A 144,179-nucleotide genomic window follows, 5' to 3' on the forward strand; every position below is an offset into this window, starting at 1 on the left:
AAGCATCAAGAAATATGGACCAATAGGCTTTCTACAAACACTTCTATTCAATACCCATTGTTTGTGTTCTGTCTTGTGTTGATACTTTTAATACCCTATTAATATCCCCTCTTGTTCTGTCTTGTGTTAATGCCACATCACCCCTCCCACCTCACTCAAATGTAGATATAAAATCTGAGATACGTAAGTTCTAATCAGTTGTGTATTTGTGAACTAAAGTCTTTGAAAATGTAATAAGTTTTACGAAACGCGCCCGTGTCGCGTCAGACTAGAAATAAAAATGAATTTTGGAGAATTGATTTTTGATTTACCTCCAACAGTGAAGCGTAATGTACGAAAGATTGAGAAAATTCGTGTTAGAATTATTAATCTTACTTTTTCGGTCATATTTAATAATATATATATATATATATATATATATATATATATAAATATATATATATATATATATATATAAATATATATATATATATATATATATATATATATATATATATATATATATATATATATATATATATATATATATATATATATATATATATATATATATATATATATATATATATATATATATATATATATATATATATATGTGTATATCACGAAAATAAACACGTGATTAAGAATGTGACAATGTCAGACCACGGAGGAAAAATGAAACAGGAAATTTCCTTAAGTACTTTCGTATATTAAATACATCTTCAGAAGGTGATCACAGGCTGGACCTTCTGAAGATGTATTTAATATACGAAAGTACTTAAGGAAATTTCCTGTTTCATTTTTCCTCCGTGGTCTGACATTGTCATATATATATATATATATATATATATATATATATATATATATATATATATATATATATATATATATATATATATATAAAGTTTGTGAGGGTACCACCTCTGGTGCCAATGTGGGGACCCATAGCCTTGGAGAAGAAAATAAAAAGTATTCAGAGGAGACCTTGTGGTTTCTCACTGAACACTAATATTATCTTCTCCTACCACCCCCATACTTTTGTATGTACACATATATATTTACTTTATTTGAACTTTGTTACAAAAAAGGAGTTACATATGGGTTACAAAAATGGTTATCATAGGTTGTCAAGTTCCTCCAGCTCCTCAGATGGCGGGCAGGAACCCTGGATGCAGTGCGCATTTCCCCTCTTTATCGCCACACTGAGGTGCTGGAAAAGAAAGCTTGCAGCTCTTGGGTCCCTTGTTGTTTCAATGAGCCTAGAACCCAGTTCCTTCAAAAAACTGGTAGCACTTTTACCCCAGGCGCCGAGTGTCTCAGAAGCAATGGGGACAATATTGTAGTGGTGATCCAGTTCTTTATACATACGGGATTTGGCCGATTCCCTGTGGGTGGCAACGCCACCTGGTTGTGCAACACTGAGGTTAATGTAGGTGTTAGCCAGGGTTGATACGCACGTGTAGTCCCATACCAACTGCTTGCCATTCTTCCAGGGGTTCACTGTGATACCATCCGGGCGACCAATAAGAGCATCAGAGTTACGGGGCGTTAGGTAACGGGGCTCTCTTTCTGTCGGAAAATCCGACACCACATAATAATATCATACAGACAGATAATAATTGCTGCTGTATTGTATTTACAAGTTACCCATAGAAAATGTAACCTGTAGTGGAATTACCGTCTATAGAAAACGGGATATCATCACCACATACTATTATAAATTCACCAGCTATTCTGCTGGGAATTATTCTTAAATACATTAGTCTTTGGATTTTACCATCATAAAAACATCTCATATAAATTAACTTAATTATCAATATTAAAGTAGAGTAAATGTGACCCTTCTATCACTTACTGTCATCTGGACAATGTAAGCCAGGCGTCAGGGAGGAAGGAGGGGCAGCCATTTTTTATATTAAGACCAGAGGCTCACTGGAGCAAATTCGGCTCCTGTTAATTTTACTTGGACGAAGTGTTATGGAAACCAAAGGTGTACCATTATCACACGCTGTCAACAAACAAGTTAAGTGTTCTTCCGAAACCCATTTATCTTTCATTTATGGCCATTAATGTCAGTGGATATAGGGTGAGCCTGTTAGAGCACAAGATAGCCTCATACTAAAGGTAATTAAGCCCAGGTCTTAAGGTTCCATGTACAGTGTTTTCTCTGATATAGCTTGTCATATACTAGGATTCTGGCTTCATAGCTAGCGCCCTTTTGACAGGTCAAGACGAGGAAGCATGCTTTGTGCATCAGTTACCAGGGTGATGGAAGCTACCTCAAAGAGGGAAAATGTGGTGTCTACATCCTGGTTATACCTGGTGGACTAAGGCCTGCTGTACAAATAAGATAAGGAACCTCTTCAATGTATGTAGTCTAATACTGTAGTTTGATTGGCTGCATATATATAAATTAAATTAATATAAACCCCCCTAGTGTGTAGAGGATCGATTTGTGAGATTATGAGATTATTGCAGAAATACAGTCCACTTATCATTATACAAATTGCTATCGAGGTATATAAATTACGTAAATATAAATTCATATAAATTAAATAAATATAAATCTCACAGGTCGGTTCCCACATTATTTGGTAATCTTCGAACCGGATGACGGATTATTTGATCGTTTGAACCAACATTTGGTCATCTTAGTACCGGATGAACCAGTTAACCAGTGGATTCATTAAATATACTAGTGCAGTGTGATTTAAACAAAGGCCAGCAGTCAAAGACGGCGGCGTTGCCTCGAACGAGTTCACGAGCCCCGCTCAGTTCAGATCAGCCTCGTCAGCGGTTTCATGCACACCCACAGATATTTGGTGGCGTGTTATTCTGTGAAATGACAGCGCTAATATTGAAGCCAGCCAAAGTAGTGGCTGTGGTTTCGCGAGATTGTTCACGGATTTCGTGGTGTTAAATTTCGCGAGAGATTATCCACGAATTTTGTGGACTTTATTTCGCGAGGTCACTAATAATATTTAATACTTCTTGATAATATTAGAAGTTTCATAGAGGCTAATTAAGAGGCTATTATCAATAATTATGTATATTATTTCTCCAAAATAGAGAATTATTTAATATATATTGCACTAGTGATCACAGTATAATATTTACTAATTGCCAACCCACAACAGGTTAGGATATTTACCATTGACTAGTTGAACTATTATTGTTCATCCTAGTCCCATTATTACCATAGTCAGTTGTACTATATTCAACAACCTAACACCATTAATGAATGGTCCAGACCCTATTTTGGGTGTAATTTTTATCAACTCGAGTTGAGTTGTGTATATAATAATTTACTTATGATCATTACACCTTTGAGTGATTAATTAGTGTCTATTCCATCCTATGGTGATATAGAAGAGCTAACCTAAAGGTACTTCCAGTGACACTGGTTTATCACTCAAATCATTAGTGTGTATGATTGTATATATATAATGTGTATTAATTTTAAGTGCTAACCTCTAGTAGAGGTAGGATTATTGCCTAGTGAGTGCAGAATTTTTCCCTAGGCTACCATCAGTGCTTGTTCAGTATTATGAGCGACCCAAAAAGAAGCCCCACAAGGCTTCACCAACTAGCCAGTATGGATAATGCAGGGAGAATGAAAAGAACCCTTGCAGGTCTTAAAGGCCACTTAACAAGACAGATCAAGAAATGTGAAGATTTGTCACAACAATCTCAAGCTGATTATGCTGACCTGGAAAGCTATTATCAAGTAGCTGCAGGTAAATTTGAGCAAATCAAATGCCAAATAGCAACATATGTGGCTGAACTTGCCAACACTAATTTATCAGAAACAGAAATAGACGACATTATGGTTGATCTTGCGAATTATGAAGATCACACTCAGGCCACGTTACAGCCTTATGTCAAATTAATTGCCCAGAACAAGGCAACAACAACAACAGTTGCATCTAATACGAGTCAAGCAGAAGCTCGACTCCCTCCAATTAATTTATCCCACTTTCACAGGAAAAGATGAGGAAGATTGGGATGAATTTTGGAACAAATTCGTTGACCTTGTAGACTCAAAACAATCTTTACTAAAGAGTAGTAAATTCTCTTATTTGCAAGGCCAATTATCAGGTGAGGCTAAAACAGTAGTATCCCATCTGAGATTAAATAATGACGGCTATGATCTGGCAGTAAAACTCCTCAAGGATAATTATGCTGATCCAGAAGTAAGATCATCACATTTAGTTCATGAGCTGTTGCATTTACCCCCACCGGAGGCTTCAGCTGATTCACTCCAAGTCTTCAAGCTGGAGGTAGAATCATTGATCAATGCCCTCAGCCTGACAGCAGATACAAACGGGGCTGAGTGGGTCTTGAAAATAATTGTCCAGGAGAAAATACCTAGGGACATATTGAGACAAATGAGTGCTCATTACAATAAAAGTAGCTTATCTATGAATAAAATATCTGAAGGTTTAAAGTCAGTAGTTCATCAATTACGAACACATGACAAATTAAAACCACCAAGTAAACCCTCAGAAACCAATAATAGTAAACCACAGAGTACCAAAGGTACTCCAAATCAATCTAGACACTATAATTCAACACCAAAGTGGAACAGTAGCGGTGCGGGCGTATATGCAGTGGGACCCTCCAAGCCTATAGTTACTGTGTCATCCAAGAATGTGACACCAAAGGGTACTGGAAGCTATGGAACATGTTTGTTCTGCAATGAGAAACATTCAATGTACCACTGCTCTAATTTTCCTGATAGTGACGCCCGTGTTGAGCGACTCAAAGATTTGCAACATTGCACGAGGTGCCTCAGGAAACATAACATCAACGACTGTGATACCCAATTACACACCTGTAATAGGTGTAACAAAGGTCAGCACCATGCAGCATTGTGCAGAGACACCAAAACAACGTCTCCAAACCCCAAGGTTGAAGATAGCATTCCCACCACAGTACAGTACTGCAAGGTGCAACAAACAAAGAGTGTCCAATCGGCAAAGTCTAAAGGTAATACGACTTTGCCTACTGCCCAAATTACCATCCTGAATAAGAGGGCCAAGGTCCATACCCGTGGGTTGTTTGACCAAGGATCCCAGAGAACATATGTCACTAAAAAGTTGGCAGATGAACTACAATTAAGGCCTGTAGCCCAGATGTCATTCAATATCTCAGGGTTTGTAACAGATGCAGGACCTCAAGTCTACCAGGTGGTACAACCATCAGTACGTTTAGGAAGGTACGTCTGTCGAGTACAAGCCATTGTGGTGGACAAAATACCAGTAGACCTACAAGTTCAAGGTCTGAGAGCAACAGCCAAATTCCTGAGAAATAGAGGAATAAAATTGGCAGATAATATTAAGTCTGATCACCTCACTGACTTCGGTCTCCTTGTAGGGACAGACTATTGTCATCGATTCATCGGTAGCCCTACTAAATATCAGGGTGTAACCATGTTAAACTCTGCAGGAGGTAAATTACTCTCAGGCCCAGTATCAAGCCTGAGGAGACCTATACCTGCAGATAAACAATACCAGTAGAAAATAAATTTGTCAGCTGATTATATTTCTCCAGTAGCATTATACTAAGGAGATTACAGCTGACTATACCAACAGAGGTTGATGTTAGTATCATCATTTAAAGCTGAAGATGAGTTCATGAGGCTTCAGTGGCAAATCTGTGAACAGTAGCCTAAACAGCTACAAGTCACTACGACCAATGTCACTGATCCCACTGCAGTCTCAGAACCATACTTTACTTTAATGATGAGCTATTCAATCTTCTGAATCAATTAACTAAATTAAACCCCAGTAAATCTGATGACTGATTTGATACATTTATTATTTAATCAAGATGTATTCCATGGGCCTCAGTGTTTATATATCAGTGACCAGTTACCTGAACAAACTTCAAGTTATATCTAATGTCACTGAAGTCCCTGAATCATACTTGACTGTAGTACTTGATCACATTCAGTCTTCTGGGTTAAATAATATGTATTTAGGCTTGAATTTTAGCCTTTCAAGAGTTAACAGGGAAATGAAATCGCATTAGACTTCTAACCCCTGCATCTCTAGTACGGGACATCCGTCCTGTACGAACAGACGCACAAATGTGTGATTACTAACTACTAACATCAAATTAATCTAATAATTCGAAGGAGTAGTATCGGTGTTCGTCTCTTCTAAATAGGACTTCGACCCGTGAGCAGCCCCTGGGGAATTATGTCGGAAAATCCGACACCACATAATAATATCATACAGACAGATAACAATTGCTGCTGTATTGTATAAACAAGTTACCCATAGAAAATGTAACCTGTAGTGGAATTACCGTCTATAGAAAACGGGATATCATCACCACATACTATTATAAATTCACCAGCTATTCTGCTGGGATTTATTCTTAAATACATTAGTCTTTGGACTTTATCATCATAAAAACATCTCATATAAATTATCTTAATTATCAATATTAAAGTAGAGTAAATGTGACCCTTCTATCACTTACTGTCATCTGGACAATGTAAGCCAAGCATCAGGGAGGAAGGAGGGGCAGCCATTGTTGATACTAAGACCAGAGGCTCACGGGAGCAAATTCGGCTCCTGTTAATTTTACTTGGACAAAGTGTTATGGAAACCAAAGGTGTACCATTATCACACGCTGTCAACAAACAAGTTAAGTGTTCTTCCGAAACCCATTTATCTTTCATTTATGGCCATTAATGTCAGTGGATATAGGGTGAGCCGGTTAGAGCACAAGATAGCCTCATACTAAAGGTAATTAAGCCCAGGTCTTAAGGTTCCATGTACAGTGTTTTCTCTGATATAGCTTGTCATATACTAGGATTCTGGCTTCATAGCTGACAGGTCAAGACGAGGAAGCATGCTTTGTGCATCAGTTACCAGGGTGATGGAAGCTACCTCAAAGAGGGAAAATGTGGTGTCTACATCCTGGTTATACCTGGTGGACTAAGGCCTGCTGTACAAATAAGATAAGGAACCTCTTCAATGTATGTAGTCTAATACTGTAGTTTAATTGGCTGCATATATATAAATTAAATTAATATAAACCCCCCTAGTGTGTAGAGGATCGATTTGTGAGATTATGAGATTATTGCAGAAATACAGTCCACTTATCATTATACAAATTGCTATCGAAGTATATAAATTAACGTAAATATAAATTCATATAAATTAAATAAATATAAATCTCACAGGTCGGTTCCCACACTTTCAGCTGGGCATCCAGCTGTGGTAAGGCTCCTCTTGATGATGTCATTAACTTCACTGTGCCTCAAGTGCCATCCCCCTGTGCTTTGGCAGAGTAGGCCATGGTGGCCGTACCTGTCAGCCACCACCTCGCCGCAAATACACCTATATCTGGTGTGGATTGGGGCAGCAAGGCGGAGGGCCACAGCAATTCGGAGGGCGTGTGGTGTGAGAAGCGTGCCAGTTGCCGACATTGGAGTTGCTAACAGGAAATCCCCTGCATGTGGTGCTGCTACTGCTGTGAGGCGAGCAATGTCGTTGTTGTGTTGTTGCAGCACCCAGGCACTCTGCAGCAACTTGGTCTACAATGGGGCCATCCCAGCTGGATTGCTTGTGGGCTTTTGGGGATGGTGGTTGAGGTGATTGGCCTGCACGAGCGGCCCACTCTGTGGCACAGCATGTAAAATTGGGATCATGTACACCTGCCAGCTGATGTAAGTGGGCAGGTAGAATTTCCTTCACAAGGTCGTCGGATGCTGATAAGGAGGACAGGAAGGCTGGAAAAGCGATTTGCGTTGCTGTTCGAACTCCGAGGCCCCCAAGTCTTACGGGAAGAGAGGCTTGTTTCCACTGTAGGTCATCGAGAGAGAGGTTAAGGGCTTTTTCTAGCATTGATTTCAGTAGCCGGTCATACTCACTTAGTTTATGGCTACTGTAAGATGGTGAATGTTACGGCCCTCTCGGGACGCAACGGGATTCTTACTCTGATGTTGTTAGAGGAAGATATATCCGTTCCCAAGCCAGTAGTGGCTATCAAGGGATGTGATCCGTGACGCAAGTAACTTAAAGGGGGAAGGGAAAGAAAGTTAAGAACTTAAGATTATAATTCACCATCACCAAATAAATAATATATAAAAGAATACTCAGGGGGAGGGGTATTAACACTATACAAGGGGATTATTCACAATATAGTCTTCTGCTGAAGACTCTGGATCCAGAAGCTAGGTGCTGAGTCCTCAATGCTTTCTTCGTGGCCTCACAACGTGTCCTCTGAGAATGCTGAGCCTACCCTGGCCACAGGTCAGCCAAAACACAGGTCCACTGGGGGCACCGCCGTGGAGGCCGTCAACCACAAATCCAGCCGGTCTGCTGGCAGGTTCCGGACCCACAACGCTGGTCAGGCCACTCCACGAACGATATTTGGGTAAACACCCTAGACAGGAGTCTCGTGTGATATCACAAATCACCCTCCTGTCCTCAATACCCCAGTGGATGATCGTCTCCAACAGTCGGTCCCAGGTAATCCTTTTACTACCACTTCACTGGCAGACTAACACACCACAGTGTTCTTCCGGGGGGACGACTTCACAACTGCTGCAGCAAAGTACAAGGTATGGAGACTGGCTGCCTCGGGTAGACTGACTCGACTCCCATCACAGTAGTCCCTGGTCGACTCTGTAAGCAGACACGTCATCAATAACTGGGACACACTAAGGCACCTCACTTACAGGCTCAGACACAAACGCCCGACACATCTACTTCATAGATGGCGTTGTAGTCTGAGCACCACCTCACCAGAGGTCAGCAGCGGCGGTGTTGTGAGCTGCACAGGACTGGAAACTGGCCCTTGTGGCCGGTATTCGCCGTCCTCACCTGGTGTCGTCGTCCGTTTGGCGGGGGTTTCGGGAGCTGACCCACAGATGGCGCGGTCGTTACTGCTCCGGGCTCGGACGCTGGATCCGGGTTCGTAACAGTGAACACCTCAGAAAGTAGGTTAACCTGGGGAGGGACAGACATCTGGTGATGAGGTAGAGTGCATCATGAGCATCAATATCCTCAATCCTCCCATCCATCCTCTTAAGGTCGGCGATTTTCTTATAAATGACCTCATCGATGGCTTTCAACCCCAGGGGAGCTCCTAGGAGTGTGCTGTCTTCAGGTTTAGTTTTATGGATATTTGGCAGAAGACCCTCTATTCTCTCTACGATGCCTTGGTTGGAACATATTATTTCACATTTAGAAGGGTTCAGGGTGAGGCCTAAAACTGCACCTTGCTCCTGGATTTTTCTGATGTCCTCCAGGAGGGAGTCTTGGGAACCAGCTAGGGTACCATCATCCAAGAACCAGATGTTAAGCTCGCTGGACAGGACCTCTGTGACTTGTTTGATGACTAAGCAGAAAAGGAGAGGAGCAAGGGGGTCACCCTGTTGGACGCCTTCTCGCGAGTCAATTTCATGTTCGCCAAAAAGTAGCTTAAGATCCATACTGTAGCATGAATGTACAAAAGGGTAGAGGGAAGGGAAATGACTATGAACCGCACGGAGTACAGCATCCCTCCGCACCAAATTGAAGGCATTTTTGAAATCTAGCTTGATAAGGGCCTTTTCGTCTGTGATGTTGGCGATGAAGGCTCGAGCTGCATGGGCTGCCGCCTCACACCCTTGTGGAATGCCAAACCCGAGCTGTTTTGGCTTCAGCATGTTGGCCGCTGCATCACTAACTGTTCTTGCAGCTGCCTTTGCGACGAGACGCCGGAGAGAATTACCCACAGCTATTGACCTGATCCCTCCATCCTTTTTCTTTAGAGCACAGAGAGATGCTCCAAAAAAGATAGGTCTTATGGACGCTGGTATGTTGCCAGCTAGACATGCGTTGGTGAATCTGGTTAGTTCCACCAAGAGGTTCTTTGCAATGTCACCCAGTGCAGGGTTGAGCATTTGCTTGAGGTGGTTGGGTTTTAGTCCTGTGAACCCACCTGCTGATCCTGTAGGGAAGGACATGGCTGCTTTATGGACCACAGATTCAGCCACCCAGAGAGGTTCTGCTCCGGTAGCCCCCACTTGTACAATGTCGTCCTCACGCGGAGCCCTGGGGGGGGGGGAGGTTTCTCCCTTAGGGCTTGAGCTGTTGCGGCATCTCTGTCGGCAATTGAGTCCTCACTGGTGATGACTCGTATTGCGCCAATAGTGTTTCCTTCTTCTATTTTCTTGGTGACTGATGTTCTGATTTTTGATGTCTCGGATATGCCACTGTTGCTCTTCCTGCCGTGGGTGTTTCTCGCGCGAGTGGGAAGGCGCACCTGGTTGTCCTCCCTGGGAAATTCATTTATAGCTTTGATGACTGAGGCAGCTAATGTTTTGTCTCTCCTTGCAGGGGTGGCTAGACATATGTTGCCAAACATTAGGAGGTTGTGCCATGCTTGGGTCGTTCCAGGAGATTCGTTGACCTTTCTCAGGAGGGCAGATAATTTGGCTGCTGCATGGGGGCGGGCTGCTTTAGGGATGTGTTGCAAGGTTCTGGCCGATGTTGCTTTGATAGCTTCTAATAAATTTTCTGTGGGAATGAAGGTCTGGGAGGTGTTTTGCCTTACGGGCGGTGTGGGCTGTTGATTGGTATTCTCCCTGGGAGGGCACCCAGAACCCAAACACCTGGCTCCGTTGTGGTAATGAAGGCGCACATTATCGTCACTCAACCGGATACAGCATACCCTGTCACACGTCTGACATCTACCTTGTCTACCCCTGCTTGATGGCTCATCTTGGCTTGGAGAAGCCTGGCTTTCTGTTGAGAGCTGCGACATGGGCGGGCGCTGGGCGGGTGGGTGGACGGCGGGTGGAGACTGGAGGGTGGGCGGCGGTTGGAGGCTGGGGGGATGATCTATATATATATATATATATATATATATATATATATATATATATATATATATATATATATATATATATATATATATATATATATATATATATATATATATATATATATATATATACATATATATATATATACATATATATATATAAATATATATATATATATAATATATATATATATATATGTATATATATATATATACATATATATATACATATATATATATATATACATATATATATATATATATATATATATATATATATATATATATATATATAATATATATATATATATATATATATATATATATATATATATATATATATATATATATATATATATATATATATATATATATATATATATATATATATATATATATATATATATATATATATATATATATATATAAATGATTTTCCCAGGGAGGACAACCAGGTGCGCCTTCCCACTCGCGCGAGAAACACCCACGGCAGGAAGAGCAACAGTGGCATATCTGAGACATCAAAAATCAGAACATCAGTCACCAAGAAAATAGAAGAAGGAAACACTATTGGCGCAATACGAGTCATCACCAGTGAGGACTCAATTGCCGACAGAGATGCCGCAACAGCTCAAGCCCTAAGGGAGAAACACCCCCCCCCCCAGGGCTCCGCGTGAGGACGACATTGTACAAGTGGGGGCTACCGGAGCAGAACCTCTCTGGGTGGCTGAATCTGTGGTCCATAAAGCAGCCATGTCCTTCCCTACAGGATCAGCAGGTGGGTTCACAGGACTAAAACCCAACCACCTCAAGCAAATGCTCAACCCTGCACTGGGTGACATTGCAAAGAACCTCTTGGTGGAACTAACCAGATTCACCAACACATGTCTATCTGGCAACATACCAGCGTCCATAAGACCTATCTTTTTTGGAGCACCTCTCTGTGCTCTAAAGAAAAAGGATGGAAGGATCAGGCCAATAGCTGTGGGCAATTCTCTCCGGCGTCTCGTCGCAAAGGCAGCTGCAAGAACAGTTAGTGATGCAGCGGCCAACATGCTGAAGCCAAAACAGCTCGGGTTTGGCATTCCACAAGGGTGCGAGGCGGCAGCCCATGCAGCTCGAGCCTTCATCGCCAACATCACAGACGAAAAGGCCCTTATCAAGCTAGATTTCAAAAATGCCTTCAATTTGGTGCGGAGGGATGCTGTACTCCGTGCGGTTCATAGTCATTTCCCTTCCCTCTACCCTTTTGTACATTCATGCTACAGTATGGATCTTAAGCTACTTTTTGGCGAACATGAAATTGACTCGCGAGAAGGCGTCCAACAGGGTGACCCCCTTGCTCCTCTCCTTTTCTGCTTAGTCATCAAACAAGTCACAGAGGTCCTGTCCAGCGAGCTTAACATCTGGTTCTTGGATGATGGTACCCTAGCTGGTTCCCAAGACTCCCTCCTGGAGGACATCAGAAAAATCCAGGAGCAAGGTGCAGTTTTAGGCCTCACCCTGAACCCTTCTAAATGTGAAATAATATGTTCCAACCAGGGCATCGTAGAGAGAATAGAGGGTCTTCTGCCAAATATCCATAAAACTAAACCTGAAGACAGCACACTCATAGGAGCTCCCCTGGGGTTGAAAGCCATCGATGAGGTCCTTGATAAGAAAATCGCCGACCTTAAGAGGATGGATGGGAGGATTGAGGATATTGATGCCCATGATGCACTCTACCTCATCACCAGATGTCTGTCCCTCCCCAGGTTAACCTACTTTCTGAGGTGTTCACCATCTTACAGTAGCCAAAAACTAAGGGAGTATGACCGGTTACTGAAATCAATGCTAGAAAAAGCCCTTAACCTCTCTCTCGATGACCTACAGTGGAAACAAACCTCTCTTCCCGTAAGACTTGGGGGCCTCGGAGTTCGAACAGCAACGCAAATCGCTGTTCCAGCCTTCCTGTCCTCCTTATCAGCATCCGACGACCTTGTGAAGGAAATTCTACCTGCCCACTTACATCAGCTGGCAGGTGTACATGATCCAAATTTTACACGCTGTGCCACAGAGTGGGCCTCTCGTGCAGGCCAATCACCTCAACCACCATCCCCAAAAGCCCACAGGCAATCCAGCTGGGATGGCCCCATTGTAGACCAAGTTGCTGCAGAGTTCCTGGGTGCTGCAACAACACAACACGACATTGCTCGCCTCACAGCAATAGCAGCACCACAAGCAGGGGATTTCCTGTTAGCAACCCCAATGTCGGCAACTGGCAAGCGTCTCACACCACACGCCCTCCGAATTGCTGTGGCCCTCCGCCTTGTTGCCACAATCCACACCAGATATAGGTGTATTTGATGCGAGGTGGTGGCTGACAGGTACGGCCACCATGGCCTACTCTGCCAAAACACAGGGGGATGGCACTCGAGGCACAATGAAGTTAACGACATCATCAAGAGGAGCCTCACCACAGCTGGATGCCCAGCTGAAAGAGAGCCCCATTACCTAACGCCCCGTAACTCTGATGCTCTTAATGGTCGCCCGGATGGTATCACAGTGAACCCCTGGAAGGATGGCAAGCAGTTGGTATGGGACTACACGTGCGTATCAACCCTGGCTAACACCTACATTAACCTCAGTGTTGCACAACCAGGTGGCGCTGCCACCCACAGGAAAGCAGCCAAATCCCGTAAGTATAGAGAACTGGATCACCACTACAATTTTGTCCCCATTGCTTCTGAGACACTCGGCGCCTGGGGTAAAAGTGCTACCAGTTTTTTGAAGGAACTGGGTTCTAGGCTCATTGAAACAACAAGGGACCCAAGAGCTGCAAGCTTTCTTTTCCAGCGCCTCAGTGTGGCGATACAGAGGGGAAATGCGCACTGCATCCAGGGTTCCTGACCGCCATCTGAGGAGCTGGAGGAACTCGACAACCTATGATAACTATCTTTGTAACCCATATGTAACTCCTTTTTTGTAACAAAGTTCAAATAAAGTAAATATATATGTGTACATACAAAAGAATGGGGGTGGTAGGAGAAGATAATATTAGTGTTCAGTGAGAAACCACAAGGTCTCCTCTGAATACTTTTTTTTTCTTCTCCGAGGCTATGGGTCCCCACATTGGCACCAGAGGTGGTACCCTCAAACTTTATATATATATATATATATATATATATATATATATATATATATATATATATATATATATATATATATATATATATATATATATATATATATATATCTATATATATATATATATATATATATATATATATATATATATATATATATATATATATATATATATATATATATATATATATATATATATTAAATATGACCAAAAAAGTAAGATTAATAATTCTAACACGAATTTTCCCAATATTTCTTATGTTTCTTTTCACTGTCCCTTACCTTGAGGTGCTTCTGGGGCTTAGCATCCCCGCGGCCCGGTCGTCGACCAGGCCTCCTGGTTGCTGGACTGATCAACCAGGCTGTTGGAAGCGGCTGCTCGCAGCCAGACGTATGGTTGATCAGGTATCCTTTGGAGGTGCTTATCCAGTTCCAAAGGTCGATTTTCAATTACCTGTCGAAGGTAATTGAAAAATCAATTCTCTAAAATTCATTTTTATTTGTAGTCTGATGCTACGCTTGAACGCGTTTCGTAATAACTTATTACATTTTCAAAGATATTAGTTTACACACACACAACTATAACCTGCAAACACTAAGCAGAATTCTTGTATGCTATAATTTTAAACAGCTTTCATCTTACATACCTGCATTTGGGTTAGGTGATATGTTACAACAGTTTTGGATGAGGTGAACAAAACTTTAAACACAAGACAGAACACGAAACAATGGGTATATATTGGGTAAATTAAAGGGAAGAATGGAAGTAACTGCAAAGGGCCTATTGGCCCATATTTCTTGATGCTTCTATATTGGAGCGGAGTCTTGAAGTGGGTAGAATATAGTTGAGCTTTAATTGGCTGTTGATTGCTGGTGTTGACTTCTTGATGTGTAGTGCCTCGCAGATGTCAAGCTGCCTGCTATCGCTGTATCTATCGATGATTTCTGTGTTGTTTGTTAAGATTTCTCTGGTGATGGTCTGGTTGTGGGAAGAGATTATATGTTCCTTAATGGAGCCCTGTTGCTTATGCATCGTTAATCGCCTGGAAAGAGATGTTGTTGTTTTGCCTATATACTGAGTTCTTTGAGGCTTACAGTCCACAAGTGGGCATTTGAAGGCATAGACGACGTTGGTATCTTTTAAAGCGTTCTGCTTTGTGTCTGGAGAGCTTCTCATGAGTAGGTTGGCAGTTTTTTTTTGTTTTATAGTAAATTGTCAATCGTATCTTCTGATTTTTGTCTGTAGGGATAACGTTCCTATCAACAATATCTTTCAGGACCCTTTCCTCTGTTTTATGAGCTGTGGAAAAGAAGTTCCTGTAAAATAGTCTAATAGGGGGTATAGGTGTTGTGTTAGTTGTCTCTTCAGAGGTTGCATGGCGTTTCACCTTCCTTCTTATGTCTTCAACGAAACCATTGGAGAAGCCATTGTTGACTAGGACCTGCCTTACCCTACAGAGTTCTTCGTCGACTTGCTTCCATCCTGAGCTGTGGCTGAGAGCACGGTCGAAATAAGCGTTTACAACACTCCTCTTGTACCTGTCTGGGCAGTCACTGTTGGCATTTAGGCACATTCCTATGTACGTTTCCTTAGTGTAGACTGCAGTGTGGAAACCTCCGCTCCTTTCTATGACTGTTACATCTAGAAAGGGCAGCTTCCCATCCTTCTCCATCTCGTAAGTGAAACGCAACACAGAATTCTGCTCAAATGCCTCCTTCAGCTCCTGCAGATGTCTGACATCAGGTACCTGTGTAAAAACAATGTCAAGACACATAAGCCTGGAAAACCACTTCGGCCAATCATTAGCCAGATACGCACACCCACGTACAGACTGGCAAAACGACTCAACGGCATGCTGACTCCTTATGTCCCTTGCACCTTCAGCCTGAAGTCTCCAAAGGAATTTGTTGACTTACTGCAGGGAACACGGGCCACAGGGATAAGAGCCTCGTTGGACGTAGAATCACTGTTTACCAACGTACCTGTGGATGAAACAATAGGGATGATAGCGGACAGAGTGTATCGTGATCCGGCCTGTACTCCTCTTGACATACCAGAAAACATTCTAAGGAAACTACTCCAAGCTTGTACTAAAGAGGCATCCTTCTTGAGCCCGGATGGGCACATGTATAAGCAAGTAGTTGGGGTCGCCATGGGTTCTCCCCTAGGTGTCCTGTTTACGAACTTCTACATGGGTACCATCGAGCAAAAATTCTTAGTCGAAATGAACTTGAAACCGGCCATATACTGCAGGTATCTTGACGCCATTTTTACACAGGTACCTGATGTCAGACATCTGCAGGAGCTGTAGGAGGCATTTGAGATGCCTCCTTCAGGTAGAATCTACCTGAAGGAGGTAGAATCTACCCACTTCAAGACTCCGCTCCAATATAGAAGCATCAAGAAATATGGGCCAATAGGCCCTCTGCAAATACTTCCATTCTCACCTTCAATACCCATTATTTCGTGTTCTGTCTTGTGTTGAAAGTTTGTTTTCACCTCATCCAAAACTGTTGTAACATATCACCTCACCCAAATGCAGGTATAAGAAATCCAAGATGTTTAAGCTCTATTCAGTTATAGTTGTGTGTGTGTAAACTAAAGTCTTTGAAAATGTAATAAGTTTTATGAAACGCGCTGAAGTGTCGCGTCAGACTAGAAATAAAAATGAATTTTGGAGAATTGATTTTTCAATTACCATGAACACTGAAAAGAAATATAAGAAAGATCGAAAAAATTCGTGTTAGAATTAATAATCTTACTTTTTCGGTTATATTTAATAATATATATATATATATATATATATATATATATATATATATATATATATATATATATATATATATATATATATATATGTCGTACCTAGTAGCCAGAACGCAATTCTCAGCCTACTATGCAAGGCCCGAATTTGCCTAATAAGCCAAGTTTTCCTGAATTAATATATTTTCTCTAATTTTTTTTCTTATGAAATGATAAAGGTACCCATTTCATTATGTATGATGTCAATTTTTTTTATTGGAGGTAAAATTAACGTAGATATATGACAGAACCTAACCAACCCTACCTAACCTAACCTAACCTATCTTTATAGGTCAGGTTAGGTTAGGTAGCCGAAAAAGTTAGGTTAGGTTAGGTTAGGTAGGTTAGGTAGCCGAAAAACAATTAATTCATGAAAATTTGACTTATTAGGCAAATTGGGCCTTGCATATTAGGCTGAGAAGTGCGTTCTGGCTACTAGGTACGACATATATATATATATATATATGTCGTACCTAGTAGCCAGAACGCACTGCTCGGCCTACTATGCAAGGCCCGATTTGCCTAATAAGCCAAGTTTTCATGAATTAATTGTTTTTCGACTACCTAACCTACCTAACCTAACCTAACCTAACTTTTTCGGCTACCTAACCTAACCTAACCTATAAAGATAGGTTAGGTTAGGTTAGGTAGGGTTGGTTAGGTTCGGTCATATATCTACTGTTAATTTTAACTCCAATAACAAAACATTGACCTCATACATAATAAAATGGGTAGCTTTATCATTTCATAAGAAAAAAATTAGAGAAAATATATTAATTCAGGAAAATTTGGTTTATTAGGCAAATCGGGCCTTGCATAGTAGGCTGAGAAGTGCGTTCTGGCTACTAGGTACGACATATATATATATATATATATATATATATATATATATATATATATATATATATATATATATATATATATATATATATATATATATATATATATATATATATATATATATATATATTAGTATATTTTGGTAGCAGTCTTTCCTGTAGACATATATTATTAAATATGACCGAAAAAGTAAGATTAATAATTCTAACACGAATTTTCTCAATCTTTCGTACATTTCGTTACGTGCTTTTCGTAAAAGCAAAGGTCAACAAACTGATCGAAACTGTGAACGCCAAGAAATCCGGACTCCACCTGCCAAAGATCATTGGGGAATATAAACCCGGATATGCTGTATGGAAATGTCAAGACACACAAGCCTGGAAACCCACTTCGGCCAATCATTAGCCAGATACCCACACCCACGTACAGACTGGCGAAGCGACTCAACGGCCTGCTGACTCCTTATGTTCCTTGCGCCTTCAGCCTGAAGTCTCCAAAGGAATTTGTTGACTTACTGCGGGGCACACGGGCCACAGGAATAAGAGCCTCGTTGGACGTAGAATCGCTATTTACCAACGTACCTGTGGACGAGACAATCGGGATGATAGCCGATAGAGTGTATCGTGATCCAGCCTGTACTCCTCTTGACATACCAGAAAATATTCTGAGGAAACTACTCCAAGCTTGTACTAAAGAGGCACCCTTCTTGAGCCCGGATGGGCACATGTATAAGCAAGTAGATGGGGTCGCCATGGGTTCTCCCCTAGGTGTCCTGTTTGCAAACTTCTACATGGGTACCATCGAGCAAAAAGTCTTAGTCGACATGAGCTTGAAACAGGCCATATACTGCAGATATGTTGACGACATTTTTACACAGGTACCTGATGTCAGACATCTGCAGGAGCTGAAGGAGGCATTTGAGCAGAGTTCCGTGTTGCGTTTCACTTACGAGATGGAAAAGGATGGGAAGCTGCCCTTTTTAGATGTAACAGTCATGGAAAAGAGCGGAGGTTTCCACACTGCAATCTACACTAAGGAAACGAACATAGGAATGTGCCTAAATGCCAACAGCGACTGCCCAGACAGGTACAAGAGGAGTGTTGTTAACGCATACGTCGACCGTGCTCTCAGCCACAGCTCAGAATGGAAGCAAGTCGACGAAGAACTCTGTAGGGTAAGGCAGGTCCTAGTCAACAACGGCTTCTCCAATGGTTTCGTCGAAGACATCATAAGAAGGAAAGTGAAACGCCATGCAACCTCTGAAGAGACAACTAACACAACACCTATACCCCCTATTAGACTATTTTACAGGAACTTCTTTTCCACAGCTCATAAAATGGAGGAAAGGGTCCTGAAAGATATTGTTAATAGAAACGTTATCCCTACAGACAGAAATCAGAGGATACAACTGACGATTTACTATAAAACCAGAAAAACGGCCAGCCTACTCATGAGAAACTCTCCAGACACAAAACAGAACGCTTTAAAAGAGACTAACGTCGTCTAATGCCTTCAAATGCCCTCTTGGGGACTGTAAGCTCCAAAAAACCCAGTATATAGGCAAGACAACAACATCTCTTTCTAGGCGTTTAACGATGCATAAGCAACAGGGCTCCATTAAGGAACATATAATCTCTTCCCACAACCAAACCATCGCCAGAGAAATCCTAGTAAACAACACAGAAATCATCGATAGATATAGCGATAGCAGGCGGCTTGACGTTTGTGACGCACTACACATCAAGAAGTCAACACCAGCAATCAACAGCCAATTAATGCACAACTATATTCTACCCACCTCAAGACTCCGCTCCAATATAGAAGCATCAAGAAATATGTACCAATAGGCTTTCTACAAACAATTCTATTCAATACCCATTGTTTCGTGTTCTGTCTTGTGTTGATGAAATTAATACCCTATTAATACCACCTCTTGTTCTGTCTTGTGTTGATGAAATTAATACCTATTAATGCCCCCTCTTGTTCTGTCTTGTGTTAATGCCACATCACCCCTTCCACCTCACTCAAATGTAGATATAAAATCGGAGATACGTAAGTTCTATTCAGTTGTGTATTTGTGAACTAAAGTCTTTGAAAATGTAATAAGTTTTATGAAACGCGCTCGTGTCGCATCAGACTAGAAATAAAAATGAATTTTGGAGAATTGATTTTTGATTTACCTCCAACAGTGAAAAAAAATGTACGAAAGATTGAGAAAATTCGTGTTAGAATTATTAATCTTACTTTTTCGGTCATATTTAAATATATATATATATATATATATATATATATATATATATATATATATATATATATATATATATATATATATATATATATATATATATATATATATATATATAACTGAAAACTCACACCCCAGAAGTGACTCGAACCCATACTCCCAGAAGCAACGCTACTGGTATGTACAAGACGCCTTAATCCACTTGACTATCACGACCGGACATAATGAGGTGATAGCCGAGGCTATTTGAACCACCCCACCGCCGGCACTCGGATAGTAATCTTGGGCATAGCATTTTACCAAATTACCTCATTCTTTGGGGCACACGTGAGGAACACAAATGCGAACAAGCCTGAATGGTCCCGAGGACAATATGCAACTGAAAACTCACACCCCAGAAGTGAATCGAACCCATACTCCCAGAAGCAACGCAACTGGTATGTACAAGACGCCTTAATCCACTTGACCATCACGACCGGACATAATGAGGTGATAGCCGAGGCTATTTGAACCACCCCACCGCCGGCACTCGGATAGTAATCTTGGGCATAGCATTTTACCAAATCACCTCATTCTTTGGGGCACACGTGAGGAACACAAATGCGAACAAGCCTGAATGGTCCCCAGGACAATATGCAACTGAAAACTCACACCCCAGAAGTGACTCGAACCCATACTCCCAGAAGCAATGCAACTGGTATGTACAAGACGCCTGGGGTGTCAGTTTTCAGTTGCATATTGTCCTGGGGACCATTCAGGCTTGTTCGCATTTGTGTTCCTCACGTGTGCCCCAAAGAATGAGGTGATTTGGTAAAATGCTATGCCCAAGATTACTATCCGAGTGCCGGCGGTGGGGTGGTTCAAATAGCCTCGGCTATCACCTCATTATGTCCGGTCGTGATGGTCAAGTGGATTAAGGCGTCTTGTACATACCAGTTGCGTTGCTTCTGGGAGTATGGGTTCGAGTCACTTCTGAGGTGTGAGTTTTCAGTTGCATATTGTCCTGGGGACCATTCAGGCTTGTTCGCATTTGTGTTCCTCACGTGTGCCCCAAAGAATGAGGTGATTTGGTAAAATGCTATGCCCAAGATTACTATCCGAGTGCCGGTGGTGGGGTGGTTCAAATAGCCTCGGCTATCACCTCATTATGTCCGGTCGTGATGGTCAAGTGGATTAAGGCGTCTTGTACATACCAGTTGCATTGCTTCTGGGAGTATGGGTTCGAGTCACTTCTGGGGTGTGAGTTTTCAGTTGCATATTGTCCTGGGGACCATTCAGGCTTGTTCGCATTTGTGTTCCTCACGTGTGCCCCAAAGAATGAGGTGATTTGGTAAAATGCTATGCCCAAGATTACTATCCGAGTGCCGGCAGTGGGGTGGTTCAAATAGCCTCGGCTATCACCTCATTATGTCCGGTCGTGATGGTCAAGTGGATTAAGGCGTCTTGTACATACCAGTTGCGTTGCTTCTGGGAGTATGGGTTCGAGTCACTTCTGGGGTGTGAGTTTTCAGTTGCATATTGTCCTGGGGACCATTCAGGCTTGTTCGCATATATATATATATGTCGTACCTAATAGCCAGAACGCACTTCTCGGCCTACTATCCAAGGCCAGATTTGCCTAATAAGCCAAGTTTTCCTGAAATAATATATTTTCTCTAATTTTTTTCTTATGAAATGATAAAGCTACCCATTTCATTATGTATGAGGTCAATATTTTTTATTGGAGTTAAAATTAACGTAGATATATGACCAAACCTAACCAACCCTACCTAACCTAACCTAACCTATCTTTATAGGTTAGGTTAGGTTAGGTAGCAGAAAAAGTTAGGTTAGGTTAGGTTAGGTAGGTTAGGTAGTCGAAAAACAATTAATTTATGAAAACCTGGCTTATTAGGCAAATCGGGCCTTGCATAGTAGGCTGAGAAGTGCGTTCTGGCTACTAGGTACGACATATATATATATATATATATATATATATATATATATATATATATATATATATATATATATATATATATATATATATATATATATATATATATAAATATATATATATATATATATATATATATATATATATATATATATATATATATATATATATATATATATATTGTGACGATAATCTCCTTCAAGAGATTGAGCCTGCTCTTCCCTCCAAAAATACGTCGATACATCTATATAAAACTACTATGGAAGAAATGTCCAACAACGACAACAACACCAGCAAGGTTTGCCAGAGCGCAAAACGTATGCAGCCAGGAACACCTGCTACACCTCAAACCGCCAAACTACCTGTCTTGTTGCCGGCTGCTCGCTGATTGGCCGCCGGTCCAGCTGCTACTGCACTCACCCACCATACTACTTGATGTCTGGGGCCGCCACGACCTCAGTCCTCAGAATATTCAGTGCTTTCATACGGTTAACACTTCTTCCTGGTAGACGAAGCTTTGGCTTACATGTACTAAGAGAGGTGATAGCTTAAAGCCAATATTCCTGCACCTCTCATTTTATTGTATATTGCACAGCTTGTTATTGCTCACTTGTCTTAACGTAACTTCTCACTTTGTCATTTAATTATTCTTATTATTTTGATTGATTGATTTTATTATACGAATTTGTATGTCCATTTTATTCATATTTTGTTTATTTAACGTAATTAAAATTTCATTGTTAAAAATTACTTGTGTTTTGTGTGTCTTCTCCTTACCTTACCACAGACGAAGTTCCAGATTTTCTATTTTTTTTTTATTCTATGTGACGAGGCCATACCCCTAGCTTTGAACAGCCGAACACCAACGCGTTACCGTCACAATATATATATATATATATATATATATATATATATATATATATATATATATATATATATATATATATATATATATATATATATATATATATATATATATATATATATATATATATATATATATATATATGTCGTACCTAGTAGCCAGAACTCACTTTTCAGCCTACAATGCAAGGCCCGATTTGCCTAATAAGCCAAGTTTTCATGAAATAATATATTTTCTCTAATTTTTTTCCTTTGAAATGATAAAGCAACCCATTTCATTATGTAAGAGGTGAATTTTTTTTTTATTGGAGTTAAAATTAACGTAGATATATGACCGAACCTAACCAACCCTACCTAACCTAACCTAACCTATCTTTATAGGTTAGGTTAGGTTAGGTAGCCGAAAAAGTTAGGTTAGGTTAGGTTAGGTAGGTTAGGTAGTCGAAAAGCAATTAATTCATGAAAACTTGGCTTATTAGGCAAATCGGGCCTTGCATAGTAGGCTGAGAAGTGAGTTCTGGCTACTAGGTACGACATATATGTATATATATATATATATATATATATATATATATATATATATACATATATATATATATATATATATACATATATATATATATATATATATGTCGTACCTAGTAGCCAGAACTCACTTCTCAGCCTACTATGCAAGGCCCGATTTGCCTAATAAGCCAAGTTTTCCTGAAATAATATATTTTCTCTATTTTTTTCTTATGAAATGATAAAGCTAGCCATTTCATTATGTATGAGGTCAATTTTTTTTATTGGTGTTAAAATTAACGTAGATATATGACCGAACCTAATCAACCCTACCTAACCTAACCTAACCTATCTTTATAGGTTAGGTTAGGTTAGGTAGCTGAAAAAGGTAAGTTAGGTTAGGTTAGGTAGGTTAGGTAGTCGAAAAACAACTAATTCATGAAAACTTGGCTTATTAGGCAAATCGGGCCTTGCATAGTAGGCTGAGAAGTGAGTTCTGGCTACTAGGTACGACATATATATATATATATATATATATATATATATATATATATATATATATATATATATATATATATATATATATATATATATATATATATATATATATATATGTCGTACCTAGTAGCCAGAACTCACTTTTCAGCCTACTATGCAAGGCCCGATTTGCCTAATAAGCCAAGTTTTCCTGAATTAATATATTTTCTCTAATTTTTTTCTTATGAAATGATAAAGCTACCCATTTCATTATGTATGAGGTCAATTGATTTTTATTGGAGATAAAATTAAAATAGATATATGACCGAACCTAACCAACCCTACCTAACCTAACCTAACCTATCTTTATAGGTTAGGTTAGGTTAGGTAGCCGAAAAAGTTAGGTTAGGTTAGGTTAGGTAGGTTAGGTAGTCGAAAAACAATTAATTCATGAAAACTTGGCTTATTATGCAAATCGGGCCTTGCATAGTAGGCTGAGAAGTGAGTTCTGGCTACTAGGTACGACATATATATATATATATATATATATATATATATATATATATATATATATATATATATATATATATATATATATATATATATATATATATATATATATATCGTACCTAGTAGTCAGAACGCACTTCTCAGCCTACTATGCAAGGCCCGATTTGCCTAATAAGCCAAGTTTGTTTTACCAAATACTTTAGTTATTTCATTTATGCACTCACTATCCAATGGCAGTACATGTGCTTATAATTTAAAATGTGCTTGCACACCTTGTATATGTGATTGGTGGCTAACCAATCTCCCACTTGCAACCATGTCTACCGACAGGTGGTAATTTGGCAATTGAGGAGAAGGTGAACATGAGTGATGCGGAGGCGCGTCACAGGGCAGGAGTGATGCAGGGCGGGTTCTCCTCGCCCCAGCACTGTGTAGCCAGATGGTCCCTCGCTGTAATTGTGCCATACAGGAATAGGGAAACCCAGGTTTGTATTCACTGAATTGTTTTGTGATTCTCAGTTTTCTGTTATCATTGTTGCTCTTCTTTAAAGCTTTTAATGACCCAACTACCTCTTATTATGAAATAAGTTTTCTTTAATCCCAAGATGACGCCTGTTATGACCTTTCTTTGCCAATAATTCGGGTTCTTTTCGTCTCTCTTTCTATAAGGCGTCAGTGCCTCTTTCTTCACAGATCCAACCCCAAGTGAGGGTGAAGTTATCAAGAACTGAGCAGTTTTTTCACTATTATTATTTTCTACCACAGACGTGGCCACGCATTAACAATGCTAACCGCAATATATATACATTTTCCTCTGTGACAACCAAACGGGGGTTAAACAACACTAGACAAAAACCGAACCTAACCGAACCTAACCTATGTCTAATATATGCACAATATGATAATATATTATAATATAAATTTATATTTGAGAAAATTCCTGTTTTGAATGAACAACATGTAAAAATTTATCAATGCGTCTTTGGGGTCGACCGCTGGATGAAATGGACTTGAGTCGAGGACGGGTTGCACAGTTTACATATGGTAAGGTCAACATCAGAAACGTGGTAAAAACTCCCAGTTATTTCCTATTTAACATATAATCCTTATTATATGTTATTATTCATTAACTGAGTTTTGGAAGAACCGCTCCTGTGATAGGTAAGTCCACTACGGGCTTATTATAGCCCGTGTTGTATGAAACTTTTTGTTCCGAATAGCTAAATCTAAAATAACAAACAATTGCTTAATAGCTCACCAAATTGTTTAAGAAAATAATGCACAGACTAATTTAATTCTTCTTTAGTGTGCCATAAAATATTTACAATTTTCTTTGATTCCTGAGAAAGAAAATTTAAAAGATGTGGAACACTTCTATCAAAGTATTAGGAATGTTCAAGACAAAAATCTGAAGTTTAATTAATATGAAACTCTGCAGATCTTAGAAAGTTGTATGAATATTTCTTCAAGATAGAGTGGGCACCTTTGACAAGCCACCGACTTCCTGTCCCCGTTGAGGCCACAAGAGAAATAATAATTCACTGCGTCTGGGGACAGGAATCCAGAGTGTATGCATCCACGTTTGGCTTTTAACGAGGCCAAACTTTAATCTAAATTTTCCCCAGAAAACGACACACCAAATCGTTTAACAACCAGCCACCCATTCACTGCTGGATGAATATAGACTACAGTTAATGACTGCCGCCCAGTCAAAACTACCGGCCAAGATTCGAACCCAGGCCAAAAAGCGCTCACGAAGCACTGGACGAGTGCCTTACCACTGCACCACAAGGACTGTACCTGGCAAGTGTGACTGCACTGTTTCTCTCTTACTAGCAAGACGTATCACGTGAAAGATGCCAGGTGGTTATGCTCAGGCTTGGTCAGGAGGGGGGGGGGGGGGGTCAATGAATGGTCACAGAGGGCCAACATTCATAAAAATGCTACCAATTACCTTTTATTCAATCAATATAATTTTTCATTCTTTTCTGTAAGTATATAACTTACACTACATGTGCACATGTAGTATACATGAACATGTGTATAGAAATGCATAAATCATAGGCATTTATCACCGAGTAATACCTAGTGAACAGTTAAAAATGGGGCCTACATATTCCATCTGGTCTGGGCCTATTACCAGCTTTGCTCAGTCCGACATTTACGCTGACACTGTTAATGGTGACACTGTCTAGTCAGTGGTAAGGAGTCAGCGGGACGGGACATTTGATTTGGGATAAGATTGACTTGTCACCAGTCTCCGTGGTGTAGTGGTAAGACACTCGCCTGGCGTTCCGCGAGCGCTTTGTCATGGCTTCGTATCCTGGCCGAGGAGGATTTACTGGGCGCAAATCCTTAACTGTAGCCTCTGTTTAACTCAACAGTAAAATGTGTACTGTACTGTAAACCGCGAAGATTCGTTGTAACAACGATTCTTCGCGGCAGGGGATCGTATTCCAGGGACCTGCCCGAAACGCTACGCGTACTAGTGGCTGTAGAAGAATGCAACAACTCTTGTATATATCTAAAAAAAAAAAAAAAAAAGATTCAGCCAAAAATGAACATGCTGATGGAAGATGAGCCCAGCTGAACCTGGCAGTCCTAATGCCACTGGGAAAGCTCTCATCGTGGGCAATGAAACAATTACTGGTAAATTAGTCAATGATGAACTAGGTAAAAAGTTGGATAGAATGTTTGGGGTCAGTGTTTCATTGATAGAGCTAACACATCAGTATAGATACTAACACCTGATGCAGACCGACATAATCTGGCAGCAGAAGCAGCATCACTGATGCTGGCAGCAACACTGATGTCAGCAGCAACACTGATGCTGGCAGCAACACTGATGCTGGCAGCAACAACACTGATGCTGGCAGCAACACTGATATCAGCAGCAACACTGATGCTAGCAGCAACACTGATGCTGGCAGCAACACTGATGCTGGCAGCAACACTGATGCTGGCAGCAACACTGATATCAGCAGCAACACTGATGTCAGCAGCAACACTGATATCAGCAGCAACACTGATGCTGGCAGCAACACTGATGTCAGCAGCAACACTGATGTCAGCAGCAACACTGATGCTGGCAGCAACACTGATATCAGCAGCAACACTGATGTCAGCAGCAACACTGATGTCAGCAGCAACACTGATGCTGGCAGCAACACTGATGTCAGCAGCAACACCGAAGCTGGAAGCATCACTGATGCTGGCAGCAACACTGATGCTGGCAGCAACACGGATGCTGGCAGCAACACTGATGCTAGCAGCATCACTGATGCTGGCAGCCACACAGATGTCCGCAGCAACACTGATGACAGCAGCAACACTGATGTCAGCAGCAACATTGATGACAGCAGCAACACTGATGTCAACAGCAACACTGATGTCAGCAGCAACACTGATGCTGGCAGCCACACAGATGTCCGCAGCAACACTGATGACAGCAGCAACACTGATGTCAGCAGCAACATTGATGACAGCAGCAACACTGATGTCAACAGCAACACTGATGTCAGCAGCAACACTGATTCTGGCAGACTCATTGATGTCAGCAGCAACACTGATGATGGCTGCAACATTGATGTCAGCAGCAACACTGATGCTAGCAACAATACTGATATCAGCAGCAATACTGATCTCAGCAGCAACACTGATGTCAGCAGCAACACTGATGTCAGCAACAACACTGATACTTAGCAGACAACACTAATGCTAGCAGTATCAGTGTTGTTAGCAGCAGCAGCATCTGGGTTGTTATTCTCATTAACATCTAGCCAATAGACTTTGGTGAGTGCATGGTTGAGACTAAAGGTCTAGATCTAAGATTATAAGTGCTGGCAAGGGGAAGGTCTACGTCAAGTGGTCTGTCAACCACAATAGGTGGTGTCCCTATAGAAGAATCTGTCTGGGCATGGTCATTGTCATCTTTTGCATCAGACTCACCAGCAGTAATTTTAGCTAACTTCATATGGTATAAATATTCGTTTATAAATGATCTTGTTAACAAATTCTTAAGTCTGTACTTGTTAATCTTGATAAGCTCTATTACCTTATATGGACCTAAAAATTTCTTAGAAAACTTGTACATAGGGCCAGACCTGTGTTCGTTAAGTACCATTACTACAGATCCGACAGTCATCTTACTGGACTTAGCTTGAGTGTTCCTTTGCTCGAGTAAACTCCGCAGTTGTCTTGGACAAGTGTTCTCATATTTTCTTAAAGACTGGTTGCATTTGTCAATGCATTACTTGAAAAAAAACATCTAGGTTATACAAAGGAGTAGGGGGTGAATTGATCACTTCATTAGGAAGAATCTTATATGTACCATAAAGAATAGCATGAGGCGTGTCTCCTGTAGAAGCATTAATTGAAGAGTGTATGGCATACTGAATTAAGGATATGAACTCATCCCAATTACTGTTTTAAAAAATCAATGTGACTCTCAAGGCATCTAACACTTTTCTGTTTGTACGCTCTGCATAGTCTGTTTGTATGCTCTGCAAACCTAGTACTTGCTGGGTGATATAGCATAATACTACATTTTTTAATGTTATATAATTCACACAAACTAGTTAAGAAACTATTACTGATCTCGGGACCATTATCTGAGAGAATTACTTTTTGCATACTATATCTACAAATTATTTGGTCATGGAATGCACTGGCTATAGTTTCTGCTGTTTTGTTCAGGATAGGAACTAGTTCACTATAATGTGAAAATTTTTCAACCATTACAAGCAAGTGTTTGTTACCTTTTTCAGTTTCTGCAAAATTTGTCAACAAATATATTGATACTCATTCCCAAGGGGCTTTAGTTGCTGGGTACACATGAATTGGGTTAGGTCCAATGATGTGTCCCTTGTACTGTAAGCAGGTTAAACTTCTGTCAATATAATGAACAATCTCTTTAGCCTTTTGGGCCAAAAATACTTCAATCGACCTTACTGGAGTGTACGATCCTTTCCTGGATGTGCATTTACAGGAGCATCATGGATAATCTTTAACACAGTTGGTACCAAGACAGCTGGAACAACTAACTGATAACACTTCCTTGGGGGTGTCCCTAGCTTTACTATTCTACTCAGTAAATTGTCTAACATCACTAGTTCTTTCAATGTTACTGGAGCTTGTGAATCCGACAAGTATCTTGCTAAATCAAAAACTTAATGACAGGTGCCCATATGTGGTCTTGTTTTTGTTCTGTCTCTACTACTATAGCAACTCATGCTGGGTAATTTAACTGGATATGCAGCTATGTGTCAAGAAAATGCATCAGCTACAACATTTTGTTTTCCTGGGATATACCCAAATGAAGGATTAAATTCTTGAATTGTGAGTAAATATCTGGCAAATATCTGGTTGATGATCTGTAAGAACATGAACTGGGTATGTTGACCATACCACACACTAGAGGGTGAAGGGACGACGACGTTTTGGTCCGTCCTCGACCATTCTCAAGTCGATTTTCACAATCGACTTGAGAATGGTCCAGGAAGGAGCAAAACGTCGACGTCCCTTCACCTTCAAGTGTGTAGTCTGGTCAACATACTTCAGCCACGTTATTGTGACTCATCGCCAGCATGAACTGGGTAAATTGTATTCCTGAAATGTTTAAAAGCCCATACAACTGCTAGAGCTTCACGCTCTGTTGCACCATAATTTTTCTTTTCCTTAGACAATGTACAGCTAGTTGAGCTATTGCATGATCTCTGTGACCTTCAGTTTTAAGTAATGCTGCACCTAAGCCTATTTCACTAGCATCTCTGACCAACATAAAAGGTTTAGAAAAATCTGGGTACCTATGAACAGGTGAAGAGATGAATGCTTCTTTGAGCTTCCTGAAAGACTGTTCTTGGGCTTCTTCCCAAACAAAGGGTTCATCGTTTCTTTCCAACTTGTAAAGTGGAGTGGCTATTGTAGAGAATCCAGCAATAAACGAACGATAAAATCCTAGAAAACCTGTAAAGTGACTCACGGCTTCTGCAGTACGAGGCATTGGAAAATCACGGGCAGCATTAATTTTTTATTCATTTAAGGTAATGCCTGAAGGGGTGACTGCATGACCTAGGAAATTAATCTTCTCCTTTAAAAATGAGCACTTTGAGAGTTTTATTTTTAAATTTGCTTCTACGAACTTTGCAAGTACTTTCTCAAGGTTCTGGAAGTGAGTCTGCATACCAAAAGAGTACTACCTATCAATATACTAAATAGGCTTGTCATGAGCCTTGAAAACGCGAAAGAAATCCTTAAATTCTGGCCATGACTGGAGGTTAACAATGGCTTTCTCATTATCTACAAAATGAGCATCACCTTTGGTGGAGTCAAAACTTGACCTAGCAATTGCCAAGTAGTCATCATCAGAAGGTTCTGAGAAATGCGCTTTGGCCTTTGCTTCCACTTTGCTAAACCATGATTCCAATACGTGAGATACTCCAGCAAAAAGTAGAATAGCCATCTCCTGTATGGAGCGCTGGACATTAGTACGAGCAACTGCTCCATTTGAGTCAGAAGGAGTTGCAACAGTTGCAGGCATTGTCACTAACTTAGTGTGTGCTTGAGACACTAGGTATAAGATTAGAATTTTCAGAATAACAACATTCAGAACATCAAACTAGGCTCAAGTAAGTAAAGTGCAAAGAATAAACATTTAAATTATAGTTAGGCACGCATATTGCATATTTAATTTACAATTTTGCTGATTCCCATTTAGTTTAAATGGGAATCAGCAAAATTGTAAATTAAATATGCAATATGCGATTTTTTTTTTTTTTTGTAAACACATAATGGCAGGGCTGGTGGCAGACTATGGCTCCTCTTCTGAGGAGGAAAAAGAAGATACAGAGCTTGCTGACGAGTCACTGCATGAGTAAAGGCACCCAGAAGAAAGTTATCAACTTCTTTGATTCCCCCTTTGATCATGAAAAACAAATAAAAAAACGTAAGAAGGAAAGCAGCAAACCTGTAATCCTTGCAAATCCCCTTCGTGGTGATGCACTGCCATCTCCATTTGATGGTGACCATTCTGCTTCAGTGTTCTTTAACCCATTTCATAAAGCACAGGAAGATAAAAAATTGGTATTGGAGAAGTATGTAAAAATGACAGAAAACCCTAAAGATGTCTTGGAAATCAATGGAAAGAAAATTTGTTGGAATTATAGGAAAGGTCGGTGCAAGTTTGGACACAACTGCAAGTTTGCACATGATTCTGATATAAGCCAGCCTTCTGAACCCAGGGAAGCTCAGAACTCCAGTACAAATGCCATTGCAGCTTCAGTATCTTATGGGGAATTAGGAACTCAAGTTTTAATGGCGGAACCTACTGTAGATGAACTGACAATAAAAAAGAAAAGACGTCCTGGATTATCTGAAGGAGTTTGTCCCTGGAAAAAAGGTACAAAAACTACATCGTAAACAGCAAGCCAAAAAAACACCATGGCTTTTGAAATGATTATTTTTTGTCTACCATTCAAATTTTAGTACCTTTTGTATCTAAATAGATTTAATTATCTCTAATAGGAACTGGAAGTGTGTTTAGTAATTAAAATTTGTATTTTTATAAAAATTTTAAAGAGACATCCAGTTCATTGTAATCTGCATTATCAAACACTGCATATGCAGTGTGAAATCATTATTTTTCTCACACAAACATATTAATAGCACTTGAATTTATTACAAATTATGTGTGTCTGGTCTTTCATGAAGCAGTTTCTTGCCAGAGATATGCATTCATACTTTACTTGATATTGTTTATAGTCATTCTGTAATAACACAAAAATGCTGAGTGTTATTTCATATATGCAAGAGAATTACCATATATTGCATCATGTTAGAAAATGTAGCATGAAATCTTTGATAGTTATAATAATACTTTGTGACAAAGAAAATATCAAGTTCGCTGTGCCATGTTTGTGTTTGTGTTGTTTACTTTAATGTTTCTGCGAGAGAGACCTTAGAAGTTGGGGAAAATTTGCTTAAAATTACAGTATTTTAATAACAATTTAAAGTCTCAGGATTTTTTTATGAGATTGATACTCTCTATACATGTTCTCTTTAATTAAATGGTCTTTCACTCCGTCATGTAAGATTGGTGGATTATATTCTTGGGAAAACACAGAGCTGAATAACCTAGTTAAATTCAGTACCTGATCCAAAAGAAAAGATAGTATAGCATGAAGTTCATTTTGCATTCCAGAAATACATTATCTGGAATGTAGTTTATTATAGAAGATAGAGAGCCTATACAGATGTTACACTTGGTTTAAATGACATTTCTAGTTAAAATGTCATTTTACAAATACTCTCATGAGATGATTAATTTTTTCTTTCTCTAAATATGTAGTTAATTAAGTGAAGTGATATTTACTTCAGATAAGATAGCACTTCTCAGTTTTATGAAGGAGCCTGATTGAACATGCAGTACCTATGTATGTCATAATTATGTTGCAGTATTGAACCCACCATAAACTTATAAAGCATGATATGTTAATATCTTGTAATTGCATGTGGCTATGCATTTAATATAATATTTAAAAGCTGTTTGATACTAAGTGCTCTATACTGTATGTTCTCAATTATATTTTTGGATTTTATTTTTATTTTGATGAAATGTGTACTATATCAGTTTTCATTACTATGATTACATACTGTACAGTGTTTTAATGCCACCAGCCAAATGATAGATATTTAGTGTGTTTATTTCACAGAATTGCATACCATTTATTGAACAAATTGGTTAATCACTGCGCTGCACCACCCAACATGCAGTGTTGGGTGGTGCTTAGGATTTAGGACTTGCCCAATAGCATTGCCCGAAGCACTATGCATGCTAGTGGCTATACAAGAATGTAAGAACTCTTATATATATAAATAAATAATAAATAAACATGTGATGAACATTAGTATATCGTACGATTCAAAACTCCAGCAGGTACATGGGGCTCACATCCTATTCCTCAGGACTCCAGTAAACAGAGACCGTCTTGAAAAAAAAATCATCTGTATGTGAGCCGGTCGGCCGAGCGGACAGCACGCTGGACTTGTGATCCTGTGGTCCTGGGTTCGATCCCAGGCACCGGCGAGAAACATTGGGCAGAGTTTCTTTCACCCTATGCCCCTGTTACCTAGCAGTAAAATAGGTACCTGGGTGTTAGTCAGCTGTCACGGGCTGCTTCCTGGGGGTGGAGGCTTGGTCGAGGACCGGGCCGTGGGGACACTAAAGCCCCGAAATCATCTCAAGATAATCTCTGGTATGAACATGACTTGAATCTAGAGTAATGTAATTAATTAAACCAGGCAAAGCATAACAAATTTGATTATAAACCTAGAAGGTGTAATTACAAATTTCAAGAAAAATAATTAAACAAATATAGAATTTAACACTCAACATGTGGCATAATAAAAGCTTAATAAATAATATAATGCAGAAAAATGCACTCAAAAGAATCAACATGTAATGCAGGACATTTGGGCAAGAAGGCATCAAGAATTTAAAACAAAATTAACTTCCTGTAAAATTTTAAATAAAATGGATTGTTGAAAGAATAAAAAAATTACACTGCAATTTTATAGCAAATGCTGTAATTAACTGGTAAAGTACTATAAAAACAGGTAATTTAAGGAACACTTAAATTGATGACATGGTACAGTAACAATTTTTTGTTTAATTTTCCTCCAAGGGGTGAGTTTATTGGGCAGCGCCACTCATCCTGTGAGTGGACATACCGCCTTAGCAGCATGTACAACACTCCCCAATAGGAAGAAAACCCGCTGGGTTTTTCATCCTGTCACGTGTACCCAGACACAGCTGGGACTTGCTTAACTGTCTCAAGTGAACAGCTCCTCAAACAAGAAGATTAACATCTGTCAACCTTTAAAATCTTACGTTATCTTGCGGGTGCAAAATGGGGGGAATCTTTTAAGAACAGTATCAATATTTGACAAATAGTGTTTTCCTAACTCAAACAATGTGGGGTTTATTATTCTACACATATTTCTAATGTCTCTCAGGTGTTCACATTCTTTCAGGTAATGGTAAAGGCAGTGTCCGTCACTCACATCACAGATTCTGAAACTCTGCTGCTCAACTGTTTTTTTCCATTCCGAATCGCCATGGATATTTGTATCCAAGACGGATTCTCACTATTACTGATACTCTCCCACGGTCACCTCCTCTTCGTTCATAATGATTAGGGTTGCCAGCTGCAACCATGTTGTACCAGCGTACAGATTTATTGGTTTGTGCTTCTATCCCCCTTTCCTCAGTTACCCTGTCACAGTGATATTGCCTGACAATACCTTTAATTTGTAGCAGAGTCTTGGGTATGAAGTATTCAATTATTCAATATGGTCTCCTTCAGCAGCCAGCACATCTGCTCGTTCATTCCCACATATTCCAACATGGGAGTGGATCCACAGAAACTTGACGACTCTTCCCTGATTGATTAGTACCCTCATATCTCTCTTAATTTCAGTGACTATCGCAAGATTTTCTGCCCGATTTTTACTTAGGCTTTGTAGTGCTGCTTTTGAGTCAGTGCTGATCACTGCGCCATTAGTGTTTCATTCAAGGAATCTTAACGCCATAACAATGACAATTAGCTCCGTTTACGACGAAGAGGCATAGATCTCAATGCGGGCTTTCCCTCCATTTTTTGCATTGAAAGGCATTATTCCTAATTACAGTGAATGCTGCACCAGCCGTGCCAATGACAGAATTAGATGACCCATCAGTGTAAATTTGTTCTAGTTCATCTCAGGCTTCTTTATAAATGTCCCCGAGATACTTGTGCCTCATTTCTTGTGGTATCATGTTGGATTTTTTGTTGCCATTTCATTGATGATAATCCTGATAACCTCTCTACAGACATGAGCTCACACGGGCTTGCTCAAGCAGGTGAAGCTCTTCGAGGTAGCAGGCTGATCTGTGATGCCCTTCATTGCTTCTCTGGTTTCCTCCTATTAACAGCACAGAACCCAGTGTTTTCTTGGCAATATCATTGTAATAGGGATCTCTGGTTATCCTAATTGCAAGCTTAGCATTCAGTTCCTTAATCCAGCTTTTAACACTGTGGGAAGGACAACTCCTCTCGTAAATTAGACGATTTGGCACTTCTTGGAACTCCAAGAATGATTGTCATTGCTTCGTTCTCTATGCTTTCAAGCCTTTTCATATCGTTTTGGGAGTAGGTACACAAAACAGGTGCAGCATAGTCTATGACGGAGCACACATAAGCTGTGTACACCATTTTAAGGACGGCAATAGAGGTTCCTTATCCATTCCAGGCCATAGGTTTTTAGTGCCCTGAGTCGACTTTTGCATGTTCGTATGAATTGGTTGAGCTCTTCTTTCTTTCCCTTGTGAGAGCCGACAATGATGCCAAGATACCTGTGGTGGTCAACCCAATGAAGTGTTACACCATTAATTTGTAGTTCTTCATTTGCCCCCTGCTTGTGATGGGAGTATGCCTTCATCTTGTTTGTGGAGAGTGAAACCGAACTCAATACATATCCTTCCAAGGAGTTCAGTGGACTGTTTAATTTTTTCCAATGTGGGAGCTTGTATTAGGACATCATCTGCATATCCCACTTGTTGTATTCCTTCCGGAAAATCAATATTTGCAATGGCGTTCATAAGTACATTGAATAGTGTAGGGCTTAAGACTCCGCCTTTGGGGAGGGGGTGTTCCCTAGTTCCATATTCATTGTTTTTGAGACTGCTCCATTGAAGCATACCTTGACCTTCCTCCCTGTGACGTAGTCTTCTAACCCATTTCAAGAGTCTCCCCTTGACACCCACGCATGCAAGCTCATCCAGGATCGCAATCACCTGCGCTTTGTCGAAGGCTTCATTACACATAGAAATCACAATTGTGTGATGCATCAAATGAATAAATCCACAAGGGCCGTGATGAGGATTCGAACCTGCGTCCGAGAGCATCCCAGACGCTGCCTTAATCGACTGAGCACAAACCAGGGTTTGAGCCTCTGACGCAGGTTCGAATCCTCGCCACGGCCCTTGTGGATTTGTTCATTTGATGTATCACACAATTGTGATTTCTGTGTGTAATGAAGTAAGGGAGAAGAGGGAGAACGGCCTATTGACATAGCTCGAGTGCATGGGGGGAGTTGTGTAAAACCCTGGTTTGTGCCTCGGAGAGGCTGCAGGATCCAGTAAGTTCAGTAGAACTTCGGTTTCAACTCCTTTTGTCCATGTCGTAGCTCAGTCGATTAAGGCAGCGTTTGGAATGCTCTCGGACGCAGGTTCGAATCCTCGTCACGGCCCTTGTGGATATGTCGAAGGCTCCTTTGATGTCAACAAATACAGAGTATCTAGCCTTGTTATTAGCCAAGTAATTAACTATACAGTTTGCTGTGCTCCGTCCTTTAACAAATCCATTGACCCCCCCTCCCCTAACCTGCCTATTTTGTTCAACAGTCGGTTTAGGATGATCTTTTCAGGCATCTTGGAAGTGCATGACATAAGACTGATAGATCTGTAATTGCCAGGTTCAATGGGTTTCGGTATGGGAACAATTATTGCGTGTTTCCATTGTGTGGGCAACACTCCACTTAGGAATGACTTGTAAAATAGGTGGAGTAGTGGATTCCCAGACACTTCACACAGTGCATTGAGTATGTCGTAGGTGATGCCATCTTCACCAGGTGCAGTGCTTTAACCCCTTTTCATAGCGCCCCTTACTTCCTGGGCTGTGATCGGTTCTCCATATTCGTTATCACTAGACAGTGCTCTTGTTATCCTTATTCTTCTGTCATTATGTCGGAGGAGCTGCTTCCTGCCAACTTCTGTAGTGAGAGAGGAGGAAGAGGATGCTGCATCACTCCACTTGTGAATTAGTTCTTCAGCCTTACCCTGGGGGTCTTTGTGAGCCACTGGCCGGGCTCTGCCCCCCTTAGCTATCTGAATTTTTGCCCATACTTGTCTTGCAGATGTTTCCCTTCCAATAGACCTAGTGAACTCAAGCCATTGTCTCTCCCGCTCTATAACCTTCTCTTCCCTGGCTACTTGACACACAGTTTTAAACAGCTCTTTGGTACTTTCAATAGGATGTCTCCGGTACTCTCTACTCATTTGCGCTAAGCATCTTTATGTAATCGTTCTCATGCCATTTTATTTTCTTCCACTGAGGGTTACTTCGCCCTGTCGTACGGTGCAGAACTCTGAGACAGCTCTCAATTTGGTGATTAAGGTCATCAACAAATGTATCAATGTCTTCAGGGATTTGGTATTCCGTGAACCAGTCACTCATCTTATTTATGAAGGGTGGCCTCATATCTGGTCCGAGTAATAACCTTTTTCTTCTACTTGACTCTTTCTTCTTCTCGCTCATGTCGACGGTGGTAATCAGTGCCAGTGGTCACTACATAAACTGTGTACAATGTGTGTACTGGCATCCGTGTCCTGTGCATTCAGCAGGAGAGCATAGTTTAATCTTCCTCCTCTGAGTTGAGTTGGCTGTTCATCACCCAGGACTCTAAGGTTTTCACTCCCCCTGACATAGAGTGACAGTTTCCGTCCATTGATATTGGGCTGATGACAGTTGGCTTCAAAGTGTGGGTGCCTGGCATTAAGGTCACCGACCAGCAGGGTAGGTTCCTCATTAACAAATTCAGATAGTGTGTCAAGATCAAGTTTAGTCTGTGGCACATATAGGCTGATTATATGTAGGGCATTATTGTTTAAGTGAAGGGTTACCCCCAATTATTCATACTCATCCCCCATGTGGAAGTCATCAATAATCTGTGCAGGTAAGTTGATGTTTACAAAAGTGATGAGACCCCGTTTTCTTTCCCCAGCGGGATTTTTTTTATTATTAAATTATGAGGTACATCTGCATTAGTGCAGCTACCCTAGACTATATGAAGTGGAGTACAGTGTGTCAAAAAAGAGCTAACTAGGTGATGTTAAAAAATCCCCATCACACAGGATGGTTAGTCATACAGAGGCATGTGATAAGCAGTCTGCACTGGCAGACTCCGGATGCATTTTGAGGATATCATCAACACAAGATTGAATAAGGTAGCAGTGGTAATAAAAGCCCCCATCTCGCAGGATGGTGATAGTCATACAGGGCTATATGTTTAGTAGCCGGCACTGGCAAATTTTGGGTACACTGTGAGGATATCTTCAAGAATACGAGAGTGAATAAAGTAATTGCAGAGTTCCAGGTACCCCATGCCAACTGGTCTGAAAGGTCTAATAACTGGGCATTCAGTGATGTAGTGCGGGAGATCGTGCCGTAGTTCCTGCTCACAGAGTTTGAAACTGAAGTGCTCAGGATTGGGAGACCTGTCACCTGCCATAGGTAACAGTAACCCAACCTGATCCTTGCAACCACTGTGTCGCACAGTCTAGTGGACGTTTTGTGCTGTCCATAGATATAGGTTTCAGATCTGAACAAATCATAGCTTTTTATACTAGAACTTTCAGGTCGTTGGGAGTCAGTAAGTTCTTTCCTATCAGATCTGAGTGTTTGAACCAATACAGTTTTGACAGCAGAGATGGGGATACCTAGATCTAATTCAACTTCAAACTTGTTACACGCTAATTTGGCTGCAATGTCTGTCTCATTATGATGGGTTATATTTATGTGTGAAGGTATCCATACAAAGGAGATTCGAGACCCTTTACTCTGTGCATCAATTAGGTCATTTATAATTGGGAGTATGATGTTCTTGCTGTCGATCTTCCAAGAGAAGTTTTCGATTGCTTGAAAAGCAGACTTTGAATCACAAAATATTATTCCTCCTCCAATGTTTTTTAATGTACTGGTAGCTAGGTGTAATGCAGCTAGTTCTGTTTGTGTGGAGGTCAGCTAGTTGTTTAACCTGACACTGACAGTCTTTGTGCAAATATTATTTCTATAAAACCTATATGCTGCTGCAGTCCGTCCAGTAGAGGATTGGACTGAGCCGTCGGTGTAGACACAGTGCTCGTGAGATCTTAAACTCTCGATGGAGGAGGCATTTGTTTCAAGTGTGACAGCTTTGAGAAGAGCAAGATTCTCATTATCTTTCTTGGTGACAGGTGTGTATGATACTTGAATGGTGGGGTACAGATAAAGAGGAATATCAGAGACAGGTAGATTGCACTTAAAAGAAATGTTAAGTTTAATGAGATTGTAAGCATTGTTGCTCAGCCAATTATCATAAAAGGAGTGAGTTGGTATGTCGGCACCAGTCAAAAGGGTGTTAACAGCACTAAATAATTTGTCTCTGAGCAATGCAGGAGATGTAGGATCTCTCATGACTTTAAGGCAAAAGGTAGTGTTGACTTGCATTATTCTCTCTAGTATGGTTGGAAGCTTCAATTCTTCCCGCATGTTGATGATTCTTGTGCATCTTGGAGCACCAAGAATTATCCTCATGGCCTCATTCTGTACTACTTCGAATTTGTCCAACACAGAGGAGGGGAAATTAATTAAGTGCAGAGCATTACAATCAACGAGAGATCTAACGAACATCATATAGAATAGTCTAGCATATTTAATATTGATACCAATATTTTTACCAGTAAGTGTTTTCAATGGTTTTAGTCTTTCTTTTAACCTACGGTGTAGATCATTTACAATATCACTGTTAATACCAACTCCAAGGTATTTGTGCTGCCTACACGTTTCAATGTTCTGGTTGTTGACCTTGAGGGAAGGGAGAACTTGCGATATCCGCTGAATCTTGGGTTGAAGTCATCACCCACCAGCGTCTCCTGTAGCACTATGACGTCAATTTGGTGTTCACAGACGTAGTGTACGATGACATTAATACTATTGCGAACTCCATTGCAGTTCCGTTGTTGTATAGTGAGATATTCTGCGATGTTATTATCCATTTTAAAGTTGTTTGTCATCAGATGCGCTATGTGTGTGTAATTATTATGTTCATGTGTGTGTTATGATGGTGTTTGGTGTTACTGTGTGTACTGGTGTCACTGTGTGCACTGATGTTACTATGTACTGGTGTTACTGTGTACTGGTGTTACTGTGTGTACTGGTGTCACTGTGTGCACTGGTGTTACTATGTACTGGTGTTACTGTGTACTGGTGTTACTGAGTACTGGTGTTACTGTGTATTAGTGTTACTGTGTGTACTGGTGTTACTGTGTGTACTGGTGTTACTGTGTGTACTGGTGTTACTGTGTGTACTGGTGTTACTGTGTGTTCTGGTGTTACTATGTACTGGTGTTACTGTGTACTGGTGTTACTGTGTGTACTGGTGTTACTGTGTGTACTGGTGTTACTGTGTGTACTGGTGATACTGTGTGTCCTGGTGTTGCTGTGTGTACTGGTGTTACTGTGTGTACTGGTGTTACTGTGTGTACTGGTGTTGCTGTGTGTACTGGTGTTACTGTGTGTACTGGTGTTACTGTGTGTACTGGTGTTACTGTGTGTACTGGTGTTACTGAGTGTACTGGTGTTACTGAGTGTACTGGTGTTACTGTGTGTACTGGTGTTACTGTGTGTACTGGTGTTACTGAGTGTACTGGTGTTACTGTGTACTAGGTGTTACTGTGTGTACTGGTGTTACTGAGTACTGGTGTTACTGTGAACTGGTGTTACTGTGTACTGGTGTTACTGTGTGTACTGGTGTTACTGTGTACTGGTGTTACTGTGTGTACTGGTGCTACTGTGTGCACTGGTGTTACTGTGTACTGGTGTTACTGTGTGTACTGGTGTTACTGTGTGTACTGGTGTCACTGTGTGTACTGGTGATACTGTGTACTGGTGTTACTGTGTACTGGTGTTACTGTGTGTACTGGTGTTACTGTGTGTACTGGTGATAGTGTGTACTGGTGTTACTGTGTACTGGTGTTACTGTGTGTACTGGTGTTACTGAGTGTACTGGTGTTACTGCGTGTACTGGTGTTACTGTGTGTACTGGTGTTACTGTGTACTGGTGTTACTGTGTGTACTGGTGTTACTGTGTACTGGTGTTACTGTGTGTACTGGTGTTACTGTGTGCACTGGTGTTACTGAGTACTGGTGTTACTGTGAACTGGTGATACTGTGTACTGGTGTTACTGTGTACTGGTGTTACTGTGTGTACTGGTGTTACTGTGTGTACTGGTGATACTGTGTACTGGTGTTACTGTGTACTGGTGTTACTGAGTGTACTGGTGTTACTGTGTGTACTGGTGTTACTGTGTACTGGTGTTACTGTGTGTACTAGTGTTACTGAGTGTACTGGTGTTACTGTGTGTACTGGTGTTACCGTGCGTACTGGTGTTACAGTGTGCACTGGCGTTACCGTGTGCACTGGTGTTACCGTGTGCACTGGTGTTACTGTGTGTACTGGTGTTACTGTGTACTGGTGTTACTGTGTACTGGTGTTACTGTGTACTGGTGTTACTGTGTACTGGTGTTACTTTGTACTGGTGTTACTGTGTGTACTGGTGTTACTGTGTGTACTGAGTGTACTGGTGTTACTGTGTGTACTGGTGTTACTGTGTGTACTGGTGTTACTGAGTTTACTGGTGTTACTGTGTGTACTGGTGTTACTGTGTACTGGTGTTACCGTGTGTACTGGTGTTACTGTGTACACTGGTGTTACCGTGTGTACTGGTGTTACTGTGTGCACTGGTGTTACTGTGTGCACTGGTGTTACTGTGTACTGGTGTTACTGTGTGTACTGGTGTTACTGTGTACTGGTGTTACTGTGTACTTGTGTTACTGTGTGTACTGGTGTTACTGAGTGTACTGGTGTTACTGTGTGTACTGGTGTTACTGTCTGGACTGGTGTTACTGTGTACTGGTGTTACTCTGTATTGTAGTTACTGTGTGTACTGGTGTTACTGTGTATTGTAGTTACTGTGTGTACTGGTGTTACAGTGTTACTGGTGTTACTGTGTGTACTGGTGTTACTGTGTGTACTGGTGTTACTGTGTGTATACTGGTGTTACTGTATTGCTGGTGTTACTGTGTGTACTGGTGTTACTGTGTGTACTGGTGTTACTGTGTGCACTGGTGTTACTGTGTGTTCTAGTGTTACTGTGTGCACTGATGTTACTGTGTACTGGTGTTACTGTGTATTGTAGTTACTGTGTGTTCTAGTGTTACTGTGTGCACTGGTGTTACTGTGTTCTGGTGTTACTATGTACTGGTGTTACTGTGTGTACTGGTGTTACTGTGTGTACTAGTGTTACTGTGTGTACTGGTGTTACTGTGTACTGGTGTTACTCTGTATTGTAGTTACTGTGTGTACTGGTGTTACTGTGTATTGTAGTTACTGTGTGTACTGGTGTTACAGTGTTACTGGTGTTACTGTGTGTACTGGTGTTACTGTGTGTACTGGTGTTACTGTGTGTATACTGGTGTTACTGTATTGCTGGTGTTACTGTGTGTACTGGTGTTACTGTGTGTACTGGTGTTACTGTGTGTACTGGTGTTACTGTGTGTACTGGTGTTACTGTGTGCACTGGTGTAACTGTGTATACTGGTGTTACTGTGCATACTGGTGTTACTGTGTGTACTGGTGTTACTGTGTGTACTAGTGTTACTGTGTGCACTGGTGTTACTGTGTACTGGTGTTACTGTGTATTGTAGTTACTGTGTGTACTGATGTTACTGTGTGCTGGTGTTACTGTGTGCACTGGTGTTACTGTGTACTGGTGTTACTGTGTGTACTGGTGTTACTGTGTGTACTAGTGTTACTGTGTGTACTGGTGTTACTGTGTACTGGTGTTACTGTGTATTGTAGTTACTGTGTGCACTGGGGTTACTGTGTATTGTAGTTACTGTGTGTACTGGTGTTACTGTATTACTGTTGTTACTGTGTGTACTGGTGTTACTGTGTGTACTGGTGTTACTGTGTGTACTGGTGTTACTGTGTGTACTGGTGTTACTGTGTACTGTAGTTAATGTGTGTACTGGTGTTACTGTGTGTACTGGTGTTACTGTATTACTGTGTGTACTGGTGTTACTGTATGTACTGGTGTTACTGTGTGTACTGATGTTACTGTGTGTACTGGTGTTACTGTTTGTACTGGTGTTACTGTGTGTACTGGTGTTACTGTGTGTACTGGTGTTACTGTTGTACTGGTGTTACTGTTTGTACTGGTGTTACTGTGTGTACTGGTGTTCCTTTGTGTACTGCTGTTACAGTGTGTACTGGTGTTACTTTGTGTACTGGTGTTACTGTGTGTACTGGTGTTACTGTTTGTACTGGTGTTACTGTGTGTACTGGTGTTACTGTTGTACTGGTGTTACTGTTTGTACTGGTGTTACTGTGTGTACTGGTGTTACTTTGTGTACTGGTGTTACTGTGTGTACTGGTGTTACTGTGTGTACTGGTGTTACTGTGTGTACTGGTGTTACTGTGTGACCTGGTGTTACTGTGTGTACTGGTGTTACTGTTTGTACTGGTGTTACTGTGTGTACTGGTGTTACGTTGTGTACTGGTGTTACTGTGTGTACTGGTGTTACTGTGTGTACTGGTGTTACTGTGTACTGTTGTTACTGTGTGTACTGGTGTTACTGTGTGTACTGGTGTTACTGTGTGTACTGTTGTATGGAGGTTGATATGGAGAAGGTGTTAGCTCATGCAGCAGCTCCACCCTCTCCACGTTGCTACAATTGTCCAGTGGAAAGGCAAATGGCAATATTCTTGCGTCCAGCACCGTCACAGGAGCGGCCAGAACGAGATTGAAGCCAACATCTGCCTTAGGGTCACTAGCTCCAGTTTTTTGGTTGACTTCTGAATCCCGTCCCAAAACTGAGTATAGCCCCAAGGCAGCGGATGTTTGAGATCAGGGTTGTCCTTTCCTTAGATGAGCTGCCTTCCCAGGCGGTCGAGTCCCATCTATCCGGAGCCGCTGGCTGTAAGGCGCCAGAGGCACGAGGTCGTACACGAGAACGAGGACCTGAAGGGCCACCTCTGTACTACACCTGAAGCAGGCTGGTAGCCTCTCTGAGGTCCCTGCAGAACCTCTAGACCCAGCATTATTATGACCACATGTGTGGTCATAATAATGACAGCATTACACCAAAGATAGTATAATGCTTCCATTATAACACCAGAGATGGAATAATGCTCCCCATATAACACATGTGGTTATAATAATGCCTGCATAACACCAGGGATGATATAACACTCCCTGATTAACACCAGGGGTAGTATAATGCTTCTTGTATAACATGATGGATGGTACAATGTTACCCGTATAAACAGGTGTGGTCATAATAATGCCTTCATTACACCAAGGATCCCTGTATAACACCAGTGATAGTATAATGCTCCCTGCATGCCATCCAAGGATTATATAATGCTCTCATTATAACACCAGGGGTAGCATTAGGCTCCCCATATAACACATGTGTAGTCATAATAATGCCTTCATAACATCAGGGATGGTATAATGCTCCCCGTATAACAAAAAAGGATGGTATAATGCTCCTCATATATCATGGTCATAATAATGTCTGTATAACACCAAAGATGGAAGAAAGCTCGCCATATAACACAAGGGATGGTATAATGCTCCCTGTATAACACTAGGGATGGTATAATGCTCCTATTATAACACGAGGGATAGCATTAGGCTCCCCATATAACACATGTGTGGTCATAATAATGCCTGCATAGGACCAGGAATATTATAATGCTGCCTGTGTAACACCAGGGATGATATAATGCTGCCTGTGTAACACCAGGGATGATATAATGCTCCCCGAATAACACATTAGTGGTAATAATAATGCCGACATAACACCAGGAATGATATATAATTATTTATATAACAGCAGAGAGTCCACTATATCTGGACCACTAGCAATAGAACCCAAGTACCTGCATGTTGACGAGTCCGCTGTGTATTATCTGCGTCACACCAGTGAAGGCGTATAGTAACCTTGTCAACACGTCTACAGACAATGTGTATTATCTGCGTCACACCAGTGAAGGCGTATAGTAACCTTGTCAACACGTGTACAGACAATGTGTATTATCTGCGTCACACCAGTGAAGGCGTATAGTAACCTTGTCAACACGTGTACAGACAATGTCTGTTGCAGCCGCGATGACACTATATTACATGGTCCGAACACATGCGGAGCCCACTAACATCTATTTGACATGAATGAAGACTTATAACACTTATGAAAATTATAAGTCTAACAAGACTTATAACGAAAGTGTGCAACCACATGTGCACAATCCTATTAATAATATACTGATGTTTATATAACAACCTGTGCACCTCAATTAATGGGTTTGAAAGTTTTAATCCCAATGACAACTATATGATACCAATAAGAACTTAATAATACATATCATCAACCCTGACTGATTTTTTTGTTTACCAGATTGGGGCCTTCCTAAATCACATGCACCCGTTCCTTCAGCGCCAGCAGCTCAACTACTCCATCTACTTTGTCGAGCAGGAAGGTTAGTGATGCTAATATTTCCTTGTTGAGGGCTTCTATCCCTCTGACTAGTGCTCTTGCCTCTTAGTTTAATTGGAAGAGGATCTCTCCAAATGTCATATGTGTTTGAGGTTAACTAAACAAATCTAAATTATTTGAACAATGAACATTTCCATTTTTGTTTATATAGATTTACATTCACGATAACCTTGTTACTGTGATATTTGGGTCAAAGTTTTCAATGAAGGTTTGCTTTATTAACATTATCTTGGTGGCGGATGTAGATGCACAATGTTCACTACTGTGTCACATTCTTCAACTATTTTTTTTACCATTGTAGTCGATGTGGATTTTGCATTTAATGCAGCTGCTCTTGTTGGTTGAATGTTGAGTTTGATGCGCAGGGCTTCAGATGCTTCACAGTCCAGTAAGTAATGTAATAGTGGTGCCTCTGCTTCTGTTGCAAAGATAAGACACTCTAACTATTGGGTTTATTACCTCCCAGCAGCACTTGTAACCAAGTCTGAGTCTGTGTATGGCTACTGCAATGTCTTTGGATATTTTTTTGCCAGACATGAAAGAGGAGAACCCAGTGGCTTGTTCATTACACATCGCAGTGGATCTTCCTTCCGCTAATTTGGCTCTGTGGCGACTTTTGATAGTTGGGAGTATTTTCTTCTTGATTTTCTCCTTAATCTGTGAGAAACTTGGAGGTATTTTTACCTGTACAACAGGTAGAGCAGTGGCAGTTTTTGCTAGTGAGTCTGCCTTTTCATTACCAACTATGCCAATGTGACTTGGTATCCAATTTAGGGTGATTGACAGCTGTTTCGGTATCGACACCGTTGTTGGAGTGGGGAGTGGTATTTTCAATGCCATTTATGGACCTGCACTCCAACTCCCAGGTATTAGGTGCGATGTAGTCAACGTCATCTGTTGGTGGTGGTGTGGCGCCGGTGAAAGACTCCTGTTTCATACCTCAGTTAGATGGTGAGGTCGATGATGATGACCTCTGGTGGGTTGCGTACCGATATCAATGCCATCTAGGTTGTGAAAGCAATTACAATTTCAATTCCCCTGGGAGTTATTCCCCTGGGAGCTATTCAATACCTGGGAGTTAAGTCAGCTGTCACGGGCTGCTTCCTGGGGGTGGAGGCCTGGTCGAGGACCGGGCCGCGGGGACACTAAAGCCCCGAAATCATCTCAAGATAACCTCAAGATACATACCCTTTCTTTAACCACCCAATATACTGACTGTCTAGTTAATGACGTTTTATGTTCACAGTGGTGACGTAAGGAGGCGATTGCGATGAGGAGGACAGTTCACCTTGGGCAGTCCAGAACTCTTGACTTGGTCCTGTGAGAGGACAAAGTGACCGCCGTCGGTAGTAGCAGTGTGTTAGTTGCTGGATTTATGTAGTGTTGTATGGACAGACGTACCTGGGAATTGGCCAAGAAGAGTTACGAGATGACGGTAGTGCATCTGTTGAGAAGTGCTGCTAGTGTATTGCTAGAGACTTCTGCCAGGGTGTTAGCTAACCCTGTACATGATTATTTAAGACCCCTGTCAGCTTGTGGCTGAAGCCCTTTGCCAGTGAATTTCTTGAGAGCAGATGTGGGGTACTAGGGCATTGTGATGATACGATGCGTAGACTGGCCCATGTCGAAGGTGTATTCGCCAGTGATTGCCATTGAGTGTAGACAATGTATATGTGAAGATAGTGGACTCACCAGGGCTTGATGAACACTACGGATCTACTGAGTTTCCTGAGTGAAAGCGACAGTGTAAATGTGTAGTTATAATTAGAGATATATATTGGTGAAGGTGATAATGTATTGGTGAAGGTGTAATTGCGTCTTGTTTATTCCCCCTTCATTCCTTGCACTGTTACTTGCTACCACCAATTCTTGAAAACTTACCATCGACTTTGGGTAGGATCAAGGAGAAGTTATGAGAAACGTTAACAGAAAGAACCCTGTTACTGGCCCCAAGCTGGCTGTAAAAAGACAGTGTGCTTCTTTTCCTAGATGCAGGATTTATGTGATAAGTTGTATATTATCTCTGTGCTGGATGAATAACAATGCCTGAAACGAAGATTTAGAGATGGTATGAATGATGGCATCTTGTAAATTATTCTTAATTTCTTAATTTATAGCCTCTGTCAGGGAATATAATTCTGTTTGCAATGTTGAGTACCTATTGTTCATGCTCCAGTAAGTTTCATGGTTCTTAGTGTAACCTGCTGCCCCAGCAGAATTTTTTTTTTATCAACTGATCCATGTGTGACGATGTGAGTGGTTGTCGGTCATGAGATGGTTTCCATTTGTTGTTCTATGACTGCTTTGAACCTCTGCGAGTCACAAGCTCATTTTCTAACTGGTAATCCTTCAGTGATTACCTTTAAACTCGGTTCTTCCCATGGAGGAGTTTGCCGAAAATGTTGATATAGGCGATCTTCTCCTTTTTCTCTAATAGTCAGTTTCAAGTCCACTTTCTCAATCTTTCGCTTCAATCTTGACCAGATTTTCCGTCCAAGTACTTGTTCTATATTGAAGGTTTCTATGCAGTAATCTGTTTACGCAATCTTTGATTGGCAGTCTGGCGGTGGTTCCACCACGTTTTACTGTTTTGGTGGCTATTTTTTGTTTAATTTTGTTTTCTAAGGCTGGCAAGATGGTTTCCATTCTTAGATTCTCTCGCCATGAGAGAATAGGTGCTCGCAGTATTGTTTTGAAGGCATCGTTTTGAGACACTCCAGTTTCTCCCATTGGTTATCACTAGGGGATGTATGAGCAGGAGCAGCATAGTCAATGAATGACCTAACTGCTTGAACGTAGTACATTTTGAGTACTGGTAGAGATGCACCATCTCTAAAACTTGTCAGGGAATGCTAAGCTGAGTTTCTGGTTTTGTAACGTTGCAGAAGATATTAAATTTCTTGAGTTAATTACTACTAGGTGTCTATTATGACACCAAAGTATTGAAAATTTTAGTGACCCACTCAATTTCCTTTCCTTGAATTGCAGCTCTGATGCCTTGAGTTCTCATTTTAACGGTCATTGGCACTGTGGAGAAATGCCCGACAGACCACTGGAACATTATCTAACACAGTGCACAGTTACAAACCCATTAAGATTTCAACTTAGATTCAACAGAGCAGAGGAAGTTGTTAAACGCATATGACAAAATCTTCCTGAAGCGACCATACGAATCATAACTACTCATACTCCGCCCAAGTAAAACAGAAACAAGCAACGTGGGCGAGCCAGGGGCTTAGGGCCCGCGCAGGAATATCCGTGAAAAAAATGGCCATTGCTTTGCATTTGTTGTTTATGCGTTCTGAGCATAAACTAAGGAACTGCTATGCGTTCCACTTCCCTGCTGATGATATCTAGGCATTTTTGTGCACGATTCATAGCGCCTTTGCCATTGATGATGACCACAAAGTCGTCTGCATAGTTAAGCAGTTTGGCTTTTGGTAACTTGAGCTTCATGAATTGTTCCATGAGACAGTTGAAGAGGAAGGGGCTTAGTATTCCTCCCTGCGGAGTCCCATTTTCCAGCCTCTTTGAGGAGGATGTTTTTCCTTGGAATTTGACTTTAGCTTCTCTGTTGATTATACTTTGGCAAATGCAAGAGCGTGTCCCTTGATTTTCTTATCCACAAGGCAGCACAGTGTAGCTGGAGCATTGGTCTAGCTCTAAGGCTTTTTCGAAGTCCAGAAAAATAAGGATTCCTGGTTTGTCATAGATTTGATCCAGGTGGGAGGTAAGGCATTCTGTGGTTTTTATGTCAGTAAAACCATTTTGGTGCAGTGGTTTGGCTTTCCATTCAAATCAATTAAGAGCCATTCTTTCTGCAGTTTTGGCCTGTTCATCCTAAAGGTTTCCAATGTCTTTTGTTGGCTTCGGTTCTTGGTGAATCAAGTAATTTATTATGAGCATTTAAGTCACCCGATATGATAGTTGGTTTTGTGACTGTTATTTCAGAGATTGCAGAGAGATCCATATCGTGTTCTCATTGGCTCCTGTGTACATTGAAGATGTATAGGATTGAATTCCTCATAGTGAGATTAACTCGAATAATTTCGACGTCCTCACCACAGTTAGGCAGGTCTCTGATTGCTGTGGCATTGATATGATTTCTTACTAGTATTGAAGTGCCTCTGGTGCCACCTTGTGCAATTGGGGAGTGGAAACCGTGATATCATGTGATATTGATACTTCTTTCAGTCCTTGTAAATGTTTCTGGAAGTAAAACAATATCAATGTTGTCCTTGAGAAGCACTGCTCTGAGTGTTTGTGTTTTGTTTTTGAATCCTTTGATATTCCAATGTATATTCATGAGTGTTGTTATTGGCCATTATTATGTTATAGTAGAGTCCACCAAGGACTCAAAACCATTGACTCGTTTGTAGTTTATTATGTGCTGATTTTCCCGACTGCTTGTGTCGTCTTGGTTAGAGTGGAGACTGCCACCGGGCGCTGAAACCATTCAGCTTCGTCACCTTCTTCGACTTCATCGACCATTACAGGTAGGGCTTGTAAACGTGTGGAAAAAACAAGTTCAATAGATTGTTTTTGGTCCTCTGTTAACATTTCCTTCTTTAAGTGAGGGTTGGTCTGTTCCAGTGCTTGGAATACTTTGTCAAGCATCTTGCTGAAGGTCTCTGTCAGGGAGGCAATAATCATTGGAACAGTAGACACTTGATATATCTTTGGCTCCTTTTCTTTTTCCTGGGTAGGTGAGGAGAATCTGGGTTGGGTCGTGGTGTCTTTGCTACATTCAGGTACTGGGGCATTAGAATATCAAGGGGGTCGTCATTTGTGCTTGGGATGTCTTGGAGGCAATAGCAGGTGTACTCATTTTGCTCCCCTGATCTGTTCGGTTGTTGTTGCCTTGTGGAGTATTGCTTTGGTTTCTCCAGTTAATCGAGGTCAGAATCAGGAGTTTTAGATTCAGCTACTCATAACAAAAGTTCCAAGCAGCACGGCTATGGTGAGCTCGTAGTGGACTTAACTGGCACAGGAGCGGGGCTGTGAGAGAGAGACAGGAGTTGTTGTTTAAGATTCGCTACTCAGAACAAAAAGTTCCAGTAGCACGGGCTATGGTGAGCCCGTGAGTGGAGGCTCTTTGGAGCCATTATCTGTATCAGTGGCTGATACTAGAGATGTGGCGATGGATGGGGGTCTTCATGATGGTTTTCAGCCTGGAGGGCTGGCTATACCAGTTATGGAGCTGGTGGGGTTAGTGTAGACCTCTAGGTTTTCCGTTTTTTCTTTGCCTGCGACTTTGGCTGAGCAGTGCTGTCGTTAGAGTTTGGTGACGTGGCCTCCATGAGGAAGTCTTGAACCGTGTAGGTGTCGTAAGACAGGAGAGAACATGTCGAATTTATACTGCTGGGAGGTCAGATGTATACAATTAGGTGACGAGTAAGGTGTAAAGGTAAGAGGCATGAGGAAATAACCTATACATAATAATATTAGTCACGTGTAGTGAGCATGGCGTCTTGGGCCGTAACGTCATCGTTGGCATCTTCACGTTCCGGTCTCGCTCTCACTCTTATGGTGGGTAGAGTTAATTGTTCCGCTATTGGAGTATTTATGGTGTGTTGTTCTACTTTTATTTGAAGGCTTCAAGAATCTGAAATCTTTCAATGGATTTTGTCTAATTTGCAAATGTTTTTATTCTGAATTTCTCTTGTTAGGGTGATGTCACGAGCCTCGTGAGCTTGGTCGACGTCGAAGTCACTCCTAATTGTTAAGTAAGTAAGTGGGCATCTATCAGTCTCAGGAGACTATGGAGTTGCGCTCTGGTTGTCGGTCTGGAGTGGCCTCTCCAGGGCGCAAATCCAGGGTAGGTTGATACGGTGGAGAAGCTGTTACCCATGCAGCAGGTCTCTCCTCTCCACGGCGCCGAAATCCTCCAATGGAAAGACAAACGCCAATACAGTTGGTTCCTGTGCCGTCGCAGGAACTGTCAGAACGAGCTTGAATAACGAGGTTGACTGTAATGCATGAAATTTCTGTAGCTTCTAATTGTTAGAAGCTCCAGAAATCACATGTGTTAGTCAAAACCAAAGAGATCCCAGGTTAGGTTAGGTTATAATAGATTTGGCTCCTATTCATGTTCTCCCCCTTTCTACTGTGGGTGAGCAGGGAAACGGGCCTTACCCTTATATCCTGTAAAGAGGCTCCCATTTTCCAGGATATCAGAGGGGGATCCGAAGGGAAATGTTGCCAAGCTGTGTGCTCCTTAAAGGGGGCCCTCCATCCATTGCCAAAGTTTGGTTATCTCCTCCCTGAAGATTCTTGATGCTGTAGGAATACACGTTGAAGGGAGCACCATCCTGGAGAGGGGAATCTGCTGTCGTCCGGTCCTCAAAAGGTCGCGCTTCTGTAGTGTAGAAAGTTTGTGTGCCTCTTCCGGTAGAATCCTCTCTGTTCGGGAAACACGACCAAATTATATAAAAATCCTTCTGGAGTTCGCTGTCAACACTCGTTATCCATTTTATTCGGATAACTAACGAATAGGCGAGAGATCTCTTTAAGGATGCTGGATGACAGGAAGTATGCAAGAGATAAGAATGCAGGTTAGAATCTTTTTAAACCATTTTAGTTTGGAGTCTCTTTCTCGTTCAAGTTATACACAGGTGTTCAGGAAGGGTAGCTCCTTGGGGATAGATTCGACTGTAAAACCCAAATCTGGGCGGAAACCACTAGCCCATGTGTGAAAAATATTGACCTCTACCTCACACACACTCCAATCGCTGTTCCTTTAATCTGTCGGTAAGCTATTGTCAGAACACAGGAGCGTGTCCTTTAGGTTACAGTCTAAGACATGGCGCAAGCACCGTCCCACTAGCACCCTCCCAGGGGAAACGTCTTACTCCGGCGTCTGGTAGGTCGTCTGCAATTTCTCCTTTTGTGTTCCTCAAAGAAAGCTGTTACTTAACGGGTTGCTGCCACTTGAGGGGTGCTTGGGTACAAGGCCGAGACATCTAGAGAGAAAAGGTTGGCTCCTTCCTGATATGGTTGGTTAAAGTCAGCAATTTTACGAAGAAAATATGTAGGGTCGTACAGTCTCTCAAGCAATAGTTTCAGTAGTGGAGAGAGGATCGCTGTGAGGGTTATATCTACCGGCCTCGTTGGAGCCCTCCAACCATTCAGATCCGGCCGTCCTACCAAGACCCTCTCGAGGGATGATAGTTTTTATGAACTCTCGCTAAGAAATATTGAGGAGGAAACATAGTAATGTGGATCATGAAGCTATCTCTTGATGCCGCTGAGAATATTCCTCCTCTTTTCCTGTTTTCAACTGGAACTGGACCGTCCACATAGTTGTTGTCCAGGAGGATAATAAGACTGTTGCTTCCGTTTGCCGCAGGTTGGAGCGTCACCTCTGGGTTTGCCGCAGGTTGCAGCGTCACCTCTGGGTTTGCCGCAGGTTGGAGCGTCACCTCTGGGTTTGCCGCAGGTTGGAGGGTCACCTCTAGGTTTGCCGCAGGTTGGAGCGTCACCTCTGGGTTTGCCGCAGGTTGGAGCGTCACCTCTGGGTTTGCCGCAGGTTGGAGCGTCACCTCTGGGTTTGCCGCAGGTTGGAGCGTCACCTCTGGGTTTGCCGCAGGTTGGAGCGTCACCTCTGGGTTTGCCGCAGGTTGAAGGGTCACCTCTGGGTTTGCCGCAGGTTGGAGCGTCACCTCCGGGTTTGCCGCAGGTTGCAGCGTCACCTCTGGGTTTGCCGCAGGTTGGAGCGTCACATCTGGGTTTGCCGCAGGTTGGCCACCTCTGGGTTTGCCGCAGGTTGGAGGGTCACCTCTGGGTTTGCCGCAGGTTGGAGCGTCACCTCTGGGTTTGCCGCAGGTTGGTCACCTCTAGGTTTGCCGCAGGCTGGAGGGTCACTTTTAGGTTTGCCGCAGGTTGGAGCGTCACCTCTGGGTTTGCCGCAGGTTGGAGCGTCACCTCTGGGTTTGCCGCAGGTTGAAGGGTCACCTCTGGGTTTGCCGCAGGTTGGAGCGTCACCTCCGGGTTTGCCGCAGGTTGGAGCGTCACCTCTGGGTTTGCCGCAGGTTGGAGCGTCACATCTGGGTTTGCCGCAGGTTGGCCACCTCTGGGTTTGCCGCAGGTTGGAGGGTCACCTCTGGGTTTGCCGCAGGTTGGAGCGTCACCTCTGGGTTTGCCGCAGGTTGGTCACCTCTAGGTTTGCCGCAGGCTGGAGGGTCACTTTTAGGTTTGCCGCAGGTTGGAGCGTCACCTCTGGGTTTGCCGCAGGTTGGAGCGTCACCTCTGGGTTTGCCGCAGGTTGAAGGGTCACCTCTGGGTTTGCCGCAGGTTGGAGCGTCACCTCCGGGTTTGCCGCAGGTTGGAGCGTCACCTCTGGGTTTGCCGCAGGTTGGAGCGTCACATCTGGGTTTGCCGCAGGTTGGCCACCTCTGGGTTTGCCGCAGGTTGGAGGGTCACCTCTGGGTTTGCCGCAGGTTGGAGCGTCACCTCTGGGTTTGCCGCAGGTTGGTCACCTCTAGGTTTGCCGCAGGCTGGAGGGTCACTTTTAGGTTTGCCGCAGGTTGGAGCGTCACCTCTGGGTTTGCCGCAGGTTGGAGCGTCACCTCTAGGTTTGCCGCAGGCTGGAGGGTCACTTTTAGGTTTGCCGCAGGTTGGAGCGTCACCTCTGGGTTTGTGTACAGTTGAGGTTCGGAGGTCTGTCACCTCCATTCCTGTTACAAGATTGGTCTCTTCTTGTGCTGTTGTTTTAATTGTGGCAGAAATGTCCATTCCACCAATTTCCACGTCCTTCCAGTCGACTGTTACCCTGAGTCCTGTAGTTCCTTGTGTCTCTACTGAAATCCTGTCTGCATGTCTTTCCTTCTACAGTGTGGTAGAAGGGCGGCCTCTGGTTGACATGTTGCCTGTTGTACTGTATTTTTTCTTTGACTTCTTGGAGGAACCCATTGTTCTCTGTCTGCATGTTCCCTGGTTCTTATCAAGCAACGAGCCCCAGATGTGCATGAATGATATTGTATTATTCATACAATACTTTTCGTGACGTTAGTTTATTTCAGAGGTGGCCAAACCACGGCTCGGGAGCCACATGCGACCATTTGACCTTTAATTAATATGCCGTTCGTGAGCAATTCTAGTGAATTCAAATATTCTAGAAATGTCGTCCTGAATCCAGAGCAAGAAACGTATGGCTATATAAACAGCTGGGATACTTAGGGAAGGGAGAATAGTATAAGTGCGGGCCTAGCTTGTACACTTCATATTAAATCTAGTTTTTAGTGTATTTGAAAACTTTGTGAAGGAAAATATCTTACAAATTGTAAGATACGAAAATAGGAAGAGGAAAACTCAAATTTTCAGCCATAGTCGGAGGAAGAGCTTGTTCTGTAATGAGGTTTGTGAAGGGGAAGCATCGTGCTGGCCTTACAAACCAACACCTGACGAAGCTAATTCGCTCTGACAATATATCAGCCAGATTTGGAACGACTTATATGCAAGATGAAGCCATAAAAGACCAATACTAGCAGTAAATAGCGTTTTAAATTGCTTGATATGTGTAGCATTGTATTTTTGTCAAAAAAAATTTAATTTTAATAATTAAATTTCTTACTTACAAAATTAATCTTAAAATATTTCAATTTTTTGCTCTACTTTTTTGTTAAATATTTGTCTCTCTGATTGCTGAAACTAACACAAATTAAGTTTAAAAACTGCCTGCATGAATATATATTAAGGCATTCAATATGCAGATTTTTAAATTTAAATATAATTTTTGTAAAAAAAACTGTATATAACAATAAAAACGTAAGTGTAAATTTTGTTGATGTCTGTGGCTCTCAAACATCTGAGCTTTATCATTTGTGGCTGAAAGAGTGAGCAAGTTGGACCACTCTCGGTTTATACAAGGCGTTCACTACATCACTCACACCTGACTGTCGACTCCGGCCACATGACTGGGACCACTCCATAATACCTAATTATATCTGGTACTACTTTATTACAAGTAGCTTCTTTTACCCAACAGCTTCTAGCTTCTACCACGGTAAGTATCGTGTCCAGGTTCTGAGAGGCAGGTGATAGGCCTGATGTTGCTGCCTGACAATATGTTGATCAATCCATCCACTGACTAGACTCCATGGTCCCTGGAAGACATACACTAACTCTTTTTCTTGTATTCCTAGACTAAATCCCTCCCATATTTCTACTTTTAAATCCCAGAACAATCAAATTCCTCTCTGTTCCTTTTGTTTTGTTGTAGTAATGAGCAGCTGTCCTGCTTACACGTTCCCACTAATGTTCTCATAGTTTTCGTTCAAGTTCTCATCCTGTAAAACAGGGAAATGGTCTGTCATATTAACCGCTGCCTTCCTGATTATTAGCTGGCACTCCTTTGCCATGGTTCTAGCTCCTCATTTATCGTCTACTCTCCGGGTATCCTGCTGGAGAGTAGACGTTCTATGTCTTAGATGTTTTTATTAGATGTTCTATTAGATGTTTTATCCTGCTCTGTAAGCCTGGTAACTTCTGGCCTAAAGTTCCAGTCTTGAGTTAAGGGCATGATGTGTGCCACTGCTGTTGACTCGCCAGTTGCTATTTATCCAGGTTGTCATACATATGTTTGAAATCATTAGAATCGACCAGAGTTCCGGAATTTAATAAACAAGTGCAGGAGTCATTAGTTTACGTGCTATTTTATATTCATATTCACATAATTTTGTTTTCATATTTTCTAAAGTCTGTTAGTTTATTGATTTTATTTCCCTAACTACTACTCTCATTTTCCTGTCAATGTATTCGTTCTACACAGACAAACCATCATGTTACAAGTAATGGTAATGTTCCCGTATTACGTTGACAATATATTTATGTATCACATCTCTGCTCTAACAGGGGCGGCACCCTTCAATCGCGCCAGTTTACTGAACGTGGGCTTCAAGGAGGCCCGCAAGGAGGGTCCGTGGGACTGCTACGCCTTTCACGACATTGATCTGCTGCCTGAAAATGACTTCCACCTCTATCACTGTTCACCTCAGCCAAGACACCTGGCTGTTGCTCTCTCAACATTCAATTATAGGTGAGAAAAGACACCAGCATTTGATGCTCGTGTCTTCTTGCGCTAATAGTCAAATGTTGACTGTTCGCATCAAATGTTAGACATGTGCTAATAGTCATATTTGTGTATTTATCTGGTAATATCAGAGGAAACATTATTAACTCAATAATGTATAACTTTTGGAAGGGAAGAATAAGACTCCACAGACGACTGTTAAATAATTTGAAGTCAAAACTGATGGGGATAATATTTAGTTCTCATTTCAAAGTTTTGTCGTTGCCACCACAACGGCAAAGTTTTGTCGTTGCCACCACAACGGCAAAGTTTTGTCGTTGCCACCACAACGGCAAAGTTTTGTTGTTGCCACCACAACGGCAAAGTTTTGTCGTTGCCACCACAACGGCAAAGTTTTGTTGTTGCCACCACAACGGCAAAGTTTTGTTGTTGCCACCACAACAGCAAAGTTTTTTCGTTGCCACCACAACGGCAAAGTTTTGTTGTTGCCACCACAACGGCAAAGTTTGTCGTTGCCACCACAACGGCAAAGTTTTCTTGTTGCCACCACAACGGCAAAGTTTTGTTGTTGCCACCACAACGGCAAAGTTTTGTTGTTGCCACCACAACGGCAAAGTTTTGTTGTTGCCACCACAACGGCAAAGTTTTGTCGTTGCCACCACAACGGCAAAGTTTTGTTGTTGCCACCACAACGGCAAAGTTTTGTCGTTGCCACCACAACGGCAAAGTTTTGTTGTTGCCACCACAACGGCAAAGTTTTGTTGTTGCCACCACAACGGCAAAGTTTTCGAACGGAAACAAGTAGAGTGCTGAGTACTTTGAGTGACTGTTTCAAGGTTACCGCTAATAGAGACGGAAGTGTGAGTATTATGAGATCATATGTGTAAAGGAGGACTAAAATAGCAAGTTCCTAAGAACTGATGCCATAGAAATATCTACAGAAGTAATGTAACGATGTTTTGTAGGCTTAAGACTCAACCCTGGCATGTCTGTTCAAATAATTAGGAAGACAGTTTTTGTGTAAGTTGAATAAATGAAGCGTTTTGGTGAAAAAGGAGCAGTACTAGATTTGAGACACATACTATAAACAAAAGCTAATTAGACTTTCGTAGAGCAGTGTAATTACAAAGGAAAATGTTTATTAACATTTTACAACAGTCTCCAGTGTTGAGGCAGTCTTTCATGTGTTGTAGTGTTATCTTCAAGGACATATTAAATGTAATTTTGATATTGATAAAAGATTTGTTCCAGAAAACAGGTAAAGAATATTTATATACGAATAAAATGTGAGTAAATAAGAGCATAAATAAATAGAGTAAATAAGAGTACATGCCATAAGAGTGAAGGTTTAGTGTGGGCTGCAAGGGAAGGATTACAATTGAAACGTAAGCAAGAGTGCAAATGTCATCAAGTAACATAAAAATAAACAGAACTAATAATATTGAAAGATCTGTGGTAGAATAAAAGGTAGAGATCTGGCGACAGAAGAGAAACTTGGAGACCTCATCAATTGAGGAAGAAAGTATAGGAAAATAATCAATAGCAACTCTAGATCTATCAGAGTATGATAGAAATTATTACATGGAGAAAATGTATAAAGATTTGTTATCACTAAGCACGATGGTTCAGTATAACTTTTCATAATACTTTTATAATAAATAATTTTATAATACCATATATTTTTATAATAATGTGGCTGAGGAGTTCATAACCCACAAATCTGAAAATCAAGAAACTACGACATTTCGGGTTGTACAGGACGAAAGTCATTCTCCGACTTGAAAATGGTCCAGGATGGACAGAAACGTCGAAGTTTTATAATTTTCACCCCCTCCCCATCTGGCTCGTTGGCGCCGTGAGGGGGCTTGGTGGACGGCTGCCGGAGTGTGATGCTCCGTGGGGCAGCCCTCTGTCCTTTTGTGGCCTTGCGCTCCTGCTGCTCTCTTCTTTAATTGTGCCGGATCGCTTTTCCTTTTCCTTATGTTTCGTTTTTCTCCCCCTCTTCTCCTATCTGCTTGTCGTTTCCTGCCGACCTTTTGCTTGTTTTGGTTATTCCTTTGGACTTCTTCTATTTTGACGCCCGGGTGCTTGAGGAGGCATACTCTTGCACCCGTAGAACTGTACTACCCAACATCTCGACTGAGGGGAACCTTTTATTGTCAATCCCCCTTTCGTCGCTGAACCCGATCTCGACAGACTTACGGTTCTTAAGGTGGCATTTGTGGGGCGTATACTCGCGATGCACCCCTAGGGGCCCCCGGCATGATCAGCGATAGCTTCCTGTTAGGTGTCCTGCCTCTAATTGTGGCTCCATGGTGGGTATGGGGGCACATTCATCTGTATGTCGTTGAATGTGTCTGTTGTACCCTCTCAGGCTCGTGGGGTAGGTGACCAAGCCCCCAAGTCGGCCTGTATTGGAAGACCGGACTCTGTAGTCCCTGCTGCGTTGGGCCCCGACCTTGCTCCTCCTTTGACCCTCCTGACTTCTTCCCCCAGCTCCCCTCCCTCCTCTGTGGTTGGGTCGAGCCTCAAGCCCCCAGTGGTGACCACTTCGTCCCCTGGTGCGGCTAAGTCTCTCGTTGTGACTACTGCGACTTTTAACCCCTCTCTCTCTCTGGGGGTTTTCAACGCCGTCCGCGCCACGGCCGCACTCGCTCGATTCCTTCTCGTACTGATGCGTATCAGGCCTTGTTTGGTCCCGCTTCATGGGCCAAATACTTTGATCTCCTCCCTCTTGATTCTGCGCCTCCTGATGATTTCTCCCTCCATCGGCATCTTGTTGATTCTGTGGATGCCTCTGTTACCTTCAACCCCACTCGTCTTGGTACACGTGTCGTTGCTGCTGCTCCTTCTCAGGATGCAGCGTCCCGCTTGGCTGCCTTATCGTGCCTTGGCGAGATCCCTGTTCGGGTCTCAAACAACGCTCGGTTGAATGCCAGTGTTGGCACTATTCTCCTCCCGCCCCATGTTGCGACCGTTGTTCGGAATCTGCAGGACTGCCACAATGATATTCGGCATATCCTTGATGCCCAAAACCATTCTGTCCTCCAGGTAGACTCGTTTACTCGTCCCCCTCGTGGTCGTCGCCGTCAACCCCTTCGTGTTGTGAAGATCACCTTTGATGGTAGGACCCTTCCATCCTCTGTCATTCTTGAAGGTGCTAGGTGCTCTGTCCAGGTGTACATTTCTTTTCCTAGGCTTTGTAACAAGTGCTGGAGGTTTGGGCATGGTGCCCTCTGCTGCTCTGGGACTGTCTCTCTCTGTCCTTTGTGTGGGGGCGAAGGTCACTCTAAGTCGGAGTGCACTTCTCCCCAGGCTCGCTGCATCAACTGCAGTGAGGCCCACCCTACCTTCTCCTGTGCCTGTATCCATTACAAGCGTGAGGCAGCCGTCCTCAACTTGAAGCACCAGGAGCGTTTATCTTTTCCTGAGGCGAGGTGCCAGATTTGCCGGCTCCCGCCTTATGCTAATATCTCTTATGCTCGCGTGTTGCGCTCTTCCTCTCCTCGTCCTTCCCACCTTCCTCAGGCCCACAACCGTTTCTGGGCCTTGGACCCTGATACGCCCACTGCCCCTCCTCTGTTCCTTTGAGTTCTGTCTCGAAGGGTCCCCCTCCTGGTTCTCTGTCTGGGGTTCCCCTTCTTTCTGCCCGGTCTGTCATGTCTCCTGTGTCTTCTTCCTCGTCTCCTTCCGCTCCTCCTTGCCATCCTTCTCCTCCATCTATTGGCTCTCCCCGCCGCCTGTCAGTGCGGGCTGATGTCCATCGCTTTCCTACCGGCCGTCGTGTGTGCTCTCGTTCAGCTTCTGTTGAGACACTGGAATCCGTTGCCCAGTACGTAGTTGCTGGGACACCTGTCTCTTTAAGTCAGAAGCTTAAGCCTGGCTCCTCTCATTCCTCCTCCCCGGCGGGTAAGCAGGATTCGCTTTCTTCCTCGGCCCCTACTTCTGACTCTATCGCCCTTTCCCCTTCCATTTCGGTGGTTGCGCCCCCTGTTCCTACTATGGAGGTTTCTTTGGCCCCCGCTTCCCTCTCGGTTGCTGCCCTTGCTGAGGTGCGCTCCCCTCTTTCTACTCCCCCTCTTTCTGCTGGTGTCTTTGTCTGCTCCTCTCGGTTGCCTCCTCCTCCGGACCCCGCCTGTCCACCTCTGGTCTGTTCTCCCGCTTCCTTTTCTCTGTCTTTGCTCAGTTTACCCATGCCCCCTAACCCTGACTTTGCTGAACCTGATCCCGACTTTGATCTTCTTTAACGTGCTATGTTGCTCTTTCACCTTTGTTTCTTCCTTGTTCTCTGTTGTTGTCCTTTCTCTTCTCGTCGATGTCTATTCTTCAATGGAACGTTCGGGGTTATTATGCCAATTTCCTTGAACTCCAACTTCTGATTTCGCGGTTTTCGATCCTTTGTGTCTGTCTCAAGGAGCCGATGCTTGGTGCTCGTCCTGGTCGTTTTCGAGGCTATTCCTTTCTCTCTCCCCCCCCCCCCCAGCTGTTGCTGGGGCTCCTAACTTCTGCTCTCTTGATTCGCCCTGATGTTCCCTTTGTCTCCTTACTTTTTCCTTCGTCTCTCCATTGTTCTGCTGTTCGTATCTTTGTGGGGAAATGGTGCACTGTTTGTTCCATTAATCTTCCCCCGAGTGTCCCGCTTTCTCTTCCTGATCTAAAACACTTACTGGACTTCTTACCGGAGCCTGTGCTCCTGCTGGGTGATTTCAATTGTCGTCATTCCCTTTGGGGTGATGTTCTGGCGAACACCCGCGGTCGCCTTCTTGAGACGTTTATCGTCTCTTCTTCACTGTCTCTTCTGAATTCTGGTGAGCCCACGCATTTGGACTCTCGGACTCGCACCCTTTCCTGTCTTGATCTTTCTCTTTGCTCGTCTTCTCTTTACTTAGATTTCACGTGGCAGGTTCTTGTTGACCTCCATGGCAGTGACCATTTCCCCATCCTTGTTTCCTTTTTCTCTTTTCGCCCTCCCCTCTCCTTCCCTAGGTGGCAGTTTGCGAAAGCGGACTGGAACCTCTTTACCCTCAGTGCAACTCTCTCTGACCTCTCCCTTCTGCTACTCCCTCGCTCTCTCCTTTTTCATGACACTGTCTTCGACGCTGCCCTCCGCTCTATTCCTCGCTCTTCCTCTCGGGGTCCACGGAAATGCGTTCCCTGGTGGAATGCAGACTGTGCTCGGGCTGTCCGCTATAAGCGTGCAGCCTGGAAGAGACACCGCCGTCGCCAGATGGCCAATTCTTTTCTTTTCTTTCGGAAGGCGAGTGTGGTGGCCCATAAGGCCATCCGTACAACTAAACGTGAATGTTGGGCATCTTATGTCTCCACCATTACGTCCAAAAGTCCTCTGTCACAGATCAGGAAGCGTATCCGCAAGATAGCGGTGAAGTTCGTTCCCGATGTTTCACCGGTCCTTCACCTACATGGTACTCTTTTTGCAGACCCGTTGCAGGTCACTACCGAACTGGGTTCCCACTTTTCTTCTGTAGACCTAGTCTTCATCTTCCTCAATCTTTCCTTCTTCGTAAACCTGTACTTGAGTCTCGTCCTTTCGATTTCTGCACTCATCTTCGACTTCCCTACAACGATCCCTTCTTTCTCTCTCTCAACTTCGTTCTGCCCAGGCCCTCTGCGGATCTACGGCGGCATGTCGGAAAATCCGACAGCATTTAATATATCATACAGGCAGATAACTGCTGTATTGTATAAACAAGTTACCCATAGAAAATGTAACTTGTAGTGGAATTACCGTCTATAGAAAACGGGATATCATCACCACACACTATTATATATTCACCACCTATTATGGTGGGAATTATTCTTAAATACATTAGTCTTTGGACTTTACCATAATAAAAACATCTCATATAAATTAACTTAATTATCAGAATTAAAGTAGAGTAAACGTGGCCCTTCTATCACTTTCTGTCATCTGGACAATGTAAGCCAGGCGTCAGGGTGAGGGAGGGGCAGCCATTGTTTATACTGAGACCAGAGGCGCAGGGAGCAATTCGGCTCCTGTTAATTTTACTTGGACGAAGTGTTATGGAAACCAAAGGTGTACCATTATCACACGCTGTCAACAAATTCAAGTTAAGTGTTCTACCGAAACCCATTTATCTATCATTAGTGGCCATTAATGTCATTGGGTAGGGTTTGCCGGTTAGAGCACGAGATCGCCTCATACTAAAGGTAATTAAGCCAGGTCTTCATTGTTCCATGTACAGTGTTTTCTCTGATATACCTGTCATATATAGGATTCTGGCTTTACAGCTAGCGCCCTTTTGACAGGTCAAGACGAGGAAGCATGCTTTGTGCATCAATTACCAGGGTGATGGAAGCTACCTCAAAGAGGGAAAATGTGGTGTCTACATCCTGGTTATACCTGGTGGACTAAGGCCTGTTGTACAATAAGATAAGGAACCTCTTCAATGTTCAATATGTGTAGTTAATACTGTAGTTTGATTGGCTGCATATATATAAATTTAATTAATATAAACCCCCCTAATGTGTAGAGGATCGATTTGTGAGATTATGAGATTATTGCAGAAATACAGTCCACTTATCATTATACAAATTGCTATCGAAGTATATAAATTAACGTAAATATAAATTCATATAAATTAAATAAATATGAATCTCATAGGTCGGTTCCCACACGGCAGGCTCCGATGGTATTCATTATGAGATGCTTCCCCATCTCCCTCCGTGCACGTCTCAGTATTTACCGAGTCTGTATAATCGGATCTGGGAGTCGTCATCAGTCCCTGAGGACTGGCGCGATGCCGTTGTCCTCCCTGTTCGCAAACCAGGGTCTCTGGGAACATCACCTAAGGACTTTCGCCCTATTGCTCTTACAAGTTGTCTGCAAACTCTTTGAACGTATGGTTAACGTTCGTCTGATATGGTTCCTGGAACACCATCACCTCCTCTCCCCTTCTCAATTTGGTTTTAGCAAGTGCTGCAGTACGACAGATGTCCTGGTGAACTTGGAGGTATATTCGTACTGCTTTTGCTGCGAAGACCTCCGTTGTTGCCGTCCTTTTTGACCTGGAAAAGGCTTACACCACCACCTGGCACTTTCATATTTTATCCCAGCTTCCTTCATTTGGCCTTCGTAGTCATCTCCCTCTCTTTCTCCACAGCTTACTCTCGTCGTTCCTTTCGGGTGCAGCTTGGTACCACTCTCTCTGCCTCTTTTCAGCAGTACGAAGGTGTGCCCCAGGGTAGTGTTCTGAGCACTACTCTTTTTCTGGTTGCCCTCAATGGTCTTCTTTCCTCTCTTCCTTCAGGCGTCTTCTCCGCTCTCTATGTCGATGATCTCACCCTTTGCTGTCAGGGTGATTATGACACTCGTTTGTCTTAGCCTCCCCATATCTCTTACCTCCGTGTTGAATTCTCTAAGGCCCCTACCCTCCTACGGGTATTGTCCCATACTTCTTGGGGAGCGGATAGGCGCACTCTCCTTGCTTTACATTCCTCTCTCGTCCTGTCTAAGCTCGATTATGGTTACCCTGCTTACTCGTCTGCTTCTCCTTCTACTCTTCGCCGTCTTGATGCTTTGCACCATACTGGGTTGCGCCTCAGTTCTGGTGCCTTTCGTTCGACTCCCGTCCTCGGCTTGTATGTTGACACTGGCTTCCTGTTTCTCCAGGAACGCCGTGATCGCTACTGTCTTCGCTATCTTGCGCGGTCCTTGCAACATCCCTCCTCTCGCCTCTGTCGTGCTTAAACTTTTACCCCTCCTGCGGTTCCTGTTCCTCTTCACCACCTCCCTCTTTCTGTCTGGTTATCTCGCTTACAGGCTTCTCTTTCCGTTCGTATTTCTAATGTTTTTCCTCATGTTGTTCCTTCTTTGCCCCCGTGGAGAGTCCCCCCTTCCGCAGTTTTGTACATCCTTGACCCGCATCACTAAAGCTTTTACCCCTCCTGCGGTTTTAAAACGCCTTTTCCTTGAGCACTTTGCTTCTCACTCCCGCTCCGTTTCTGTCTTCACCGATGGGTCTAAGTCTGCAGACGGTGTTGGCTACTCTTGTTTTTTCTGATCGCGCTTATATGTGTCGCTTACCTCCGGAGACTAGCATCTTCACAGCGGAGCTTTATGCTATTCTCTATGCTCTTCGTCTCCTGCTTTCTCGTGATCAGCCTTCCTTTGTAGTTGTTGTTGACTCTCGTAGTGCCCTCATGGCTCTCGGGTTCTTTAATCCGTTTCATCCAGCAGTTGTCGAGATCCAACAATGACTGATTCTTGTTCACAGTAAATTTAAGTCGGTTGAGTTTAGTTGGGTTCCCAGCCATATTGGTGTCTCTTTAAATGAGCGTGCGGATGCTGCCGTCAAGGAAGCTGTCCGCTCTAGTCCCATCTCTCGTAAAGGCATTCCATATTCCGACTTTTATCCGGTTATCCATTCCTCCATCCTTACCCGTTGGCAGGCTTGTTGGTCGTCTGTTACTGGTAACAAACTACATACTCTTAAATGTTGTGTTTCCTCGTAGCCGTCCTCCTACCACCGTAACTGGCGATGGTAAACGGCTCTGGCGAGGTTGCGTATTGGCCATACTCACTTAACCCATGGTCACTTAATGGAGCGCCGCCCTGCTCCTTATTGTCCTAATTGCATTGTCCCTCTTACGGTCGTGCATATCCTTCTTGAATGTCCTGGATGTTCTGAATGTTCTGAATATCCTGAATGTTCCAGGACGAGCGTGTGTCTTGCTTTCCGACCGCCCCTCGCGGTCACGTGTCCCTCAATAGAATTCTTGGTGACTCGGATACTTTTGATATCGTTCGCCTTATGCGTTTTTGTTCTCGTATTGGCATCCTGGGTGATATTTAGTGCCATCTGACTATTCCGCACATTTGATGGTGCTACATAGCCTTCCCGGTTTGGTGCCTTCTTTTGATAATTACTTACTTTATCTTTATAATTTTCAGATGTGGGGGTTGATTATACATAACTTATATTCTCTCCCACAAAACCAAATTTGCCACAGCAATAACTATTCTCCAGGTTTCCCTCCAACACATAACTGCACTAAATGAAACGACGCTCTCACTCTTCAAGTGGACACCACAGTGCCCCGACGCTCTCACTCCCCAAGTGGACACCACAGTGCCCCGACGCTCTCACTCCCCCAAGTGGATACCACAGTGCCCCGACACTCTCACTCCCCAAGTGGACACCACAGTGCCCCGACGCTCTCACTCCCCCAAGTGGACACCACAGTGCCCCGACACTCACTCCCCAAGTGGACACCACACTGCCCCGACGTTCTCACTCCCCCAAGTGGACACCACAGTGCCCCGACGCTCTCACTCTCCAAGTGGACACCACAGTGCCCCGACGCTCTCACTCCCCCAAGTGGATACCACAGTGCCCCGACACTCTCACTCCCCAAGTGGACACCACAGTGCCCCGACACTCTCACTCCCCAAGTGGACACCACAGTGCCCCGATGCTCTCACTCCCCAAGTGGACACCACAGTGCCCCGACGCTCTCACTCCCCCAAGTGGACACCACAGTGCCCCGACACTCACTCCCCAAGTGGACACCACACTGCCCCGACGTTCTCACTCCCCCAAGTGGACACCACAGTGCCCCGACGCTCTCACTCTCCAAGTGGACACCACAGTGCCCCGACGCTCTCACTCCCCCAAGTGGATACCACAGTGCCCCGACACTCTCACTCCCCAAGTGGACACCACAGTGCCCCGACACTCTCACTCCCCAAGTGGACACCACAGTGCCCCGACGCTCTCACTCCCCAAGTGGACACCACAGTGCCTCGACGCTCTCACTCTCCAAGTGGACACCACAGTGCCCCGACGCTCTCACTCCCCAAGTGGACACCACAGTGCCCCGACGCTCTCACTCTCCAAGTGGACACCACAGTGCCCCGACGCTCTCACTCCCCCAAGTGGACACCACAGTGCCCCGACGCTCTCACTCCCCCAAGTGGACACCACAGTGCCCCGACGCTCTCACTCTCCAAGTGGACACCACAGTGCCCCGACGCTCTCACTCCCCAAGTGGACACCACAGTGCCCCGACACTCTCACTCCCCAAGTGGACACCACAGTGCCCGACGCTCTCACTCCCCAAGTGGACACCACAGTGCCCCGACGCTCTCACTCTCCAAGTGGACACCACAGTGCCCCGACACTCACTCCCCCAAGTGGACACCACAGTGCCCCGACGCTCTCCCTCCCCCCAAGAGGACACCACAGTGCCCCGACGCTCTCACTCCCCCAAGTGGACACCACAGTGCCCCGACGCTCTCCCTCCCCCCAAGAGGACACCACAGTGCCCCGACGCTCTCCCTCCCCCCAAGAGGACACCACAGTGCCCCGACGTTCTCACTCTCCAAGTGAACACCACAGTGCCCCGACGCTCTCACTCTCCAAGTGGACACCACAGTGCCCCGACGCTCTCACTCTCCAAGTGGACACCACAGCGCCCCGACGCTCTCACTCCCCCAAGTGGACACCACAGTGCCCCGACGCTCTCACTCCCTCAAGTGGACACCACAGTGCCCCGACACTCTCACTCCCCCAAGTGGACACCACAGTGCCCCGACGCTCTCACTCCCCAAGTGGACACCACAGTGCCCCGACGCTCACTCCCCCAAGTGGACACCACAGTGCCCCGACACTCTCACTCCCCAAGTGGACACCACAGTGCCCCAACACTCACTCCCCCAAGTGGACATCATAGGGCCCCGACACTCACTCCCCAAGTGGACACCACAGTGCCCCGACACTCTCACTCCCCCAAGTGGACACCACAGTGCCCCGACGCTCTCACTCCCCCCAAGTGGACACCATAGTGCCCCGACACTCTCACTCCCCAAGTGGACACCACAGTGCCCCGACACTCACTCCCCCAAGTGGACACCACAGTGCCCCGACGCTCTTACTCTCCAAGTGGACACCACAGTGCCACGACACTCTCACTCCCCAAGTGGACACCATAGTGCCCAGACGCTCTCACTCCCCAAGTGGACATCATAGGGCCCCGACACTCACTCCCCAAGTGGACACCACAGTGCCCCGACACTCTCACTCCCCCAAGTGGACACCACAGTGCCCCGACACTCACTCCCCAAGTGGACATCACAGTGCCACGACACTCCCCAAGTGGACACCACAGTGCCCCGACGCTCTTACTCTCCAAGTGGACACCACAGTGCCACGACGCTCTCACTCCCCAAGTGGACACCACAGTGCCCCGACGCTCTCACTCCCCAAGTGGGCATCTCAGTGCCCCGACGCTCTCACTCCCCAAGTGGACATCACAGTGCCCCAAAATGTCAGCTCACTCTATTTCTCCCACAGGAATCCCTACCATAGCTATTTCGGAGGTGGTTGTCTCATGATGGAGAGCCACATATTAAAGGTGAATGGCTGGAGCAACATGTACTGGGGATGGGGAGGTGAGGACGATGATATGTTGAATAGAATTACGTCTTCAGATATGACGGTGTGGAGATACCCGAACCCTTACGTCAGATACAAGATGATTCAACACAGACCTGCAGCTCCCAGTCAAGAGAGGTAAGAGAGAGGCCGTTGTTCAGGTGGCTCCAAATATCAGTGAGTGCCATTTTCTGTCCTAATGTGGTCGATTGTAGTTATTTATATGTAGTTAAGGTTTAGGGTGAGAGCTTTTCTTGTTAGTGTGTGCTGGTAGTTTGATTGTATTCACGTATTGTTAAGGGGAGGTGGTTTGGTGGTATATTTTCTTGTTAGAGACGGGGCGGTAATTTGGTTATTATTGGTAAGGGCTGTTCGATTTGGGAATTGTAGTGAGAATGGCGGTCGTTTGAGTGTGGCCATGTTTTGTGAGAGAGGGATAGTCTGTTGGTTCCATTCGTGACTTCTTAATGAGGAAATATAAATTGGGTGTTGTCTTATTTAATCCAAAAGGGGGAGGTAGTTTGGTTAGTTTTTGTCTTTGTAGTAAGGTGTTAGGGTTAGGATGAGCTGGTCTTGTTAGTGATGAGTGGTAGTTCGGTTGCAGTTTAGTCTTGGTAGTAAGGGGGTGGTGTTTATTTAATGGTTCACTCTTGTTAACGACAGGTGGTGGTGTGTGTGTGGGGGGGGGGGGTCTTGTTATCCTAGTGAGGGGTGGTGGTGGTCTGGGTGTGGTCTTGTTATCTTAGTGAGGGGTGGTGGTGGTCTGGGTGTGGTCTTGTTATCTTAGTGAGGGGTGGTGGTGGTCTGGGTGTGGTCTTGTTATCTTAGTGAGGAGTGGTGGTCTTGTTATCTTAGTGAGGGGTGGTGGTCTGGGTGTGGTCTTGTTATCTTAGTGAGGGGTGGTGGTGGTCTGGGTGTGGTCTTGTTATCTTAGTGAGGGGTGGTCTGGGTGTGGTCTTGTTATCTTAGTGAGGGGTGGTGGTGGTCTGGGTGTGGTCTTGTCGTCTTAGTGAGGGGTGATGGTCTGGGTGTGGTCTTGTTATCTTAGTGAGGGGTGGTGGTCTGAGTGTGGTCTTGTCGTCTTAGTGAGGGGTGGTGGTGGTCTGGGTGTGGTCTTGTTATCCTAGTGAGGGCTGGTGATGGTCTGGGTGTGGTTTTGTTATCTTAGTGAGGGGTGGTGGTCTGGGTGTGGTCTTGTTATCTTAGTGAGGGGTGGTGGTCTGTGCGTGGTCTTGTTATCTTAGTGAGGGGTGGTGGTGGTCTGGGTGTGGTCTTGTTATCTTAGTGAGGGGTGGTGGTCTTGTTATCTTAGTGAGGGATGGTGGTGGTCTGGGTGTGGTCTTGTCGTCTTAGTGAGGGGTGATGGTCTGGGTGTGGTCTTGTTATCCTAGTGAGGGGTGATGATGGTCTGGGTGTGGTCTTGTTATCCTAGTGAGGGGTGGTGATGGTCTGGGTGTGGTCTTGTTATCTTAGTGAGGGACGGTCTTTTGTGTGTGGTCGTATGTATCTCCTTCTGGGAGATCATTTACGTATATCAGAAACAGCATAGGTCCAAGTACTGATCCCTGTGAGACTCCACTGGTGACTCCCCGCCACTCCGAGACCTCACCCCTCACAGTGACTCGCTGTGTCCTGTTGCTTAGGTAATCTCTTATCCAGTGGAGTACCTTCCCTTTCACTCCTGCCTGCATCTCCAGTTTGTGCACTAGTCTCTTATGTGGTATTGTGTCAAAAGCTTTCTTGCACTCCAGAAATATGCAGTCAGCCCAGCCCTCTCTTTCTTGCCTGATTTTTGTTGTCTGGTCATAGAACTCAATTAATTCTGTTAGTCACGATTTGCCATCTCTGAACCCATGCTGATGTTGTGTTACAAAGTTCTTCCGCTCCAATTGTTCCACTAGCTTTTTTCGCACAATCTTTTCCATCATCTTGCATGGAATGCAAGTTAGAGACACTGACCTGTAGTTCAGTGCCTCCTGCCTATCACCCTTCTTGTATATTGTGACTACATTGGCCGTCTTCCAAATTTTTGGCAGTTCATCTGTTACCAGCGATTTGTTGTATACCATGGAGAGTGGTAGGCACAGAGATTCTGGTCCTTCCTTTAGAATCCATTGTGAGATTCCATCCTCCATCATTCCATTCCATCTATAGCCTTTGTCACGTCCAAATCTAGCAGATGCTTCCTCACCTCCTCATTGGTAATCACAAACTCCTCTAGTGGTGTCTGGCTTGATATTCCCTCCCTTATCTCTGGGACTTCTCCTTGCTCTGAGGTGAAGACTTCCTGGAATTTTGTATTGAGTTCCTCGCACACTTCCTTGTCGTTTGTAGTGAATCTTTCAGCACCTATCCTCAGTTTCATTACCTGTTCCTTCACTGTTGTTTTCCTCCTGATGTGGCAATGCAGCAGTTTGGGTTGAGTCTTTGTCTTGCTCGCTATGTCATTTTCATATTGCCTCTCTACCTCTCTTTTCACTCTGACGTATTCATTCCTGGAGCTCTGGTATCTTTCTCTGCTCTCTAGTGTTCTGTTGTTTGTATAGTTTCTCCACTCCCTTTTACTTAGCTGCTTTGCTAGCTTGCAACTTTGATTAAACCATGGTTTTCTCATCTCCATTTAATTTTTTTCCTTTTGGACTTGGACGAACTTGACTGCTGCCTCCTTATACTTCTGTGTGATGTAGTCCATCATGTCTTGAACCTCAAGCAGTTTCGCTCTCCATGCTTCCTCACCTCCATGTGGTTCCCTGTTTCCCAGTCTATCCTTCCATATTTAAAGTCCCCCCGTTATGAGAAGATGGGATCGATTTCTACAGGCAGCAGCGGCTGCTCTCTCAATGATAATGTTAACTGCCATGTTGTTTCTGTTATACTCTTGCCTGGGTCTTCTTTCATTTGGTGGTGGGTTATGTATCACTGTTACTACTACTCTTGGTCCTCCCATTGTCATGGTGCCTATGATGAAGTCTCTGAACCCTTCGCAGCCCTGAATAACCATCTCCTCGAAACTCCATTCCTTTCTCATCAGTAGAGCCACTCCTCCGCCTCCCCTTGATTCCCTCTCTTTCCTTATTACAGTGTAGTCCTGGGGAAACACCGCATTCGTTATGATTCCTGAGAGTTTTGTTTCTGTGAGTTCAATTACATCTAGGTTTACTTCTTGTGTTGTTTCCCTAAGTTCACTAGCCTTGTTTGTAATCCCATCTATGTTCGAGTACATGACCTTAAAGCTGATTCTCTTCTGTCCATTCTCAGTTTCTGTGGATTCCACTGGAGTTGGGGGACAAGGGATATCTGGGATGGGTGAGCCTAGGAAGGAGGACCTGGGGGGTCTGGGGTGTGAGAGGGCTGTGAGGATCTGGAACAGGAGGGCTAGGGGGGTCTGACGTGATGCGGTTGAGGGGGTCCGGGGTTGGGGGTGATTTGGGGCATGGTATGGGGGAGCTATCCTAGGGTGGGTTGACAGGGAGGTCAGGGGTTGGGGAGGGAAGCCTGGGGAGGAGGGGCCAGGAGGGAGGGGGGTAGGGCAGGGAGGAGAGCTTGGGGTGGGGAAACTGGGCAGGGTACAGGCTGGAGAAACAGGGAAGGGCATGGGGTGTAGGAACAGTGAGGATCTGGGGTAGGGGTTGGGGAAGAAAAAGGGCATGGGGAGAACATGGGGTGTCTGGGATCAGGGAACATGGGGGCATGGTCTGAAGAGGGACTTTACTGTCTGGGGAGGTACAGTTGATTGGTGGGGGAAGGCTGAGAGGTTGGTTGGTGGGAGGCTTCTGTTACAGTCCCCTCCCCCCTGGGTGTGCTGGCCTGCTGGTGGGGGGATTCCCACTCCCCTCTGAGGTTCCTGGAGATACTGAGCTGAGTCCTGTGGCTCCCATATCCCCACCCCTTTCTCAGCGTCTCTCCCTTGCTTTTGCAGCCTTCCTTCTCTCTTCCCTCGTCATGTCCCTTTGCAGAAAGCCGTCCTCGTATCCCCCTAACCTCACATGTCTATATTCGTACTGCTTTTGCTGCGAAGACCTCCATTGTTGCCATCCTTTTTCATCTGGAAAAGGCTTACGACACTACATGGCGGTATCATATTCTATCCCAGCTTCATTCTTTTGACCTTCGTGGTCATCTCCCTCTCTTTCTCCGCAGCTTCCTCTCTCGTCGTTCCTTCCGGGTGTGCCTTGGTACCACTCTCTCGGCCTCTTTTCAGCAATACGAAGGTGTGCCCCAGGGTAGTGTTCTGAGCACTACTCTTTTTCTGGTTGCCCTCAATGGTCTTCTTTCCTCTCTTCCTCCAGGCGTCTTCTCCGCTCTTTATGTCGATGATCTTGCCCTTTGCTGTCAGGGTGATGATTCGCCTCTCTTTCAACGCCGGCTTCAACTTGCGATTGATGCCGTGTCGTCTTGGGCCACCGATCATGGCTTCAAGTTCTCTTCTACTAAGACTTGTGCCATGACTTTTACTCGGAAACGGGTCGTTCTTCGTCCCTCTTTGTCACTTTATGGTCATCCCCTTGAGTACAAAGATTCCGCGAAGCTTTTGGGGTCATTCTTTGACACTCATTTGTCTTGGTCTCCCCATATCTCTTACCTCCGTGTTGAGTGCTCCAAGGCCCTTACCCTCTTTTGAGTATTGTCCCATACTTCTTGGGGGGCAGATAGGCGCACTCTCCTTGCTTTACATTGCTTTCTCGTCCTGTCTAAGCTCGATTATGGTTGCCCTGCTTACTCGTCTGCTTCTTCTTCTACTCTTTGCCGTCTTGATGCTTTGCACCATACTGGGTTGCGCCTCAGTTCTGGTGCCTTTTGTTTGACTCCTGTCCTCAGCTTGTATGTTGGCACTGGCTTCCTGTCCCTCTCGCCTCTGTCATGCTTTAACATTTACCCCTTCTGCGGTTCCTCTATCTCTTCACCACCTCCCTCTTTCTGTCCGGTTCTCTCACTTACAGGATTCTCTTTCCGTTCGTATTTCTAATATTTCTCCTCGTGTTGTTCCTTCTTTGCCCCCTTCCGCAGTTTTGTACATCCTTGACCCGCATCACTAAAGCTTTTACCCCTCCTACAGTTCTAAAATGCCTTTTCCTAGAGCACTTTTCTTCTCACTTCCGCTCCGTTTCTGTCTTCACCGATGGGTCTAAGTCTGCGGACGGTGTTGGCTACTCTGTTGTTTTTCATGATTGTACTTATGTGTGTCGCTTACCTCCGGAGACTAGCATCTTCACAGCAGAGCTTTATGGTATTCTCTATGCTATTCGTCTCCTGCTTTTTCGTTGTCAATCTTCCTTTGTAATTGTTGCTGACTCTCGTGGTGCCCTCATGGCTCTCGGGTCCTTTAATCCGGTTCATCCAGTAGTTGTCGAGATCCAGCATTGGCTGTTTCTTGTTCACAGTAAATTAAAGTCGGTTGAGTTTTGTTGGGTTCCCAGCCATATTGGTGTGTACTCACCTAATTGTACTCACCTAATTGTGCTTGCGGGGGTTGAGCTTTGGCTCTTTGGTCCCGCCTCTCAACTGTCAATCAACTGGTGTACAGATTCCTGAGCCTACTGGGCTCTATCATATCTACATTTGAAACTGTGTATGGAGTCAGCCTCCACCACATCACTTCCTAGTGCATTCCATTTATTAACTACTCTGACACTGAAAAAATTCTTTCTAACGTCTCTGTGGCTCATCTGGGTACTAAGTTTCCACCTGTGTCCCCTTGTTCGTGTCCCACCCGAGCTGAAGAGTTTGTCTTTGTCCACCCTGTCAATTCCCCTGAGAATTTTGTAGGTGGTTATCATGTCTCCCCTTACTCTTCTGTTTTCCAGGGATGTGAGGTTCAGCTCCTTTAGCCTTTCCTCGTAGCTCAATCCTCTCAGTTCCGGGACGAGCCTGGTGGCATACCGCTGAATCTTCTCTAACTTTGTCTTGTGTTTAACTAGGTATGGACTCCAGGCTGGAGCTGCATTCTCCAGGATTGGTCTTACATAAGTGGTATACAGGGTTCTGAAAGATTCCTTACACAAGTTTCTGAAGGCAGTTCTTATGTTGGCCAGTCTAGCATATGCCGCTGATGATATTCTTTTGATGTGGGCCTCTGGGGACAGGTTCGGTGTGATATCAGACCCCCAGATCCTTCTCTCTATTTGATTCTTGCAGGATTTCCCCTCCCAGATGATACCTTGTGTTCAGCCTCCTGCTCCCTTCGCCTAATTTCATCACCTTACACTTTCCCGAGTTGAACTTCAGCAACCATTTTCTAGACCATTCCTCCAGTTTATCCAGGTCATCCTGTAGTCTCTGTCTATCTTCATCCGTCTTGATTCTTCTCATAATTTTTGCATCATCAGCAAACATCGAGAGGAATGAGTCTATACCCTCTGGAAGATCGTTCACATATATTAGAAACAGGATGGGTTCCAAGTACTGAGCCCTGTGGGACTCCGCTGGTGACATCTCGCCACTCTGATGTCTTCCCCCTCACCGTTACTCGCTGTTTCCTGTTGCTTAAGTACTCCCTTATCCACTGGAGCACCTTCCCTTTTACTCCTGCCTGTTGCTCCAACTTTTTTAACAGCCTTTTATGGGGTACTGTGTCAAAGGCTTTTTGGCAATCCAGGAAAATGCAGTCGGCCCACCCTTCTCTTTCCTGCCTAATTTTCGTTGCCTGGTCATAAAATTCTATTAAACCTGTGAGGCACGATTTACCATCTCTGAACCCATGTTGGTGGTGCGTTACAAAGTTATTTCCCTCCAGATGCTCTACGAGCCTTTTCCTCACGATCTTCTCCAGCACCTTGCATGGTATACAAGTTAAAGAAACTGGCCTGTAATTCAGTGCCTCTTGCCTGTCACCCTTTTTGTATATTGGGACCACGTTAGCTGTCTTCCAACTTTCTGGTAAGTCTCCTGTTTCCAGTGACCTGTTATACACCATAGAGAGTGGCACACTTAGTGCTTCTGCACCTTCCTTTAGTATCCATGGTGAGATTCTATCAGGCCCAACAGCCTTTGTCACATCTAGCTCCAGCAGACACCTTTTGACCTCATCACTGGTGAGGTCAAATTCCTCCAACGTTGTCTTTAAATGAGCGTGCAGATTCTGCCACCAGGGAAGCTGTCCGCTCTTGTCCCATCTCTCGTAAAGGTATTCCTTATTCCGACTTTTATGCTGTTATCCATTTCTCCATCCTTACCCGTTGGCAGGCTTGTTGGTCGTCTGTTACTGGTAACAAACTACATGCTCTTAAAAGTTGTGTGTCCTCGTGGTCGTCCTTCTATCTCCGTAACCGGCGATGGGAAACGGCTCTGGCGAGGTTGTGTATTGGCCATACTCGCTTAACTCGTGGTCACTTGATGGAGCGTCGCCCTGCTCCTTATTGTCCTAATTGTATTGTCCCTCTTACGGTCGTGCATATTCTTGTTGAATGTCCTGACTTTCGGGACGAGCGTGAGTCTTGTTTTCCGACAGTCCCCCGTGGTCGCTTGTCTCTCGATAGTATTCTTGGTGACTCGGATACTTTTGATATTGTTTGCCTCATGCGTTTCTGTTCTCGTATTGGCATCCTTGGTGATGTAGCGCCCTCTGATTATCCCGCACGTTTGATGGTGCTACATAGCCTTCCCGGTTTGGTGCCTTCCTTTGATACTTACTTACTTACTTTACCTTTAAAAATGGAAAATTGGCCAAAGGATGTTGATGGCTGCCCCAGGTCCTGAAGGGACCTTTCTCCAAGTTCTGCCCAAGACACTGAATTTAATATTTTCATAAACTTTCTCAGTGGGAACAGCTCCTCCCACTCTAAGTTTTCCTAGGCCCAATAAGCCCTGCCTCTCAAGACTCAAGCGAATGGATTCCAAGTCTTATTCTAGGTCAGCCAAATACCCTGACTGGCTCCGTCCACTAAAAGCCTCCCTGACTTGGGTAGAGGCCTACCCTGAAAGTTATATTTTATTCCCGTAGACTTCTGAATTGTTCCCACGCTACATACCGGAAACCAACTTGAAGTATATGGCCCCTCCCCAGCCACCTAATGAAATTTAAGCCTTAATTGTTTATGGCACTGAGTGAATGACTCCTCAAATTTATCAACGGTTATGGCGATGGCAGGGGGAAGAGGTGAACGATTGGAAGGGGGGAATTGGGTAGGAAGTGTGAGGATTGGAAAAAGATGATATATGGCCTGAGACTGCCAGACAAAGTCCCTTGCCTTCACTTGAGTTTATGTCCGGATGTGGTCAACAGGGGAGGGGAGAGGGAACACGAGAAGGAAAGGCGAACGAGGGAAGAAAGGGAAGGGAAGGGAGAGGGGAAGGGAAAGGAGAAAGAGAGTGCGCTCAAGGGAGTACAGTTTTAGGCTCTTTAGTCGGTCCCAATAGTTTAGATGTTTTACTGAGTGGATTCTAGCAGTAAAGGATCTCTGCACGCTCTCCAGGTCATCAATTTCTCCAGCTTTGAAAGGGGCTGTCATTGTGCAGCAGTACTCCACTCTAGAGAGCACAAGCGTTTTGAAAAGTATCATCATCGGTATAGCATCTCTAGTGTGAAAAGTTCTTGTTATCCAACCTGTCATTTTTCTTGCAGTTGTGACGGCTACTTTATTGTGTTCTTTAAAGGTAAGGCCTTCCGACGTGAGTACACCCAGGTCCTTTACATTGCCTTTTCGTTTTATGTTATTTGACTGAATTTTTGCACGTGGTTTCCATTTTTTTCGTCCATCTAGGACCTGAACCACATAAACATTCTAACCTAGTCCGAGGAATATCTGTGCTGCTGCAAACGGGGGTATAATTACTCAGAGATAAGGTATGTGGAAATATGCGTAAAAAAATGATATGCAATAAAATAAACTAACTTGATAAATTAAGATTAATGGATATGGGTATTCTGATTATATGAATATTCAGCAATAAAGAGGTTCATTCACTAAGAAGATTAAGTCAGAAATTACGAGATGATGTGGCGTTACCTCGCTGCCTAACGACTCTCAATTTATATATGGATATATTAATGTTATAAAACATGCTAATTGGCCAATTTACGCTCTAAAACAATTAATAACTTATCCTGAATTGAGAACTGGAGTCTATCTGATAGTAGCCAGATGATGTCTCTCGTGCTGACAACAGACTTAATATTTTTGATGGGGATTTGGCAGCCCTGATAGTGGTTGTGTCCCTAGCAGCGTTGATGTTGGTTGTGTCCCCTGGCAGCCTTGATGTTGGTTGTGTCCCTGGCAGCCTTGATGTTGGTTGTGTCCCTGGCAGCCTTGATGTTGGTTGTGACCCTGGCAGCCTTGATGTTGGTTGTGTCCCTGGCAGCCTTGATGTTGGTTGTGTCCCTGGCAGCCTTGATGCTGGTTGTGTCCCTGGCAGCCTTGACGTTGGTTGTGTCCCTGGCAGCCTTGATGTTGGTTGTCCCTGGCAGCCTTGATGCTGGTTGCGTCCCTGGCAGCGTTTGCTGTGACACAGCGTCTTGTAGGGACGCTGCTTGGTAGGATGAGGTTTATAATGGAGAAAATATTACGAGACTCTGGCTACATGAGCTGGCCTCACGCCGCTCGATAAGAGTTCTAAAGATCAAATTGCTGATCAGATTATTGATCACTAGGTTCCCTGGTATATAGAGAGTTAACACTGGAGATTAGATATGTAATTCGTTTTTTAATGTCCGTTGAAATGTTATCAACACTGCACACTTGCATGCCGCTCCGATTTCAACAAGGGACGAACAGGTACTCCCCTTGGCGCTTCTGTCCCACTGGCCTCTGCCCGTGGCGTCAGTCAAGGTGCCGGCAGTGTTTATAGACTTATTATTTTCATTATTTAGACTGATTATTGTGATAAGGTTATATAACAAGGCAATTCCCACGTGGATTTAGTGATAAATAATAGTAATGGAAAGTAAAATTTGTTCTTTATTAAGGATTTTGAAAACACGTCATTGGAAGCTGATAATTTAGTTCCAATAATGTTTTTGTTTATATGGAAGCTTCTAGATTCTTGTGATCATTTCAACAATATTATATAGGCATTAATCCCAATGGTGTACTTGACCAATGGTCATGAAGGATGCTGATGTAGATAAAGTAGATATGATTAATAAATAATGAATCCGATGATGAGATATAGATTTGATGAGATATAGATTTGATATGAATAATACATTACTTAGATAATAATATTACCATGATAAAGGGAACTTTCCACATGTGTTAGTGGTCTGTGTTTGGTCTTGTTAGTATGTGGTAGTGGTCTGTGTTTGGTCTTGTCTTGTTAGTATGTGGTAGTGGTTTGTGTTTGGTCTTGTCTTGTTAGTATGTGGTAGTGGTCTGTGTTTGGTCTTGTTAGTATGTGGTAGTGGTCTGTGTTTGGTCTTGTTAGTATGTGGTAGTGGTCTGTGTTTATTTTTGTCTTGTTAGTATGTGGTAGTGGTCTGTGTTTGGTCTTGTCTTGTTAGTATGTGGTAGTGGTCTGTGTTTGGTCTTGTTAGTATGTGGTAGTGGTCTGTGTTTATTTTTGTATTGTTAGTATGTGGTAGTGGTCTGTGTTTGGTCTTGTTAGTATGTGGTAGTGGTCTGTGTTTATTTTTGTATTGTTAGTATGTGGTAGTGGTCTGTGTTTGGTCTTGTTAGTATGTGGTAGTGGTCTGTGTTTATTTTTGTCTTGTTAGTATGTAGTAGTGGTGTGTGTTTGGTCTTGTCTTGTTAGTATGTGGTAGTGGTGTGTGTTTGGTCTTGTCTTGTTAGTATGTGGTAGTGGTCTGTGTTTGGTCTTGTTAGTATGTGGTAGTGGTCTGTGTTTATTTTTGTCTTGTTAGTATGTGGTAGTGGTCTGTGTTTGGTCTTGTTAGTATGTGGTAGTGGTCTGTGTTTGGTCTTGTTAGTATGTGGTAGTGGTCTGTGTTTGGTCTTGTCTTGTTAGTATGTGGTAATGGTGTGTGTTTGGTCTTGTCTTGTTAGTATGTGGTAATGGTCTATGTTTATTTATTTTTTATTTATTTATTTATATACAAGAAGGTACATTGGGTTTGAGAGAATACATAGCATGGTATTTACAATCTTGTAAAGCCACTAGTACGCGCAGCGTTTCGGGCAGGTCCTTAATCTAACAGATAATTTTTAGTAGATAAATTATATAGTTCCTTGATGACCTCCATGGCAGTGACCATTTCCCAGTCCTTGTTACCTTTTTCTCTCTTCACCCTCCCCCTCTCCTTCTCTAGGTGGCAGTTTGCCGAAGCTGACTGGCGCCTATTTACCCTCCTCTATCTCCGCCCTCTCTATTCTGCCTCTCCCTTGCGCCCTCCTCCTTTTTCATAACACCGTCTTCGACGCTGCCCTCTGCTCTATCTCTCGGGGAAAGCGGAAGTGTGTTCCCTGGTGGAATGTGAATTGTGCTCAAGCTGTCCGCTTTAAGCAACCCATCCTCCGAATTGACAGTACGTTTTAATACTAAGTGTAATAGTACATTTCCTGACTATCATGCATAGTACATAATTGCATTTATGGGGCTGGTACATTTACCTCTTCATTTAATTCTCCTCGTTTTCTGTTAAAACACTCAGAATTTTAGGATGAAGCTTTAAAATTCAATTTATCAATCAATCAATCAATTAAATATAGGTCAAGATACCCTAATGGGTGAGCGTGGAAGTGGGGATAGGGGAAGAATTAGTGGGGGTGAGAGGAAGGGTTTTCAGTATGAGGTAAAGTGGCAGGGCTAGACCCAGCTGCATGGCATTGAAATCGTTATGACCAGACTAGGCAATGAAGGCAAGGAATCGGATCTTTGTGACAACATTTCGTTTTTCTGAGCACCCACGGAGATAGCAGCCCTCAGCTGGGTGTGCCCTGGAGGCTCACACCAGATGTGGTCTTAGATCTGCTAATCAGCATCGTGCCCCCACTCAAGGCACCAGAAAACGGGAGCTAGTTGGTCCCCCCCCCCCTAAAGAGGGGGGGAGAAGAATTAGGAGGCTATAGTTGGAAGTTTGGTGATTTGAGTAGTGGTATATTACAGGAGAGGGGTCATGTAAAGGACGGAGCAGGAGGTGGATCGTCGATCAGGATAAAGAGGTTGTGCGGATGTCTGGGTCTGCTTAGGACGTTTCTGAGGAACGCGTCGTAGTTGTCATGATAGGTGAAAATTCTATTAATCTGTTTCTTCCCCATAGTATCCCAGGTTATGTTCAGAGGTGGGATGTTCGCCCACTCATGCAGGGCCTCACTAGTGGTGAAGTCCTGCCAATGGGTATCGAACACCCATCTCAGAGCCCTGTTCTGGGTACGCTGGAGTTTCTTCCTATTTGTTGGTGCTGCAAGTGAGAGTGGGATCGGTGCATATGTTAGGAATGGGAGAATAAGTGTTTTGTATAGATAGAGCTTGGTGGCTTGGGAGGCATGTTTGAGTGGGAAGAGTTTTGATAGAGCGTTTGAGGCTATAGCTTTCTTGGGTGTTATATGTCTGTGAAAACGAAGGTTAGAGTCTAATGTGAGTCCAAGTACTGTGGTGTTGTTGACTCTTGGGATCTGGGTTGCATCTGGTGATTGAGAGTAGAGTTTTACTTGGGCAGGGTTACGTCGTTTGTTGTAGAAGAAGTATGTCGTTTTAGACTTGTTGGGGTTTGTTTTTATTCGCCAGTCGTGTTCCCAGAGGGTGACTTTGTCTATTTCTTGCTGTGCTTTCCGTGTGAGGGCTTTAATCGTATAGTCCGAGATCAGATGGGTTACGTCGTCAGCGTAGCAAAGGGTCATTGATGTCCAGTATATTGGGTCAGGAATGTCGTTTATATAGAGTATGTATAAGGTTGGTGAGTGAACTGAGCCCTGGGGGACACCTGCATTTAGGTTGAAGTAACCTGACAGCTTGCTGAGGAACTTGATCTGCATCTTTCTATTTGTTAGAAAGCTGCAAAGTAACCTCTGTATGTTGTAAGATAGTTGAAATAGAGTGCAGAATTTGTAACTTAGGCCGTCGTGCCATACTGTGTCAAAAGCCTTTTCGACGTCCTTTGCAATGAGGGCCGTCTTGGCCCTCTGGTGCTTATTTATGGAGAGGTAGTTTGTTATTATGTTCAGTGCGTCTTGTGTTGAGCGGTGTTGTCTGAAGCCAAATTGTTTGTCTGTCAATATGTTTTTGTGTTTTAGGTGATTCCTGAGTTTATGATTAATGAGTTTTCCATATACTTTCCCTAGTGTCTCTAGTAGGCTGATCGGTCTGTAGTTTTTGTGGTCTGTCGGGGATTTTGGGGGTTTTGGAATGAGGATTGCTGTGGCTTCTTTGAATGGGCTTGGGAAATATCCTGATGCTAGTGAGGCGTTGTAGACGTCAGTGAGTGCAAAGATTAGGGGTTCTGGAAGTTGCTTGAGGAGAGCTTGGCCAATGCCGGTGGCTCCTGGGGCTTTACGTCTGGAGTTCTTGAGCATGAGTTTAACTTCTTCAGGTAGTATTGATTCTGTGAGGTCACTTTGTAAGTCGTCTAGTGTCGTGAGGTCAATGGTAGGGTAGTGTGTGATGGCCTGAGGGTTGTGTTGGATCCATGTTCCTACTCTGTTTATGTTTTGTATTGCTGTTGGCTGGGAGGGTGGGGATTGAAGATGTTCTGCCAGTGCAAAGAAATTCAATTTACTATACCCACGGTTTAAATATAAGGAGTTTTTTTCAGATTTATTAAACAATAGAGATTTTATACAAAATTTGAAAATATCCTGAATTACTTTAAAATTCATTGAAATATTTTAGTTTTGTTTTATTTGTTTTATAAAACTGTAATATCAATATAGCTATGGGTTAAGTATTAATTGTAATTAAGAAGCAATAAAATGCTTATCTTCAAAAACGAAGACAGTTAGGTGAGAGTGTGGTTTTCTATTCAGCTTTTCAGATAAATTCAAATATTCGCAATACATATTTGACTACGATTTAATACTAAGTGTAAATAAGTACAATTTCTGACTTCCATACAAAGTACATAATTGCATTATGGGGCTATTACATTTACCTCCCCATTTTTGGAGGACGGGCAGCTTTAAGCGTGCAGTCTGGAAGAAACACCGCCGCCGGCAGACGGCTGATTCTTTCGTTTTGTTTCGGAAGGTGAATGCGGTGGCCCGTAAGATCATCTGTAAAGCTAAACGTGAGTGTTGGAAGAGTTATGTTTCCACCATTACGTTCAAAACTCCTCTGCCGCAGATCTGGAAGCGTATCCACAAGATAGTGGGTAAGTTCGTTCCTGATGTCTCACCGGTCCTTCACCTCCGTGGTACTTTTGTGGCGGACCCGTTGCAGGTCGCAACCGAACTGGGTTCCCACTTTTCATCTGATAGCTCTGGCTCTCATCTTCCTCAATCTCATCCTTTAGATTTCTGCACTCGTCTTCGGCTTCCCTATAACGATCCCTTTTTTCTCTCTGAACTTCAGTCTGCCCTGGCCCTCTGCGGTTCTATGGTGGCAGGCTCCGATGACATTCATTAAGAGATGCTTCTCCATCTCCCTCCGTACATGTCTCAGTATTTACTGAGTCTGTATAATCGGGTCTGTGGGTTGTCGTCAGTACCTGAAGACTGGCTCGATGCTGTTGTCCTCCCTGTTCGGAAACCATGGTGTCTCGGGACATTCCCCTAAGGACTTCTGCCCTATTGCCCTCACGAGTTGTGTCTGCAAACTCTTAGAACATATGGTTAACGCTCGTCTAATGTGGTTCTTAGAACATTATCACCACCTCTCTCAATCTCAATATGGTTTTCGGACGTGCCGCAGCACAGCAGCTCCTTGTATTGTTCCTACCTTGCCCCCGTGGAGAGTCCCCCTTCCGAAATTTTGTACTTCCTTGACCCGCATCACTAAAGCTTTTACCTCTTCTATGGTTCTGAAACGCCTTTTCCTTGAGCACTTTTCTTCACACTCCCATCCCGTTTCCATCTTCACTGATGGGTCTAAGTCTGCGGACGGTGTAGGCTACCCTATTGTTTTTCCTGACCGCACATATATGTGTCGCTTACCTCTGGAGACTAGCATCTTCACAGCAGAACTTTATGCTAGTCTCTATGCTCTTCGACTCCTGCTTTCTCGTTGTCAATCCTCCTTTGTGGTTGTAGTTGACTCTCGTAGTGCCTTCATGGCTCTAGGGTCTTTTAATCCAGTCCATCCGGTGGTCGTCGAAATTCAACATTGGCTGTTTCTTATCCCCAGTAAATTTAAATCCGTAGAGTTTTGCTGGGTTCCCAGCCATATTGGTGTTTATTTTAATGAGCGTGCGGATGCTGCCTCCAGACAAGCTATCCGCTCTTGTCCCATCTCCCATAAAGGTACTCCCTTTCCCGACTTTTACCCGGTTATTCATTCCTCAATCCTTGCCCGTTGGCAGTGTTGTTGATCTTCTGTTGTTGGTAACAAACTGCGTACTCTTAAGCCCCGTGTCCCCGTGGCCTTCCTCCTACCACCGTAACCGGCGATGGAAAACGACTCTAGCAAGGTTACCTATTGGCCATACATACTTAACTCACGGTCAAATAATGGAGTGCCGCCTTGCTCCTTATTGTTCAAATTGCATTGTCTCTTTTACAGTCATGCATATCCTTGTTGAATGTCCTGACTTCAAGGATGAACGTGTCTTGCTTTCTGACCGTCCCTCGCGGTCACTTGTCCCTTGATAGAATTCTTGGTGATTTTGATATTGTTCGCCTTATGCGTTTTTGTTATCGTATTGGCATCCTTGGTGATATTTAGCGCCCTCTGATTATTCCGCACTTTGATGGTGCTACATAGACTTCCCGGTGTGGTGCCTTCTTTTGATAATTACTTACTTCACCCATCCCATCCTAAATCTTTATCCTGACCCCATCCAAGTGCTATATAGTCATAATGGCTTGGCGCCTTCTCCTGATAGGTCTCTTCCCTTCTCACTGCCGACCAAACCAACATGGCCAGTCCTTCCTCCCCAACACTCACCCTCTCGGTCATGTCACAACTAATAGTCATTACATTGGCTGTTTGGCTGTTTAATTCTAATCATTACAGAGTCTGAACTGAATATTTTGATTTGTTGAATATATGTTAGATTTTTTCTCCACACCTTAATTCACCAACGAGGCTCACCAACGAGGCTCACCAACGAGGCTCACCAACGAGGCTCACCAACGAGACCTAAGAAAGTAGTTCCATTCCTCAATCTTCGTGGTGACGTGGAGCTAACTGACGTCACAAATGTCACGTCACTCAGTAATATTATTATAATTTATATATTGAGAACAGGAATAATCCTCATAATAACTCGGTTTAAATAGTAATAATTCTTATTTAGTCATGTAAACTTAACAGAGGACGAATCCTCATTGCTGTATATTATTATAAATATTTATTACGTTTATAATAAATATTAATTATGTTATAAGTGGGAAATATTTCCCCACAGTTCTGCATTTGACGGAATTCTCACCTTTCTTCGCGCACTGGCAAAGGCATCTGTCACAGCGTGTGATGACGGGTCATTCTGGTGTTCTCAGAATAGTTATGTTTTTCCGGACAGCAGTGCCTGTATCTCTTCGTCGTTTTCGTCGAGCCAGTCCCAGTTTCTGCGGGACGCTAGTCCGAGGTGCTCAACGCATGCGAGTAGACTGAATCCCAAAAGGCTGCCTACGGTTCCTTAGTGCTGTCCTGAACATTCTGGGGTGTCTTGCATACTTCTTTCTTGGTCGTTGGAGAATTCTTCAGCAACTCTACTGATCTTCAGCTTGGAGACAATCTTTTCTGACCTTGAGGTCTTCTCTTGGGTTGGGTGTGAAGGTTGTATCTGGACCAGATAGAGCGGTGGTCTGTCCAGCAGTCGACGCCATACATGACCTCAACCACTCTCATGTCCTGCCTGTAAGTTCAAGCAAGCTAATACATTGGCTGCTTGAATTTTCTCGCAATTTATGTCTGTCAAAGCCAAATTTCATGGGAGAGACATGAAATATCTTATTAACTGATAACGGTTTCCACAGGAACAACCTCCCTTAACACTTAGGACAATCAATCGTTAACTTGGCTTCATCAACCATTTCTGGTACTCACCTGAGACAATGGAGCTTACTGTCGTTCGGGTAATCACAATTCATGTCCAACAAATCTCGATATCTTGTCAAATGGACAAGTATTCGTCATGCAGAATTATCATGCATTAATCTGTAGCAAGCTAAATGTGTATGTATGTAATCCTCAGAAAATTACTCACTCAACCACGAACTTCATTTAAAGATAAGTTACGTGTTAACTGCCTATGATAGCTGACATAACCTGTCCAATTGCTGGGAAGGTTAAAACCCATTAGTGGTTCGCACTGAGCTGAGCCCAACCACTTGGTTTGCACGGTAGGGCGATAGTCTCGCTTCATGCAGGTTGGCGTTCAATCCCCGACGGTCCAAGTTGTTGCACACTATTCCTTCCTTTCGGTCTATCCTAAATCCTTCGCCCTTTGAAATGGTATATAGTCGTAATGGCTTGGCGCTTTCTTCTGATAGTTGCTATCCCTCCACCCTGATCTTCACACATAAATATAATCTATCAATAATACCGGATACTGTGTTTATTGTGGTTAGGACCTCTTTCACACTTTTATGCAACTACTCAGGTACTTAATGGTGGAGGTCTCCTTCATACAGTCGCATGCACTAGTCTTCTTAGGATAATGTATCACTGAGTACAACATTCTCTTATAACACCTGGTAGATGGGTGATGAACAGGTAGCTGGTAACAATGATCCGTTGGCAGGTAACTCATTTGGGGTTCAACTCCTAACTTTGGCATTTTCCACACTCTTATAGGTAGCTACTCCTGTTGGTGTGTAACACACACTTGATGTTCCTGAAACAAGACAGATGAACAACAAGCAGCTGAGGTCTCGTTCCCTTGACAACCAATATTATGGTGAACATGCAGACAATACTCGTGTTAGTGCTTCACAATGGTCCAATGTTGGCAAGAACTATTTTACCCTTCTTATGTCAATGAGGAAATAGATGAACCTTGATCATGCAGCAACACTTTGAAATTCAATATTTCTCATCTTTCATCACTTCGTGGTGCTCCTTGATAACTCAGTTACGTCAAAAATTACACAGCTGTGATTCTAGGTGTCCATGACACATCTATAGTAATAAGTATCTTCTTGCATAACTTAAGGCTTGAGTTTGGTGAAATGATAAATTATCTATTTGACTTAATAGACAGTAAGTAATCAACCACCAAACAGCCTTGCCAGTAAAACACACAATGTTTCCTAACGTTTTTAATTAGTCACAAATGGTGACACTAACTATTACACAGGGAAATCACACTAACGTAATATATCCATATCAATGAGAAAATCCACTGGAGCTCTGAGTTGATTCAAACCTGCAACCAAGAGAATCCCAGCCACTGATGTTAACTACTGAACCACCTTGACTTGGTAAAAGTCATACAACCAGATTTAAACTGAAATCACAGGAAGTCTGAAGGCCTATCCTGAAGCCAGTCAACGTTTTACATATGATCCCCAATCACCCCGGAGTAGGCAATGTAGTTCATCCACCGTACCCCCTCCCTGTCCAGCTCGTTGCTGCCATGAGAGGGCTTGGTGGGCTGCTGCCAGAGTATGATGCTCCTTGGGGCAGTCTCCCTGTCCTTTTGTAGCCTTGTGCTCCTGCTGCTGTCCTCACGAATTTTGCTAGACGCCTTTTCCTTTTCCTTTTGTTTCGTTTTTCTCCGCCCTCTTCTCCTTTCTCGTTGTCATTTCCTGCTGACCTTGTGCCTGTTTTGATCATTCTTTTGGCCTACTTTTGTTTTGACACCCGGGTGTTTGAGGAGGCATACTCTTGCACCTGTTGAACTGTAGTACCCAACGTCTTGAGCGAGGGGGAACCTTTTATTGACAATCCCCCTATCGTCTCTGAACCCGATCTCGACGGACTGACGGTTCTTAAGGTGGCGTTTGTCGGGCGTATACTCACGACGCACCCCTAGGGGGGCTCCGGCTTGATCGGCGATAGCTTCTTGTTGGGTGTCCTGCCTCTAATTGTGGCTCCATGGTGGGTGTGGGGGGGCACATTCGTGGATGAAAGTGTGTTTTTCGTATCTATGTTGATGAATGTTCCTCTTGTTTCCTCTCAGGCTCGTGGGGTGGGCGAACAAGCCCTTGAGTCGGACTGTATTGGAAGACTGGGCTCTGTAGCCCCCGCTGCGTTGGGCCCCGACCTTGCTCCTCCTTTGACCCTCTTGACTACTCCTCTCGGCTCCCCTCCCTCCTATGTGGTTGGGTCGAGCCCCAAGCCCCCAATGGTGACTACCTCGTCCCCTGGCACGGCTCGGTCTCTTGTTGTAACTACTGCGCCTTTTAACCCCTTTCTCTCTGGGGGTTCTCAAACGCCGTCCTTTACACGGCCACAGATTCCTTCCTGTTCTGATGCTTATAAAGTTTATAAGGTCCTTGTTTGGTCCTGCTTCGTGGGCCAAATACTTTGATCTCCTCCCTCTTTATTCTTCGCCTCCTGACGATTTCTCCCTTCATAGGCACCTTGTTGATTCCATAGATGCCTCTGTCACCTTCAACCCCTCCCGTCTCGGTACCCGTGTCGTTGCTGCTGAGGATGCGGCCCTCCCACTTGGCTGCTTTACCCTGCCTTGGCGAGGCCACTGTTCGGGTCTCCAGGAGCGCTCGGTTGAATGCCAGTGTTAGCACTATTCTCCTTCCGCCCTATGTTACAACCGGTGTTCGGAATCTACAGGACTGCCACGATGATATTCAGCATATCCTTGAGGCCCAGGGCCATTCTGTCCTCCAGGTGGACATGTTTACTCGTCCCCCTCGCGGTCGTCGCCGTCAGCCCCTTCGGGTTGTGAAGGTTACTTTTGATGGTAGGACCCTTCCGCCCTCTGTTATTCTTGCTGGTGCCAGGTGCTCCCTCCTGGAGTACATTCCCTCTCCTCGTCTCTGTAATAAGTGCTGGAGGTTTGGGCATGGTGCTCCCCGCTGCTCTGGAACTGTCTCTCTGTTCTTTGTGTGATGGGCGAAGGTCACTCGAAGTCGGAGTGCACTTCTTCCCAGGCTCGCTGCCTCAATTGCGGTGAGGCCCACCCTACCTTCTCCCGTGCCTGTATTCATTACAAGCTTGAGGCAGCCGTCCTCAACTTGAAGCACCGGGAGCGTTTATTTTTTCCTGAGGCGAGGCGCCAGGTTCGCCGGCTCCCGCCTTATGCTAACGTCTCTTATGCTTATGTGTTGCGCTCTTCCTCTCCTCGTCCTTCCCACCTTCCTCAGACTCAGAACCGTTTCCGGGCCTTGGACCCTGATACGCCCACTGCCCCCTCCTCTGTTCCTTTGAGTTCTGTCCCGAAGGGTCCCCTCCTGGTCTTCTGTCTGGGGTTCCCTTTCTTTCTGCCCGGCCTGTTATGTCTCCTGTGTCATCTTCCCCGTCTCCCTCCGATCCTCCTTCCCATCCTTCTCTTCCGTCTCTTGGCTCTCCCCGCCGCCTGTCAGTGCGGGCTGATGTCCATCGCTCTCCCAACGGCCGTCGTGTGTGCTCTCGTTCAGCTTCTGTTGAGACGCTGGAATCCATTGCCCAGTACGTAGTTGCTGGGACACCTGTCTCTTTAAGTCAGAAGCGTAAGTCTGGCTCCTCTCCTTCCTCCTCCTAGGCGGGTAAGAAGGCTTCGCTTTCTTCCTTGGCCCCTGCTTCAACCTTTCTCGCTTCTTCCCCTCCCATTTCGGTGGCTGCGCCCCCTGTTCCTGTGATGGAGGTTTCTTTGGCCCCCGCTTCCCTCTCGGTTGCTGCCCTTGCTGAAGTGCGCTCCCCTCTTTCTACTCCTTCTCTTCCTGCTGCTGTCCTTGACTGCTCCTTTTGGTTGTCTCCTCCTCTTCTTCCTCCTCCTCCTCCTCCTCCTCCTCCTCCGGACCCCGCCCGTCCACCTCTGGTCATTTCTCCCGCTTCCTTCCCTCCGTCTCTGCTCAGTTTACCCATGCCCCCTAACCCTGACTTTGCTGACCCAGATCCCGACCCTGATCTTCTTTAACGTGCTATGTTCCTCTTTTGCCTTTTTTTTCCTTGTTCTCTGTTGTTGTCCTTTCTCTACTCGTCGATGTCTATTATTCAATGGAACGTTCAGGAGTATTATGCCAATTTCCTTGAACTCCAACTTCTGATTTCACGGTTTTCGACTCTTTGTGTCTGTCTCCAGGAGCCGATGCTTGGTGCTCGTCCTGGTCGTTTTCGTGGCTATTCCTTTCTCTCCCCCCCCCCCCTCCAGCTGTTGCTGGGGCTCCTAACTCTTCTGCTCTCTTGATTCGTTCTGATGTTCCCATTGTCCCATTGCTTTTTCCTTCGCCTCTCGCCATTGTTCTGCTGCTCATATCTTTGTGGGGAAATTGTACACCGTTTGTTCCATTTATCTCCCCCCCCCCCCCCCCCCGAGTGTCCTGCTTTCTTTTCCCGATCTGAAACACTTACTGGACTCCTTGCTGGAGCCTGTGCTCCTGCTGGAAGATTCCAATTGTCGTCATTCCCTTTGGGGTGATGTTCTAACGAACACCCGGGGTCGCTTTCTTTAGCCGTTTATCCTCTCTTCTTCCCTGTCTTTTGTGAATTCGGGTGAGCCCACGTATTTGGACTCTTGGACTCGCACCCTTTCCTGTCTTGATCTTTCTCTTTGCTCGTCTTCTCTTTATTTAGATTTCACGTGGCAGGTTCTTGATGACCTCCATGGCAGAGACCATTTCCCCATCCTTGTTACCTTTTTCTCTTTTAACCCTCTCCTCTCATTCCCTAGGTGGCAGTTTGCTAAGACGGACTGGAACCTATTTACCTTCAGTGCTGCTCGCTCTGACCTCTCCGTTCTGCCTCTACCTCGATCTCTCCTCCTTTTTCATGATACTGTCTTCGACGCTGCCCTCTGCTCTATTCTTCGCTCTTCCTCTCGGAGTCCACGGAAGTGCATTCCCTGGTGGAATGCGGACTGTGCTCGGGCTGTCCGCTATATGCGTGCAGCCTGGAAGAGAGACCGCTGTCAGCAGACGACCGATTCTTTTCCTCTCTTTCGGAAGGCGAGTGCGGTGGCCCGTAGGACTGTGGGAACCGACCTGTGAGATTTATATTTATTTAATTTATATGAATTTATATTTACGTTAATTTGTATACTTCGATAGCAATTTGTATAATGATAAGTGGACTGTATTTCTGCAATAATCTCAATCTCACAAATCGATCCTCTACACATTAGGGGGGGTTTATTAAATTAATATATATGCAGCCAATCAAACTACAGTAATAGCTACATACATTGATGAGGTTCCTTCTCTTATAGTACAGCAGGTTAGTCCACCAGGTATAACTAGAGTGTAGACACCAAATTATCCTCTTTGAGGTAGCTTCTATCACCCAGTAACTGGTGCACATAATCTTGCATCCTCGTCTTGACCTGTCAAAAGTGCGCTAGCTGAAGCCAGAATCCTATATATGACAAGCTATATCAGAGAAAACACTATACAGTACATGGAACATTAAAGACCTGGCTTAATTACCTTTAGTATGAGGCGATTTCGCGTTCTAACCGGCTAACCCTATATCCTGACATTAATGGCCATAAATGAATGATAAACGGGTTTCGGATAGACACTTAACTTGTATTTGTAGACAGCGTGTTGACAATGGTACACCTTTGGGTTCCATAACACTACGTCCAAGTAAATTTAACAGGAGCCGAATTTGCTCCCGTGTGAGCCTCTGGTCTCATAAACAACAATGGCTGCCCCTTCCTCCCTCTGACGCCTGGCTTACATTGTCCAGATTTCAGAACGTGATAGAAGGGTCACATTTACTCTACTTTAATATTGATAATTAAGTTAATTTATATGAGATGTTTTTGTGATGGTAAAGTCCAAAGACTAATGTATTTAAGAATAATTCCCACCATAATAGGTGGAGAATATAATAGTATGTGGTGATGATATCCCGTTTTCTTTAGACGGTAATTCCACTACAAGTTACGTTTTCTATGGGTAACTTGTTTATACAACAGCAATTATCTGTATGATATATTGAATGGTGTCGGATTTTCCGACATAATTCCCCAGGGGGCTGCTCACGGGTCGAAGTCCTATTTAGAACAGACAAACACCGATACTCCTCCTTCGTATTATTAGATTAATTTGATGTTAGTAGTTAGTAATCACACATTTGTGTGTCTGTTCGTACAGGACGGATGTCCCGTACTAGAGTTGCAGGGGTTAGAAGTCTAATGCGATTTCATTTCCCTGTCAACTCTTGAAAGGCTAATATTCAAGCCTTATTACATATTATTTAACCCAGAAGACTGGATGTGATCAAGTACTACAGTCAAGTATGATTCAGGGACTGCAGTGAGATCAGTGACATTAGATATAACTTGAAGTTTGTTCAGGTAACTGGTCACTGATATATAAACACTGAGGCCCATGGAATACATCTTGATTAAATAATAAATGTATCAAATCAGTCATCAGATTTATTAGGGTTTAATTTAGTTAATTGATTCAGAAGATTGAATAGCTCATCATTAAAGTAAAGTATGGTTCTGAGACTGCAGTGGGTTCAGTGACATTGGTCGCAGTGACTTGTAGCTGTTTTAGGCTACTGTTCACTGATTTGCCACTGAGGCCTCATGAACTCATCTTCAGCTTTAAATGATGATACTAACATCAACCTCTGTTACTATAGTCAGCTGTAATCTCCTTAGTATAATGCTACTGGAGAAATATAATCAGCTGACAAATTTAGATCTCTACTGGTATTGTTTATCTGCAGGCATAGGTCTCCTCAGGCTTGATACTGGGCCTGAGAGTAATTTACCTCCTGCAGAGTTTAACATGGTTATGCCCTGATATTTAGTAGGGCTACCAATGAATTGATGGTAGTAGTCTGTCCCCACAAGGACAGCCATTTGGCATTTGATTTGCTCAAATTTACCTGCAGCTGCTTGATAATAGCTTTCCAGGTCAGCATAATCAACTTGAGATTGTTGTGACAAATCTTCACATTTCTTGATCTGTCTTGTTAAGTGGCCTTTAAGACCTGCAAGGGTTCTTTTCATTCTCCCTGCATTATCCATACTGGCTAGTTGGTGAAGCCTTGTGGGACTTGTACTTGGGCTGCTCATAATACTGAACAAACACTAATGGTAGCCTAGGGTAAATTCTGAACTCACTAGGCAATAATCCTACCTCTACTAGAGGTTAGCACTTAAAATTAATACACATTATATATATACAATCATACACACTAATGATTTGAGTGATAAACCAGTGTCACTGGAAGTACCTTTAGGTTAGCTCTTCTATATCACCCTAGGATGGTAGAGACACTAATTAATCACTCAAAGGTGTAATGATCATAAGTAAATTATTATATATACACAACTCAACTCGAGTTGATAAAAATTACACCCAAAATAGGGTCTGGACCATTCATTAATGGTGTTAGGTTGTTCAATATAGTACAACTGACTATGGTAATAATGGGACTAGGATGAACGATAATAGTTCAACTAGTCATATCCTACCCTGTTGTGGGTTGGCAATTAGTAAATATTATACTGTGATCACTAGTGCAATTTATATTAAATAATTCTCTATTTTGGAGAAATAATATACACAATTATTGATAATAGCCTCTTAATTAGCCTCTATGAAACTTCTAATATTATCTAGAAGTATTAAATATTATTAGTGACCTCGCGAAATAAACTCCACAAAATTCGTAGATAATCTCTCGCGAAATGTAACACCACGAAATCCGTGAACAATCTCGCGAAGACAGTCACTAATTAGGCTGGCTTCAATATTAGCGCTGTCATTTCACGAAATAACACGCCACCAAATATCTGTGGGTGTGCATGAAACCGCTGACGAAGCTGAACTGGGCTGAGGGAGGCTCCTGAGCTCCCTCGAGGCTACGCTGCCGTCTTGACTGCTGGCTTTGTTTAAATAACACTGCACTAGTATATTTAATGAATCCACTGGTTAACTGGTTCATCCGGTACTAAGATGACCAAATGTGGGTTCATAGGACCGAATATTCCGGTTCCGAAGGTCCAAATAATTCGGTTTCGAAGGACCAAATAATGTGGGAACCGACCTGTGAGATTTATATTTATTTAATTTATATGAATTTATATTTACGTTAATTTATATACTTCGATAGCAATTTGTATAATGATAAGTGGACTGTATTTCTGCAATAATCTCATAATCTCACAAATCGATCCTCTACACATTAGGGGGGGTTTAATAGTTTATATATATATGCAGCCAATCAAACTACAGTAATAGCTACATACATTGATGAGGTTCCTTCTCTTATAGTACAGCAGGTTAGTCCACCAGGTATAACTAGAGTGTAGACACCAAATTATCCTCTTTGAGGTAGCTTCTATCACCCAGTAACTGGTGCACATAATCTTGCATCCTCGTCTTGACCTGTCAAAAGTGCGCTAGCTGAAGCCAGAATCCTATATATGACAAGCTATATCAGAGAAAACACTATACAGTACATGGAACATTAAAGACCTGGCTTAATTACCTTTAGTATGAGGCGATTTCGCGTTCTAACCGGCTAACCCTATATCCTGACATTAATGGCCATAAATGAATGATAAACGGGTTTCGGATAGACACTTAACTTGTATTTGTAGACAGCGTGTTGACAATGGTATACCTTTGGGTTCCATAACACTACGTCCAAGTAAATTTAACAGGAGCCGAATTTGCTCCCGTGTGAGCCTCTGGTCTCATAAACAACAATGGCTGCCCCTTCCTCCCTCTGACGCCTGGCTTACATTGTCCAGATTTCAGAACGTGATAGAAGGGTCACATTTACTCTACTTTAATATTGATAATTAAGTTAATTTATATGAGATGTTTTTGTGATGGTAAAGTCCAAAGACTAATGTATTTAAGAATAATTCCCACCATAATAGGTGGAGAATATAATAGTATGTGGTGATGATATCCCGTTTTCTTTAGACGGTAATTCCACTACAAGTTACGTTTTCTATGGGTAACTTGTTTATACAACAGCAATTATCTGTATGATATATTGAATGGTGTCGGATTTTCCGACAAGGACCATCCGTACAGCTAAACGTGAATGTTTAGCATCTTATGTCTCCACTATTACATCTGAAACTCCTCTACCACAGATCTGGAAGCGTATCTGCAAGATAGCGGGTAAGCTCGTTCCTGATGTTTTGCCGGTCCTTCACTTCCATGGTACTCTTGTGGGGGGACCCGTTGCAGGTCGCTACCGAACTGGGTTCCCACTTTTCTTTTGTTAGCTCTGGTCTTCATCTTCCCCAATCTTTCCTTCTTCGTAAACCTGTCCTTGAATCTCGTCCTTTAGATTTCTGCACTCGTCTTCAGCTTCCCTATAACGATCCCTGCTCTCTCTCTGAACTTCGTTCTGCCGTGGCCCTCTGCGGTTCTACAGTGGCGGGCTCCGATGGTATTCATTATGAGATGCTTCGCCATCTCCCTCCGTGCACGTCTCAGTATTTACTGAGTCTGTATAATCGGATCTGTGAGTCGTCGTCAGTCCCTGAGGACTGGCTTGATGCCGTTGTCCTCCCTGTTCACAAACCGGGGTCTCTGGGTACTTCCCCTAAGGACTTTCGCCCTATTGCTCTCACAAGTTGTGTTTGCAAACTCTTTGAACGTATGGTTAACGTTCGTCTGATGTTGTTCCTGGAACACCATCACCTCCTCTCCCCCTTCTCAATTTGGTTTCCGCAAGTGCCGCAGCACAACAGATGTCCTGGTGAACTTGGAGGTCTATATTCGTACTGCTTTTGCTGCGAAGACCTCCGTTGTTGCCGTCCTTTTTGACCTGGAAAAGGTTTACGACACCACTTGGCGATATCATATTCTATCCTAGCTTCATTCTTTTGGCCTTCGTAGTTGTCTCCCTCTCTTTCTCCGCAGCTTCCTCTCTCGTCGTTTCTTTCGGGTGAGGCTTGGTACCGCTCTCTCTACCTCTTTCCAGCAATACGAAGGTGTGCCCCAGGGTAGTGTTCTGAGCACTACTCTTTTTCTCGGTGCCCTCAATGGTCGTCTTTCCTCTCTTCTTTCAAGCGTCTTCTCCACTCTCTATGTCGATGATCTTACCCTTTGCTGTCAGGGTGATGATTCGCTTCTCCTTCAGCGCCGGCTTCAACTTGCGATTGATGCCGTGTCGTCTTGGGCCACCGATCATGGCTTCAAGTTCTCTACTACTAAGACTTGTGCCATGACTTCTACTCAGAAACGGATCGTTCTTCGTCCCTCTTTGTCACTTTATGGTCGTCCCCTTGAGTACAAAGATTCCGCGAAGCTTTTGGGGTTATTCTTTGACACTCGTTTGTCTTGTCTCCCCATGTCTCTTACCTCCGTGTTGAGTGCTTTAAGGCCCTTACCCTCCTTCGGGTATTGTACCATACTTCTTGGGGAGCGGGTAGGCGCACTCTCCTCGCTTTACATTCCTTTCTCGTCCTTTCTAAGCTCAATTATGGTTGCCCTGCTTACTCGTCTACTTCTCCTTCTACTCTTCACCGTCTTGATGTTTTGCACCATACTGGATTGCGCCTCAGTTCTGGTGCCTTTCGTTCGACTTCCGTCCTCAGCTTGTATGTTGACACTGGCTTCCTATCTCTCCAGGACCGCCGTGATCGCTACTGTCTTCGCTATCTTGTGTGGTCCTTGCAATATCCTTCGTCTCGCCTTTGTCGTGCTTTAACTTTTACCCCTCCTGCGGTTCCTGTTCCTCTTCACCACCTCCCTCTTTCTGTTCGGTTATCTCGCTTACAGGCTTCTCTTTCCGTTCGTATTTCTAATATTTCTCCTCGTGTTGTTCCCTCTTTGCCCCCGTGGAGAGTCCTCCCTTCCGCAGTTTTGTACATCCTCGACCCGCTTCACTAAAGCTTCTACCCCTCCTATGGTTCTAAAATGCCTTTTCCTTGAGCATTTTTCTTCTCACCCCACTCCGTTTCCGTCTTCACCGATGGGTCTAAGTCTGCGGACGGTGTTGGCTACTCTGTTGTTTTTCCTGATCGCACTTATATGTGTCGCTTACTTCTGGAGACTAGCATCTTTACAGCGGAGCTTTATGCTATTATCTATGCTCTTCGTTTCCTGCTTTCTCGTTGTCAGTCTTCCTTTGTAGTTGTTGTTGACTCTCGTAGTGCCCTCATGGCTCTCGGGTCCTTTAATCTGGTTCATCCAGTAGTTGTCGAGATCCAACATTGGCTGTTTCTTGTTCACAGTAAATTTTAGTTGGTTGAGTTTTGTTGGGTTCCCAGCCATATTGGTGTGTCTTTAAATGAGTGTGCAGATGCTGCCGCCAAGAAAGCTGTCCGCTCTTGTCCCATCTCTCGTAAAGGTATTCCATATTCTGACTTTTACCCGGTTATCCATTCCTCCATCCTTACCCATTGGCAGGCTTCTTGGTTGTCTGTTACTGGTAACAAACTACGTACTCTTAAATGTTGTGTTTCCTCGTGGCCGTCCTCCTACCGCCGTAACCGGCGATGGGAAACACCTCTGGCGAGGATGCGTATTGGCCATACTCGCTTAATCCACGGTCACTTGATGGAGCGCCGCCCTGTTCCTTATTGTTCAAATTGCATTGTCCCTCTTGCGGTCGTGCATGTCCTTCTTGAATGTCCTGACTTCCAGGACGAGCGTGTCTTGCTTTCCGACCGCCCCTCGCGGTCACCTGTCCCTCAATAGAATTCTTGGTGACTCGGATACTTTTGATATCGTTCGCCTTATGCGTTTTTGTTCTCGTATTGGCATCCTTGGTGATATTTAGCGCCCTCTGATTATTCCACACATTTGATGGTGCTACATAGCCTTCCCGGTTTGGTGCCTTCTTTTGATAATTACTTACTTATTTTCTTGATGTGAGGTGGTTGTTCTGTTGTGTTTTTGTCTTCTTAATGGGGGTTCGCAGATTGGAATTGTCTTGTCTTCTTAGTGAGAGGTGGTAGTTTGAAACTGGTTATGTGTTGTTAGTGAGAGGTCATAGTTTGGATGATGTTTTGTCATGTTAGTGAATTGCAGAGGTTTGGGTGAACGTTTCACTTTATAGTGCATAAGGGAGGTTTAATTATATTTTTGTCATTTTAGTGAGTGGTGAGACTTTAGTGGGTTTTATTTTGATAGCAAGGGACTCTTTTTTTTATTACAAGTGATGAGTGATAGTTTGTGTTCGGTTTTGCCTTATTCGCAACTAGCTGTACCCGACCACGTGTTGCTGTGGCACAGCAGCGCATGTGTGTTGCTGAGCCACAGCCCTCCCCCTGTCCTCCTGTTCTCCCAACATTCTCCCCCTCCCTCTCATCCTCCCAACTATTCCCCACTCTACTGCCTCTTATCCTCCCTACCCTTTCCCCCTCCCCCTCCCCTCTACCTTCGTCCTCCCAACAGCTTCATCCCCTCGTCCTCCCCAGAATTCCCCCTTCCCCGTCCCCTAGTCCTCTCCATCATCCCCCACTCCCCCATCCCCTTGTCCTCCCAACCATTCTTCATCCCCTCGTCCTTCCCACCATCCCCGATCCCCTCTTCCTCCCCACTATCCCCCACTCCCCAGTCCCTCGTCCTCCCCACCATTTCCCCCTACCCCATCACCTCATCCTCACAACCATCCCTTCATCCTCACAACCATCCCCCACTCCCATCCCCTTGTCCTCTCCACCCCATACCCTTGTCCCCACCATCCCCCACTCCCTCGTCCGCCTCACCATTACCCCCTCTCCCGTCCCATCATTCTCCCAACCATCTCCCACTCCTGTCCCCTCGCCCTCCCTATCATTCCCCACTTCCTCGTTCTATGCATTCTCAAATGATTTGATGTTCCCATCAGAAAAATGAGAACATCAAATGATCTGATGTTCCCTTTACTTCAAAATAAGAAGAACAGTTAAAAAAATTATGTGAAAAAATGAAAAAATACAAAATTAAACTATACTCATGAAATGAATAGTATGGTAAACAACACAGCTCAATTGCAAGTCTAAGTCTGTCAAAGTCACACAAAATAATTATACCAAATGAAAATAAATCGAAACCTATGAAAATTATATTTATCAATGCAATTGGAAACATTGAATTGGAATTGTAACATATTTAGTATAGAATATATTGCTTTTACATCCAATAGATGGCGCTGTTTTTTTAAGCACGTTTTTACCTGTCACAGGTATGGCATCCATATAGTAGGTATATAAAAACACAGGCATATTCGAATGGAACACTGTGTCAAAATTTCAAAGCAATCGGTGAAGAACTTTCGGAAATAACGATTTTGAACAAATGAACATTTACATTTTTATTTATATAGAATGGTGGTGTTTGGATGGGATCATGTCTTGTTGATAAGTAATGGATTTATTGTATTCTTGTTAGTAAAAGATGGTGGTTGTGTAAGGTTTTGTCAGTGAGGTTTTGTGATATTAGAATTGACCTTTGTTTATTGTGAGGCTTGGAGGCTTCGGTATGCTTTTGATTTGTTAATTTATGGTTTGTGATTACATATGATGCTGTTAAAAATGTTGTTTGTTTCATTTTAGGAATGGATAATCTGTGGTCAAATATTAGGCATTGTGCATTTGATTTATCTTAAATACAACTTCAATTTTAAATAATCAAAACAACGATAATTGGGAATCCTGACATGATTCTTTCATGCATGATGTGTCTGAACAAGTAAATCTAATTTGATAATGATCACATTCTTCCAAGGTGTACTTCACTTAAATATTTTAAATCAGTTATTCACAGTTTGCTAACACTAAATAAAAAATACTGTTCTGCTAAGATATATCATTATTAAACATTGTCAAAAAACAATCACTGACAAACCTCTCCCCAAAAGACCTCCGCCTCAGCATCACCTTGCATTTCTGATTAGTGTATTTTATCAAAATAGAAATCTCCCACTATATTGCTACTTCTATTCCTTGATGCTTTTTTAATTCCAAACTAAATACATTTTTCTTGTTTTGTTACGATTACGTTTCTTAACATTATTGTATTAATTTTAAAACTATTGTGTAATGCACAATTTTGTTTTTGTGAGGGGAAAACATGTTTGTTTGAAAAACTGTGTTTTTCATGTGAGGGAAATCTTTAAAACCTCTTTACCGATTGCTTTGACATTTTGACACAACGTTGCATTGGAAAAGGCGCGTGTTTTTATATATCTACTATATACAGGCCTCACCTGTGACAAGAAAAAACATTTTTTTTATACAACACCATCTGTTGGACATAAGAGCAACACGTGGTATAATTTCTGAAAGTTCTTCACCGATTGCTTTGACATTTTGACACAACGTTCCATTCGAATATGCCTGTGTTTTTATATGCCTACTATATATAGATGCCACACCTGTAACAGGTAAAAAAATGTTTTCTTTTTTAAAACAGCGCCATCTGTTGCACGTCAGAGCAACACACACTAAATACATTATGATTCCATTTCAATGTTTCCAATTTCATTGATTAAATGAATTTTCATAAATTTCGATTTATTTTCATTTTAATTTAATTTTTTTGTGTGACATTGCGTTGGAATTGAGCTGTGTTGTTTACTGTTCTGTTCATTTCGTGAGGATAGTTTTTTGTTTGTTTTTTCATTTGTTTTAATATCTTTTTTTAACTGTTCTTCTTATTCTGTAGTGATGGGAACATCAGATCATTTGATGTTCCCTTTTTTCTGATGGGAACATCAGATAATTTGGGAACGCATAGGACGAGGGAGTGGGGAATGGTGGGGAGGGAAAGGGGACAAAAGTGGGAGATGGTTGGAGGATGAGGGGAGGGGGTAATGGTGAGGAGGATGGGGGAGTGGGTGATTGTGGGGACGAGGCGACGGGGGAGTGGAGAATGGTGGGGAGGACGAAGGGATGGGTGAGTGGGGAATGGTGGGGTGGATGAAGGGATGGGTGAGTGGGGGATGGTGGGGAAGATGAGGGGACAGGGAAGGGGGGAATGGTTGAGGAAGAGGGGACAGGGGAATGTGGAATGGTTGGGAGGACAAGGGGACGGGGGAGGGAGGAATGATGGAGAGGATGAGGGGCTGGAGGAGTGAGGATGGTGGGGAGGACGAGGGGATGGGTGAGTGGGGAATGGTTGGGAGGACGAAGGGATGGGGGAGGGAGGAATGGTTGGGAGGAAGAGGGGATGAGGGAGAGGGGGATAGTTGGGTGGACGAGGGGATGGGAGAGGGGGAATAATGGGGAGGACAAGGAGACGGAGGAGGATGGAATGGTGGGGACGACGAGGGGTCGGAGGAGTGGGGATGGTGGGGACGACGAGGGGTCGGAGGAGTGGGGATGGTGTAACAAAACAGTTACAAAACGTTGTATCAAAATAGGTGGTTGGGTTGTATATTTCATTTCATGAAGATCGGCTACACCATAACTATATTTTATAGTTATGAAACTATTTCTGAGTCTCTCCGTTAGTGGGCAGACAACCTTAGTCCTCAGATAAATGTTTATGTATATGTTCTACAGGCACAAGTTACTGGCACAGAGCGTCGAGAGGCTGCGCACCGACGGCCTTAACTCCCTCGTCTATTCCGTCATCAACACCACCCGCTACCCACTCTACACCAACATTTTAGCGCACATCAGCCCCAGCGCTCCTAATATCTTCACCACTGTCAAGTCCACCACTGTCAGCAACCCCCCATCCCCACCCCACATAAGATAACAGTCAGTAAAGATAAGAACTTGATGAATAAAATAATAAGAAAAGGTCAAGGCAACAGAAATGTCCAATGTTGGAAAGACTGACCAACCATACCAAGTTCACTCCAATAATTACTTCCCGGTGGAAATATATAAGGTTTTCCGAGTTAGGGTTAAAGCTGAATAACAGTATTGTGACAGATAATATAAAATATTTGCTGAAAAAGAAATACAAATGTAATATTCATTGTTTTGTGAATGACATATAATCAATAAATGCAAATTGACAGTTGAACAATGTCACTCGTCATCTTCTATATCGTGATATTAACCATATGTTATATTTTACTTGTATAAATACAACAATTACACTTAAGCTTTCAATCAATTTGTTGTTTTCAAGATGCAGGTTTTTTCATCTTGCATCAGAGGTAATATGAATGTTGCACAGATATTGCAGACATAATACTTATTGCCACACTGACGAACGTTTCTTTAAATGTTTTCAAGCTAAAATTCATCATGTGTATTTTTTAGCGTGTTGTTGTGGGGTATATTGGTCCCTAATTTGGATTCTCACAAGCCTCTTGTTGAGGGATATACTGGTCCCTAGTTTGGGTTCTCACAAGCGAGTTGTAGTGCGACATATTGGTTCCAAGTTTGGGGGTCTAAAAAGTATGTTATTGTGGGACATACTGGCCCCAGGTTTTGAGTTTTACAAGCGTGTAACGTGGTTAAGTTGTTCTCAAGGTGACGTTATCTAATTTTAAAATCCCTAAGGACCATAAATTGTTACATCTGGGGGTGGGTGAGGAGGCTACTAGGGGTTCAGGGGAAAGAAGGTCAGTCCGTCTGCCTCATGTAACTCACTAGAGAATGTTGGTCCCAAAGATGAGGACCACGTCAAGCCCAACACCGCAGGTCTATGTTCCCACCACCTGGGTGCCACTGATCGCGTTGGGAGCCCATCCGTCAACCACGGGGAAACTGCTACAGTATTTCCTGCCTTGCCCCACAGAGGAGCGAGGGAAAACTCAGATTTACCTTCAACAGCACTTTCTCTGAGTCTTGCCCGCCGTAACAAGAGTTCACAAGTCCCTCTTACACACCTGTGTTTTTCAATTATCCAATAAGGTTGCCAACTGGGTCCCCAGTTGGGGACCCAGTTGCTGGGGTGCATCTCTGCACCCCAGCAATGCAGTTCAGTGGTTACACTCTATGTTGCCTGATAGCGAAAGTGTTGCTACTCCTACAGTATTACAACAGGACTGCCAGCCTAGGATACATTTCCATAGATGTCTGTGTTGCTCTAACTATGCCAGCCACTAGGACATTTTCATATAAAATCTCATTTTTCGAATGTAGAGGTTATGATATCACTCGTGTATGCTCGTAGAGATATATGGAGGTGCACTCAAACACGTCAGGAAAATTATACGAAATTTACTAACGAAAAAGCTACACACACACACACACACACACATATATATATATATATATATATATATATATATATATATATATATATATATATATATATATATATATATATGTATATATATATATATGTATATATATGTATAAATATATATATATATATATATATATATATATATATATATATATATATATATATATATATATATATATATATATATATATATATATATATATATATATATATATATATATATATATATAAAACTGAAAACTCACACCCCAGAAGTGACTCGAACCCATACTGCCAGGAGCAACGCAACTGGTATGTACAGGACGCCTTAATCCACTTGACCATCACGACCGGACATAAAGAAGTGATAGCCGAAGCTATTTGAACCACTTCCCCGCCGGCAATCGGATGGTAATCTTGGGCATAGCATTTAATCATATCACCTCATTCTTGGTGATTTGATTGGTCGAGCGGTTAAGGGATCCTGTACGCCAGCAGAGTGCTCCTGGCAGTATAGGTTCGAGTCACTTCTGGGGTGTGAGTTTTCAGTTGCATGTAGTTCTGGGGACCATTCAGGCCTGTTCGCATTTGTGTTCCTCACGTGTGCCTCAAAGAATGAGGTGATTTGATAAAATACCATGCCCAAGGTTACCAACCAAGTGCCGGCGGGGGGATAGAAATAGCCTGGGCTACCATCCTCTTTTGTCCGGTCGTGTTGGTTGAGCGGTTAAGGGTTCCTGTACGCCAGCAGAGTACTCCTGGCAGTATGGGTTCGAGTCACTTCTGCGGTGTGAGTTTTCAGTTGCATATAGCCCTGTGGACCATTCAGGCTTGTTCGCATTTGTTTTCCTCACATGTGCCCCAAAGAATGTAATGATTTGATAAAATACCTTGCCCAAGATTACCAACCGAGTGCCGCCGACTGTGTAGTAGCTTTGGTTTGGTCTTGACTTTATTAGCTATATTATTTTCATACATTTTCTCAGCGGCTCTTCTTACACTTACATACTCGTTCCTGGTTCTCTGGTATCTCTCTCTACTTTCAGGTGGTCTCTTATTTCGGAAGTTCCTCCACGCCCTTTTTTCTTTTATACATTCCTGATTAAACTACGGATTCTTCTTTTGCTTCTCGGTTTTTTCCTGTCGGGCCGGGATAAACCTGTTTACTGCCTCCTGACACTTTTGGGTGACATTGTCCATCATGTCTTGTACGGACTTAGTTCTGAGTTCTGTATCCCATGGTATATCCCTTAGGAATTTATTCATCTCCTCATAGTTTCCCTTTTGGTATGCCAGCCCTTTGTTTTCCAGTTCTTTTTGGGGGGAGATAATTCCTAGCTCAACCAGGTACTCAAAGTTCAATACAATATGATCACTCATTCCCAAGGGGGCTTCCAACCTAACTTCCCTTACAACCGACTCATTTAGGGTAAATATCAGATCAAGCAAAGCTGGTTCGTCGTCTCCTCTCATTCTTGTCGGTCCCTTGACGTTTGACTTAGAAAGTTTCTTGTTGCCACATCCAGCAGCTTAGCTCTCCATGTGTCTCGTCCTCCATGTGGGTCTCTGTTTTCCCAATCTATCTTCCCGTGGTTGAAGTCTCCTATGGTTAGTAGTCTAGATCCGTTTCTGCTAGCTACAGAAGATGCTCTCTCTATTATATTGATGTTGGCCATATTGTTTCTATCATATTCTTGTCTGGGTCTTCTGTTATTTGGCGGGGGTTATATATGACTACTACAATATTTTCTGTCCTTCAGTTACTATGGTACCTGATATGTAGTCACTTAAACCCTCACAGCCCTGATTAACCATTAAAACTCCAACTGTATGGAGGCACCCGGGTATGTGCAGTGTATGGAGTCACCTGGGTATGTCCTGTGTATGGAGGCACCTGGGTATGTCCTGTGTATGGAGGCACCCGGGTATGTCCAGTGTATGGAGGCACCCGGGTATGTCCAGTGTATAGAGGCACCCGGGTATGTGCAGTGTATGGAGGCACCCTGGGTATGTCCTGTGTATGGAGGCACCCGGGTATGTCCAGTGTATGGAGGCACCCGGGTATGTGCAGTGTATGGAGGCACCCGGATATGTGCAGTGTATGGAGGCACCCGGGTATGTCCAGGGTATGAAGGCACCCGGGTATGTCCAGGGTATGAAGGCACCCGGGCATGACCCAAGTTATGAGGAACCCGGGTATATCCACTGTATAGAGGCACCCGGGTATGTCCAGTGTATGGAGGCACCCGGGTATGTCCAGTGTATGGGTGCACCCTGGTATGTCCACTGTATAGAGGCACCCGGGTATGTCCAGTGTATGGAGGCACTCGGGTATGTCCACTGTATAGAGGCACCCGGGCATGTCCCGAGTAATGAGGCACCCGGGCATGTCCCGAGTAATGAGGCAATCGGGTATATCCACTGTATAGAGGCACCCGGGTATGTCCAGCGTATGGAGGCCCCCAAGACAGGAGGAGAGGCATGAGGTGCGGAAGAGGTTTGTGTTGATTCTAGGTATAATGGACCAGTCTTGCCTTTTGTCTTTATATAGAACTTAATTCATCTCCGGCCGGAGTCCTGCTTGGCTGCTCTAACTCCTTGCCTTACCTCAGTTGGCTCTCTCAAGTATTCACTTGGTCGTCTCTTGCTCTCACCATTTCAAGGTGTTGGTGATGCTCATATATTTCCAATTCATAATGAAACGGAATGACTTGGTACATATGTTTAATTATATATTTCTTTTGGTTTGGAATTTATGACTAAATATTCTTATCCGTATACAGCTTAGTAGATTAGTCAACGGTTAATGTTGGAAGGAAACACATTGACATTTTGTGATTTAATTAATTTTAATTACAAGCTTAACTTTAGTGCACGTGTTAGACATTGACTGCTTGCATTCTCTCTTATAGTCTAGGATTAATATTGAACCTGAATTTGAGGTCTTAATTATTTATGTTCTGTTTATTGTGGTTGAGACATGAGACCGCTGGTAAGACCAATATTCTAACTTATAAAGACCTGTGCACTGTTTTATGTTAAATTATATTATATTATAATTCAAATAAACTTTTTTTTAATATTATGGCCTGGGTGTACTTATATATTGATTATATATTTGAGAGCCTTCTACTTCACTTATGTAAAGGTTTATTTTGAGATAAAGGCCCACATTATCATCTGTCCTCACAGCCACATTAACAAGTGCTGGACACGCAGGTTATGTTTAAACTACTGTGAAATAAGTCATTTATCACTGATGCAAGATCGAATTAGTCATCCCGAAGTCTGTAAATACAAACCGAGCTTACTTATTGGGATTCTAACTTGTATAAGACTTTATACAATAAACTTTTCTGATCGGTTAAACGTTATGGCACAGCGTTGAAGGACCCCACCAAGTTCAGGCGACGACCAGGACTATCAGAGTAAATCATGTTGCTGATAACTATGTTATACTCTGGTCTGTTCCTTAGCTGAGAATCCCCGTCAGGCAGGAGCAGCAACACCTGCAAGGTAGAGGAGATACTTAGCCAGAGATTGAGATCTTGAAGATCACTTTGCCGTATTGTCAAGAGTGGCAGCAGGAGAAAGCCAAGTGAGCTTGTGACTAACATGCACTGACAAACGTTGGCCTCGCATATATTTAAGAAAGATCACATTAATAAAGTTCAATATAAAACAAGAACGTTTATAGCATTCTTGATACACCCTAAGTAAACAAGCACAGTACCCTACATGGTATTCTTGCCACCCCATAAGTAACCAAGCACAGTACCCTACATGGTATTCTTGCCACCCCATAAGTAACCAAGCACAGTACCCTACATGGTATTCTTGCCACGCCAGAAGTAAACAAGCACAGTACCCTACATGGTATTCTTGCCACGCCATAAGTAACCAAGCACAGTACCCTACATGGTATTCTTGCCACGCCATAAGTAACCAAGCACAGTACCCTACATGGTATTCTTGCCACGCCATAAGTAAACAAGCACAGCACCCTACATGGTATTCTTGCCACGCCATAAGTAACCAAGCACAGTACCCTACATGGTATTCTTGCCACGCCATAAGTAACCAAGCACAGTACCCTACAAAGTATTCTTGCCACCCCATAAGTAACCAAGCACAGTACCCTTCATGGTATTCTTGCCACCCCATAAGTAAACAAGCACAGTACCCTACATGGTATTCTTGCCACCCCATAAGTAAACAAGCACAGTACCCTTCATGGTATTCTTGCCACGCCATAAGTAAACAAGCACAGTACCCTACATGGTATTCTTGCCACGCCATAAGTAACCAAGCACAGTACCCTACATGGTATTCTTGCCACGCCATATGTATCCAAGCACAGTACCCTTCATGGTATTCTTGCCACGCCATAAGTATCCAAGCACAGTACCCTACATGGTATTCTTGCCACCCCATAAGTAACCAAGCACAGTACCCTTCATGGTATTCTTGCCACCCCATAAGTAAACAAGCACAGTACCCTACATGGTATTCTTGCCACGCCATAAGTAACCAAGCACAGTACCCTACATGGTATTCTTGCCACGCCATAAGTATCCAAGCACAGTACCCTTCATGGTATTCTTGCCACGCCATAAGTAACCAAGCACAGTACCCTACATGGTATTCTTGCCACGCCATAAGTAACCAAGCACAGTACCCTACATGGTATTCTTGCCACGCCATAAGTATCCAAGCACAGTACCCTTCATGGTATTCTTGCCACGCCATAAGTAACCAAGCACAGTACCCTACATGGTATTCTTGCCACGCCATAAGTAACCAAGCACAGTACCCTACATGGTATTCTTGCCACGCCATAAGTAACCAAGCACAGTACCCTACATGGTATTCTTGCCACGCCATAAGTAACCAAGCACAGTACCCTACATGGTATTCTTGCCACGCCATATGTATCCAAGCACAGTACCCTTCATGGTATTCTTGCCACGCCATAAGTATCCAAGCACAGTACCCTTCATGGTATTCTTGCCACGCCATAAGTAACCAAGCACAGTACCCTACATGGTATTCTTGCCACGCCATAAGTAACCAAGCACAGTACCCTACATGGTATTCTTGCCACGCCATAAGTAACCAAGCACAGTACCCTACATGGTATTCTTGCCACGCCATAAGTAACCAAGCACAGTACCCTGGATAACAAAGGAGCTGAAGAACCTTTTAGGTAGAAAGAGAGCTTGGTACAAAATGATTAGGCATGAGGAAGTCAGTTTAGAACAAGAATTCGTAAAACTGGTTAGAAATGTTAAAAAAGAGATAAGGAGGGCAAAAAGAAACTATGAAGTTCGTAAAGCAGGGCAAGCAAAGACAAATCCTAATGGATTTTTTCAGTTGTATTGAACTAAGAGTAGAAAAAAGGATTAGACCATTAAAAATTTAGAAAGGTCAGATAACTTTGTAATGACGAAGAGATGTGTAGTATTTTTAATAAATATTTTATATCAGTAATTTACTAATGAAGAACAGAACATTATGCCTTCAGCCGAACAAGTCTATGTGGGTGGGGACGAGGACAGGTTGACTAGTTTAGCAGTTATCAATGAGGATGTTATTAAACAAATAGTGAAACTCAAACCAAAGAAATTCCCAGGGCAAGACGAAGTGGTTGCCAGGATGCTTAAAGAATGAAAAGAAGAGCTTTGCGAGCCATTTTCTACCATATTTAATAAATCATTAGAGTCAGGCAGAGTGTCAGAGTCGTTGAAAGTTGCTAGTGTGGTACCAATTTTCAGGAAAGGAGATAGATCACTTGCGTAAAACTATCGGCCTAACGCCTAACTTGTGGGAAAGGAGCTGATAACGTTTATTGTAGGAAAGTTACTTGAATCGATAATTGCAAATACCATTCGCCTTCATCTTGAAAAGCATAAATTAATAAATGATACACAACATGGTTTTTACAAATGGCCGTTCATATTCAACAAACTTGCTATCCTTTTATTCAAGCATAGTTGAGGCAGTAGATTGTGGTAAGGATTGTGATGTTGTGTACCTTGACTTTAGCAAAGCTTTTGATATAGTGCCACATGAATGACTGATTAAAAAGATAGAGGCTCATGGTATTGAGGGTACTACAAAGGGCATGGCTATACCAAAGGAAACAAAGAGTTAGTATAAATGTGGTTAAGTCAGAGTGGGAAAATGTTGTAAGTGGAGTGCCTCAAGGCTCTGTCCTGGGACCTCTGTTGTTTATAATATATATAAATGATTTAGATTCAGATTTAAGCAGCAATATTTGTAAATTTGCCAATGATATAAAAATCGGGAGGGTAATAAACATGGAAAAAACTCACTATCACTTCAAGAAGATCTAAATAAGGTTTTGAAATGGTCAAAATTTTGGCAGATGCAATTTAATGCTGACAAATGTAAGGCTTTGAGGCTAGGGAATGATGATAGAGTTACAAGATACGAGCTAGATGGTGTTGAGATTGCGAAGTCGGATTGCAAAAGGGATCTGGGAGTTATGATCACTAAGAATTTAAAAAAATCAATGCATAAAATTTCGTAATAATGCAAATAATACACTAGAATTTATTAATAGAAGCATTAGTAATAAGACACCTGGTGTTGTTTTTCAGCTATATCTGCTTTGGTTAGGCCCCATTTAGATTATGAAGTTCAGTTTTGGTCGTCGTACTATAGAATGGATATAAATTTACTTGAACACGTCCAGCATAAGATGACAAAGTCAATCCAGCAAATTAGAAACCTGTCATGAAGAAAGATTGACAATGCTTAAATTACTTTCGTTGGAAAGACGAAGAGTTAGGGGTGATATGATTGAGGTTTACAAGTGGATGAATGGCAATAACAAAGGGGATATTAATAGCGTTAAAACTAGCAACACAAGACAAAACATGAAACAATGAGTATAAATTGGATAAGTTTAGATTTAGGAAAGACCTGGGTAAATACTGGTTTGGTAACTGGTTTTTTTTTTTTGGCCGGGATATTCCTGGGCAGGCCCTAAGCCTCTGTCTGGCCCACTAAAACTGGGTTGTTGATTTGTGGAACCAATTACCGGGTAACATGGTAGAGATGGGGTCCCTCGATTATTTCAAGCGTAGATTGGACATGTATATGAGTGGGATTGGGTGGTTACAAATAGAAGCTGCCCCATATGGACCAATAGGCCTTCCGCAATTGCCTCTTATTCTTATGTTCTTAAGTGAGGTTCACTGATTGTTTCAAGCGTAGGTTGGATAAATATATTTGAATGAGATTTAGTAGATATGAATAGGAGCTGCCTCGTATGGGACAATAGGCTTTCTGCAATTTCCTTCATTCTTATGTTCTGATGCTCCATGTATAAGTCGTCTGCGACAGTACATAAGAATAAAGGTAAAAGCAGAAGGCCTATTGGCCCATACGAGTCAGCTCCTATTTATATCTACCCAATCCCACTCATATACATTTCCAACCCATGCTTGAAACAATTAAGGGACCCCGCCTTCACCACGTTACGCGGTAACTGTTCCACAAATCAAAAACTCTGTTACCGAACCTCGATACACTCCATTTACAACATTTTCCCACTCTGACTTAACCCCATTTTAACTAACTCTCTGTTTCCTTTGGGGTAGTCATGCCCTAATCCAACTTAATATAGCACCCCCCAATACCATGAGCCTCTATCTTTTTAATCAGTCTTTCATGTTGCACTGTATCAGAAGCTTTGCAAAAGTCAAGGTACACAACGTCACAATCTTTACCACAATCAAGTGCCTCAACTATGCTGGGATAAAATGATAGCAAATTTGTTAAACATGAACGGCCACTTGTAAAACCCATGTTGTGAATCATTTATTAATTTATATTTTTCAAGATAAAGACGAATGGTATTTTCAGTTATCGATTCAAGTAACTTTCCCACAATTGACGTTAGGCTAATTGGCCGATAGTTTGACGCAAGTGATCTATTTCCTTTCTTGAAAATTGGAACCACATTAGCAACCTTCCATGACTCTGGCACTGGGCTTGACCCTAATAATTTATTAAATATAGTAGACAAAGGCTCGCAAAGCTCCTCTTTGCATTCCTTAAGCACCCTGGCAAACACTTCATCTGGCCCTGGGGATTTGTTTGGCTTGAATTTCACTATTTGTTTAATAACATCCTCCCTGGTAACTGGTCAACTAGTCAACCTTTCCTCTTCCCCACCCACATAGACTTGTTCGGCTGAAGACATAATGTTCTGGTCTTCTTTAGTAAATACAGAGATAAAATATTTATTAAAAATATTACAAATCTCTTCGTCATTATCTGTTATCTGACCTGTCTCAGTTTTTAATGGTCCTATCCTTTCTCTAATCTTTGTTAAATATAAATGGGGAAAACCCTTTAGGATTTTTCTTTTCTTGCATTGCTCTGCGAACTTCATAGTTTCTTTTGCCCTCCGTATCTCTTTTTTTAACATTTCTAACCAGTTGAACGAAATCCTTTTCTAAACTGATTTCCTCATTCCTAATCCTTTTGTACCAAGCTCTCTTTCTACCTTTACGGTTCATCATATCCTTTTTTATCCATTTTGGTTCATTATTATTCGGTCTATTCAATTTGCATGGTAAACTACCTTCCTTTGCTTTGCTTAGAATATTTTTAAATAAGTTCTATTTTCAATTATCATCGAAATTCCTTTTTACATCACCCATCTCTGGATTCACGTCTCACTCCAAGACAAGCCCACCCCCCATGCTCAAGACTTTCCAATCTATTTCACCAAAAAAAAATCTTAGACCATTAAAATCAGCTTTTCGAAAATCTGGTACTCTAACAGAATTTTCTATTACAAATCTATTCCATTTTACGTAAAATCTTATTTCATTGTGATCACTGTTCCCTAGCTCACTCCATATTTCGATTTCATTAATTTGTTTCCCAATTGTTAGCACTAAGTATAAAATATTATTTTCCCACGTTGGTTCCTTAATGTGTTGCTTAATCTTCAATTAATTCTAGAAATTCTCCTACTTCATTATTCCCTTGTTCTGTTCATTCAATTTATTCCACTAAAATTAAAGTCACCCATGACACAATTACTCTTAGACCTAGATGCTCTAGATATTTCATCCCATAGGTAATTTGTTTCCATTATGTCCAAGTTTGGTGGTTTGTATATAACTACATTTATAAAATTTTTAGTTGTTTCGTTAAATTTTACCCAGATATTTCCTGTGTGTGGCTCAGTTTTGATTCCCTCTTTGGGACTACATTTCAAAATTTCCCTAATATATATGGCTATGCCCCTCTTCTTCTAATATATCTACTTGCGTGAAATAATTTAAATCCGTTTATTTGATATTCAACTAATATTTCTCCATTTTCTACTTTCATCCATATTTCAGTAAGTGCAATATTACTTTTTTTTTCTGTGCAGACAAGAGCGTTTAAATTGTTTAATTTGTTTCTTAGACTCCTACTGTTCTTGTAATATATCTTAATTGTACTGTTATTTAGAGGCTCTTCTCTTTCCCTGTTTATTTTGCCAATTTGTTTCCCCCACAAACACATACTTTTATTACTTCCCTTCTCCATATCCATTCCCATACCACTGTCTACTATCAGTTTAAACCCAAACAAATCCCTCCAACCACAGGTTCCAACGAGTTGGCAACAGCAACAACCTCAGCCCTAGATAGATGCACCCCATCACGAGCATGCATGTCATTTCTTCCATAGAAGTGTTCCCAGTTATCTATGAATGATATTGCATTTGATTTGCAATATTTGTCCAGTCGGCAATAGACACCAAGTACTCTCGATAACCATTCATTTCCAACTCCCTTTCATGGATGAATGCCACATATGATTGTGATTCCTCCCCTTGCTCCTAATTTTATGGTGTCTTAAACCTCTGTATCAGTGCCTCACTCCTAACTCGTCCATCATCATTTCCACTGGCACTGATACAAATAATGTGTCTGTTTCCATTTCAAGCCATAATATTCAACTATATATTCAACAATATCATCCATCTTCTTGAGGTTATCTTGAGATGATTTCGGGGCTTTTAGTGTCCCCGCGGCCCGGTCCTCGACCAGGCCTCCACCCCCAGGAAGCAGCCCGTGACAGCTGACTAACACCCAGGTACCTATTTTAATGCTAGGTAACAGGAGCATAGGGTGAAAGAAACTCTGCCCGTTGTTTCTCGCCGGCGCCTGGGATCGAACCAAGGACCACAGGATCACAAGTCCAGCGCGCTGTCGCTCGGCCGACCGGCTCCATGTTGTTAACAGTATCACCAATCTCTGCTCCCGGATAGCAAATCCTTAACCTGTTCCCCTAATCTCTGTCACAAAAAGTTCTGTCCAAATACTTTACCTGGGAATCTCCCACGACCAAAATTAGCGTAGGTGCTTCCTCTACTTGCTGAGCACTTTGAGGGACCTGCGCTTCCTTCGTTGCCTTTCCTTTCAAGCGAACTGCAGGCTCCCTACAGCACTCGTCTTGCAACATGGCGAATGAGTTAGAAGTACTTAGGACATTTGTAGATGGCCTTGTCAGAGTCTTCTTAAGACCCCTGTCTACCAAATTCCAAGACGAAAACTTTCTACTGTTGCTCTTCCCCTTTTCTTCCTCTTGACCGCCCCCCCCCTCTTGTTGGTAGGGGGGGGGGCGGGGTAAGAGAGACGACTGCCCCCTAAATGAGCCAGTATAGGCTGGTCCTTTGATGCGGTTGTACTGATGGGTAACCGCCTGGAGGAGACCTACTACAGGATTAGTGCACCTCCTGCAGATATCGGTGTGCTGTTGTGACTATAGTATAGCTGAAAGTAAACCATGGAGCAGCCTACCCGATATAACCCCGCCGAGCTCGTGTTAAACTCACGACAGTGGTGGTAAATATTTCTGTTACATTATTCTGCCTTGATAACGGTCTAATGCTTCAACGGTCTTTATACCTAGTAAGAATGAATTATGTAGGGAACATATTCGCTCATTTTGTGTGCCTGCCAACTCGTGGGAGCGGGTTGTCTTCGAAAAGAAGTTCCTGTAAAATAGTCTAATAGGAGGTACAAGTGTTGTGTTAGTTGACAATTCAGAGGTTGCATGGCGTTTCACCTTTCTTTTTATGATGTCTTCAACAAAACCATTAGAGAAGCTGTTTTTGACTAGGACCTGCCTTACCCTACCGAGTTCTTCATCGACTTGCTTCAATCCTGAGCTGTGGCTTACAGCACGGTCGAAGTAAGCCTTGACAACACTCCTCTTGTACCTGTCTGGGCAGTCACTATTGGCATTGAAGCACATTCCTATGTTTCCTAAGTGTACACTGCAGTGTGGAAGCCTCTGCTCCTTTCTGTGACTGTTACGTCTAGAAAATGCAGCTCCCCATCCTTCTCTATCTCGTAGGTAAAACTCAACACAGAATTCTGCTCAAATGCCTCCTTCAGCTCCTGCAGACGTCTGGCATCAGGTACCTGCGTAAAAATGTCGTCAACATACTTGCAGTATATGACCGGTTTCAAGTCCATGTCAACTAAGACCTTCTGCTCGATGATACCCATGTAGAAGTTCGCAAACAGGACACCTAGGGGAGAACCCATGGCGACTGTGACGGTGTTCCCCCCCTTATATTTCTCCCACGCCTGCTGTAAGAGTCATGTCCACTTTACCCGAGCGTTCTCTACGTCACAGGCATCAGTTTGATATATGTGGGAGAGTGTAGTGTTCTCGAGGTGGCGAGAAATTTGTAAAAAAAGAGTATTTTGGCCTGTGGTATAGGCCCTTTAGGAAGCCAATATGGCGCTGGCCCCTTCGTTTTGCCGCCAAAACTGTGTGACGGCAGTGGCGCCAGATTGGTCACCGACAGCGACGTGGCACAGAGAGCCAATGAAAACCTCTCTTGGCAAGTATGACGTCATGAAGGAAGGGGGGTCCGGTCATCGCGCCGCGGTGGCACCACCAGTCTAAGACAGCACGTCAAGGAGGTCGGACGTGCGCGGAGGGGGCCTGTCAGTTGGACAGTTTACCCCGTCTCCGGAGGACTTACGCATCACCAGCGGTCTGACAGCACCTGTGAGGTCTTCCTTCGTTCACGTGTTGGACCAGAGAGGGAATTGACAGAATATTGAGCAACAAGTGCTCCCGGGACAGGTGTTGTGCAGGTGAAGGGCAGCAACGTATGCGACGGCTGATAGCTTCACAGTGATGATGTAGTGGCTGGGCCAGTCAAGGTGGACGGATGTGTGAAGGTTGATCCTATCAATCTGACAGTAATACGCCACTCCCGTGGATCTTACACGTCACCCGTAGTCTGCAAGTACGCCGAGAGGTCTTCTTTCATTCCATGTGTGGACCGAAGAGGGAATTGACGGCATACTGAGCATCAAGTGCTCCAGGGACGGGTGCTGTGCAGGTGAAGTCTAGGCAGTATCGTCTGGGACGTCTGATAGCTTCACAGTGACGACTTAGCAGCTGGGTCAATCCACTGGGAAGCAGTGAAAGAAGATATTAATTGGGAATCCGTACGACTGCAGCCAAGACGTGGGTTGGCAGCCATAGTTGGGAGGAGAAGTTGACGGCTGGGAGACCGACTCCAACCCTACAAGATGTGGAGGAGGAGCACGGACCCGTGGAGGACAGAACACGGAGACGACGCGTTTATTTTGGGACGTTGATTGGGTTCTTGGAGGACACGACAGGGTGTGTGTGGGGGCGTTCCCAACACGAGGCGGGAGCCTGGACCAGGAGCTACAACTCAACTCACACCGGAGGATAGGTGGAAGTAGGTGATTCTAGTTTCCCTCCCAATTCCCCTTTAGTCAGCTATATTATTTAGCCAGAGTATTTTGTATGTCGTGAGCAAGGCTCACCTATGTCACAGTAAGGCACAAGTGTGCAGAGTGGGGCTACATAGAGCACTCATGGTATCTATTATTATTATTGGTGTGTGCAGGCACCCAGAGTAATTGATGAATTTACTGTGTTGATAATGTCTTTCATGAGACTTTAATATGATCATTTAGTGAGAGAATATATATATATATGAATGTACCAGTATTTGGTGTTAGGCTATGTGCCCAGTAACTATATTATTACTATTATTGATATCTATGATTTATCTATATATATACATATATATATATGTCTATGCTTGTGTATTGAATAACCATTCATGTGTGCAGTGATCAATTGAATATTCGCCCACGAAAGGAATTACTTAGAACTCCAGTAATATATACTTGCATGCGTTATCATTAAATGAGGGGCAGTGTGTTATACCATGATAGTGAATTATTGTGTTCATTAATATAGAAATGTTTGATTGAGCTCAAGATCAGTGCAGCGAAGTATTTACGTTCTATTGCTATTGTCGCAGATATTGTGTTGTTTGAACATTTAGTGATCCTTGAGAATTTAAAGAAACAGGCATATTTCGCCAACAAACAAGTGCAGTTAGAGATCAGGCAGTGGGGGGGGGGGGGGGAAGTCGCCCAGCTGATTTTGACATTGACGTGAGGGGGAGCATTGCCAGCTTGGCGAGTTCATGATTATATGTGGGAACGAGCGACTTACGCATGAAATAGCTGTTTACTTGTTGATATACGGATGTGATGTCTTGAGTTTTAAGTAAAACACAAAATACCTTGGCGTTTGTATCATCCCCTCCATATTTCTTGTGGCTATATAATACATGAAAGGAAATAGAGTGATAGAAATAAATACCTGCCTGATATCAGACCTATTGAGTGTGCTGTTGCCACTGTTACCACAATTCAACAAAACCACTGACGTATTACTGCACACCGGAAACACCAGTTGGCGACCTTGTGGTTAATAGTAGAGCCTTTTGTCGGGGCGGGCACACAGCTGTAAAGAGAACAAGCTGTGTTCTCACTCATTCTCGATCAGAGGCCGGTTGGGATTGACTGGGATACACTCCTGGCGTACAGTGGCGCCGCGAGGATAGAGTGAAGACCCGCAGGGCTACGGTGAGTGACCTTGTGTATACTGTTGCTCACCCTCTTATGGTGAACCCAGACATTGGCGACCTCGCCAGGATAACGATCAAGATAAAGGTTGCAGTTGTGGTACTTTGCAGTGGTATTAGGTATCAGGTACAGGGCATCACTCATAGCACAAGATGGAGGATGATAAGGTAACAAGGTTCATTGACACTAGAGATGAGCAGGAGCTGGAGGAGTGCACCAAGGCACAGCTACAATTGATAGCAGACCACTTTAGGATGAAGCTGAGATCTTCCAAAGTGGGAGAGAGAAGACTGGAGATCATGGCACAGCTCAGGGCACGAGACGAAGCTTTGGGGGGGGGGGGGAACGGCCACAAACACCTGCCAGTATGGGAGAACATCTGAACATTGGTGGGAGCAGCAGAGGATCCAGCGGCAGCAGGCGCTGTGTTAAGCTGGAGATAATGAAGCTGCAGATGGAAGCACAACTGAAGCGGGAAAAACAGGAACGAGAGGCACAGCAGAGAAGGGAAGAGCGAGAAGCAGGGGCACAGCAGTGCAAAGAAGAGCGAGAAGCAGAGGCACAGCAGCACAAAGAAGAGCGAGAAGCAGAGGCACAGCTGTGCAGAGAAGAGCGAGAGGCACAGCTGCACAAGGAAGAACAAGAGCGAGAAGCACAGCTGAGGAGAGAAGAAGCGCAACAGAAGCGTGAGGAACAAGAGTGAGAAGCACAGCTGAAGCGTGAGGAGCAAGAGGCACAGTTGCGCCGAGAGGAGCGCGAGCTAGAAGCTAGGCTGAAACAGCAGGAGATAGAAGCTAACAAGGATATGGAGCTGAAGCGAGCTGAGCTACGGCTAGTTCCACCTGTTCCGCCACAGCAGGAAGACCGCCGAGTGAGGGAGCGAGATTTGCCGGTCTTTGTACCAAATGAAGCTGAAGGTTTCTTCGACCACTTCGAGAGGGTCGCCACCTTGAAGAATTGGCCGAGGGCGGAGTGGGCGGAGCTGGTTCAGAGTAGGCTCACCGGTGAAGCTCGTGAAGCCTACAACATGCTCGACCTCAGGGAGTGCACCAACTACGATGCTGTAAAGAGAGCTGTGCTCCACTCTTTCAAGCTCACGCCGGAATGTTACAGGAAGAGATTCAGGGAATGTACCCGTTCGCCAGGAAAATCTTATGCGGAGACGGCGAGGGACATGGAGAGAAAGTTCCTGAAGTAGCTGGAGTCTGAAGGAGCAAAGTCGGCTGAAGAGGTCAAGGGGCTTATGGTCATGGAGAAGTTTATGTCCATGCTCTCTCCTGAGATCAGGGTTAGAGTAAAGGAGGCGGACATTAAGGACCTGAGAGCCGCGGCTGACAGAGCTGACATGCTGGAAGAAGCCCTGCGATCACACCGAGAGGGACGGCACCGACCGCCCGTACACTCCGGATATGGTAGAAGATATAGAAGGACGGACGAATGGAGGACGGGAGCGAGTTCTCCTGAGTCCCACCTCTCGAGTGGAGACAGGAGAGGCTCAAAGAGTGCTGTGGAGCCGGTAAAGAAGTCCCAAGCTGAGAGCTCAGGAGCTGTTGCTGAAACGGAGGAGTCGATGAATGGCGCGAGGAAGATCCACAGAAGAAGAAGGATCCGCTGCTACAACTGCGGAGTATTCGGACACGTCGCGCGAGAATGCAGACACCCTGAGCAGCAGGGGAACGTGGCTTTCATGAGGGTCGAGGACCAGACGGCCGAGAGGGTGCGGGATGAACCCGTACTGAGTGGGGAGAAAAGAATTCACCCATTCGTGTGTGAGGGAACCGTAAGGATGGGGGACGCAGACCCCATTCCGGTGAGAATATTAAGAGACACTGGGGCAGATTTTACCCTGGTGAGCGAAACCATGTTCCCCGAGGGTTACGAGAGTACCAGTGTGGGGGTGGCAAGTGTGACCACTGTGGGAGGCCCAGTGAGGATGCCCCTACACCAGGTGACTCTGAATTCTGATTATGGCTGCCAAACCCTTGTGGTGGGGGTCTGTGCATCAATGCCCAAGATGGAGACTCAAGTCATCTTGGGAAATGACGCATGTGGAGGATGTGTCCTCCCGAACCTCGTGAAGGGCGAGGAGTGCTTGGAGTACTATACGGAGACAGGTGGAGTGTTAGACGCCTGTGGGGACAAGAAAGGAATCGCCACGGTGGCGTTCCCGGTTTGTGCTGTGATTCCGAGGCAGTGCAACGGACACAGAGGGAGTGAACCTGATGGGGCTGAGGAGACGTCCGACAGCCTGGGAATCGATCACCTCTTCGTGGGACCCAGAGAACGAGTGGAGGGCGAAGGCAGCCCGGATGGTGAGTTACAGGTGACCCTCACCAATTCTCTAGGGGTGGACCGCACTCGTCTTGGAGAGTTGCAGCAGATAGAGTTCCCCGAATTGATTCATGAGGCCAATGGAGGACGTGTTGGTCCTGAGAGGGCCACTCATTTTTACATACAGGACGCCATGATGATGAGAGTGTTCTGCGCAGAGCAGGGAACTGAGTGGGATGAAGCAGTATGCCCTGCGTTGTTTGCCATACGTAACGCAGTGGTAGGATCGTTAGGTTTCTCACCTTTCCAGCTGGTGTATGGACACGAGGTGCAAAGTCCTCTGTCCATGCTGAAGGAACAATGGACATCAGGAGTGACCGTGGGAACGGTCAACGGATACGTAAGGAGCGTTTCGCATTGGCGGCAGGAGTACTGGCTGGAGATTAAACTCATCCGAGGGAAAGACAACGTAGTAGCAGATGCCCTGTCCTGTATACACTAACCAGACATGACTCTTATTTTAAGGGGAGGGGTATGTGACGGTGTTTACCCCCTTATATTTCTCCCACGCCTGCTGTAAGAGTCATGTCCACTTTACCCGAGCATTCTCTACGTCGCAGGCATCAGTTTGATATATGTGGGAGAGTGTAGTGTTCTCGAGGTGGCGAGAAATTTGTAAAAGAAGAGTATTTTGGCCTGTGGTATAGGCCCTTTAGGAAGCCAATATGGCGCTGGCCCCTTCGTTTTGCCGCCAAAACTGTGTGACGTCAGTGGCGCCAGATTGGTCACCGACAGCGACGTGGCACAGAGAGCCAATGAAAACCTCTCTTGGCAAGTATGACGTCATGAAGGAAGGGGGGTCCGGTCATCGCGCCGCGGTGGCACCACCAGTCTAAGACAGCACGTCAAGGAGGTCGGACGTGCGCGGGGGGGTCCTGTCAGTTGGACAGTTTACCCCGTCTCCGGAGGACTTACGCATCACCAGCGGTCTGACAGCACCTGTGGGGTCTTCCTTCGTTCATGTGTTGGACCAGAGAGGGAATTGACAGAATATTGAGCAACAAGTGCTCCCGGGACAGGTGTTGTGCAGGTGAAGTCTAGGCAGCAACATATGCGACGGCTGATAGCTTCACAGTGATGACGTAGTAACAGGGCCAGTCAAGGTGGACAGATGTGTGAAGGTTGATCCTATCAATCTGACAGTAATACGCTACTCCCGTGGATCTTACACGTTACCCGTAGTCTGCAAGTACGCCGAGAGGTCTTCTTTCATTCCATGTGTGGACCGAAGAGGGAATTGACGGCATACTGAGCATCAAGTGCTCCAGGGATGGGTGCTGTGCAGGTGAAGTCTAGGCAGTATCGTCTGGGACGTCTGATAGCTTCACAGTGACGACGTAGCGGCTGGGTCAATCCACTGGGAAGCAGTGAAAGAAGATAATAATTGGGAATCCTTATGACTGCAGCCAAGACGTGGGTTGGCAGTCATAGTTGGGAGGAGAAGTTGACGGCTGGGAGACCGACTCCAACCCTACAAGACGTGGAGGAGGAGCACGGACCCGTGGATGACAGAACACGAAGACGACACGTTTATTTTGGGACGTTGATTGGGTTCTTGGAGGACACGACAGGGTGTGTGTGGGGGCGTTCCCAACACGAGGCGGGAGCCTGGACCAGGAGCTACAACTCAACTCTCACCGGAGGATAGGTGGAAGTAGGTGATTCTAGTTTCCCTCCCAATTCCCCTTTAGTCAGCTATATTATTTAGCCAGAGTATTTTGTATGTCGTGTGCAAGGCTCACCTATGTCACAGTAAGGCACAAAGGTGCAGAGTGGGGCTACATAGAGCACTCACGGTATCTATTATTATTATTGGTGTGTGCAGGCACCCGGAGTAATTGATGAATTTACTGTGTTGATAATGTCTTTCATGAGACTTTAATATGATCATTTAGTGAGAGAATATATATATATATATATATAAATGTACCAGTATTTGGTGTTAGGCTATGTGCCCAGTAACTATATTATTACTATTATTGATATCTATGATTTATTATTGGTGTGTGCAGGCACCCGGAGTAATTGATGAATTTACTGTGTTGATAATGTCTTTCATGAGACTTTAATATGATCATTTAGTGAGAGAATAAATATATATATATATGTACCAGTATTTGGTGTTAGGCTATGTGCCCAGTAACTATATTATTACTATTATTGATATCTATGATTTATCTATATATATATATGTCTATGCTTGTGTATTGAATAACCATTCATGTGTGCAGTGATCAATTGAATATTCGCCCACGAAAGGAATTACTTAGAACTCCAGTAATATATACTTGCATGCGTTATCATTAAATGAGGGGCAGTGTGTTATACCATGATAGTGAATTATTGTGTTCATTAATATAGAAATGTTTGATTGAGCTCAAGATCAGTGCAGCGAAGTATTTACGTTCTATTGCTATTGTCGCAGATATTGTGTTGTTTGAACATTTAGTGATCCTTGAGAATTTAAAGAAACAGGCATATTTCGCCAACAAACAAGTGCAGTAAGAGATCAGGCAGTGGGGGGGGGGGAGGAGTCGCCCAGCTGATTTTGACATTGACGTGAGGGGGAGCATTGCCAGCTTGGCGAGTTCATGATTATATGTGGGAACGAGCGACTTACGCATGAAATAGCTGTTTACTTGTTGATATACGGATGTGATGTCTTGAGTTTTAAGTAAAACACAAAATACCTTCGCGTTTGTATCATCCCATCCATATTTCTTGTGGCTATATAATACATGAATGGAAATAGAGTGATAGAAATAAATACCTGCCTGATATCAGACCTATTGAGTGTGCTCTTGCCACTGTTACCACAATTCAACAAAACCACTGACGTATTACTGCACACCGGAAACACCAGTTGGCGACCTTGTGGTTAATAGTAGAGCCTTTTGTCGGGGCGGGCACACAGCTGTAAAGAGAACAAGCTGTGTTCTCACTCATTCTCGATCAGAGGCCGGTTGGGATTGACTGGGATACTCTCCTGGCGTACAGTGGCGCCGCGAGGATAGAGTGAAGACCCGCAGGGCTATGGTGAGTGACCTTGTGTATACTGTTGCTCACCCTCTTATGGTGAACCCCGACACGACCCCATCTACTTGCTTATACATGTGCCCATCCAGGCTCAAGAAGGGTGCCTCTTTAGTACAAGCTTGGAGTAGTTTCCTAATTATGTTTTCTGGCATGTCAAGAGAAGTACAAGTCGGATCATGATACACTCTGTCCGCTATCATCCCGATTGTTTCATCCACAAGTACGTTGGTAAACAGTGATTCTATATCCAACGAGGCTGTGGCCCGTTTGCCCTGTGGCCCGTGTTCCCTGCAGTAAGTCAACAAATTCCTTTGGAGACTTCAGACTGAAAACACAGGGGTACATAAGGAGTCAGCAATCCCTTGAGTCACTTAGCCAGTCTGTATGTGGGTGTGGGCATCTGGCTGATGATTGGCCAAAGTGGGTTTCCAGGCTTGTGGGTCTTGATATTTCCATATGCATACACGGTTTGTATTCCCCAATAACCTTCGGCAGAGGGCGTCCAGATTTCTTGGCGTTCACAGTTTTGATCAATCTGTTTCCCTTCGTTTTCAATTCGCCTGTAGTGTCCTTCGTTACCCATTGGAATTTAGTTTAGTCAGAGAGTATGAGGTTCATTTTCGAAAAATATTTGTCTTTTTTAAAGAATAACGTATATTGGCGACTTGTCACCTCTCCAAGGTGTTCGAGTCACTTCTGGGGTGTGGAGTTTTCAGTTGTATATATGCTTGGGGACCACTCAAGCTTGTTTGCATTTGTGTTGTTCGAGTTGCCCCACATAGTGAGATGATTTGATGAAAAACTATGCCCAAGCTCACCACCAAGTGCCGTCGGGATGGTGGGGAAAATTGCCTCGGCTACCATCATCTTTTGTACAGTTATAGTTGGTCAAGTGGTTAAGGTATCAGATATGCCAGTTGCATAGTGCCCCTGGCTGTCTGGGTTCGAGTCACTTCTGGGGTGTGGAGTTTTCAGTTACATATATGCTTGGGGACCATTCAAGCTTGTTTGCATTTTGTGTTGCTCACGTGGCCCCACAAAGTGAGGTGATTTGATGGCTGATACACAGTCTATGCCCAGGCTCACCACAAAGTGACGTAGGGATGGTGGGTGAAATAGCCTACCATCGTCTTTTGTACGGTCACAGTTGGTCAAGTGGTTAAGGTACCAGATACGCCATTGCATAGTGCTCCTGGCTGTGTGGGTTCGATTCACTAGTGGGGTTTGGAGTTTTCAGTTATATATATATATATATATATATATATATATATATATATATATATATATATATATATATATATATATATATATATATATATATATATATATATATATATATATATATATATATATATATATATATATATATATATATATATATATATAATAAATATGATATGATATATAATTTACTTGTATATATTTCTCTTATATTAAACAAAAACCAAACAAAATATTACACCACACTATTTTATGCACATTATTATATTATAGAATTTTATTTATATTATATATAAATATTATATGTTGATTTGTGGAATCAATTACCACGTAACGTGGTGGAGGTGGGGTCCCTCGATTTTTTTCAAACGTGGGTTGGACATGTTTGTATATGAGTGGGATTGGGTGGTTATAAATAGGAGCTGCCTCGTATGGGCCAATAGGCCTTCCGCTGTTACCATTGTTCTTACGTTCTTGCTAACCCTTAGATGTGGGTAGTACAATTTTAGGCTTGAGCTGAACTGAACAATGCACAACCTAGCCTAATATATTTTTTTGTGCTGACCCAACAAGGGTAGGATTATCATTTAGCTAGCACTGTACTAAGAATTGTACAGCCTAGCAAACATTTATTGTGCAGCCCCGAAATAGGGTGGGAATAATCAACTACACGATTTTTTTCTATATATTTACCATTCTTATATTATTTCTGTTGTATTTCATCTTTGAATGATAAGAACTGTTGCTATCCAACAGACGGCGATGAAGAAGGGCTAGTTCAAGGTAAATCTTATAGCAGCAGCGATTGATTACTCCTCAAATCTTATATTTACTGTTAACATTGTTAATCAGCATCTACGTGAGGCAAACAACGTTGCCTAGTTGTAGAAAATTATAACCCTAGGCTTTTATTGTCAAACAATTGTTTAAATTTGAGCCAGTATCTCAGTTATTTCCACAACGAAATCATGGCAGCCAATGAAACCAAATTCACAGACTGTGTATCAGACGAAATGTTCAGCAACAGTATGTTGTTCTTTAGATCCTACGTGAGTCTCAAAGGTCATGTGACTCGACAACTGAACAAGTTTGATCAGTTAGTTCAGTCAGGTGTCACAGTCACAGTACTTGAAGGCCACATAGAGGTGGCCAAACAAAAATTACAGAAAACAAATGAGGCTGCAGATAACTATTTTAGAATCCTCAGGCAACAAACTGCTGAGCCAGACAAACATCTTCCATGACGATACGGACAATTTGAGGAGGATGTCTTTGATCGTCTGGATAAATTAATACAGTTCTTAGAACGATTGAATATAAAATCTGTTTCTCAAAATGCTTTAACAACGAGTGATACTTATATACTTGAACCACTCAAAGAAGTTCGTCTTCCTGCCATTGATCTACCTCAATTTTAATGGCAGAGATGACGAAAACTTTGAATGTTACTTGAACACGTTAGATTCCTTAATGAACTCTAAAAGTTCAATTAACAAAATAAATAAATTTCTTTATTTGCGAAGTACCCTTAAGAGAGAAGCAAAGCCAGTTACCGATCATGTGAATCTAAGCGGAGACGACTACGATTCTGCCATACAGAATCGTCATATTCTTACGTCACCTCCCACCTTGTCCACAGCTTACCTGTCAGTCCCATGCTGTCTAGTATACCCCATGTTGTTAAGTTAGTTTTGCTTAGTGAAATCTAGCTGCTGTGACTCGTGCCTCGTGTTAACTTAACTGATTTATAATTACTTTGTTGTGGTTCTGTAATTATTGTATATATAAGCTGTGTCATGAATATAATTTCGCCCAAGTAAACTAGTGGTTTTACTTAGACTTTCACTTAAACCTAGACATTTGTTTATGTTTTATCTGAGGTCAGGAGGCTCACAGATTAAGGGAAGAAAGTTCTCCACCAGGAGCCTCACTTGGGGATGATGACATAACAAGCGCCCACCTGATAGTTGCCGAGAGGAGCGTTAGTGGGTAATGTCATGGAGAACTGGAGCTTCTGTTGTTGGCCGGGCAGCCACCTCCTGAGGTCCGCCCCAGCAAGTGCAGACACGTACTCAGTCTTGGTGCTCACATGATGCAACACTAACTGCAAAACCAGCCACATTCTTAACGACGTTGGCCACAAATATCTATTTGGTTTTCAATATCATAGGAATATTTAATTAAATGGTAAGTTAAAACTGAAATGTTAATGAACAAATTGGTTAGTGACAGATCAATTATTTATCGTATGAAGTTGTTCAGCAGGTGAGTATGAGTATGTTAAGGAACCATTAGCGAACAGTGTAGATTGTATGACCGCAATGTACATCAGGCTCCGAACTGAGAAAGTTTTCATCATATACACACAATAAAATTATATTGGCTTACAATTCATTAATTTACAATTGAATGTTGCAGTGTAGGAAGCCCTCAACCAGTTCCAACTTGGAACTAGTTTGTGATCTTGCCGAGGCTTACCACATGATCGAATAGAGCTCCGTAACACGGCAGGGCCACAAGACAGAACAGGGTTCTGTAACACAGCAGGGCCACAAGACAGAACAGGGTTCAATAACACAGCAGGGCCACAAGACAGAACAGGGTTCAATAACACAGCAGGGCGACAAGACAGAACAGGGTTTAGTAACACGGCAGGACCACAAGACAGAACAGGGTTCTGTAACACAGCAGGGCGACAAGACAGAACAGAGTTATGTAACACAGCAGAGCCACAAGACAGAACAGGGTTCTGTAACACGGGAGGGCCACAGGAAAGAACAAGTTCTGTAAAGCACCATGGGGAACAGGTAACATGGGGCAGGTGTGAAAAGTCTAAAGATTATAGTTTTATTGATAGCTTATATGGAGTTTACCAAAAGTAAACGCTTGCCCTTAGACGCCTCGTGTTGGCACCATGAAGGTGAGCAGCCAGCACCCTCATGCCCCACCACCAACAGTGTTGGCCAGCAGCCAGCACCATCATGCCACACACCACCAGCAGTGAAGGCGAGCAGCCAGCACCAACATGCCCCACCACCAACAGTGTTGGCCAGCAGCCAGCACCATCATGCCACACACCACCAGCAGTGAAGGCGAGCAGCCAGCACCATCATGCCCCACCACCAACAGTGTAGGCGAGTAGCCAGCACCATCATGCCCCACCACCAACAGTGTTGGCCAGCAGCCAGCACCATCATGCCACACACCACCAACAGTGTAGGCGAGTAGCCAGCACCATCATGCCCCACCACCAACAGTGTTGGCCAGCAGCCAGCACCATCATGCCACACACCACCAACAGTGTAGGCGAGCAACCACCACCATCATGCCACACCACCAAAAGTGTAGGCCAGCAGCCAGCACCATCATGCCACACCACCAACAGTGTAGGCGAGCAGCCAGCACCATCATGCCACACCACCAACAGTGTAGGCCAGCAGCCAGCACCATCATGCCACACACCACCAACAGTGTAGGCCAGCAGCCAGCACCATCATGCCACACCACCAACAGTGTAGGCCAGCAGCCAGCACCATCATGCCCCACCACCAACAGTGTAGGCCAGCAGCCACCACCATCATGCCACACCACCAACAGTGTAGACGAGCAGCCAGCACCATCATGCCACACCACCAACAGTGTAGGCCAGCAGCAAGCACCATCATGCCACACCACCAATAGTGTAGGTGAGCAGCCACCACCATCATGCCACACCACCAACAGTGTAGGCCAGCAGCCAGCACCATCATGCCACACCACCAACAGTGTAGGCGAGGAGCCAGCACCATCATGCCACACACCATCAACAGTGTAGGCGAGCAACCAGCACCATCATGCCCCACCACCAACAGTGTAGGCCAGCAGCAAGCACCATCATGCCACACCACCAACAGTGTAGGTGAGCAGCCAGCACCATCATGCCACACCACCAACAGTGTAGGCCAGCAGCCAGCACCATCATACCACACCACCAACAGTGTAGGCTAGCAGCCAGCACCATCATGCCACACACCACCAACAGTGTAGACGAGCAGCCAGCACCATCATGCCACACACCACCAACAGTGTAGGCCAGCAGCCAGCACCATCATGCCACACACCACCAACAGTGAAGGTGAGCAGCCACCACCATCATGCCACACCACCAACAGTGTAGGCCAGCAGCCAGCACCATCATGCCACATACCACCAACAGTGAAGGCGAGCAGCCACCACCATCATGCCACACACCACCAACAGTGTAGGCCAGCAGCCAGCACCATCATGCCACACACCACCAACAGTGTTGGCGAGCAACCAGCACCATCATGCCACACCACCAACAGTGTAGGCCAGCAGCCAGCACCATCATGCCACACAACACCAACAGTGAAGGTGAGCAGCCACCACCATCATGCCACACACCACCAACAGTGTAGGCCAGCAGCCAGCACCATCATGCCACACCACCAACAGTGTAGGTGAGCAGCCACCACCATCATGCCCCACCACCAACAGTGTAGGCCAGCAGCCAGCACCATCATGCCACACCACCAACAGTGTAGGCCAGCAGCCAGCACCATCATGCCACACCACCAACAGTGTTGGCCAGCAGCCAGCACCATCATGCCACACCACCAACAGTATAGGCGAGGAGCCAGCACCATCATGCCACACACCACCAACAGTGTAGGCCAGCAGCCAGCACCATCATGCCACACACCACCAACAGTGTAGGTGAGCAGCCAGCACCATCATGCCACACCACCAACAGTGTAGGTGAGCAGCCAGCACCATCATGCCACACCACCAACAGTGTAGGCCAGCAGCCAGCACCATCATGCCACACACCACCAACAGTGTTGGCGAGCAACCAGCACCATCATGCCACACCACCAACAGTGTAGGCCAGCAGCCAGCACCATCATGCCACACAACACCAACAGTGAAGGTGAGCAGCCACCACCATCATGCCACACACCACCAACAGTGTAGGCCAGCAGCCAGCACCATCATGCCACACCACCAACAGTGTAGGTGAGCAGCCACCACCATCATGCCCCACCACCAACAGTGTAGGCCAGCAGCCAGCACCATCATGCCACACCACCAACAGTGTAGGCCAGCAGCCAGCACCATCATGCCACACCACCAACAGTGTTGGCCAGCAGCCAGCACCATCATGCCACACCACCAACAGTATAGGCGAGGAGCCAGCACCATCATGCCACACACCACCAACAGTGTAGGCCAGCAGCCAGCACCATCATGCCACACACCACCAACAGTGTAGGTGAGCAGCCAGCACCATCATGCCACACCACCAACAGTGTAGGTGAGCAGCCAGCACCATCATGCCACACCACCAACAGTGTAGGCCAGCAGCCAGCACCATCATGCCACACCACCAACAGTGTAGGCGAGGAGCCAGCACCATCATGCCACACCACCAACAGTGGATGCGAGCATCCAGCACCATCATGCCACACCACCAACAGTGTAGGCCAGCAGCCAGCACCATCATGCCACACCACCAACAGAGTAGGCGAGGAGCCAGCACCATCATGCCACACCACCAACAGTAGCTTTCATTTGATCTAATATTTATGATTCTAATTATTGTATATAAAATATGCCCTAACTTAGTGCTAAGTTACTAACTAGAATTAATTAGTATATTGCTGATCAACTAAGCTAACTAACCGTCCTCCCTAACTAATGATAAAGACTACCTCAGTAAACTATCCAGAGCCTCTGTACCTAACTCCCAAAATATCCACTGATGTTAATGATATAATCCTTTCCCTTAAAACAGTCAAGTGCCCTTGCTGAGACTCCAACTCTAATTTTCAAAAAATCCTCTAGATTTTTAGCTCCGGCCATTGCATTGCTTTACAAAAATCATTTGAACTACAAACCTTTCCTGATATTTAAAAAAACAAGACTAACCCCAGTCCATAAATGTGGTGATCTCTCTGATGACAACAATTACATACGAATATCAATCTTGCCATCCTTGCCTAAAATATTTGAGAAACTAATCTACAAGCAGCTTTACTCTTATCTAGCTAAACACAATACACTTAGGTCTTGCCAATATGGATTCAAACCCCCATAAAACACCAATGATGCAGCAATTAGTATGATTAACTTGATATATGCAACTCGTGACAAAAATGAGTTCCTCTGTTGGGTTATGTGTTGACCAACGTAAGGTTTTTGGCACAGTTAACCACTATAACCTGCTTCTTAAATTACATCATTATGATTTCAGAGGTAACTCCCTCCAGTACCTTCAGACTTACCTTAGTGACAGGCTCCAGTATGTCTTTGTGAATGATTTCAACTCTCCCACCCTATCCATCAACACTGGTGTTCCACAGGGCAGCATACTTGACCCTCTCCTCTTTCTCATCTACATTAATGATCGTCCAAATGCCTCTCAACATCTCAAGCCAGTTTTATTTGCTGATGACATAACCTTCATTTTCTCCAATCTTAACACTTATTCTGAAGGATACGTTGAATACCGAACAAAATAAAGTCCATGTTTAGATAACTGCTAACAAACTCACACTTTACATTTGATATAACCTATATTTTGTTTGGTAATGAGTCCTCTGATCAAATTATTCTAAGAATTAACAATAACCAAATTAGTAACAAAGTAATGGTAAATTTCTTGGTGTTCTCAATGATGACAAGCTGAATTTCCACGGCTACATTCAAAATATAGTTAAAAAAGGTTAAAAAAAAACAGATGGTATTCTAAGATTGGATATTATGTACCTCGCCCTGCCCTGGTATTACTCCCTCATCTATCCTTATATCAATTATGATATCTGTACCTGGGTTTCTACTATCCAAAATCATATACATCCTTTAATTATTTAACATAAATCAGCTATTAGAACAATAACAAACTCTGGCCCCTGACAGCACTCGTCCTCCCCCCTTTCTTAAATCTTTGAATATGTTAGATATTAAGTCACTGCACATCCTCTCAGGTGTACTCTTATATATAAACTCTAAACTGTAATGCTAATCCTGACCTTATGTAAGATCACGTTAGTTAAGAAGGTTGAGGCCTTTAAGGGAAGAGAAAGGGACGCGAAGAAAGGGAAAGGGAAAGGAAAGAGCTTACTGTGAAAGGGAAAGGGAAAGGAAAGAGCTTACTGTGAAAGGGAAAGGGAAAGGAAAGAGCTTACTGTGAAAGGGAAAGGGAAAGGAAAGAGCTTACTGTGGAAGGGAAAAGTCAATAGCAACAAAGCCAGGACAAAGGTTCAGGTTGGATAGGTTGTGTATCAGAGCCGTTTCGACAAGACGGCGTCTGTGTAGAGTAGAGGCAGGAAAAAAATTATTTTAGAAGAAGACTAATCATAGGATGATTATAATCCCTAACATGACAAAAGAGAGCACTGTTTGTGTCTGAAGACTTAACACTTCTTTTGTGTTCCTTAAGTCTGTCATTAAGCATATGGCCAGTTACCACGTTGGAGAGGTCAAGACGAACAGGAACGAAGAGTGTTAGTTTGTCGAAAGCCGAGCTTTATATCAAGAGGATGAAACGTATTAGTGAGAGTTTTGAGCTCAGATATAAAGGGAAGGCAGAGAACATTAGTACTTGTGTTGGAAACAGGTCTGGGATGAAAGAATTGAATAGAAATAACCTGTTACTTGAATGGGGAAGTGTGACATTAAATAAACCATTAATACTGTTTTGCTTACCTGAGCTGACCGATAATTTATTGGCGCCGCCCAACCTTTGTTGGCGATCAGTATTTCGACCTTCAGCTGACATCCGACAGCTACCTCTGCAGGAAACTGCGCCTGCACGCCCACGAAATTGTATCCCATTGATGACCAAATCTGTCAATAACGAATTTTAACTAAATATGTTCAGATCATAGTCCCTGCTCAAATCATATCTCTTAATACAAATCAGAAAACAAATGATTGTCACTGGGTTACACTGTTGAGCAGCAACAGACACCTTAGTTTTATGATCATACTGATGTTGTTGTTTAAGATTCAGCTAACGGGCTATGGTGAGCCCGTAGTGGACTTGATCATACAAGTAAGTACTATCAGTCTGAAGTCAATACGATGAGGTTCTCTCAACCAGCATATCAGAATGATACATATGCGATACCAGCATGTCGTAGGCTGCTAATTAGTAGAGAGAGTGCTTCTTTTAGTTTAAAACTGTAAACATCGTTAGGTTGTACTATTTTAGGTTAGGTTGTGTCAAATTTAATTTGGTATATATTGAAATCAGGTAATGATCTGACTTATCATGTGTACAATATTACTAGTATCTTTCCTTTTTCGTTATAGGATAAGAATGCTAAGTTTGTAACATTACTTCAAACTATCGTACCCTCCTTATAGCAAGCAAGTGAAAAGCAGCATTTGAAACATACAAATTAACCTTCAGACTTCACAGCAAAACAACGATTGACAACCACCTCATAAATGCACTTTACAATAAAAACTAAGAATCTGAACTAAATAATACACATGGTATAAAATAATTAATTAACATCTTCCTCACCAAAGCACCCTCTACAACACACACTGTCCTCTTCTCACCAAGCAAGTAACTGTCAAAAGATTAAACAACCTTTGACTCAGAAACAGCATACGTAAGGATAATATATTCCACAAATATGTCCAACACAAGAAACAAAACAAATAAACTATATCTGAAAGGATGCATTAAGGATAATATTTTCCACAAATATGTCCAACACAATAAACAAAACAAAACAAATAAGCTATATCTGTAAGGTTAGGTGAAAGATAAAAAATATGAACAAAAATATGTCAAACATAATAAATTATATGTGAAAGGTTAGGTTAAAGGTCAAAGAATAAGAGCAAATTATATCCAACACAATAAATACACTAAGATCAAAAAATGGTTAGGTTAAAGGGCGGAGAATAAGAACAATTATATCAAACATAGTAAATTCAACTTATGAGAGACTTGATGAACTTTAAATAAAAAATGTATAAAATACTTAAACTCACATCTCTAACAAATATTACTTGAACTGAAAAATGCCTGTATATAACAAATACTTTGAATATGCATGACACCTATCTTTAAGAAAATCTCATGAAATGCATAAAATACTCCATCTTTAACAAATAACCCATGATAATGCTTAAATGCCCTATCATTAATAAAGACAGCCTTGAAATGACCAAACATCCATCTTTAACAAAATCCTTTGAAAGACTTAAACAGCCTATCTTTAACAGACACACCTTTGAAATGTTTAAACACCCTGTCTTTAACACATATCCCTTGGAATGACAAAAGACCCCATCTTTTATACATGCCTCTTGAGAACGAACCAACAACTATATATAACAAAAAATCCTATGAAATAAAGCAAATGTATTTGAAACACAGATTGATAAACATGAATGTTCTCAAGAAAAACATATATACATATGATAAGATGTTTAATATATTAATAATATATGTAAAGACTAGATGTGGTAAAAATAGACATTCCTATAAATTATATGGAAAGTATGAGGATATATAAATAAGTAAAGGTTAGATGGTGTGTGATAGGTTAGGGTCATGGTTGGTTGGGGTAGGTTAAGGTTATGGGTTATGTAAGGGAGGAATGCTTAAACAACACCTACTAAGAATAACAGTTATAAGAACGAGCTAAGATAAGACAAATTAGTTGGATATGGGTGTTTATATAATGTTCTGAAAATAGTATATGTGTAAGAGTTTGTCAAAGTGACAAACTGTTTGTGAGAGTTGTGCTAGTCTAAGAGTGCATATGGTTTGTGTCAGTATATATATGTATTTACTTGTTTTGACTAAGTTTATGATTTTTGAGCAAGTCTGAGAATGTGAGTAAGTTAATGAACAGAGAGTATGTGTGCATGTGCCAGTCTGTGTAAGTGAGTGAACTGAGTATTTGTTTAAGTTTTGTATAAGTGTGCAAGTTTTTATAAGTTTGCGAGTGTAATTGTATGTTTAAATGAGTGTTTTCAGAGTAAATAAATGAAGAATTGATGTTTCAGAGAGAATATGATGATGCTTTAAATAAGCTATGCTAGGTGAGGTATGTAAGTCAGATAATTTGGTAAGTTGTGTAAGTTAGGATATGTCAGGACAGATAAGTTATGTTAGGTGAGTTAGGTTAAGCAATTTACATCAGGTAAGTTTGGCTAGGTAAGGGGGGGGGGGGTTAGCTATGTTGTGTAAGTTATGTTATGTTTGGTTCATGATAAGGTAAGGTACGTTAGGTAGGTAAGGTTATGTAAGTTATATTAGGTAGGAGAAGTTAGGCAAGTTAAGTTATGATAGTAAGTTAGATCAGGTCAGGATAGGTAAATTACGTGAGGTAAGTTAGGTTATGTAAGTAACATTAGGATAGGCTAGTACAAATAAATCAGGATAAGTAAGTTACATTATTAAGTTAAGTAAGTTAGACCAAGTTAGAATTTGTAAGTTATGACAGGTAGGATAGGTTGTGTAATTTCTATCAGGTAGGTGAGGATATGTAAGTTGGAATACATAAGTTACATTAGGATAGGTTAACTCAGGTAAATCAGGATAGGTAGGATAGTGAATTGTTGATCAGAGACTAGTTTAAGTTAAAGTGGATAAGCGAATACATTTTTAACATAATAATTAATAAACGGAAATAAAAGTTGTTAAGAACAGATGAACTAGTTACTTAAGTAGTCATGTTTAGTGAGAGAGTTATTATTATCAGCGATGGGAAACATAGTAAAATGGCGATAATATGATGTAGTACCTTTGTATTAAGTTGATAGAAAAGTTTTATACTCATTTTTACTTGATGAGTAAGTTTACTAGTACATAAAGTTGCGCATGTTTAGTTTGATATATTACTTAAAGTATTTTGTGACTATATAATGTCGTGTGTTAATAAATTTAGCACAAACATTAGTTTAAATATTGTACAGAAAACGAAGCTCTTTGCTACTTATTTATTGAATGAAGAACAAATGTTTGTTGCTATGAGAGTATTATTTGATGTACAAAGAAGTTCTAATGAGTAATTATTTTATATAAATTTGCGTTAAAGAGAGAAAATGATAATTAAATGATATAAGAATGTATTATTGTTGTCTTTGAGAGATTCATTAAATGCACGAAAATGTCTTAAAGAATATCTTTGAGATATTCTTGAGATAAAGAATGTCTTAAAGAATAAATGTCTTAGAAAGTTTCTTCGATGCTCAAAGATGTCTTAGAAAGTACATATATTAATTAAAATGATCTTGGAACGTATTAATGGGGTCTTGGAGAGATTAATTAATGAACGAAGATGATTACAGAGTATCCTTCTTAAGTAAATACAACAAAGAGAGAGTCTTTTAATGCTTGAAGAGTATTCTTAATGTTTCCGAGATTACCTTTGTCGACTCTGAGAATAACTTTGATAGCATGCAAATTATTTTGATATCTTTGAGCGTGTCATTGAAGAATGATGATGCCATGAGAATATAACTTGATGAGCAATGATGATTCGGAAAGAACTTTAGCTTAAAAAAATATTATGAAGAAATCTCCTGTGACTATTTTTCTAACTCAACAAAGCATAATAGTAGTTACGAAAGTGTTGAAATATGATGAACATGACTATTTTCAGTTGAGAGAAGTGTTATTTTAGGTAAGAAAGGTGTTGGTCAGAAATATTAAGTTGATAAAGAAATACAATGACAATTGTTTGAAAATAAACCTCAGTAAATGAATAAATAAATACCTTGCAACTAAATAATATACAAGTACAAGAATGGTGTGTATGGTGTGAATGTACAAGAATGTAACAACTCTTGTATATATCTCAAAAATAATTTGAAATAACTAAATAATTTGTAACTACATAATTTGTAACTAAATAATTTGAAAACTAAGTATATTGAAACAAATTTTTTTTTACTTATCAATAATAAATTTATTGCAATAAATAACTTTTAAATGACTAAATAAATTTGTAAGTAGCTGAAATAAATAATTTGTAACAGATAACTTTTTAATGTCTAAATAAATCTGTAAATAACTAAATAAATGACTAAATAAATACTTTGTAGTAACTTGTTGACAATCAATAATGCGGTTGATAATACATTACAATGAACTATTAATGAATGGGAGAAACAATCATATATTTGATTTCAAAGACACAGAACATGTAAGAGAATGTGATGAACACAGTGAACATGTAAGAGAATGTGATGAACACAGTGAACATGTAAGAGAATGTGATGAACACAGTGAACATGTAAGAGAATGTGATCCCCCCACACCCTCTGCCACACACCCTCTGTCACACACCCTCTGCCACACACCCCTCTGCCACACACCCTATGCCACACACCCCTCTGCCACACACCCTCTGCCACACACCCCTCTGCCACACACCCTCTGCCACACACCCTCTGCCACACACCCCTCTGCCACACACCCTCTGCCACACACCCTCTGCCACACACCTTCTGCCACACACCTCCACGCCCACTGCCACACACCCTCTGCCACACACCCTCTGCCACACACCTCCCCCACGCCCACTGCCACACACCCTCTGCCACACACCTCCCCCACACCCTCTGCCACACACCCTCTGCCACACACCCTCTGCCACACACCCTCTGCCCCACACCCTCTGCCACACACCCTCTGCCAAACACCCTCTGCCACACACACCCTCTGCCACACACCTCCCCCACACCCTCTGCCACACACCCTCTGCCACACACCCTCTGCCACACACACCCTATGCTACACACCCCCTGTCACACACCCTCTGCCACACACCCTCTGCCACACACCCTCTGCCACACACCCTCTGCCACACACCCTCTGCCACACACCCTCTGCAACACACCCTCTGCCACACACCCCCTGTCACACACCCTCTGCCACACACCCTCTGTCACACACCCTCTGCCACACACCCTCTGCCACACACCCTCTGCCACACACCCTCTGCCACACACCCTCTGCCACACACCCTCTGCCACACACCCTCTGCCACACACCCCCTGCCACACACCCTCTGCCACACACCCTCTGCCACACACCCTCTGCCACACACCCTCTGCCACACACCCTCTGCCACACACCCCCTGTCACACACCCTCTGCCACACACCCTCTGCCACACACCCTCTGCCACACACCCTCTGCCACACACCCTCTGCCACACACCCTCTGCCACACACCCTCTGCCACACACCCTCTGCCACACACCCCCTGTCACACACCCTCTGCCACACACCCTCTGCCACACACCCTCTGCCACACACCCTCTGCCACACACCCTCTGCCACACACCCTCTGCCACACACCCTCTGTCACACACCCTCTGCCACACACCCTCTGCCACACACCCTCTGTCACACACCCTCTGCCACACACCCTCTGCCACACACCCACTGTCACACACCCTCTGCCACACACCCTCTGCCACACACCCTCTGTCACACACCGTCTGCCACACACATCCTCTGCCAAACACCCCTCTGCCACACACCCTCTGCCACACACCCTCTGCCACACACCCTCTGTCACACACCCTCTGCCACACACCCTCTGCCACACACCCTCTGCCACACACCCTATGCCACACACACCCTCTGCCACACACCTCCCCCACACCCTCTGCCACACACCCTCTGCCACACACCCTCTGCCACACACCCTCTGCCACACACTCTCTGCCACACACCCTCTGCCACACACCCTCTGCCACACACCCTCTGCCACACACCCCCTGCCACACACCCTCTGCCACACACCCTCTGCCACACACCCTCTGCCACACACCCTCTGCCACACACCCTCTGCCACACACACCCTGTCACACACCCTCTGCCACACACCCTCTGCCACACACCCTCTGTAACACACCCTCTGCCACACACCCTATGCCACACACCCTCTGTCACACACCCTCTGCCACACACCCTCTGTAACACACCCTCTGCCACACACCCTCTGCCACACACCCTCTGTCACACACCCTCTGCCACACACACTCTGCCACACACCCTCTGCCACACAAGCCTCTGCCACACACCCTCTGCTACACACCCTCTGCCACAAGCCTTCTGCCACACACCCTCTGCCACACACCCTCTGCCACACACCCTCTGTAACACACCCTCTGCCACACACCCTCTGCCACACACCCTCTGTCACACACCCTCTGTCACACACCCTCTGTAACACACCCTCTGCCACACGCCCTCTACCACACACCCTCTGTCACACACCCTCTGCCACACACACTCTGCCACACACCCTCTGCCACACACCCTCTGCCACACGCCTTCTGCCACACACCCTCTGCCACACACCCTCTGCCACACACCTCCCTCACACCCTCTGCCACACACCCTCTGCCACACACCCTCTGCCACACACCTCCCCCACGCCCTCTGCCACACACCCTCTGCCACACACCCTCTGCCACACACCCTCTGCCACACACCCTCTGCCACACACCTCCCCCACGCCCTCTGCCACACACCCTCTGCCACACACCCTCTGCCCCACACCCTCTGCCACACACCCTCTGCCACACACACCCTCTGCCGCACACACCCTCTGCCACACACCCTCTGCCACACACCCTCTGCCACACACCCTCTGCCACACACCCTCTGCCACACACCCTCTGCCACACACCTTCCCCCACACACCCTCGCCTGCCAGCCGGCGGGACTGACCGTGTTAAAGCAGCCTTGGGTCCTCCAAGCGTCCAGCACCACCTGAATGTAGTCGATATTAAGGAACCTGTAGTGGAGCTCCGCCATCTCCTGCAGTGCTGTTGGGCAGCTTGATCTGTGGGAGTGGGAGCCAATGTTAGTGTGTTAAGTGATGAGCAGTTAGGTCAGTGTGTTATGTGATGAGCAGGTAGGTCGGTGTGTGTTAAGTGATGAGCAGGTAGTTCAGTGTGTGTTATGTGATGAGCAGGTAGGTCAGTGTGTGTGATGTGGTGAGCAGGTAGGTCAGTGTGTGTTATGTGATGAGCAGGTAGGTCAGTGTGTGTTATGTGATGAGCAGGTAAGTCAGTGTGTTATGAGATGAGCACGTAGGTCAGTGTGTGTTATGTGATGAGCAGGTAGGTCAGTGTGTATTATGTGATGAGCACGTAGGTCAGTGTGTGTTATGTGATGAGCAGGTAGGTCAGTTTGTGATGTGATGAGCAGGTAGGGTTAGTGTGTTATGTGATGAGCAGGTAGGTCAGTGTGTGTTATGTGATGAGCAGGTAGGTCAGTGTGTGTTATGTGATGAGCAGGTAGGTCAGTGTGTTATGTGATGAGCAGGTAGGTCAGTGTGTGTGATGTGGTGAGCAGGTAGGTCAGTGTGTGTTATGTGATGAGCAGGTATGTCAGTGTGTTATGTGATGAGCAGGTAGGTCAGTGTGTGTTATGTGATGTGCAGGTAGGTCAGTGTGTTATGTGATGAGCAGGTAGGTCAGTGTGTGTTATGTGATGAGCAGGTAGGTCAGTGTGTTATGTGATGAGCAGGTAGGGTTTGTGTGTTATGTGATGACCAGGTAGGTCAGTGTGTGTTATGTGATGAGCAGGTAGGGTTTGTGTGTTATGTGATGACCAGGTAGGTTAGTGTGTGTTATGTGATGAGCAGGTAGGTCAGTGTGTGATGTGATGAGCAGGTAGGGTTAGTGTGTGTTATGTGATGAGCAGGTAGGGTTAGTGTGCTATGTGATGAGCAGGTAGGGTAGTGTGTTATGTGATGACCAGGTAGGTCAGTGTGTTATGTGATGAGCAGGTAGGGTTTGTGTGTTATGTGATGACCAGGTAGGTCAGTGTGTGTTATGTGATGAGCAGGTAGGGTTTGTGTGTTATGTGATGACCAGGTAGGTCAGTGTGTTATGTGATGAGCAGGTAGGTCAGTGTGTGTTATGTGATAAGCAGGTAGGTCAGTGTGTGTTATGTGATGAGCAAGTAGGTCAGTGTGTGTTATGTGATGAGCAGGTAGGTCAGTGTGTTATGTGATGAGCAGGTAGGTCAGTGTGTATTATGTGATGAACTAGTAGGGTTAGTGTGTTATGTGATGAGCAGGTAGGTCAGTGTGTGTTATGTGATGAGCAGGTAGGGTTAGTGTGTTATGTGATGAGCAGGTAGGTCAGTGTGTGTTATGTGATGAGCAGGTAGGTCAGTGTGTGTTATGTGATGAGCAGGTAGGTCAGTTTGTGATGTGATGAGCAGGTAGGTCAGTGTGTGTTATGTGATGAGCAGGTAGGTCAGTGTGTGTTATGTGATGAGCAGGTAGGTCAGTGTGTGTTATGTGATGAGCAGGTAGGACAGTGTGTATTATGTGATGAGCAGATAGGTCAGTGTGTGTTATGTGATGAGCAGGTAGGTCAGTTTGTGATGTGATGAGCAGGTAGGGTTAGTGTGTTATGTGATGAGCAGGTAGGTCAGTGTGTGTTATGTGATGAGCAGGTAGGTCAGTGTGTGTTATGTGATGAGCAGGTAGGTCAGTGTGTTATGTGATGAGCAGGTAGGTCAGTGTGTGTGATGTGGTGAGCAGGTAGGTCAGTGTGTGTTATGTGCTGAGCAGGTATGTCAGTGTGTTATGTGATGAGCAGGTAGGTCAGTGTGTGTTATGTGATGAGCAGGTAGGTCAGTGTGTTATGTGATGAGCAGGTAGGTCAGTGTGTATTATGTGATGAGCAGGTAGGGTTAGTGTGTTATGTGATGACCAGGTAGGTTAGTGTGTGTTATGTGATGAGCAGGTAGGTCAGTGTGTGATGTGATGAGTAGGTAGGGTTAGTGTGTGTTATGTGATGAGTAGGTAGGGTTAGTGTGCTATGTGATGAGCAGGTAGGGTAGTGTGTTATGTGATGACCAGGTAGGTCAGTGTGTTATGTGATGAGCAGGTAGGGTTTGTGTGTGTTATGTGATAAGCAGGTAGGTCAGTGTGTGTTATGTGATGAGCAAGTAGGTCAGTGTGTGTTATGTGATGAGCAGGTAGGTCAGTGTGTTATGTGATGAGCAGGTAGGTCAGTGTGTATTATGTGATGAACTAGTAGGGTTAGTGTGTTATGTGATGAGCAGGTAGGTCAGTGTGTGTTATGTGATGAGCAGGTAGGGTTAGTGTGTTATGTGATGAGCAGGTAGGTCAGTGTGTGTTATGTGATGAGCAGGTAGGTCAGTGTGTGTTATGTGATGAGCAGGTAGGTCAGTTTGTGATGTGATGAGCAGGTAGGTCAGTGTGTGTTATGTGATGAGCAGGTAGGTCAGTGTGTGTTATGTGATGAGCAGGTAGGTCAGTGTGTGTTATGTGATGAGCAGGTAGGACAGTGTGTATTATGTGATGAGCAGATAGGTCAGTGTGTGTTATGTGATGAGCAGGTAGGTCAGTTTGTGATGTGATGAGCAGGTAGGGTTAGTGTGTTATGTGATGAGCAGGTAGGTCAGTGTGTGTTATGTGATGAGCAGGTAGGTCAGTGTGTGTTATGTGATGAGCAGGTAGGTCAGTGTGTTATGTGATGAGCAGGTAGGTCAGTGTGTGTGATGTGGTGAGCAGGTAGGTCAGTGTGTGTTATGTGCTGAGCAGGTATGTCAGTGTGTTATGTGATGAGCAGGTAGGTCAGTGTGTGTTATGTGATGAGCAGGTAGGTCAGTGTGTTATGTGATGAGCAGGTAGGTCAGTGTGTGTTATGTGATGAGCAGGTAGGTCAGTGTGTTATGTGATGAGCAGGTAGGTCAGTGTGTATTATGTGATGAGCAGGTAGGGTTAGTGTGTTATGTGATGACCAGGTAGGTTAGTGTGTGTTATGTGATGAGCAGGTAGGTCAGTGTGTGATGTGATGAGTAGGTAGGGTTAGTGTGTGTTATGTGATGAGTAGGTAGGGTTAGTGTGCTATGTGATGAGCAGGTAGGGTAGTGTGTTATGTGATGACCAGGTAGGTCAGTGTGTTATGTGATGAGCAGGTAGGGTTTGTGTGTTATGTGATGACCAGGTAGGTCAGTGTGTGTTATGTGATGAGCAGGTAGGTCAGTGTGTGTTATGTGATAAGCAGGTAGGTCAGTGTGTATTATGTGATGAGCAGGTAGGGTTAGTGTGTTATGTGATGAGCAGGTAGGTCAGTGTGTGTTATGTGATGAGCAGGTAGGTCAGTGTGTTATGTGATGACCAGGTAGGTCAGTGTGTTATGTGATGAGCAGGTAGGTCAGTGTGTGTTATGTGATGAGCAGGTAGCTAGGTCAGTGTGTGTTTTGTGATGAGCAAGTAGGTCAGTGTGTGTTATGTGATGAGCAGGTAGGTCAGTGTGTTATGTGATGAGCAGGTAGGTCAGTGTGTGTTATGTGATGACCAGGTAGGTCAGTGTGTGTTATCTGATGAGCAGGTAGAGTTAGTGTGTTATGTGATGAGCAGGTCATCACCAGGACTGACCTGGGGACATGTTTAGTGCAGCAGTAGTTACTGGTCATCACCAGGACTGACCTGGGGACATGTTTAGTGCAGCAGTAGTTACTAGTCATCACCATGACTGACCTGGGGACACGTTTAGTGCAGCAGTAGTTACTGGTCATCACCATGACTGACCTGGGGACATGCTTAGTGCAGCAGTAGTTACTGGTCATCACCATGACTGACCTGGGGACATGTTTAGTGCAGCAGTAGTTACTAGTCATCACCATGACTGACCTGGGGACATGTTTAGTGCAGCAGTAGTTACTGGTCATCACCATGACTGACCTGGGGACATGTTTAGTGCAGCTGTAGTTACTGGTCATCACCAGGACTGACCTGGGGACATGTTTAGTGCAGCAGTAGTTACTGGTCATCACCATGACTGACCTGGGGACATGTTTAGTGCAGCAGTAGTTACTGGTCATCACCAGGACTGACCTGGGGACATGTTTAGTGCAGCAGTAGTTACTGGTCATCACCATGACTGACCTGGGGACATGTTTAGTGCAGCAGTAGTTACTGGTCATCACCATGACTGACCTGGGGACATGCTTAGTGCAGCAGTAGTTACTGGTCATCACCAGGACTGACCTGGGGACACGCAGTAGTTACTGGTCATCAACTAACCTGGGTGGGTTGTTCGCGCAAGTCTCACCACCCATGGAGAGGTACAGTGTTTCATTCTTCAGGTATGGGTACTCCATCGCTTTGTTAACGTACGTGCCGAAATCTGTGTCTGAGGCGAGGAAGCAGTCGTTATGTTGGCCGATCCTCGCTACCTGCCCCCCACAACGGTACATTGATCAGTTCTTCATGCACTCTCACTCATCGTAGAATATATTATATATTTATATAATAACAAGTAACAATATTGTTTTATGATAAAATTTCTGAAGTTTTGCCTGTCAATGTGTGAGATAGTTGTAGTTGTCTGACCTAGTGATTGTTGTCTGAACTAGTGATTGATGTCTGCACTAGCGAATGTTGTCTGCAATCGTGATTGTTAGCTGCACTAGCGATTGTTTTCTGCACTAGCGAATGTTGTCTGCAATCGTGATTGTTAGCTGCACTAGTGATTGTTTTCTGCACTAGAGATTGTTGTCTGCACTAGTGATGGTGTGGTTGTCTTCACTAGTGATTGTGTGGTTGTCTACACTAGTGATTGTGTGGTTATCTACACTAGTGATGGATGCTGATGTCTGCATTCTATTGGATGACTGTTAGGTGTGTTCTTCAAGCAGGACGAGTGGGTGACTGTTGGGGGTGTTCTACAAGCAAGACGAGTGGGTGACTATTGGGTGTGTTCTACAAGCAAGACGAGTGAGTGACTGTTAGGTGTGTTCTACAAGCAGGACGAGTGGGTGACTATTAGGTGTGTTCTTCAAGCAAGACGAGTGGGTGACTGTTGGGGGTGTTCTACAAGCAAGACGAGTGGGTGACTATTGGGTGTGTTCTACAAGCAAGACGAGTGGGTGACTGACTGGAGTGTTGGTGAAAGCTTGGTGAAAGCTTCACTCGAGGTGATGGGTGAGGTTCGCCCGAGAATCTTCTGCTTGTAGTATGGAGTCCGCAGTTGGATTTGCCTGCAAGAAGATATGGAAATAATATATGAAGGTTTTTCTATAATATTTAATGTAAAACAGTTTACGTTAATAATTTTTTAAATAATAAAAAGCTCATAGAATGAAAAAATAATTTGAGATTTAAAAATTAAATTTTAAAAACATTTTACTAATTAACCAAACTAGTGTGACACTCTTGGCACTGTCCCCCAGTAGCATCCACAACACCATAACAATGGATAAATCTTGTTCAAAGACTTGATAACTCTACAGATAAACACAGTCGGATGGTAGACTTCGCTGAACCCGACGTAACCCTGATAAGTAAGTATAAGTTATTATCAAAGACAGTCCCAGGCCGCGAAGAAGAAGATGGATGGTAGACTTCACTAAACCCGACGTATCCCTGGTAAGTATAAGTAATTATCAAAGACAGTCCCAAGCCGCGAGGAAGAAGATATACCACCGTTCTCTTACGTAGCAACAGACAAACGTTAAAAGAAACATATCCAGAATTCTGAGTCCAAATTTTAAGCGGGACAGAAATGTTTGGGCGCGTTTCGTATCACCTAATGCATCTGTTCACCATGAAATAAATTGGTACACAAAAGTTTTACCATACCTGCTACACAATTACCATACCTGCTACACCTCTATCTGTGTATATATCTCCATTAACATACCTGCTACACCTCTATCTGGGTATATTTCTCCATTACCATACCTGCTACACCTCTACATTTGTATATATCTCCATTACCATACCTGCTACACCTCTACCTGTATATATATCTCCATTAACATACCTGCTACACCTCTACCTGGGTATATATCTCCATTACCATACCTGCTACATCTCTACCTGTGTATATATCTCCATTACCATACCTGCTACACCTCTACCTGTATACATATCTCCATTAACGTCTCTCTCTCTCTTAGAGGTTATGGATCTCTTGAAGCTCTTCTGCTTCCGGACAGTAACCGAGGACGCAGCAGGCGTTTCCCCTCTAGATTAATTTGACAGTTGAGAGGCGAGCCGAAAGAGCAGAGCTCAACCCCCGCAAGCACAATTAGGTGAATACATAAACACACACACACACACACACACACACACACACACACACACACACACACACAGAGTGGTTGACAAATAGAATGCATTAGGGAGTGATGTGGTGGAGGCTGACTCCATACACAGTTTCAAGTGTAGATATGATAGAGCCCAATAGGCTCAGGAACCTGTACACCTGTTGATTGACGGTTGAGAGGCGGGACCAAAGAGCTAAAGCTAAACCCCCGCAAGCACAGCTAGGTGAGTACACACACACACACAAGCGCAGGGAGAGAGGAGTAAACCAGGAAATCGCAGCCCCCAACACAACAGTCCCAGGTATAAGTGGGGAACCCACAACCAGCATCCCAGCAACACCAGAAGGGAGATCAACACCACCACTCCCCTCTGCATAGAAATCCTCCCTTCCCCTCACCCTA

At 43.8% G+C, this 144,179-nt stretch overlaps 4 protein-coding genes and 1 long non-coding RNA gene across 5 annotated transcripts in view; 3 read left to right on the forward strand and 2 right to left on the reverse strand.

Annotated features, from left to right (window-relative positions):
• The first annotated feature begins 26,690 nt into the window (after positions 1–26,690).
• LOC138365863 (clumping factor A-like) lies at positions 26,691–27,816 on the forward strand. The gene is made up of 2 exons (XM_069326474.1): positions 26,691–26,794; positions 27,243–27,816. The coding sequence occupies exons 1-2, from the start codon at positions 26,691–26,693 to the stop codon at positions 27,814–27,816; spliced, it is 678 nt and encodes a 225-aa protein (XP_069182575.1).
• Positions 27,817–30,924: 3,108 nt separating this feature from the next.
• Positions 30,925–31,530, forward strand: LOC138366950 (uncharacterized). The gene has a single exon (XM_069328297.1). The coding sequence runs from the start codon at positions 30,925–30,927 to the stop codon at positions 31,528–31,530; it is 606 nt and encodes a 201-aa protein (XP_069184398.1).
• A 12,120-nt stretch (positions 31,531–43,650) lies between these two features.
• Positions 43,651–100,687, forward strand: LOC138365864 (beta-1,4-galactosyltransferase 3-like). The gene is made up of 5 exons (XM_069326476.1): positions 43,651–43,725; positions 45,432–45,513; positions 56,382–56,565; positions 67,893–68,111; positions 100,489–100,687. The coding sequence occupies exons 1-5, from the start codon at positions 43,651–43,653 to the stop codon at positions 100,685–100,687; spliced, it is 759 nt and encodes a 252-aa protein (XP_069182577.1).
• Positions 100,688–104,939: 4,252 nt separating this feature from the next.
• LOC138366952 (uncharacterized) lies at positions 104,940–141,848 on the reverse strand. Its single transcript, XM_069328301.1, has 5 exons — positions 141,751–141,848; positions 137,403–137,517; positions 130,390–130,530; positions 124,643–124,786; positions 104,940–105,624 (listed from the first exon to the last, which is right to left on the reverse strand). The coding sequence occupies exons 1-5, from the start codon at positions 141,825–141,827 to the stop codon at positions 105,487–105,489; spliced, it is 615 nt and encodes a 204-aa protein (XP_069184402.1). The 5' UTR covers positions 141,828–141,848; the 3' UTR covers positions 104,940–105,486.
• A 774-nt stretch (positions 141,849–142,622) lies between these two features.
• The window catches only part of LOC138366954 (uncharacterized), a 367,457-nt gene continuing 365,900 nt past the window's right edge, over positions 142,623–144,179 (reverse strand). The window contains exon 3 of the long non-coding RNA XR_011229267.1: positions 142,623–142,706. This is a non-coding gene — a long non-coding RNA (uncharacterized lncRNA). The remainder of the gene's footprint in view (positions 142,707–144,179) is intronic.

Source organism: Procambarus clarkii, chromosome 2 (genome assembly GCF_040958095.1).
Source record: "Procambarus clarkii isolate CNS0578487 chromosome 2, FALCON_Pclarkii_2.0, whole genome shotgun sequence".
NCBI lineage: Eukaryota > Metazoa > Arthropoda > Malacostraca > Decapoda > Cambaridae > Procambarus > Procambarus clarkii.

What these genes read in the sequence shown, in the direction of transcription:
- LOC138365863 (XM_069326474.1), top strand. Translation starts at nt 26,691, where the DNA reads ATGAGCCCAGCTGAACCTGGCAGTCCTAATGCCACTGGGAAAGCTCTC. An exon ending in AATGATGAACTAGGTAAAAA is followed by an intron (nt 26,795 to 27,242) that starts GTTGGATAGAAT and finishes TGATGTCAGCAG; the next exon opens with CAACACTGATGTCAGCAGCA.
- LOC138366950 (XM_069328297.1), top strand. Translation starts at nt 30,925, where the DNA reads ATGGCTCCTCTTCTGAGGAGGAAAAAGAAGATACAGAGCTTGCTGACG.
- LOC138365864 (XM_069326476.1), top strand. Translation starts at nt 43,651, where the DNA reads ATGGAGAAGGTGTTAGCTCATGCAGCAGCTCCACCCTCTCCACGTTGC. An exon ending in CTCTCAACATTCAATTATAG is followed by an intron (nt 56,566 to 67,892) that starts GTGAGAAAAGAC and finishes TTTCTCCCACAG; the next exon opens with GAATCCCTACCATAGCTATT. An exon ending in GCAGCTCCCAGTCAAGAGAG is followed by an intron (nt 68,112 to 100,488) that starts GTAAGAGAGAGG and finishes TATGTTCTACAG; the next exon opens with GCACAAGTTACTGGCACAGA.
- LOC138366952 (XM_069328301.1), bottom strand. Translation starts at nt 141,827, where the DNA reads ATGGAGTACCCATACCTGAAGAATGAAACACTGTACCTCTCCATGGGT. An exon ending in TGCGCGAACAACCCACCCAG is followed by an intron (nt 137,518 to 141,750) that starts GTTAGTTGATGA and finishes CCACTCCCACAG; the next exon opens with ATCAAGCTGCCCAACAGCAC. An exon ending in TAAATTATCGGTCAGCTCAG is followed by an intron (nt 124,787 to 130,389) that starts GTAAGCAAAACA and finishes CTGGTTTTGCAG; the next exon opens with TTAGTGTTGCATCATGTGAG.